Consider the following 144,179-nt stretch of genomic DNA (forward strand, 5'->3'; position numbering starts at 1 on the left):
ATGCCTTATGTGACAATTTCCTTTTATGTAAAATGGCTGCTAAAATTTTGCCTCTTCCAACATCACAATAATGCATGGAGGTAAAATAAAATGATTTCCACACCAAAGCTCTTTGATATAGACCATTTTAATGAAATACTGGGAGAGCGCCTTAAAAATCAGATTATATGTCAGACCGTTACCTCCAGGCGCTCCCTGGAAATAGACCGTTTTGAAGTAGCTTTTATTAACAAATATAGCATGTCCAATAAAGGTCATGGAATTCTTTCAAGCATGTCAGAATGGGAAGCTTTCTTCCTCTGTCTCATCCACAGGCCAGCTTCGCGTGGGGATTGTGCTGTCACCAAGGGCCTCACACTTCGAAGGTCCCTGGCTGTTCTTCTGTCACTGTTTTGAAATTCTTAATCGTCTATGAACAAGGGGCTGCATTTTTGTTTTGTACTTGGCCCCACAAATTATGTAGCCAGTCCTGCCTCTACCATCTATCTGTCCTTAGTGTGGAAGAAGGTCTCTCTCACAACGTAGCAACAATCCAGTTGGAGAGCACCTTCTCCACCAGGTACACTAACTCTCCATAAGAGGCTTGTGGTAAACTTAAACACGCGTGAGAATTGATAACTCGTTCCCGGTAATGACCATCTTCTTTAAACCAGTTGCCTTTGAGTTAATTCCAACTTACGGCAACCTCGTGAGAGTCAGAGTAGAACTGTGCTCCACAGGGTTTTCAATGGCTGATTTTTTTGGAAGTAGGTCACCAGGCCTTTCTTCCAAGGCACCTCTGGGTGGGTTAGAATCTCCAACCTTGGGTTAGGAGCAAGCTCGATAGCTGTACCACCCAGGGGCTCTGACATCTTTACCATTACCAAGTTCACACGCCTATATTCCAGCAAAGGGCCTGAGTAAACAACTAAATGAGATCGTCAGAAGTCCCGGCCTCAGTTGAGGGGAGGTAGTCACACTGAGAGCACACCCTTTTGTGGGAACTCGGTGCTAAGGGGCATGTTCCACCACCCATGCTGGACCCGTATGTTGGAGGCTGATGGCTGTCATCTCCAGGTCCCTTGTCCTGGATGGGGGCTGCAGACCACCCTCCAGCAGACCGCTGCCTCACCCTTGGGGCTGCTCTTGTTTCATTGCCAGTCTATTTGTAACAGCTTTTTTGAGATACAATTTGCATACCATAAAATTTAAAGTGTATGATTTAGTGATTTTTAATATATGTACAGGATTGAACAACCACCACCACAGTCAATTTTAGAACATTTTCAAAAGCCCCCAAAGAAACCTCACTCTCAGTCAGCACTCCCTTATCACTTCCCTGTCCCTGGCAACCACCAGCGAACTTTCTGTCTCTATGGGTTTGCCTGTTCTAGACATTTCTCAGTGAAATTATACAACATGTGACCCTTTGTGTCTCACTTCAGTGTTTTCAAGGTTCATCCATGTGGTAGCGTGCATAAGTACGTCACTCCCTTTTTATGACCACGTAACATTCCGTTGTGTGGATACAGTACGTTTCATTTATTCATTCATCAGTCAATGGACATTTGAGTCGGTTCTACCTTTTGGCTGTTATAAATAATACTGCTATGAATATTCATGTATAAGTTTTTATGGGAACATATATTTTCATTTCTCTTGGACATGTACCTGGAAGTAGAATTGCTAGTCATTTTTGATAAGTATCTACACAAAAACCCTGCTGTTAATATTACTGAAACAAACTGTTGTTGTTGTTAGGTGCCATTGAGTCGGTTCCGACTTATAGAGACCTTATGTACAACAGAACAAAAACACTGCCTGGTCCTCCTAGACGCTGAATATAAAAGTCCCTAAGCCTCCAAATTAGATAGTAATGAACTCTTTCATATTTAGTTTCAAAACTTGGAGTCAGATTTGCTGGAACTGCCATGGCATAAATGGTTTCATGATTAAGTAAACAAAGAATGGAAAAGGTAGCATTCCCTGCCCCCAGCACAGTTAGAACAGATAATCCAGGATTTCCACTCTACCTCTGCCAAAAGCTGCATTTGCCACTCGTTCAGAATCACGCCAGCTCCTGAGGCACTCTGGGAGGTCTGGCCTGGGAGACACTTCCAGAAAAATATGCTAGAAAGTAAATGTGTCAGATGCAGGTTTGGGGTAGAGCAGCTTTGGGAAGGGAGAGCAATTGGAGGGATCACTGGGGTTTGAACCACCGACCTTTCTGTTAGCAGCCAAGCACGCTTAACCACTGGACCACCAGGGCTCCTTCAGAAAAAGATGGTATGGCTATTGCTACCTCAGTGCTGTCAGACTTTGAAGTACACAGGAATTACCTGGGCATCTTGATAAAATGCATATTCTGATTCAGTTGGTCTGAGGAGGCTGTTTAGAGCCTGCATGTCTAACAAGGTCCCACGTAATGCTGATGCTGCTTGTCCATGGACCCACATGCTGAGTAGCAAGAGCCTATGGGCTTCCAATGGGGTTTTTTCAATAGTAGTTTATCAGCTACTGTTCAACAAGAGAAGCAGAAGCACTATATATGAAACAAGAAATGTATGATAGGGATTTGACCTTATGCAGTTGTGAAAGCTGGTCACACAGCCCAGGAGAGGCTGTTGTTTCTGTGTCATGCTGGAGCCTGAGGTCGGCAGGGCAGGCAGCTGGGAAGGGAAGATGGATGTGAAATGGTGCAAGAAAGGGCAGGCTGAGCCCGTGAGTATGGGCTGGCATTAGTGACGGCGTCTCACACAAGCCTCCGGTTTCAATGGTGGGGGTGTCATCATGGAAGTGAACATGCATCTGGCCCTGGAGTCCACCAAGAAGGAGGAGGACTTGGTAGAGCCTAGTAGCTGCCCCACACCTCCCGTTAGCCAGCAGGTCAGTGACGACGGGCATGAGCTGCCACACCAAGCTTCTGAATTTTAATAAAAAAGATGGTGAAAATAAAGCAGCGGACTTTTAAAATCTCACTCAAAATAACTCTAGCATACCAGCTACCCCAGAACTCTGCAGGGAAGGGAATTCTGGGGTTCTTGAAAATTTCAGCCTAGCTAAATTGACACAGTACAAATCCACCACCAAGGACAAGGGAAAGACTTAAAGCAGGGCTTCCTCAAAGCCAGCCTTGCTCCACAGCCCCGGAGGAGGTCAGGCCACATTCCACAGGCCCCACTGACTCACTGAGGAGGCCAGTAGTCACACTTTGTCTGTGTCTGTGTCTGTGTGTGATAATTTGGTGTATTACTAACCACCTGCCAAAGGACACCAAGAGAAAACAATTTATGTCAGGGCCATAGCAGTGCTGATAATAAGAATTATCAAGTATTTAATGTATCCTAGACGGCTGGGTAGGCACTTTATGGAGCCCTGGTGGCGCAGTGGTTAAGAGCTTGGCTGCTAACCAAAAGGTTGGCAGTTGGAATCCACCAGCTGCTCCTTGGAAACCCTATGGGGACAGTTTCACTCTGTCCTATAGGGTCTCAGTGAGTTGGAATCGACGTGATGGCAATGGGTTAGGTTTTCTGGTTTGGGTTTAGGTGCTTTATACGCACTGTTTTATTTAACTCCACAACAATACTGCAAGGAGAGTCTTATGCCTGTTCTACAAGTGAGGAAGCCATGGCTCAGAGATCTTGGGGTGCTCCCCTAAGATCACTCCCCAGTTAGTGGGAGGGGTTGGGATTCACAGTGGCTGCCGTAGGACACAGGCTAAGTGACATGGCTCCTTGGACCCTGAGCATTTCAAGGACCCTGATTTGCTGCCGTGAATTTGACACCTGTGTGGGCTTCTAGGAGCCCTGGTGGTGCAGGGGTTAAGAGCTCAACTGCAACCCACAAGGTCGACAGTTCGAATCCACCAGCTGCTCCTTGGAAACCCTATGGGGGTAGTTCTACTCTATCCTGTAGGGTCACTATGAGTTGGAATCAACTTGACGGCAGCCGGTTTTTGGTTTTATGGGTTTCTAGGCAAAATAAAGCCTGGTAAGGGCTGAATATAAGAAACTCTGGTGGTACAATGGTTAAGCACTCAGCTGCTAACCAAAAGGTTGGTGGCTCCAGCCCACCAGGGGTCCCGTGGGAGAAACCTGATAATCAGCTTCCGTAAAGGTTTCAGCCTGGAAAACCCCATGGGGCATTTCTACTCTGCCCTATATGATCGCTAGGTGCCGGAATCGACTGTACAGCAAACAACAACGAGGGTGGAATATCCCAGATCTAAGAAGCTGGGGGATGAGAGGAGAAGACGTCAGCGGGTGGGCTCCTTTCTCCTGTTACAGAATCAGAGTCTCATCTGGTCTTTCAGTTCAATTAAACTCAACAAGCTTGATACCAAATGGCATCTGTTGGAAAGTTGTGCAGCTTGGTGGTGCAGTGAAAACCCAGTCAGATAAAGAATCAAGCATAATGGAAAATAAAATGCAAAAGAGGATCTAGTTTAAAAGCCATAGAAAAGCATAGAAATGCTCCTTACCCAGCATCCCTCAGGCCCCCACCAGCACCATGGTCCTCAGGATCTCTCTGTCCTCCCTTTGCCAGGAATCAATCTGCCCTCCTGCTACTGCAGGCGCTCCGCTTCCTCTCCCCTCCTCTGGCCAGGTCTCCGCCGGGTGGATCCCTGCTGCTCAGATTCGGATGTGCACAGGAGTCACTTCAAGCTCTTGTAAGAATGGAGCTTTTGACCCAGCAGGTCCAGAGCAGCACAAGAGCCTGCATTCCTAACGAATGTCTAGCGATGCCACTGCTCCACGCTCTGAGGGGCAGGGTGCAGGTTGTTTTAGCCCCTCTGCTTTTTAAATTTCTCTTCTCCCTTTCTCCTCCTCCTCCTCCAAATAAACATTCAATAAATGCTTACTGAATAGAATAAATGATCCTGTCTGATTCTTAGTTCAACATCTGTAATAGTGATGGCAATGAAGCCTACTTTTTTCCAAGATTGGATTGAAAGTTAAACGTAATAACAATATATGGAAGATCTAGCCAGTGCAGTGTCGGACACACAGTAGATGCCAAATAAATGTTAGCTTATTTCATCCCACCTCCCCAGGCTCCTTCTGGGGCTCTGGGCAGGAAATTTTTGTAGTTTTATAGAACAAAAAGTTAGTCTGTCTTCGGTGTAATCGGTCGACAAGCATTGATAATTGATGATACCAGGTATTCATCAACCTGACTTTTCCCCACAAAAAAAAAAAGCACTATATATCACCACAAAAGGAGCCTTGGTGGTGGCACAGTGATTAAGCACTTGCCTGCTAACCAAAATGTTGGCAGTGTGAATCCACCAGTTGCGTCTTGGAAACCCTATATGGCAGTTCTACCCTGTCCTATAGGGTCGCTAATATTTGGAATCAACTTGACAGCACAGTTTTTTTTGGTTATTAACACAGAAATATGAGCTATACAACTAATCACCGTGACAAGTATAATCATATTGATAAGGAACTGCATGAATTAGGGGAGAACTCCCTTGAGTCCAGACCATCTTAAATGAGATGGAGATTTCAGAGATAACCCAAAGGCCAAGGGCCTCACCAACCCTTACTCTGTGTAAAGATTAAGCTAGTGAAAGTCAGACATTATCCAAGTAGCTGCCAGCTCTCTGTTTGAAGATGGCTCCTTCAATTATCTGAATGACTCTGAGAGCCATTCAGCTTTGCTTTCTCAGTGGTGGGCAGATGGATGACAGGGAAATGGGGTGCCTGGAACAGTAGCAGGCTGTCTGCGGGCCTGGAGAACTTCCATTCCATGCGAGGAGACAGTCTAACCCCTGTATAAGTCTCCTCAAGGCAGAAAACTGTGAGACTGTGGTGACACCCAGTTATGACTCTAATTTCATCAGGGACACTGCAGAGCAAGATTCCTATATTATCCAATAGAATACAGAAATTCAAGCTAGCATAGTCTCCAAACAAAGAGGGACTTTTAACAAGAAAGCTGCAGACATTACACATTCTCATTCCTCATTGCACTTTGTCGTCCATCTTCTGGGAAAGAGGCCTACAGCTCGTGGTGTAACTTGCTTTAGAACAATAGACAATTGTCACAGTCTATTAATTCCATCTGCTTCTGACGGGAAGGAAAAATGGTTACATGGTGAAGTCAGAGGGTCCCAGGCACAGGCGGGGATTTTCCTGAGGGTCTCCCACAGCAAGTATAATATAATGTATTCTGATGTATAATTAGAAGCATGATGCAAATAAGGGAAGCAGAGCCATTCTCGGCTCTCTGGGTTATCAAGATCTCAGTCTTCCCATCACTGTTTCTATGATCTGAGCCCACTCTTCTAGGTCAAAAAAAAAATTTTTTTTTTTTTTTAAGAGGAGAACTAGGCTTAGTCCTGCCGTATTAATATGGAGAAAGTAGAAGAGAGCAGGGAGGGAGCTTTACTTCAATCAGAGTTAGACGATATTATCTGCTATACAGTGTTGGATCTCTGCCTAATTTGTTCCACCCATTATCAAGCCATTCTCAAGCGTGAGTGAAAGACATTGCCTAAATATTTGCAGGTAGAATACCTTGGGTTTCTCAATAATTCCTAAATGACTGGTTCTACTCTAGTTTCTACTATTCAAAATATTCATACAATTTGGGGGCTTCCTGACAACATTGTCCTTTACTGCATCATCCTAGGAAGTAGCCCTGGATTGAGAACCAGGACTCCTGACGCTTCAGCTAAATGCTATGTGATCTTGGGTAAGTAGCTTAAACGTTCTGGGCCTTATCTTCAGTACCCACAGGTGATAGGCTAATTTCTGTTGGTGTTTTCCAATGTGTATTGTGTACAGTAAGTGTTAGGAAAAAATAGAATTGCTGATCAGATAAATATGGAAAATGCAGAGTTCATTAGTGTTCTTTGTTGCAGAACTTCTCAGGGTCCTTAACATGTTGCTGTACGCTGTGAATCTCCAGAAAGAGGCTAGAGTGTGCTGTGTTTCCTGAAAAATTTTGATCACAGACCCCATCTCTCCACCCCTATTATAGGAGCATCTCCTGGGACTTGGATGGCATTGAACACATGTTGGGAAATGATGGTCTAAATAATATCTGAATTTTAACTAATTTTTAGCTAACTGTTATTTTAAAAAGATACTGCATCTTTCTTCTCACATTGCCAACCTAGAGAACATTTTCAGAAACTTTCCACATTCATTTAAAAATTCCATTCCTTTCAACTTTTTCATTGGCATAATATAAATTAATGTCAATCATAAAAACATGAATGAATCCAATACTTGCACTTATTGCAAAGAAAAGGCATTTCATCTGAAACTAATTATTTAGGCTCCTGGGACTGCTCTATTAGTTGATTGGGGGGAATGTTTATGTGATTTATCATGGGCTCCAAATACATTTGATGCAATACGTTTTAAAAACACATCAGAATGATTTTATGGCCATGCTGATTGTTTAAAAACATCTTTTGAAAGTGGTCCAGGAAAAAAAAGAATAGACTTCATACTGGTTGATTTAAGGGACATACACGCACAGTCTGCTAAAGTTCATTATAAGCCAACGTCTTGGTGGATTACCAAGAGTAATTTCCAGTGAAAGAAATGATGAGTTATCAATTATCTTTAGCACTTGGGACTTTTCCTTAGAGGAGATATCACTGTCCATGCAGGAGAAAGACCTAGTCACACACAGACTATTATAGTAATCCAGGCAGTGATGGCTAACCATGTATTCATTTTAATTTCTTGGGTAATTGGCTCCATCTATTAACAGCCAGCCACATATTTAAAAGACTTTTCTCCATAAAACTCTTTCCTCTTGGGTGTGATGGTCAGCTAATCCAGTAAGCAGAACAGATTTCGCCAGGATCTCACATCAGTGATTTCAGACGCTCCAGGGATTGGCCATAAATACTTCCTCAATCAAGATCTACCCAGTGACTCCTACTATTTTTTGATAAAAATAATTCCAGAATTGTCTACATTTTGCAATTAGTTTTATTTTACAGCACGGGTTTATATTATTTGCTTAGCTGAGTTCATGATAAAAAAGTTCACGATAGCCTCAGAATATTGCTGATATCAGTTTAATGTGCCATTTCAGAAGGACAGGAGTAGCTGAATCTATTTTACAATTTGCAATAAAAGTGATCCTTCTGAGATGAGATTGCGGATGATTTTTACGTGCTTTTTGCATTTCAAAGTTGAATTTAGTTGGACTGCAATATATATGCATTTCTCACAACTAACAAGTTGCCGTCTTTACACATTGGATCTAAAGAATCTCCCAACTCCATTTCAGTTTTCAAATATGTCCAGAATGTCAGACTTTCCTCTTACCACCACCATCGCCATCTAATAATCTACGTTTTGGAAAAACAAACCAATATGATACATTTCCAAGTTGAGGTTAAAATCTGCTACCATGCTATCATGAGGAAGAATGATTAAATTCATACCATTGTGGAGGGGATAACAATAACTCTCCTCAAACTGATAAAAAGCGTTATTTTACAGTTCCCTGTCACTGGAATTATATCACATTCATTTGAAAAGTGTGTGATTCATGCAAAACTTTCTTTTACAGACTCAGACATGTATCATGTGAGACCACCCTCTACAATTATAAAACATAGTCCAAGGAAGAAAAAGAAGATGGATTTATTGTTTGTAAAATCAGTGCAAGGGACTAAAATATTTTATTTCAACCTTGAAAGTTAAAGTTTCATTTCAATAAATTTCACAGGCTACAAGAAGCTTTTTCTTTTTAATTAAAAAAATAATTATGAAAGATATTAAACCTAGAAAATAAAATATTAGCATCTATATATGAATTATCAGGATTAAACCCACATTACATTTTGCTATATTCCTTCAGAAATATCTTTTTTAAAGGAATACTATGTTAGAGATATGTTCAAGTGCCCTCTCACTCATTCCCTTCTTTCCCTCTGTAAACATATTCTCTATGTGGAATTTGCTGTGTGTCTTGGTCATCTAGAGCTGCTATAACAGAAATACCACACATGGATGTCTTTAACAAAGAGAAATTTACTCTCCCACAGTCTAGTAGGCTACAAATCCAAATTCAGGGCATCAGCTCCAGGGGGAGGCTTTTTCTCTCTGACAGCCCTGGAGGAAGGTCCTTGCCATCAACCTTCCCCTGGTCGAGGAGCTTCTTAGGCACAGGGACCCCAGGCCCAAAGGATGAGCTCTGCTCCCAGTGCTGCTTTCTTGGTGGTATGAGGTCACCACAACTCTGGGCTGGCTTCTCTGTTCTATATCTCAAAAGAGATGGCCTTAAAATACAACCCAATATTGTAGATTGAGTCCTGCCTCATTAACATAACTGCTGCTAACCCCACCTCATAACATCATAGAGGTAGGATTTATAACACATAAGAAAATCCCATCAGATGACAAAACGGTGGACAATCACACAATACTGGGAATCAGGGCCTAGCCAAATTCATACACATATTTTGGGGGGACACAATTCAATCACTGACAGTGTGCGTCACTGCAATGCATATTTTGAAGTTACCATGCATGTATGCACCAAAAACCCATTGCTGTTGAGTCAATTCTGACTCATAGAGACCCTACAGGACAGACAAGAACTGCCCCATAGGATCTCCAAGAAGTGCCTGGTGGATTTGAACTGCTGACATTTGGTTAGCAGCCAAAGCAAAACATATATTTTTATTTTCTTATATAAATTTATACTAGTCTACATATTTGTAACAGCTTTATTGAGATATAATTCACGTAACATACAATTCACTCATTTAAAACGCACAGTTCAATGGTTTTTAGTATTTTCAGGTATTTACAACCATTGCAACAGTTTAGAATATTTTCATCACCTCAGAAAGAAACTCTGTACCCTTTAGCTATCCTTCCTTTCCCCCATCTCCCTATCTTCTTATCACCCACCCAGCCCCTTAAAACTACTTGCCATCGAAGACCTCTTTAAAGTGTTGAAAAGCAAAGATGTCACCTTGAAGACCCAAGCCACGATGTTTTCAATTGCCTTACATGCATGCGAAAGCTGGATGATAAATAAGGAAGACAGAAGGAGAATTGACGTCTTTGAATTGTGGTGTTGGAGAAGATTATTGAACATACCATGGACTGCCAACGGAAGAAACAAATCCCTTTTAAAAGAAGTACCACCAGAATGATCCTTAGAAGCAAGGATGGTGAGACTACATCTCACATAGTTTGGAAATGTTGTCAGGAGGGATCAGTCACTGGAGAAGGACATCATGCTTGGAAAAGTAGAGGGTCAGCGAAAAAAAGGAAGACCCTCAAGAAAATGGATTGACACGGTGGCTGCAATACTGAGCTTGAACATAGCAACGACTGTGAGAATGGCACAAGACCGGACAGTGTTTCGTTCTGTTGTACGTAGGGTGGCTATGAGTCGGAACCAACTCTACGGCACCTAACAACAAGAACGTGGAGACCCCATATGTGTCAGAGTAAAACTGTTCCGTAAGGGTTTCAGCGGCTGATTTTTTGGAGGTAGATCACCAGCCCTTTCTTTCAACCAAAAGGTTGGCAGCTGAATGCACTAATCATTTGTGCCACCCATGGACTCTCCAACCCCTTCAACAACCACTAATGTACTTTCTGTCTGTATACGTTTACCTATTCTAAGCATTTAGTATGGATGGAATCATATAATTTCTCTTGAGTACATAAAAAAAAAAAAAAAAAAAAATTTTTTTTTTTTATATACCAAGGAGTGGAATTCCTGGGTCATATGGTAACTTTGGAAACCCTGGTGGTGTAGTGGTTAAGAGCTACGGCTGCCAACTAAAAGGTCAGCAGTTCAAATCCACCAGGCACTCCTTGGAAACTCTATGGGGCAGTTCTACTCTGCCCTATAGGGTCTCTATGAGTCGAGATTGACTCAACGGCAAAGGGTAGTAGTATGGTAACTTTACGTTTAACCATTTGAGGAACTGCCGGACTGTTTTCTAAAGGGGCTGCATACCTATTTATGTCTTTTCCACAACTTGCTTCTCAATCACACAGCACTGGTTTTTGTTACACGTAGATCTAATTCATTTTAATTGCTATGTGGTGCTCCATTGTATTAACAAGCCTCAGTTTCTCTGGACTTCTGCTAAGGAACAAGCAGACGGTTTGTCCTTTTCATCTTTTGCTCATGGCTCTGTAGTGTGTGTCCTCCTATCTGCTCCTTGTGTACACAGGGAGAGTTCCAGGGGGACTTGTAATTCTACATATAGTTCTGGTAAATTTTTCTACCATGAAGTTACGATCTTTTTTATTATTAATAATGTTTTGTGCCTTGTAGTCTTTGTTAGCATTAATATAGTTGTAGTAGTTCTGGGTTTTTTGTTCGTTTGATTTTTTTTAATTTTTTTTTTTTTTTGGTTAGTGTATGTATTGGTTATCTAGGGCTGCTATAACAGAAATACCACAAGAGGGTGGCTTTAACAAACAGAAGTTTGTTCTCTCACAGTCTAGTAGGATAGAAGTCTGAATTCAGGTGCCAGCTCCAGGGGAAGGCTTTCTATCTCTTTCAGCTCTGGAGAAAGGGCTTTATCATCAATCTTTCCCTGGACTAGAAGCTCCTCTGAGCAGAGACCCTAGGTCCAAAGGAAACACCCTGCTCCTGGCACTACTTTCTTGGTGGTATGAGGTCCCCCTGTCTCTCTGCTTGCTTCTCTCTTTTATATCTCAAAAGAGATTGATTTAAAACACACCTAATATTATAGATTGAGTCCTGCCTCATTAACATAACTGCCGCTAACCCCACCTCATTAACATCATAGAGGTAGGATTTGCAACACATAGGAAAATCCCATCAGATGACAAAATGGTGGACAATCACAAAATACTGGGAATCATGGACCAGCCAAGTTGACACACATTTTTTGAGGGGACACAATACAATCCGTGGCAGTATGTTAGTCCAGGTCTTCTAAGAAGCAGTAACAAAGATGACATTATAAACATGCTAGAAATTTTACTTCATGAGAGAAAATGTGGAGTGAGCTAGGAGAGCCATCAGACCACAATGCAAGTCTAACCCGGAGTGAAGGAGAGAGACAAGGAAGGAAAGAAGGTTGGGTAGAAGCATCTTAGACTGCTATCCAGCCTAAGGAGAGTTTCGACAAGGCCATTAGGGAATCCTCAAGCCAAAGTCACCCATCAGAAGAGATCCGTGTCTCCCAGGAGCTGGCCTTGTGGCATCATTGGCTGGGAGCACCCACAAGAAGCATGGATTTCAGAGCACAGCAGCTGGGGCCCTTGGTCAGTTGTAGTTCTTACAGTCAGAGCTCTGCGAGGGGCACTCTCAACGGCCACCACAGTAAGTATTGGACCATGCTTTTTTAAATCATTCTTTTACTTTCAATTTTTCTGTATCATTTGAGTTATAAACAGTTTATAGCTGAGCTTTTTCATTTCCAGCCTGAAAGTCTCTAACTTTAACCAGTAAGCTTAATTCATTTACAATAATTATGATTACTGATATATTAGACTTTGTTTCTTTTATAATATTTGTTCTTCCAATTTACTATATTTTTTTTCTTTGCTCCTTTTTCCTCCTTAGCTGCATTCTTGTAATGATTTGTAGGATTTTTAAAATAAAGGTGGTACTAAAATAGCAAGCACAATAACATGTAAAAAGAACTGTATATAATTGCAAAGATGCAAATTTACTAGGCTGTGGTTTCTTTATTTCCTTTTTCTTTGTACTGGTTTGGAAGTTATAGATTCCATTTCTATTGTTTGAATGGCTACCCTGAGATTTTTAGAGTGTATGCTTGTATCAACAAAGTCTAATGTTAATCAATTTTCTCCAAATTAATCTATAAATTCAATATAATTACAATAAAAACACCAGCAGGGTTTTTTATGGAACTTAACAAATGTACGTGTACATTTGTGATGCGATTCTAAAATAGGTATGGAATAGCAAAGAACCATGGATGGTCTAGACAATTTTGAAGATGGAGAGGAGTAAGCAGAAGGGAAGAATTTGCCCTCTGAGATACCAAAACTTACTAAGAGTGAAACAATGTGTTATTGGCACAATGTGGTATTGGCACAGTGATAAACAGATCAGAACAGAGAGCTGAGAAGTAATTTCTTCCCTCCCTCTTCCTTCCCTCCCCTCTTTTCCACATGCACATGTGCACATGTGCACACACACACACACACACACACACACACACACACACACACTCTCTGTTGGTATGTGACCAAAGTGGCATTTCAAGTCAATGAGGAAAGAATAATCTATTTAATATGTGATGCTAGGATTATTAGATATCTATATCAATAAAAAAAATCAATAACTTCATACAAAAATATGAAATTAGATTTTTAACCTAGTCCATGAAAACACACACACACACATTCCCAAAAGAATTAAAGACTTACATATGAAAAAAACAAAATTTAGCATTTCAGAAGAAATTTATAAGATCGAAACAGAAAAGAATTTCTTAACTAAGATATTTGTATTTTAGGTATAACATATAAATATTATATAAATATATAAGCTATAAAATTATGTGACTATACCAGCTATAAAATAAAACACTGACAAATTCGATGTTAAAAATTTAAAGCAATGTATGATAAAAGACCACATTTAAAAAGTTGGGGAGAAAAAAGGCTTACAGCAGGAGAAGATATTTGTAATCTCTTTTTAACTGACATAAAATTAATATCTAGAAAGGATATTATAAATTAATAAAAGAAAAATTATAACCCAACAGAAAATGGACAAAAGCTATGAAAAGGCAATTCAGTGCAGAGGAAATGAAAATGAGCAATAAACACTATATATAATATATATATATATAATAAACACTCAAGTTCCATAGTAACCTGAAAAATGCATATTAAAACAAACTAATGAAACACCATTTCACATACATCACATTGGTGAGCATCGTTTGAGTCAAGGAGCGCTGAATTTTGGCAAAAAGTGTGGGGAAATAAGGATGTTTTTATCTCCCTGGTGGATGTGGACGTGTTTCCAGCAACTTTGGGAGCAGCTTGACCACAGCTAGCCAGGCTTAAGATGCCCTCAGCCTCCACTTAGCTTTGCTAAATATGTAATATGCTGTTTGCACAATGTCCAAAGCCCATAATGACCTATTTCACAGGAAGTATTGTGGACTTTCAGCAATGCATGTTTTTAACATTCTCATGTATGCTCTCTTCCTCATTCTTGTCCTGTCGTCTCAGGATCTATGGATTTGAACCAGTTCAAACCAGTTCAATCACGGGCAACAAAAGGAAACCAGAACGGACCCAAATTTTTTAATTTTGAGTGATCCAGAACCACAACCAGAACAGGAAAAATTACAGGTTGAATGGTATACTGCCCTGGAATAGGAGACTCAGAAGAGACATAGAGAGCCCTTTCAGGAGCCTGATGTGTGATATTGCATTATTGCCAGGACTGAGGAGAGCAACACACATTCAAAGCGGTAGGTTGGTTGCCATCTTTGAGCGGGATACCTCTACTTCCAACTCTGCACAAAGTCTGGTGGGCAAGAGATTTAGTTGCTATGCAATGAAAATGCTGCCTCTGTTTTCTAAGAGGAATGTTAAGTTCCTAGAAAGGCTGCAACCTGTAATTTTTCCTGTTCTGGTTATGTTCTTGTTCATCCAGGTTTAAAAAATTTGGGTCTGTTCCAGTGCTGCTTCCTCGGCCATGATTGAACTGGTTCAATCCTGTTTTGTTTGCTGACTCTTGCACATGGTGAATTGTTTTCCCATGTCTTTATAATGGTTTTCACTGCTCACTCATCTTTAATAAAAGCACTGTCTCCCCACTCCCACCCCATCCCAGGAATCCCTGTGGCTCAGCCTGTGAGACCGAAGAGGGTTTGTATTTGCTTCTGCCAAGTACCCCAGAGGTATCACCATATTATGTTACTTTCTTGGCTTAGGAATTCCTGAGCAATGGGGTGGCATAAATTTGGAAGCCCAAACAACACGAGGTACAGGTAGAGTGACCAAATGTCCTAGGACTGAGGGGGTTCCCAAGATCTAGGACTTTCAGATTTAAAAGTGGGACAGTCCAGGGCAGACCAGAATAGTTGATCACCCTATATACCGATATGCTTTTTGTTGTTCCCTGCCCTCCCTCAGGAAAGAATTGTTTTCCAACCCAAATCTCAGGCAGAGATAGACAAGCTTCTACATTATGCCCCTGACCAGGATAATCTTTTTCAAGTCCACCCTTTCACTGATACTTCAACTGTTCAACTGTTGGAAGCTCCCGGCTTTACTTGGAAGTCTTGGTTCCCACGATGCTCTCACTTGGTCTAAATGCCCTGTCTCCTGTCCCTGCTCAGGACATCAGAATACCTCCCTCCCAACTCCACTTCCACTCAGCCCAAGTGCTTCCAACTCTCCTCTTAGTTCTGCCTTTATTTCAGGCAATTGCAGTGTCCTTCTTTTTACTTGTAAGTTCATTGTGCATTGAAGCATTTTATTTTGCTGTATTTTTGCAGCATTTTTGTGTCTGTGTAGCTGGAGGTCTGTCGCATTATCTTCATCTACCATCTTGCCAGGGCTAGAACTCCTCCCACAAGAAGTTCTTACAGCCTGCCTGTCCCTGTTCAACCCGGCCTGTAAGTCTATAAAATGCAACAAGTTCTGAATGATTGAAGCTGATGGAACACGCGGGTTCCCCCAGACGACAGACCCTGGATGGTGTGAGATTCGCTGCTTCTAGAAATTATTTCTCAAGTTATGCTGAGCAGTAGAAAATATAATTATTATTTAGTGAAGCAGATATAAGAAATTCTTCTTTATGCCCTTGATGGCTGAGAAAAATCACCTCAACACTTTGGCCTGGGATGTAGAATCATGGGATTTGTTTTCCAAAGCCCTGATACTGAGCAGCTGGGTCTTTATTTTCTCTCCTGTCTCTGAGGGAGCCTTCGTGATGCAGTGGTTGAGAGCTCAACTGCTAACCAAAAATTCGGCAGTTGAAGTTCACCAGCCACTCCTTGGAAACCATATGGGGCAGTTCTACTCCGTCCTATAGAGTCACCATGGGTTGGAATTGACTCGACAGCAAAGGGTTTTTTTTTTTTTTTGGTATCTCTCTGAGAATGGGCCGTGGCTGTGTCAACCCTTGTGTGCCATCCTGAACTGTTGTTGGCTCAGGAAAAGTGCGTAGAGAAGGCCGCTGCATACTCTGCGGGTCCTAACAGCGTAGAAAAGCCTCTCTGTGGTAGGTCCTCACATGCTAACTTGGAGGAACTTGGAGGTTCCCATTCATACAGGGTAACCAGAGTTATCTGGGAGAAAAAAAGGAGTACTTTTCTAGAAATTTTTGAGGTAAAAAAAAATTGAAATGAGAATTAAGAAAAAAAAAGTTGCCCTCGAGTGAATTCCAATTCATGGCAACCCCAGCTGTATCAGGAGAGAACTATGCCCCACAGGGTTGCAAAGTCTGATCTTTTGGAAATAGATCACCAGGTCTTTCTTCCAAGGTGTCTCTAGGTAGACTAGAACTTCCAAACTTTTGGTTAGCAGCTGAGCGTGTTAACTGTTTATGCCACTCAGAGACGCCTATAATCTCACCCAAGTAATGTCTCTGAAAGTTCAAAGGTGTCAGTGTGAAAAAATAAAATAAATAAACCTCGGAAAACTAAATACTACACATGTATTTTTGTTCTAGTCTCGATTATTCTAGGTGTTTTTATCTCTACAGCTGCTGAGCACTGGAACCAAAAAATGTAAATAAACAAGCATTTCTTATTTTTATCCCTACTCTTAACAGATATGGCTTTACTCCCAAAAAGATTTCATGAAACATTGGATCAAAGACATCCAGGGGGTTATTTAGTGACTGAAGTTGAGACAGGCATGTTGGTTACCTACCCAATAGCCATTTCTTCTTACTTCTTTGCTTACAAAGCCATGATTTTACTTAGGTTTTTACCTTTTCCTCACATGGCTCTGGTGAAAACCCTGATTCGTTTCAGTCAATCTCAGTGGTCTCATTCCCGTAGCCAGTAATTGGGTTGAGGGTAGCCTGTGACCTGGCCAATGAGAATGAGGAACAATTGGTGAGAATTCCCTAGCAAAGGAAACTTTCTCCTTAAAAAGGCACACATGATAATAAACAACCCTATTACTTGACTGGACACTGTTTGCAGATGGTGTTTGCAAGGTGATCTTGTAACTTTGAGGGGGAGCTTATCAAGGACAAGGCCAACGTGCTAAGGTTGATATAATGGAAGAAGAAAGAACCAAATTTCTGATATCATCAAGTTGTTTTATTGAGCCACCCTATGCGAAGACTTCTTGTTATATGAGACAAAAAGTTTCTTTATTTGCTAAGTCAGGTGAGGTAGGATTTTCTGTTAGTCACAACCCAAGTAATACTAATTGATAGCAATCTTCACACAGCTGGACCCTGAAAGAATTGGAGACCAGAGGCAGGAAGGATTCCAAAAAGCTAGTGGGAGGAGGTGGCAGAGGGGAAGTGAGGAGGCTGCAGGGGCTGACATCAGGGCTATTTCTAGGATTCTATCTAAGAGTCCAGAAATCCATTACCCATTTCAACAGAACCTTCCAACTCTGCTGGAGGTAGCAACTCGCTGATGAGATGATATTCGGGCTGCTGTGGTTTAATTAGTAACAGGGCTCTTGCCTGCATCACAAGTATAAAATCCTCCCCCCCGCCCCATCTTTCCTTTTCTTTTGAGGGACAAATACTGTCCAAGATGCCTTGACACTGCAGGAAGGAAGGACCAATACAGAAAATCTGTTTATTTGGCACATTTACCCCTTGGCGATATTGGAGTCCGAAAGGTTGAGCTGTTTGTTTTACTGAGACTTCCTACAACTTTTCCTGAGTATATACAACAGTTCTAAGCAGCTAAATGCCAAATAAAGAACTTGCCCTTTTGTCTTGTTGTTTTTTGTGTTATTGTCTCTTTCAAGTTGGAAACAGCAGGTGGTGGCCAATGATCTCAAGCTCCCAACTGTGAAGCTCTCCTGAATACACCCAGGCAGATCTTCAGGGCTGGCCCGAATTCCGGTGCAGCAGAGGAGATATCGAACTCGGACCGAAGAACTTGCTCCAAAATTTCTTTCCTAGGAACGCCATGCTCTGAACGTTGGGGCCAAAACTGAAAATACCCCAGGGGAAACAGATATCCATCCTTCCCGCTCCTCCCCCGACCAGTCTAGTTACATCCAGCGAAGGCTGGCTGCAAGCTGTAGCCTGTGGTACCCCGCCATCGCAACTGCACTGCACCTACTTTTGTAAAGATGGGAAGACAGTAATGTCTAAAAAACATTTTTTTTAGTGGGAAAGAAATATTCTAGAGCCTTACAATATGTTTGGAGTCTCTGGGTGATGCATATGGCTAAGCTCTCAGGTACTAACCAAAAGGTCGAAGGTTCGAATCCACTCACAGGCGACTGGCAATCTACTTCTGAAAGATCACAGCCATTGAAAACCCTGTGGAGCACAGTCGTACATTGACACACCTGTGGTCACTGTGTATAAGTCAGAATCAACTCGACAGCAACTGTTTTTTTTTTTTAAAAATACGTTTCAAATTGCGCCCAGGAATTACAGTGATTCAGAAAATGCAGGGCTACCTTCCTGCCACTGCTGCCCTAACTTTGGGCTGGTTTTCACATCTGGAGCTGACTGCTGGGTCTGAAAGACTTCCCGGATCCTGGGACAGAACAAGGGTGGGGAAGGAGGCTGTTTTCTCACCTGGTGTGATTTTTCTCTACGATCATAGGGATGGCCTGAAGGGGAGAAAAATATTTAAAAAAAAAAAAAAAAAAAGGTCTCAGTCTCTCTGTCTTCAGCTTTCTTTTGTGTCTACATTAATCAATTGCCCTGTGCTTTTTTAGTTTAGCTGAGGAGAACCGGTGGCACAGTGGTTAAGTGCTCAGCTGGTAACGGAAAGGTCAGCAGTCTGAACCAGTAAGAAGGATGCGGCAGTCTGCGTCCGTGAAGATGACAGCCTTGGAAACCCTACGCGCTGTCCTTCGGGGTCACCAGGAGGCGGATCAACTCAATGGCAGTGGGTTTGATTCGGTGGTTTGGTGCTTTAGTCACAACTAGCTGGAGTCCAACAAAATACTTCAGATTTAGAAATCAAACAAAAAGATAATCACCCAGAAATCAGATTTAAATCTGCAGTGACTAAAGTTGCCTTGTTAGAGAAACGAAAGTATTAAGAAGCTTTTTCTTCTAAGGCTACTAAAAGGTTGTAGCTGGCACAAACAGGTTTGGGACTGTTTGCTTTGAGTCCTGTAAAACCTACTTAGCAGGTGGAAACAGGCCATATTTACTTTGATTTCAAAGCTCTTGCAATCACTCAGAAAATGAGGAATAATTCCTCGCTTTGGAAGAATTGGTGTTTTCTTGCTAATTTGTCAGAGCCCGAGATAATACAGACCACCTCCCACATCAGGAAAATGAGATGACAAATATGACACAGGAGCCCAGTGAGGGCAAAAGTTGCTATGCATGTCACACTGTCATTTTATAAAGTGACTTTTTAAAATAAAAAATAAAATAAAACCAGAAAAACCCCATAGAGACACGTTAATGCCTCAGCCAGGAACAGTAAAGCTCTGTTAAAAACACTTGCCATTAGCCACCATCTGCTGCTAGCAATTGGGGGTAATCTTTATGTCCTCTTGACAGCTTTGCTTCGTTCCTTGGCCCCTTGATGAAGCCAAGCCTCCACTGTGGACAAAACATGAAGGGGTGAGGAGCCTTCCGTTAGCTCTATATCTTTTCAAAGCTCTGAGCCTGGTGCCCAGAGTTCAATATTCTGCTCGGGGTTTTCAAGAATGTGTGTTGAACTGGAGAAACTGTGCTGACTCTATCACCTTCCCCTCTCATAAAGCCCTGTTCCTGTCAGCATTTTCTGCACAAATCAGAGGTAAGGTGGGCTCCCTGCCCTTGGCATATTTTGGGATGTAGGAAAATAAGAAAGTGACTTTCCTATTCTTCTCTGACAAAGGAGGAAAGTTGTGAGCTGCAGCAAAATTTTCTCGATCAGAATGTCTCCAGTGCACCTGCGTTTTTCTCCCATTTGAACTTTTACTTTTAGACTAGTTAGTAAGTAAAATCCACGTTCACACCTAAGGCAAGCATTTTCCCTTTATGGGGCTGTGGGTTAAGAAATCTCAAAACATATAAACAGGATAAATGGCAGAGTCCTGTGGTCCCTAACAATTTGGTAAAGAGCTCTCGTGCAGGGCAAAGAAAAATATTAATAGTCCAGTGGTATCGAGAACGCTGTTTTCCATCATTCAGCCACAATCTTACTGTACATGAGGACTATTATTAGTGAAGGCAAAGGAGGGTAGGTAGAATATCTGAATGACACAAGCTTGTTGTCTTTCTTTCCCTGTGTGTGCTGTTCCCATCTGGTTCTTTGTGGTGGCTCAGAACTGTGAAATACACTTTGAATTTTCTAGGATAGCCTTTCTGCAGTTTCTGGACTACATAGACCTCTTTGTGGCAAAGTTCCTGCATTCTGCTGTGGACTTGCTTGTCACAGTAGAGGAAGTGAGCATAGGGCCTGGACGCAGAGTGACGCCATAGGGGCAGGTGACTTATTTAGTGGCCTCCAATCCCAAAAGTAGTGACCTCTGACCCATTCCAATCATGGTTAGTGAGGTCATGCCCTGTTACTTTATTTTTGGCTTATGTCTACTGGTGGCAGAAATGAGGGGAGACGAGAATGGGAGGGTACTAAAGGGTGGGCCTAGGTCAGCCTGCCATTGTTTCACCCGCACTTCAGCATTCTCCGTTCTCCTGACCTGTGGACAGCCCTCACCTTCATCTTGGAGGATCTCATGGTGTACCTTACAGATACTCCGCTAGGGATAGGAACATCGTCACTTTGAATTTGTCCAAAGCACTCATGCTCTCTTGGAAATAAGTTGCTCCAGACATGCCAGACACATCTCCTTCCTGTTTCTTTTCCTTTTTTTTTTTTTGTCTCCTCTCTCTCCTTTTATTCTTAGACTGGCCATAGGACTCACCCAGACAAAAAAAATGCCACACTATCCTGGCCTACAGGCAGTTTGAAGGATTCCGGGAGACTCTAGGAGTCCGTGAGTGGTACAAAAGGTTAAGTAAGCACTGGGCTGCTAACTGAAAGATGGAGGTTCAAATCCACCCAGGGACTTCTTGGAAGAAGGGTCTGGTGATCTACTTCTGATAAACCAGCTACTGAAAACCCCATGTAGCACAGGTCTACTCTGACACAGATGGGGTCACCATGAGTCAGAAATGACACTTTTTAAAGACCAGTAAACTTTATTCTAAAGGGTGAGAACCACTGCTCTAGGCATTAATCTTGTCTTGAAAGATTCTAATAATGGGCATTTTGCATATAGTTATATGATTCACTGATCAGAACTTCCCTTTTCTAGTTATATTATTTAGGTTCTTTTAAGTACCAAGGAGGAGGCATACCCAGAATATCTTCGATAACAGAAGTTTATTGCATTCCCTGTGGAATATCTTCTAGGCCTTCCTAGAATCAGAATGGTAGCTTACCCAAACCCATAGCTTACCATTGCTTAAACATTGCTCAGACTTTAAAAGAACTTATAGCCTTGGTGCAAATCTGTAAATCATAATTCCCAAGGCAGAGGATATGCTCAGTATCTTTATCACCATTCAGTATGAAACACTTCAGTTAATCAGAGGGTCATTTCATGGGCAGGTGGCCTCGTTCATGCTCAAACCATTCATTATTTTCTTCCTCTTTATCATCACCATCACCATCATCATTATCATTATCATCATCCCCATGCATTTTACACACACAAACTCAATTTAATCCTGTCAACAACCCCATAAGGTAAACACTATTATCATCCTCATTTTTACAGACGAGAAAACTGAGACACAGAAAGGTTAAATAACTTGCTCAAGGTCACCCAAGTAGGAATTGGAGGAGCCAGAATGCTGGCCCCAGGGCCCATGCTATTAATTGATACCACATTTGTGCTGGCTGGTGGCTAATCAGAGATCCTGGATTCAATCAGCCAGTCTGATTAAGGTGATAGTGCTCCAGCTGTGTTCTGGAAGCCCTCTGCTGCACCAGCGACATTCCTTTCATTGCTGGATCAGGGGAGATGCTGGGGTCCTCAGGGAAGAACTGGGCATCCACTTTGGGGCTAAGGGGAGATACTGTTTTTCAATTCAAAAGGAGGAAGTATTTCAATATTTTAATAGTGAGTAGTCCCCACCATCAAGTACAGCCTGGATATCAACCCTCTGAATATGTACACATACTTACACAACTCAAATACTGTTCTTTAGTTTTCCTTAGTTGACAGTCCTTTTGCCTCTAACTGAGAAAAAAGCACTTGCTATACCACTTCTCCAACACATACACACACTCCTGTTGCAGAGATGTACCATTTATACTTTTTATTTTAGAGTTAAACAGTATCTACCTTGAGTACCTTTAGACTCGATATCTGAAATTAGAGCAACGTTCACATTAGCATAACTCATTTTTGAAGATTATTATAGAACTAGTAAAGGAAGAATATATTCTGAGGGCCAGACAGCATCTCCTTCTGCAATTATAAGTTGCAAGTCTGTTTAACAACGAGGTAGAGTCTAGCTATAGTCTAGGTAGAGCCCAAGTGAAATCATGTGAGAGTCAAATATAGCAATGTAAAAAAGAGTTCATTTGATGAGATTAGCAATCTTCAAAAGAATAAAGCAGATACAGATATAAAACTGAAATTACCATCCAACACTTAAACAGTTGCACTAATTTAAATATAATACTGAATGCAAAACAAATGGTTTTAGGAGTAACACCCACTGAAAACAATTTCTGACCTCAAGTATGATGTTGTAACTATCATCAAGATAAGATGCTTATTATATGAGTAGGGAAACTGACTCACTGTACTCAGGGACTGAAACCTGTGAGAGCCAGAACCCGACAGGACTGCCTTGTTTTGCCCGGTCTCGCCAGTATCCTGCCTTTGACAGGGTGGAGTCTTGCTACTTTTCTATCACTTGTTTTCGTGGAAAATATTTGCGTTTTCCTTCTTTGACAGTTTTCCACCTGATACAAGTTCTCACTTTCTTAAGTTTTATTATATAAGCCAATAAACCCTTTTTCTCCCCTTTAAAATTCTAAGAGGGCTATTGTAACTCTCCGCTTTTTATGCCTTGGAAGTGTCATTAATAGCTCAAGATCTTAACCTGCCAAGAGTTGAAAAAGAAAAAAAAGCATTCAGCACAGTCAGAGCCATTTTTCAGCTGCTTTCCCCTTCACTTATCAGAAAAAATAACTTACGGAGATTATATGAGGTAGGTCCCATGCCAGACAGAATTCTGGGTCAATTCCAAGGGGCTAATAGGCATTTCTTCTGGAGATATTTCTAGTTCCAGAAAGATAACTTTCAGAGGAGAAAAAGGTAAAATAAAACTAGAAAGAGAAAGAATAATCATAGAAAATTTATATTGATATCTGAGCGCTGGAACATTTTCTCTTTGGTGGAAGACTGAATCAATCCTGCTCTCAAACTCAGATTCTACCTACCCAGAAAGTCCTCATTGCTCAAGAGTTTTTGCTGTTTTAATTGAAGGCATTTTCTCCACAAGTCAAACATTCGTATGTGCTACGCTCAGTACATAACGTTGTTGCTGTTACCTGTCCTCGAATCGAACCCAACTTATGGCGACCCTAATTGTTACAGAGTAGAACTGTGCTTCATAGTGTTTTGTCGGCTGTAATCTTTACAGAAGCAGTTTCCCAGGCCTTTCTTTTGCAGAGCTGCTGGGTGGGTTTGAACTGCCAACCTTTAGGTTAGCACAGGGCTTCAAATCTGTTTGAACTGGTTCAATCATGGACAATGAAGCAAAACAGGAGCAGACCCATTTTTTACAATTTGGCAGATTTGGCATGGTACACGGGACAGGAAAAATTATGGTCGAAGCCCTGGAGTGGGAGACTCAAGAGAGGCGTAGTGAGCATTTTCAGGAGCCTGATGTGTGCGATTGGATTATTGGCAGAACTATAGGTGAGCAACACACATTCAATGCTGCGCAGTCAGCTGCCGTCTTTGAGCAGGGCAGCGCTGCTTCAGACTTTGCTGAAAACCGGAGGGCAAGAGATTTGGTTGCTGTGCAGTGCATACACTGCTCTTGTTCTCTAAAAGGGAGATTAAGGCAGGGCCTTGACCTATAATTTTTCCCATTCCAGCTACCTTTCCAGTTCATGGTAACTTAAAAAATTTAGGTCTGTTCCAGTGATGCTTCCTCGGCCATGAATGAACCAGGAAAAACCGGTTGGAAGCCCTGGGTTAGCAGCTTGTCGCAAACTGCTTGAGCCACCCAAGCTCCTCAGTATATAATAGGCACCTGATTAAAAATATTTGCTTTTAGCTCCTGAGCTTTATGCCTGGGACTCTCATTCACAAAGATCCACACAGCAAACATTAACTAGCTTAGAAGAGGATAGCGTGATTCCAAGGAAACAGTTCATCTAGATCAACAATCAGAAGACACCAGGGTGAGACCCAGCTTTGTCGTTAACAGAGGACATGACCGAGGATGACTTTAAAATCTCTAAGCTTCATCCTTGTCTATAAAATGGGGATAACCGTAGCAAAGTCCTAAGGAAAAAAGTAGATGTATGTTGTAAGTGAAGTTCCTAATATCAAACTAGCACATAACGTTGTTGCTGTTCTCTAGTCACTTCTGACTCATGTGGGAGGTGCTCAAAAATTTTTGTTCTGCATTGTGAAAATGTCAATTCTACCCAAAGCAATCTAAAGACACGATGCAATCCCGATCCAAATTCTAATGACATTTTTTAATCAGATGGAGAAACAAATTACCAACTTCATATGGGAAGGGAAGAGGCCCTGGATAAGTAAAGCATTACTGAGGAAGAAGAACCAAGTAGGAGGCTTCACGCTACCTAATTTTAGAAACTATTATACTGCCACTATAGTCAACAGCCTGGTACTGATACAACAACAGATACATAGACCAATGGAACAGAATTGAGGGTCTAAACATAAATTCATCCACCTATGGGCAGCTGATACTTGAGAAAGTCCCAAAATCCATTAATTGGGGGAAAAGACAGTCACTTTAGCAAATGGTCTGGCATAACTGGATATTCCTCAGCAAAAAAAAATGAAACAAGATCCATACCTCACACCATGCACAAAAACGAACTCAAAATGGATTAAAGGCCTAAATACAAAATTTAAAACAATAAAGATCATGGAAAAAAAAAAAAGGACAATGCTAGGAAGCCTAATACATGGCATAAACAGAATACAAACTATAACAATGCACAAACACCAGAAGAGAAATTAGATAACTGGGAGCTCCTAAAAATCAAACACTTATGCATATCAAAAGACTTCACCGAAAGAGCAAAAAGGCAACCTACAAACTAGGAAAAAAAATTTGGCTATGACATATCCAATCAGTGTCTAATCTCTAAAATTCACAAGATACTGCGAAAATCGCAATGACAAAAAACCAAATAACCCAATTAAAAAATGGACAAAGGATATGAACAGGCACTTCACCAAAGAAGCCGTTCAGGTGGCTAATAGATACATGAGGAAATGCTCATGATCATTAGGTATTAGAGAAAAGCAAATCAAAACTACAGTGAGATACTATTTCACCCCAACAAGGCTAGCACTAATTCAAAAAAAAAAAAAACCAAAATAATAAATGTTGGAGAGGTTGTGGAGAGACTGGAACACTTATACACTGCTGTTGGAAATGGAAAATGGTACAACCACTTTGGAGAGAGATTTAGTGTTTTTTTCAAAAGCTAGAAATAGAAGTACCATATGATCCAGCAACCCCACTCCTTAGAATATATCCTAGAGAAATAAAAGGCATCCAATGAATAGATATATGCATACCCATGTTCGTTGCAGCACTGTTTACAATAGCAAAAAGATGGAAACAACTAGGTGCCCATCAATGGACAAATAGATAAAGAAATTATGATATATTCACACAATGGAATACTACGTAATGATAAAGAGCAGCAATGAATACATGAATTGTCTCAACATGGATGAATCTGGAAGGCATTAAACTGAGTGAAATTAGTTGCAAAAGGACAAATATTGTTTGACACCATTATTATAAGAACTTAAGAAAAGGTTTAAACATGGAAGAAAACATTATTTGATGGTTATGAGGGCGGGGAGGGAGGGCAAAATATTCACTAACTAGATAGTAGACAAGAACTATCTTAGGTGAAGGGAAGGACAATACACAATAGGGGAAGTCAGCACAACTGGACTAAACTAAAAGCTAAGAAGTTTCCTGAAAACAACCAAACACTTTGAGGGACAGCGTAGCAGGGGCAGAGGCCTGGGGACCATGGATTCAGGGTACATCTGGGTCAACTGGCATAACAAAGTTTATCAAGAAAATGTTCTGCATCCCACTTGGGTGAGCGGCACCTGGGGTCTTAAAAGCTAGCGAGCGGCCATCTAAGATTGGTCCCAACCCACCTGGAGCAAAGGAGGAAGAACACCAAAGAAATAAGGAAACTATTAGCCAAAGAGGCTGAAACGGCCACATAAACTAGAGACTCCATCAGCCTGAGATTAGAAGAACTAGATGGTGCCCAGCTACCACCAATGACCGCCCTGACAGGGAACACAACAGAGAGTCCCTGCTGGAGCAGGAGTAAAGTGGGGTGCAGAACTCAAATTCTGATAAAAAGACCAGACTTAATGGTCTGACTGAGACTGGAGTATCCCCAGAAGACATGGCCCCCAGACTCTCTGTTAACCCAGAACTAAGACCATTATGGAACCCAACTATTCAGACAAAGAATAGGCTGGACTATAAGACAAAAAATGATCCTCGTGAAGAGTGTGCTTCCTAGTTCAAATAGATACATGAGACTAAATGAGAAGCTCCTGTCTGGAGGTGAGATGAGAAGGCAGAGGGGACAGGAGCTGGTTGAATGGACATGGGAAATCCAGAGTGGAAAGGAGGAATGTGTGGTCACATTATAGGGACAGCAACTAGGGTCACACAACAAGGTGTGTATAAATTTTTGCATGAGAAACTAACTTGAGCTGTAAACTTTCATCTAAAGCACAATAAAAAAAAAATTGTTTTGTTTATATTATTAAGTAATATTTAAAAACTTCCTGAATTTTAATATTCCATAATTGTATTTACACATCTTAATGTGTTTTGATCCTAGAATTAGTGGCCATTTCTTCGTTTCTCATTGGAAGAGAGCATAGCCCACCCCTCCTCCAAGGCTGACTGACACTCTGAACGGTCTCAATAGAAATACACTTTAAGAACATTCAGCTCCTTTCTCTCAATTTCTAGATTTAATTACCAATCCTTAGGTGGTCTGTTACGTGAACTGCTTACCAGGAAATATATTCTTGTTTAGTCTTAGTTCCAAGTTTGGGTAAATATCTTAAAGTCAGTAAATTAGAATTTTGATATTAATCCATCTTGTATGACTTCAGGCAGGGAACCCATCTCTCTGAGGTCAAGCCACTATCCCAAGATTAACCCAGCAGAGAATGTGTGGTAGCCTCATGGAGTTGCTGTCACCTTTAGACGTGCAGCATCAGACAGCCAATCACCCTCACTTTTTTTTTTTACTGTAATAAATAGGTTGAGTGGGATACGTTAAAATTGCCTTCTGAGAGATGGTCAAATTGAACTCCAAATCGAATGATTAAAGGTAGCTTTTTCTCATTAAATCAGTCTCCAGCTTGAGACATTTAATCCAGAAAGTTTTTTTTTTTTTTTTTTTTGGTCAGTTCTCCATGAATAGGTGACAAGCAGCAGCCAGTCATCAAAAGTTGCCAGGTGGAAATAGAATTGAATCAATCTCACATGGCAACTCTCCTCTCATCCTGGCCTTGACAGTTTTCATGATGTGCCTGAATTATGTGTCCAGAAGCACTCCAGTCATCTCCTCTGATAGCCCTGAACCTCACACCAGCTCTAAATTTTGGATGAACTAAGGAAAAATTACAGTGCTGGAAATGGCCCCTTTGTGACGATAGCATTGTTGAGCTTGGTGTCTACGCAGGCTGGGAGCTTTCCCACACCCTCAAACATGCCAGTCCTTCCTTAACCACCCCTCTTCCAGGGATTGGGGAAGTGCTCTAACCTAATGCTATAATCCCACTAACAAGCTAATGGGATGGATTTACTATCATTACAGGGTTTCAGAGCTTCAGGTTTAAGACATACTTCCTTGGGTTTGAGGACAAAGATTACTCTAGTTTGACATATTCTGTTCTGTGGAGCCATTTTCTTCTCCCTTTATTAGAACTCCAGAGTTTTAAGTGAGGACAATAAGTAATGACTGGGGATTGAAGTCCAAGAAAAATCTACTCATAACTTCTGAACCTTCCGTGACTATCCCAATGCAATTGAAATACTTTCTATTGTGGGGTAGGGAACAAACTCTTTGCCATAACCCAATCAATCTTTAGGGGCTTCCCTTTTTCCCCATAAAAATCACCCAGTAAAAGAATATGAAGATGAATGAATGAACAAAATTTGATACATACACACAATGGAATATTATTCACTTTTAAAAAGAAATGAAGTCCTGATACACTCTATGATGTGAATAGATCTTGAAAACATTATGATGAGTGAAATAATGTCACAAAAGGACAGATACTGTATGATCTCACTTATATGAAATATCCAGGAGGGGCAAATGTATAGTGGTTACTAGGGGCCGGAGGGAGGGGGAGTCTGTTCAGGAAGCAGTGAGTTTCTGTTTACGGTGATGAAAAATTTAGCAACAGTTATTTGTGATGGTTGTACAATGTGATTAGTGTACCTGATATCACTAATTGCACCTGTGAAAATGTTGAACTGGTAAATGTTGTGTTATATATAATTTTACAACAATTAATTTTTTTTAAAGACTATGAGAAATTACTCTTGTGGGATATTTGTACTGTATTATATCTAGCTTTGTCATACATTTGTCTATTGTGTTGCTTCACGAATTTTAAGAGCTCACCTGGTTCATTCTACAGATGAAGAAACTAAGGCCTCTAAGAAGGAAATGATTTACCTAAGATCCCAGTATTAGAAAGTGGAAGAACTGGGGTTAGACATCAACACTTCACAAATTTCTCCGAGTTCTTTGCCACCCTATGCATGCCCTGTGATAATGTTCACCACTTAATGAAGTTGTTAGCAACTCCCAACCCTCTGAATGGGAAAAAGATTTGGTGGCTGAATAGGCATGCAAGAGGAAGCAGGAAGTAGGAGAATCTAGGGAAAAAAAATTCAGTTTAGCTTTGTCCCTCAGGTTTACGTATGTACTTTTTTTTCCCCGATAATTTATTTTTATGTCCCAGGCCCACTTTTACATTCAATATGAGATGGAAGTAGAGTGCGTTTCCAATTTAAAGTTAATCCAAGATGGGTCATGCTTACAATTTTATTGGGAGGGGAATTGAAAACATGTGTTTGATGTTATCTATCAGGATCTCATCCCTGGTTTCAGAAGCCTCCTCCCCAAGTCCGTTCATGGTCTGGGACTCTGTAAGCCACGGGCACAGCCACAGTGCAGCAAGAATAAGCCTGAAGCCTAACTGAGTTTTTCTATGGCAGTTCAACAGATTGTTATCCACATTGTTTTTAACTGTATAAATCAGATTTTATTTATCAGAACATCTTATGTCATAAGGGAATTTGATTTTTTAACTATGAATTGAGGTAAAATACACATACAGGAAAATGTTACATAAGTATTCTATTTGAATTGTCCCAAATCAAACACATCCATGTAAACGACACCTAGATCAAGAAACAGTGTGTTACTAGCATCCCTCAGGCCCGCTGCCAGTCAATAATTCCACCACTGCCCAGAATGACTGCTAGCCTGACTTCCCATGGCATATACTAGTCTCTCCTGTCTTGTATGTCTTATAAATGGAATTATTTACTTACGAATGGAATTAATGGGATCTGGCTTCTTTTATCAATATTGTGTTTTTGAGAGTCACACATATTGTGGCATTTATTTGTAATTGTTCATTCATTATGAGACTATATCACAATTTAACTATTCTAATGTTGTTGGGTGTTTGGGTAGTTATCCTAAACATTTTTGATTGTGCTGAACTGATTGTAAAAAATATTAACTCAGAGGTAATAATCTCTGTTGTAGAGGTGTGGTATTCCACTGAGGGAAAGATGGAAACACCAGCTCACACAATGGAATTCTCTTCTAAAATCTCTAGTGTTAAGGATATGTTTCTTTCTAGTGTGAGTACATGTCTGTGTGTGTGTGCACATATGTGTGTGCACATATGTGTGTGTGGACATGCGTGTGTTTTAATTCACTGTCCTCCCAGCCAACAGTTTTCATTGAGCCATTGAGTGGCCAGAACTTCAGGCTGGCAGCAAGGTGCTTTAACCCTGCATGACTCCACTCAAAATAGATGGCTGAATTATTGTGACATTCGTAAATAGGTAATTCATTGCCCATGTCATTGTTCCCCACCTCAAGCTGGTTAGCTAAGCCTTTTCAAAAACCTGGACTTGTTGGACCTGCTACCAGTTACAGTCCTTTTCAAGCTCTTCTGTAGAAAATGCCATCTTGTCAAAGGGAAGACACCTGCTCCCAGCAGGAGGGTTTCTCACAGACTGCCAAGTCCTTTGTTACAGTGTCTAGAAATAAAATGATCTTTCCATCTGGAATATGTCTGCCACCATGACCACGGGCTTTGAGTTGACTGCCAGACTCTAGGTACCAGGACGAGTCACGGAAACATGGGAGGAGCGTGCTGGGAAAGAACATTGACGAGTTCTTAACATGGTGATTTTAAAGCAAATTCTCTGTGAAGGAAGAACATTTACTTTTTAGGTGACCTCAGCAAAATACACTTATTTCAAGGACTGGTTTTCTCCTTCCCTGTTCCCAATTCTAGCTTATTTACTTCTCATGCCCTTTTTTGAATCTTAAAGAATCTTTATCAATTCTCATTTTTTTATTTTTCTAAAATATTCTCCTACTTGAGATACAAACACCTGACTGAAGTCCTGGCCTTCTTTGGAGAGGGAGAAGTCCCCTCTCCAACCATTGGTGCTGGGCTGCCCTGAACCTCTCAGTCAGACAAGGCAGCTTTGTCACACAGATGCAAATGGTCCCTTTGCAGTCCTGGTCTGTCAAAGAAGTCTCCCCTTTCTGCTGTTATTTAACACTGTGATTCCAGTCCATTTGATGGTTAATGGGAAGCATATTCCAATGCCAACCTCCCTTCCTCTTGAACGGAAATTACCAGTTCCCCAAGGCTTCCAAGGACCTGCCCCTCAGAGCTGTGAGGAGACGGAGGGCTTCTGAAAATGGCTTCTCCACTGAGGTGTGCCTAGTGATAGCCAGGTAGAGTTTTCAATGGAAAATGTACATTGACATAAAAAAGCCATTTTACTTAAAAAAAAAAAAATTTAGATTACTATTTTCCATTGAAACTCATTTAAAAGAACTTTAAGATTTCAGCTAGGAACTAACCATTATTTGATGCAATTGCTATGTGTGGGGTAAAGGCCACCCAGTTTGATGCTTTAAGAGAGGATATTGAGAAGAAACACTCTAAACTATTTCAAGGTGTTCTGTAGATTGGAAAGCACGACACAAACATAAAGTATTGTTATTTTAACTGATTCAGGAATTAAAATTTTTTTAATTGTCTAAATCCCTTGGTTTCCGAATTGAGGGTATCTCTGAAAAATAGCTACCACCAAACTACAAAACAAAATTATTTCCTCTTATAGAAGCCCAGTCCTAATCTCTTTCTCTAAATTTATTTCCTCTGCAGGTAAATAACCTCCCGTGGGTGCCATCTTTGAATCCTATTTAATTAAAACAACGCTGATCACCAGCTAATCTAGCTCACTCCTAACAAACTATTGTATTCTAACAAGTCTGGTTTGGTTTATTTGCTTTCCCCTCCAGGGAGAAAAAGAATGAGAAAAGGTAGGTATTGGGTTTGAGGTCAGCAAGGAGGTCTGTGTAAGAATACTAAACTACCAGGGGAATCAACTCCATTTAGCCATAAAGCATTTTCCTCTCAAGCTCAAGAAGGATTTCCAATTATTTACAAACAGATAACATTGTGTAGCTCCCTCAGTATTACAGATAAGTCACCAGAAAACAGCTAGTTTGACAAAATTGCCCAGCAGCCCAGCAAGTGTACAGCTTGGCTAAATATCCACCCTGGGTGCCCCCTGTGTAATTTGCTAAGAAATTAGAGTGGTATGAGCTCTGGAAGGCACGAAATCAGAAGCAGGAAATAGTTCATGCCAGGGATGCACCGAACAGATGAACCGAAGGAATGTTTGTCATATTTGGTGTGTGGGGTGTACGTGTGCACGTGAGAGACAGAGACAATGAGAGAAAGACAGAGACGGGTGGTGGGGAGAGGCATAAATAGATGGTAAACATCCAGTAAGAGTTAGTGAACGTGCCTGGACGTTCTAACTGTGACTCCATGTTTTGTTGTGATCTGTCCAGGGACAGCTCCGTTTAGTGGTCACTAGAGTTGGTTCAGCTTTTGAAAATGAGAAGGTATTTTCTGCATCTTAATATAGATAATTTCCTATTGTACTATGGTATAACCGAGAAAGAACTCAGCCACTCTCAGTCTGAGACTCTGAGACAAAAGAAATCATTCTAGTTTTAGTGATGCATATTTGAAATTCTACTAAGCAATATTTTTGAAAGCTTATTTTTTATTTTTGGCTTTTTTAAGATATCTTCCCTACATAGAGTGAAAGAGGCCCAAGTCCCTTTCATGTTTGAGGGCTCCTGGTATATTATAAAATAGTAAATTTTAAAGAGACAAAAGAAAATTTATAAAAATTGATTTAGTTTAAATATTTGCATTTAAGATATTAGCACTTTCAACACAGAATATACAATTTAATAATACTGTGCTACTCAAAACATAATCAGAGGACTTGTATTTAAAATTAAATCATTGTCACCTACAAGAGCTACAATCTGGTTATAAGATAAAAGTTTAAAATTATTGGCTGAATGTCATCTTCTTTCAATTCTATAGGTTCATCTTTATAATTTTATATATATATTATATTATACAGTATATTTATATTATATACAGTGTAAATATACTACATATTTATACACATATATATTATATATATATATAGTGTATTTATATAGCTATATATGAGTGTGTGTATGGTATAGCTATCCTATGTATAGCTGCTAGGCCATCACTCTACCTCATTTCCATCTGTTCATGACCCTGAGTAAGGCTGGGAAATGATTTAGGGAAACAGGCATTCTCACCAGTGCTTCTTAAAGGCCAGTGACCTGCTTCAGAACTGTCTGGAAAGACTTAGAAGCTCAGGTGGATTGGGAACCACTAGGGATATTTTGAGCTGGCCAGTCTTAAGATCCAAATAATTTTGATTAATCTGGCCTTGCTCTCAGGGTGAAATGCAAGAAGAGGCACTCAGGACTCAAAGTGCTCCTGTTGTTCCCTTGGTGGTGGGGTCTTGTAGTCACCGCCATGAAGGGGATAGCTGTTTCTGCTCCAGCAAAGGCTCCTGTGGCAACTGTCCCTGAGGACCCTGACTGCCTGCATGCCCCCATGCCTGGCAGGAATTTACCCTGGGGTAAGAACCCACCTGGGGTACAGCTGGGGTGGCGGAAGCAGGACTACGTCTTCCCAGCGTGGTCCCACACTACACACTCTGCCCTTGCACAACTCAGAGAATTCCCAGGCTACAGTCCTTCCCCAGGAGTGAGATGGGTGCTCAGAGATTCATGGTCAATAAGCATGTTGCTCCCATGAACCTGAACACGGGCCAGCTCTGCCCCACCCCCAACCCCCACACACTATATTTCACTTGAAAAGGGAAAGAATACCTCCAATGTGTGGAGGGGAGGAAAAAAAAAGCCGTCCTCCCCCCATGGAAAAGGACCTGGAAAGACTCCTAAAACAATAGAGCCAGACTAGCCCTGGGACTGTCCAAAGAGGTGAATCCTTGTGGGGCTTCGCAGAACCAAGGTGTTCTCTAGGTAGCATAGTCAGAGGCCACATGCTTGTGGCCACATACAACTCTGATGAGCTTAGGTGCTGAGATAACACCCTGGCTTAGCAAAGCCTTGGCTAAATCCCATCTCTGCATGAGAAAAGGGGTGCAGAACCTGTAGGTAAGCCATAAGGTAGTACACGTGTCAGTTGTTACTCCTGTCACTAACAGTAATTAGCAAATTACTAGGTGATATCATTTGCTAATTAACCATCTTTTTTAAATGGAGGGATTCTACCTGTGTTGGGCTCTTAGGCCAAAAACAAAGCTCTTTGTTCAAAAACAAAGCTTTTTGAACCTAGAAAAGTTGTACGTTGTGCTGGCATGTGTTTTGATTCTGAAGGTTACAGTTCATATTATAGAGGAAGATTTTGGATATTGCTGAGAAGTTATCTGATCTTTCCATTCCCTTACCTCCATCCACCACTGAAATCCTTCAAACCCCGGTACAAATGTCACCTTCATGAAGTCTTTGGTGTTGGGCTCCTCTCCAGCCCAAATTAACTGCTCCTTCCTTTGTGTTCTGGAAGCTGGTAACTTGTTCTTCCTTTTACATGTATTTCCCTCTGCCTTATCTGAGAGTTGTTTCATATTCTGTCTCCCCACTAGATTATGATACCTGTTAGCACTCAGCTGCTGACTGAGCTGAGGTCAGAGGTTCTAGTCCTCCCAGAGGGATCTTAATTATTCCTAGGAATCCCCATGGGGCTGACAAGTTGACGTGATTTTCTCTACGTGAGGTCTTTATTTCCCCACTTCTCATTCTTTCCACAGCCTGCTGTAGGCGGGTTCCGACCCCATTCGTACCTGAGAACAGTTCCGATAACGGCCTCCCCATCACCAAATGCAATGGTTATTTTTTTTTGGTGCTGTTTATATCTGGCCTTTTGGCAATTCTGTCACTGTTACCGGAATAAGGTTCTTGCCTCTCACTGCTCAAGAATGAGTGGGTAAGGCACACAGTTTTCCACACGAGCAAAGCTTTACTAAGAAGCTTGCAAGCGGAGATGAGGAGGACCTAGAGCAACGCTTACCCCCGTCTCACAAAACAAAAGATGGGTCTGAGTTTTTAAAAGTTCTTGGGTGGGAAAATACTTCATGTTTATTCGTAGACACAGGCAGGGATATGTTAACTACGGTGCACATGCAGCAGCTTTCCAAGGTGGCTCCTGTGCCAGAGACCTCTGGGATTCGTAGCAGGACTTATTATAGGGTGTTGTGCCTGTGCAGTCTCTCGCTCCCTGGTTTTGATTCTGCGGCTGGGACTGTAGCCCCTCACTGCCCCTGGTGGAAGGTCACAGAGCAGTCATGGGTGGATGTTCTACGCATGTCCCTGGGCCTGGTTTTCTCTAGCTGCTTCTGAAAGGTAACTTTAAAGAAGCTTGCAGACTATTTTTAGATACCCTGCGCCATTTCTTTTTACTTTGCTGATTTGGGGGCCCCTCTTTTTCTTGTCTTACTAAGTCTACAGGTTCTACACTCAACTCCCTATTACCTTCCTGATGGTATAGCCTATTTCTCTTATACTTGCTTCTCCTTTTGGAAAACCTGGTGGCGTAGTGGTTAAGTGCTACAGCTGCTAACCCAAGTGTCAGCAGTTCAAGTCCGACAGGCGCTTCTTGGAAACTCTACGGGGCAGTTCTACTCTGTCCTATAGTGTTGCTATGAGTCGGAATCGACTGGACGGCACTGGGTTTGGTTTGGTTTGCTTCTCTCTAACCACACCAGTCTCTTGGCTTTTTCTCAAACAGGCACCCTCCAATCTCAGGGCCTTTGCTTCCTGTCTTATCACTGTCGACCACACTCCTTTTTCTTGAAGGTCTCTTATCCTATGGTCACTGTGACACCACTCTTCTCCTGATATTCCTTTAGCTATCTGGCTTCTTTTTCACCAAAGCCATTCTTTGCTTATTCCCCTCCATCTGACCATTAGTATTGGAGTTCTGCACGGGTGAGTCCTGGTGCGCTCTTTTCTCCTCATTCTATATATTCTTCCTAAGAAACGTATTCATGTCTCCTACTTTTATTACTACTCATATGCCAGTGATACCAAAACATATATTTATAACCCATATCATTTCTTGGAGTTGTAGACCATGTAAGCCATTGTCTGCTTGACATCTTCTGTTGGATGTCTCAAAGGCATCTCAAGTTTAACTTTTCCAAAAACAAATTCATACTCCGTCCCAAATCAGTCCTCTTCCAGGACCCTAGCTCAGAACATGTCCCAGCCAGCCAGCCAGTTATGCAAGTGAGGAAACTGGGAACCATCTGCCTCATCTCGCTCCCCACCATATGCTATACCCAAACCTAGATATTCTGCCTTCAAAATATCCTTTGAATATGTCCACTTGTTTCCAACTATGTTACTTCATCCTGATCTAAGCTACCATTATCTATCACCAGAACTACTTAGATGATTTTCTAACTGTCCTTCTCCAGTTCGTTTCCTACACAGAGCTAGAGTAATCTTTTTCAAACGTAAATATGACCATGCTTAAAAGACTTTAATGGTTTCCATTGCTCTTAGAATACAGGCCAGAATCCCTAACTTGGCTGTGCATGATCTGGTCTCCATCTACTTCTTCAGCCTCACTCATTCCCAAGCACCCTCCTATTACTCTCTGTGAATCAATCACACTTTTAAATGCTGCATACTCCTTCCCACTACAAGGCCTTTGCTCATGTAGTTTCTTCTCTCCACATACCTCTTCCTTCAAACTGCCCCTACTCATTTAATTATTTCTGTTTCTTCTTTAGATGTCATCTCAAACATCGCTTTTTCAGAAAGTCTTTCTTGATCCCCTTTAGTGCTCTGTCTGTAATCACACTAAATGTGGTTTGCAATTATAAATTCACTTTTGTAACTCTTTGATCAATGTCTCTCTCCCACATTGTGTGTTTTTGCTCACTGGTCACCCAGGAATCTGCCATTTCCTTCATAATGCAGGGGATACATGTACACTTTAAGGGGTAAATATCTGAGGTCCAGAACACGGCACTATAGACAGAAGCACCATGCCTTTCTTATCCAGGAAAGACCTGAAAAACTAGGTAAAACAAATACAAATGTCAATCCTGGAACTCTAAGCATAAAATGAAAGAATAAAGAACTCGATCAAGGACCAAATGTAACAAGAAACCAACAGAAAACAGAGAACAAGGAGAGCTACAGAGTGGAGGCCTCCTATCAGCTAATGCGGCACAGATTCGCCATCTTGGACTACAGCCTCCAAGAAACACAGACAGGGAGTATGGGAAAACAACCTCCTGGAGCTCCCAACAGGAGACAGAGCAACCAGTAACCAGGGATACATGCTTTCCGACCCCCCACCCTTCTTTTCTGTATGAAGACTCCACTGCTTTCCAACAGCCATGGTCACTCAGCCAGGAAGGCACCACTAACTGCTGCCCAGTTTCACTATCTTGGACCTCAGCCACCAAGGACTGTGGACAAGGAGTATAGGAAGGCAACTTCCCAAAGCTCCTAACAGGAGACAGAGCACCCAGTAACCAGAGATACATGCTTTCCCACTCCTGCTCTTCTTCCCTGTACGTGGCCTCTGCTGCTTTCCAGTGGGCCATGGTACCTTGGCCAAGGAAACACCAGTTAACCGCTGCCCAAGTCCATCCCAGCCCCACTGGCTTATCCCTTTAGTGCCATCTTTGTTTGTTTGTTTTTTGGCTTTCTTATTGCTTTTCTCTCTCTTTCTTCCTCCCTTTCCTTTCTCCCACTCAGCTAGCCCTGTGTGATGCCCTCACCCCTTCTTGGCAGGCTGTGCCATACTACTCTGCTAGAGAGCCACTGGCACATGGCCTCCCTGGGTCTGCACTGCAGCTGTCCAGGAGGCTGGCTCAGTGCCTTTTTTTTTTCCCCCTCTCTCTCCATCCCTTTGTTCCTTTCCTTTCTCCAGCCCACCTAGCCTCATGAGCTGCCCCCGCCCCTTCTCAATGGGCAGTGTTTCACTGCTTGGCTAGAGAACCACTGGCACATGGCCTTCCTGCGTGCAGGCTGCCCCTTATGGCTGGCTTCTTCGGCACCATAGTTTTTTCTTTGTTGTTGATTTTTCTCTTTGTTTCTTCTCTCTCTTTCCCTTTCTTCCTTTCTTTTCTCCCACCCACCTTGCCCTGTGTGCCATCTCCGCCCCTTCTCATTGAGCTTTGCTGCACCACTTGGCTTGGGGGCCAGCTCGCACTTGGCCTCCCTGGGTCTGTGCAACTCCCACCAACCAATTTACTCAGCACCATATTTTTTAGTTTGTTTGCTTTTTTTTCTTCCTGTTTCTTCTTTCTCTCTCCTTTCCTTCCTTCCCTTTTTCCTACCCACCTAGCCCTGTGCACCACCCCCATCACTTCTTGGTGGGCTGTGCAGTACCACTCGGATGGAGAGGCTCTGGCATACAACCTCCCCGGACCTCTGCCATTCCCACAGGCCAGCTCCCTCAGAGCCATTATTATTATTATTTTTTAATCTTTCCCCTTCTCCCTTTACCTTCTCCCTCCCACCTAGGTCCTGCACTGCCTCCACCCCTTCCTGACAGGCTGTGCCATGCTGTCCAGCAAGAGAGACATCAGCTCACTGCAACCCCAATTCTGCCCTGTCTCCAATGGCCAGCCCCCCCAAACCATATTTAGTTATTTATTTTTGTTGTTGTTGTTATTGTTTACTATTTATTTATTTGCTGGCTGGTTTCTTCTCTCTCTGATTCCCTTTCCTTTCTCCCACCCACCTAGCCCCATGCACCAGCCACACCTCTTCTCAGCAGGCCAAGCTTCACCAGTTGACTGGAGAGTCACCTGCACATGGCCTCACCAGGTCTGCTCCACCCCTACCTGCCAAATCCTTTTGTGCTGCCATTTTATTTACTTTTTTCTTTTTTAATTCATTTTTTCGCTTTTGTTTCTTTCCACTTTCTCTTTTATCACTCACTCATTTAGCTCCACACATAATATCCTCTCCCTTCCTTCCTGCCTATCTGCACTGTGCACCGAGCACCATGCCTCAAAGCAGCACCCACACGGTCCCCCAGACCCCACCCTGCACTGCCCCCAGCCCCACCCCCTTGCCCCCAGTTCATGCCGCAAACTACCTGTATGCAAAATACTCTCCACCCCCACTGGATCTGCCCAGCTGCACGATAGCTGAGTGACTGGCCCTGCCCACCTGGACAAGGTGGTGAGCAGTATTGTGCCCATAGGGGAAGGCTCTCTCTCTGTTTGCTCTGAAGGAAGGTCCTTCTCGTCAATCTTCCCCTGGCCTAACAGCTTCTCTGCTCAGGTACCCCAGGTCTAAAGGACATGCTGTTCTCCTGGCACTACTTTCTTGATGATATGAGGTCCCCATGTCTCTCTGATCACTTTGTTTCCCACTTTTATATCTCAAGAGAGATTGGCTTAAGACACAACCTAATATTGTAGATTGAGCCGTGCCTGATTAACATAACTGCCCTAATCCCACCTCATTAACATCATACAGATAGGATTTACAACACATAGAAAACTCACATCAGATGACAAAATAGTGGACAATCATACAATGCTGGGAGTCATGGCCTAGCCATGTTGACACACATTTTGGGGGTACACAATTCAATCCATAACAGATATAAAAGTTCTAAAGGCCAAAATCAACCAAACTGACCTCATAGATATATGTAGAACAGTCCACCCAGCAGCAGCAAAGTACATATTCTTTTCCAATGCACATGGAGTGTTCTCCAGAATAGACCATATCTTAGGCCACAAAGCAACCCTCAACAAAATCCAAAACATTGTGCTAATACAAAACATCTTCTCTGATCACAACACCATAAAAGTAAGAATTAATAACAAGAAGAGCAAGGGAAAAAAAAAATCAAATACTTGGACGCCAAATAATACCTTGTTTAAAAACCATTGCATAATAAAGGGAATCAAAAAATTCCTAGAATCAAATGAGAATGAAAACACATCATACCAAAAACCTTTGGAACACAGCTATACAACTCAAATAGAAACAGAACAGCAAAAGAAGTCCACGGACACCAGAAGAAAGGAAATAATAAAGATCAGAGGAGAAAAAAATGAAACAGGGAATAGAAAAACAATAGAAAGAATCAATAAACCCAAAAGACGGTTCTTTGAAAGGATCAACAAAATCGGCAAACCATTGGCCAAACTGACAAAAGAAAAACAGGAGAGGATGCAAATAACCCAAATGAGAAATGAAATGGGGGACGTTACAACAGACCCAATTGAAATAAAAATATCATAACACAGTACTGTGAAAAATCATACTCCAAAAAATTTGAAAACCTAGAGGAAATGGACAAATTCCTAGAAACACATTTCCTACCTAAACTAACACAAACTAAGGTAAAAAATCTGAACAGACCCATAAAAAGAGAACAGGCTGAAAAGGAAATTAAAAAAAAAAAAAAAAAAAAAACCTGGCCCAGGTGACTTCCTTGGAGAATTCTACCAAATATTCAGAAAAGATCTTGTAATTGTACTACTCAAACTATTTCAGAACATAGAAAAAGGATACTTCCAAATTCATTCTGTGAATCCAGCATAACTGATATGGAAACCTGGTAAAGATACCACAAAAAAAAGAAAATTACAGACCAATATCTCTCAAGAATATAGATGCAAAAATTCTCAATGTAATTCTGCCAATAGAATTCAGCATCATATAAAATAAATAAACTATGACCAAATAGGATTCATACCAGGTATGCAAGGATGATTCAACATTAGAAAATCAATCAATGTAATCTACCACATAAATAAAAGAATCACATGATCATCTCAATTGATGGCATTCAATAAAGTCCAACACTCGTTCCTGATATAAACTCTTAATAACATAGGAATAGAAGGGAAATTCCTCAATATAGTAAAGGGCATCTATCCAGAACCAACATCCAACATCATTCTTAATGGAGAGAGGCTGAAAACATTCCCCCTGAGAACAGGAACAAGACAAGGATACCCTTTATCACCACCACCCTTATTTAACATTGTGCTGGAACTCCTAGCTAGAGCAATAAGACAATAAAAGGAAACAAAGGGCATCCAAATCGGTAATGAAGAAGTAAAACTATCCCTATTTGTGGATGATATGATACTATGCATAGAGAACCCCATTGACTCCACAGGAAAACTACTGGAACCAGTAGAGATTCAGCAGAGTAGCAGGATACAAGAAAACATAAAAAAAATCAGTTGGATTCCTATATGCCAGTAAAAAGAAAGGTGAAAAGAAATCAGGAAAGCAATATCATGTATAATAGTGCCTAAAAATATAAAATACTTAGGAATAAATCTAACCAGGGACGTAAAAGACCTATACAAAGAAAACTACAAAACACTATTGGAAGAAACCAAACCTGCATAGATGGAAAAATATACCACACTCATGGATGGGTAGATTCAACATTGTGAAAATGTCAATTGTACCCAAGGCAATCTACGAGTACAATGCAATTGAGATACAAATACCAACAGCATTCTTTAATGAGATGGAAAAAAAATTAACCATTAACTTTATATGGAAAGGAAAAGGGCCTCAGATAAGTAAAGCCCTATTGAAGAAGAAGAATAAAGTAGGACTTCCACTACCTGGCCTCAGAACCTATTCTATAGTTACGGTAGTCAAAGCAGCCTGATACTGGTACAATGACAGACACTTTGACCAACGGAACAGAATCAAGAACCCAGATGCAAATCCGTCCACCTGCAGTCACTTGATCTTTGACAAAGACCCAAAGCCCATTAAACAGGGAAAAGACAGTCTTTTTAACGAACGGTGCTAACAAAACTGTATGTCCATCTGTAAAAAAATGAAACAAGACCCATACCTCATACTGTACACAAAAACTAACTCAAAATGGATGAAAAGCCTAAATATAAAACCGAAAACTAAAGATCATAGAAGAAAAAATAGGGTTAATGCTAGAGGCCCTAATACATGGCAGAAATGGAATGCAAATCATAACTAACAATACACAAACACCAGAAGGTAAGCTAGATAACTGGGATCTTCTAAAAATTAAACACTTAAACTTATCGAGAGACTTCACCAAGGGAGTAAAAAGAGATCCTACAGACAGGGAAGAAATTTTGGCTATGACAAACCCAACGAAGGTCTAATCCCTAAAATCTGTAGGAAAATCCAACACCTCTACAACAGAAAGACAAATAATCCAACCAAAAAATGGGCAAAGGTTATGAACAGATACTTCAAAAACAACCAAAAAACATTCAGGCAGCTAAAAGACACATGAGGAAATGCTCACGATTACTAGCCATCAGTGAAATGCAAATCAAAAACTGCAATGAGACACCATCACACCCCAACATTACTGGCATGAATTAAAAAAAATAAATAAATAACAAATGTGGGAGAAACTGCCTGGAGCTTGGAACTCTTATGCACTGTTGGTGGGAATGTAAAATGGTACAACCATTTTGGAAAACCCTATGGCCCTTCCTTAAAAAGCTAGAAATAGAAACACCATACGATCCAGCAATCCTACTCCTAGGAATATATCCTAGAGAAATAAGAGCCATCACATGAATAGATATATGCACACCCATGTTCATTGCACTATTATTCACAACAGCACAAAGGTGGAAACAACCCAAATGCCCATCAACAGAAGAATATATAAACAAACTGTGGTGCATACACGCAATGGAATATTACAGGACAATAAAGAACAATGATGAATCTGTGAAACATCTCACAACATAGATGAATCTGGAGAGCGTTTTCTTGAGTGAAATAAGTCAATCACAAAAAGACAGATACTGTATAAGACCATTATTATAAAAACTCTTGAAAAGGTTTACACACAGAAAAAAATTTCTTTGATGGTTACTAGGGAGTGGAGGAGTGTGGAGGGAAAAACACTAACTAGACAACAGATAAGTGCTAACTTTGGTGAAGGATAAGACAGTACACAAGACTGGGGAAGACTGCACAACTTGATCAAAGAAAGGTAACGAAAGCTTTAAGACAGGGATGGAACCATTTTATTAAAATCATTGTCTCCTCAGGACAGCCCTTCACCCAGCCCATTTCCTGAAGTTGCTTTTCTCCTCAGAACTTCCTAAAAACAAACCGGCTAGCTGGAACCAGCTGAAATGAGTCCTACCCTCTATCTGGGCACTCCTGATAACCTTTAGCTCATTAACTGCCTCATGCATGGTAAATTCTCCACCCTTGCATGGAGAACTGACATGCTTATGAACAAAAATGGCTCACTTCCTCCAGCATGGGGCCCCAGAAAATGCTTACTTATTCTGGAACTCTTTGTGCCTGCACGCCTACCATCTTTTATTTTGTAACTAATCTTGTCTATATAAACCTGCCTCAAAAAGATGCTTGTGAGCAGTCTTGGAAGGCACCTAGCCCCGACTGTCTCCTTGTTTGGCCAGTCAGTAAATTGCCTTTCATTCTCCCCAACTCCATCTCTGTCTTTTTGGCCTCAGATGGAGTCATGCCAACCAGGACCTGAAGTTCCTGGCAACAGCTTCATAGACAGATCCAAACTCCCTGAGGGACCAGATTATAGGTTGAGGGCTGGGGACCATGGTCTTGGGGACATTTAACTCAATTGGCATAGCACAGTTTATAAAGAAAATGTCCTACATTCTACTTTTGTGAGTACCGTCTGGGGTCTTAAAAGCTTGTGAGTGGCCACGTGAGATACTCCACTGGTACCACCTTGTCTGGAGCAAGGGAGAATGAAGAAAACCAAAGGCAAAGGGAAAGATTAGTCCAAAGGACTAATGGACCACAACTACCACAGCCTTCACTAGTCTGAGTCTAGCATAACTAGATGGTGCCAGGCTACCACCACTGACTGCAAAAAAGACCAAACTTACTGGTCAGACAGAGACTGGAGAAGCCCTGAGAATACGGCCACTGGCATGCTTTTAACTCTGTACTGAATTCACTCCCGAGGTTCACCCTTCAACCAAAGATTAGACAGGCCCGTAAAGCAAAACGAGACTAAATGGCCACACCAGCCCAGGGGCAGGAACAAGAAGGCAGGAGGGGACAGGAAAGCTAGTAATGGGGAACCCAAGGTCAAGAAGCCGAGTGTTGACATGTTATGCGGTTGGTAACCGATGTCATAAAACAAGATGTCTATTAATTGTTTAATGAGAAATAATTTACTCTGTAAACCTTTATCTAAAGTACAATTAATACACACACACACGCACACATACATATATACATATACCGCTGCTAACCACAGGGTTGGCAGTTCAAATCCACAAGATGCTCCTTGCAAACTCTATGGGGTAGCTCTACTCTGTCCTATAGGGTCGCTATGAGTCGGAATCAACTCGATGGCACTGGGTTTGGTTTTTGTTTGGTTTGTTTGAGGTCTAGATCCAGCCTAAGGAGTCCTGGTGGAAAGATGGTTAAGCACTCGGCTGCTAACTGAAAGGTTGGAGGTTGAAACTCAGTTGGTGGCACCACAGGAGAAAGGTCTGGCTACCTGGTCCTATAAAGATAACAGCCTAGAAAACCCTATGGGACAGTTGTACTCTGTCAGTGGGTCGTATGAGTTGAAAATCGACTCAATGGCAAACAACAGCAAGGTCCAGCCTAGCCAAACACCCTGTTACACCTTGTCAAGCCACTTCACATTTCAAAGAAATGCTGCGTATACATTGTCTACAGAGCAAAGCAAACAGAAATGACTTAAATAAAAAACAAGGAGATTTTTACACATGTGGTTCCATACATCTTCTACCCATACCCTAAATTTAAAACTCTTGTAGCTTTCAAAAGGAAAGTGTAGAAGATAGATGATTCATGGTAGAATATTTAAATTGTTTCAGCAAAACCATTAAAGAGAAGCTGGGAACAATATTTTGATTGATTCAGCACAGCAAACAAATTGCACTGATATGCTTCTAAATTGCTCCTGTCAGGATCTTTAGCAACTGCACAGTGCAAAGCATTAGTCAATCAAGCACTCAATACACTGTGTGAGCGCTAACGAAAATGTCTAGATATGATAATTAGGTGACGTCTCATCGTTACATGAAATGAACACCGGGCTTCTACCAACTTTGTGGTTGTGTATGGCCATAGTGGTCCTCACACATTGCGTTAACAACATTTATTCCACTACTTTAAGATCCCCTCTAAAGCACTGATGTGTACTGGAACTCATGCTAAGTTTCTGTATCTGGGACATTAAAGTATATTATGACCTGGGTTTAGATTAAAAAAAAAAAAAAAAATCATTAGACTTACTGGTTTCAATTTGCAATCATTCTTTTCCTAATTAGAAATTTCCTGGTGTGATTGCTAGGAAATGGTGACAATATCTTTATAGGACTCTTCCTAGGGCATTGGTAGGCAGACTTTGGGAAGATATACGGAACTGAAAAGCAAGCGGTAATAGTAAATATTTAAAGGTCAAAGTGTTCTCTAGGTCGTGAAATATTTTAAGGCAAATGTATTCAAAATTAAAGATATGTGTCTTTCGAACAGTTTAACCACAAGCTTCTCCAGGTTCAGCCATTTGATCTTTGAAATATCAGTTTTAAATGACCCCAGTTAATCTGGTTGTAAGGTGGAAAAAGGTCATCTGTTTTGTACACTTGGCACTTTTCATCTGTATATTTCCCAAGTCAAAATAGACCCTCAGTGAACACAAAGGAAGAGATAGTCTTTGGTTAAAGCAGGAAGTAATCTGAGTCACCATCTCAGAAGGTACTCTGACCAGACCCTCGAGTTTGTTTTGCTTGAAAGCTGATCGATGGAGCGATCTGTAATGGGGTGTCGAATGGAGTTATGCTGTGCTACACTTCTGAGCACTGGGGATCATTCAGAAATCGAATCTTCTGAGACAATCAATGACTGTCATTTATCTTCCCAAGGCACATTTGACTAATCAGATTCTCTCATTTTCCTCTAAGCTGACTTTCAGCCACACTTTCTCTTAGATAGAGGAGAAACACAGAACTCTCCTTTCAAATGCTTTCCACACAATTAACATCAAAGAGAAATAAGTGACTCACAGCCACAGATAAAAAATTAGCCAATTATACACTGAAACTGGGACAAACAATTATGTCAATAAAATCCACTGGCACAAGAAGCCAGACCCGTAAAATGGGGACATTTGGCAGAACGTTAGTGTCTGCAGAATCTCACTCGGCTTCTAGTCTGTCACCCGATAGCACAGCTGGACAAATGGACAATGGGTAATGGAGGCTTGAAAAGAAGGTCATGGCTCTGGTGGGGGTCATTTAGGGCCAATTTATCCAGCAGGGCTGGATGAATCCGTGGAATGGACAAAAAGCACTTCCTTTTTTCCCGGCACCAGCTTCCACATAAAGCCATTACTTTAGCAGCCACTGAGACAGATGAACATTATTTTTCAGACATAATTCTTTTTTCCCTGGCATATAATTTGAAGGGGAAAAGAGCCATTGGTTTAAAAATTCAAATACTTAAATCTTTGAATACCGTTTGCCAGGCATTAAGAATGAATGGCTTGACTCAAGGTCATGACTTTCTGCAATGAAACAAGCAGCCTGAGACATCATTGAGTCAGCCCCTGAATGACCCTAACAGTGCATCCTCTCTCTGAGTGGCCGGGCACTGGAGGCACAATCATCTGGATAGAGCAGACGGGCCATGGTGATCCAAAGTGACGGGCTCTATTGCTCCATGGTCTCATCGTTCCAGTTGATTAGACACAACTTCAGTTTTGACTATGAGTTTATAGGTGGAAATGCTCAATGCCTTCCAATTTACAGAGACATTATTAAGGGGCTAGGAACTGAGGTCTCATTGGTTATCTGGAGCCTGTGTGGTGCAGATAATAAGCTATGAGCCCCAGTATCCCTTGTGTCTGAATCCCTCCCCAGGAGAAAGTTAGGTGCTTAAAGAGGTTTATTAACTATTTAAGGCCACTTATGCTACCATTTAATACATTACTGCTTCTGTAATGCAGTCTTACCCATCCGAGGGAGCAGAACAGCCACTTCTGAGAGAGATGAGGAAATGCCACTTGGGCTTGGCCTCTGACATCCTCCTAATCAACTCCTGTCATTAATTTTTATTTATTTATTTTTTGCTGTTGAAAATATACACACAAAAACATACACCAATTCAACAATTTCTACATGTACAATTCAGTGACATTGATTGCATTCTTCAAGTTGTGCAATGAATGATCTCCCTCCTTTTCCGAATTTTTCCTCCTCCATTAACATAAACTCACTGTCCCTTAATCTTCCTATCTAACCTTTCGAGTTGCTATTGTTAATTTGATTGCATATTGATAGTTCTTTAAAAGCGTAATGCTCAAGGCAGTCCTGTCATCCATTTTTCCAAGAGACGTGGCCCCATATTGTAGGGTCAGTTTGGGGCAGGTGAGGGGCTTCCATCTCACTAAGATGTAAATTTGGACTCTTGTATTTCAGTATTTTTTTTTTTTTAAGGCCCACATGCGTACAGTAAATTTCTACTGTATTATAGCCAAAACATTATTTGGAAGTGGTACCTGAAATCATTGCTTGTTGTTTTGTGTTTATTTCTTTTCCTTTAAGGCCACAATAATATCGGCAATCCAATGCCTTTATCTGTCTGAGGAAGAGAGCTGAGGAAGGGGGACAGTGCCCCCTGCCATGTGTCCTTTCAGTCCACACTAAATATTTCCTTGCACAGGGTCCATGGGGAGTGGTCAGCCCAGTACCAACTGCTGCTGACTGGACATGAGGCAATGAATCAGGCCTTGACATCCATGTGAAGGTCTGATGACCAGGCAGAGTGGAGTCCAGCACTGGAGTCAGATAGAAAAGCCTTTGAATGCTAATTTTCACATTATGTAACAGATTCCTGGCCCCATTCATGAAGCATCGAAGTCTCAGATTTTTCTGTTCTTGAAGACAAGCCTGTTACACAAGTTCAAAAAGAAAAACCAAGATCTGCTAACTTGAAATTCTTAGCAATTTCCTTTTTTCCTTTTAATGCTGACCTCCAAGCAAAACTCCACTGTGACTTGAGGGCACTCTCCTGCCTGGCAGTGACTGAGAGAACAAAAAGGAAAAGACCGCTCTGGGGAGGTGGGGCCATCTTTTTCACAGGGTGCTTCCCGGGCAATGATAGCCACACCAGGGGCTATCACTGAGCCTTTTTATCAGTCCCTTACTGAACTCTAATAGCGATAAACATGGTGGCTGTGGCTGAATTTCTCTCCAGAATAACGTCCGGGAAGAGTTATCAGGGCAAGCACACTGAGTCCAAGCAGAGCCAGACTGAACACGAAAGATTAACCCCAGAGGGGCAGCATGGACAAGATCCCAAGTAGCAAAATACTCTGATTTGAAGCTTCCCAGCAGCCCTCTCAGTAAACACTGATTGAGTGTGTATGTGTGTATGGCGGGGGGATGGGCCACGGACAGCCATGCTTTCTGCCTTTCTACCCTTCGCTATGGAACTTGAGACTTAGGGTTAGATAATAGCCCACCCTCAAAGCACACGCACTTCTTAGGTCAGGGAAGAAAGACAAGCAGAATAAACACACATCTCCGGTCTTAGCACACTGCTGGGCAATTACAGCTCTCATGAAAATTGGCTAAATGAATGATCGAACGAGAAAATTAATAGGCTTACCAGGGTCTGTCTTCCACAGTGGCGTTGGTGAGCTTAGGATAAGGAGATGGAGAGGAAGCCTTTTCTATTCCCAGCACCCTCCAGGGACTTGACAGACAGAGCCCATCGTCCCTGTGCTCAGATGTGCCTCTGCCTGGCAACATGAGCCCGAAGGAGCGTCAGAGTCAGATAGGACAGAATGGAATTGAATAGTGTAGAGCAGAGCAGAGCAGAGTGGAATAGGATAGAATAGAATAGAGCAGAGTAGAATGGTAGTTGGCAGTCCATCCCTGACTATTTCCCTGGAGTAAATGTCTAGATGTAGAATTCTTACATGCAGACTTGCTAGGCCAAAGGGTGTCTTTAGTTTTAAAGATTGTCATATGGGTTGACCTGGGTGATGCAAACGGTTTATACTTGACCACTAACCTAAAGGTTGGTGTTCAAACCCATCCAGCTGCACCTGGAAGAAAGGCCTGTCATCTGCTTCCATGAAGATTATAGCCAAGAAAACTCTGTGGAGCAATTTGGCTCTGTCACACAGGGTCGCCGTAAGTCAGAATCAACTCAAAGGCACCAGGTGTAGTTTTTGTTTTTTATGTGTTGCCAAATCCATTTATACTTTTACCAGAAATATTTTTTAAAAAGTATCCATTTACATGTTTACCAGTGCTGGCTATTATTATTATGAAAAGAAGCAAAACAACTTCACAAGCAAAAAAGAAACAAACAAAAAAACAAACTCACCATTGTTTTCATTTGTATTTATTTGGTCCTTTTGAGGTAAAGTATTTTTATATGTTTTTGGTCATTTGTATTTCTTCGGTGACTTTCCAGTTTATATGTCTTTTTCCTTTTTCTAAGGAGTGTGCTCATATTTCTCTTACAGAGCTATAAGAAACATACCGAGAAGAGTACTCTGTGCCTATCACAGGCAGTGCACATTTTCTAAGACTTTTTCTGACATTTAATTTTGTGTTGGTATTTTCTGTGTGCAACTCCAATTTTTTACGTTACTACAATATGCTGATCTACTAATTTATGATTTCTGCCTTTAGCATCATAGTCAGAAATTCCCACCCCTAGCAAGGTTAGGTACATATTTCTCTGTATTTTCATCTAGCACATTGTGATTTTGGTTTCTGTGATTAAATCTCTAATCCCCCTGGAAATTATTTGGTGCTATGTATGCAACAAGAATCTACTTCGGACTCTCTTTAAAGAACTGCGAACCAGATTCCTTCTCCCAGTGACCTTTCTCTCTATTTCTCGTTGACTTCTTGAGAAAATTTGAACTGAATTTGAAGATCTTTCATTAACAGTTGAAAAAAGAGGTCAAGAAAAGAAGGCTAGGAAGAGAGGAAAGAAAGCAAAAGGGAGATCAAGGAAAACAATGTTAGATTAAAAAGCCAAATATAAAATTCATTTTTTTTCTCCATGTTCAAATTAAGCATGTTGGAAAGGAGGCTCTCTCAAAACCCAGTCCAGCTCGAGTTAATGGGATTTGAAGATGCTAAAGGTAAACCACACCTCTCCTGCTCTTTCTTTTCTAAAGTGAGACTGTGTGCACTAAACATCTCTAAGCTGGGATGACTTTTTAAGCTCAAGAAATACTGGAACCAGAAAAGATCCTAGAGAACTTCAACCTCAATCAATTGCTGGTAAGGACACTGAGTCCCAGAGAGGTCTACAGACCTAGCCAAGGTCCTACTGAATCCCAGAGAGGTCAGCTGACCACCCAAGGTCCTCCTGAGTCCCACACAGGTCTGCAGACCTAGCCAAGGTCCTACAGAATCGCAGAGAGGTCAGCTGACCTAGCCAAGGCTCTACTGAGTCCCAGAGAGGTCTGCAGATGTAGCCAAGGCCCTACTGAGTCCCACAGAGGTCAGCAGACCTAGCCAAGGTCCTACCACGAGTCAGTGCTGAGCTGCCCTAGAGCTCAGGCCTTCAGCCCAGACCAGGCCACCTGCTGCTTCCCTCCCTGCCACCTCCTCAGTGATCCTGTCACTTCCTCTTGCCTTCATTTCCTTGTCACGTTCTACTCAAAATTCATTTCACTCTCATTGCGACTGCTCCCACCCGCTGGATATGACACCATTTGACAGTGAAGACTGAGAAAAAAGGTGACTTGCACCAGGAAGGATGTAACGGATAGAGTCTGTCTTAGGAAGTTTACCACTGAAGGCCTCTGTGTGCGCTAGCCCCCTCTTGGGCACTTTAAAATATTTCCCCCGGGAACTGAATGATCTTTGCACTTCCCTTCTCAGAATCTGATAGCAGCCAAAGCAGCAGAATCTTCCATTTTTGCCTAAAAGCAGTGAAATGATTACCTATACTCTTAATTTAAATTCCTGCTGACAGCTCCTATACTCTGCTGCAGCTGGAGGGGGCAAGCCGACCTGCACATCTATTGTGGGCGTAGAGACAGAGGAGAGTTTTATTGACCAGAGAGGATAATGTGCGTTAGCAAAGCCGAGCAAGGATGCTTTGACCTATTGGAATTCAGTGCAGGGTCAAAGGGCCGGGATTAGCCCTGTGCCGCATCCTCAGTGTAAATGCCAATCGCGTCCCTTTGTGTGCTTTGCGACAGACAACACTCACCTGACCGCCTGTACCTTGAAGACTGGCAGGAAAGTCTCTTTCAGCTGCTCTTTGCTTATCCATGGTGTTGAGAAGCTTTGCTGCCAGCCCCCTCAGGGCTGCCTCTTAAAAAAAGGGAAAACAACCGATTGCAACATCCTGAATCCCAGAAATTCCATCTGCATATTTTCAGAGCCTTTGGTACACTGGGTCACTCCTTGGGGGGACAGTTTACGGTATTTGCCTTTAGAAATGAACCCTTCTGCTTTCTCTTCTCCCTGCCCTTCGGTAAGTATCTGTGAGAGGCACCTCCCTAAGGACACTTGTTCCTGGCAATATCAAGCCCCAGTAATGCCTGAGACCCTGGTATTTTTGTTGTTTACTTCTTTGCTCATGTTCCATGTGTAGGAGGAAAGAGGGCAGACCATGGGGCCATTACGGGGATTTCAGACGTCCTGGGAACAGCTTGTCTGAGAACTTCCTTTCCCTATGGCAGGGATACGTGCTGTTCTAAGTGGCAAGTGTTATCCTGTGGGCTTTGTATACATTTTCTCATTATCACTCTAGTTATTGGCTGCCTTTGAGTCAGCATGACGACTCCATGTATAACGGGATCAGACGTTTGTGGTACACAAACAGGGCTGCCTCTTAAAAAAGGGGAAAACAACCCTGAGGTGCAATTCCTGCTCCAGAGCTTTCCGTGGGATAAGCTGTAAGTAAGCTCCAGCTGAGGCCATACCCTTGCTTTACCCTCTTGTCCAACCAAGTCTCCTTGCCTCACTGCCTTTTTTTTTTTTTTTTTTTTGAGAGCACTTCATTAATAAATAGCTTGAACAAGAATCCCCTGATTCTTTCCATATGGCATCAAAGATGGCCCTAGAAGTTCCAGGCTTACATGGACTCCTCACCTGGAGATAACTCCTTTCTCTCCCAGCACTTATAGGAATCTCGTAAGATGGATTCAGGAGTCCCTAGGTGGTGCAAAAAAAAATTAGCATGCTCAGCTGCTAACTGAAGGGTTGGAGGTTTGAACATTGGCTGGTATGAGTCACATGTCAGTGTGTTGGGGTGGGGCCATATGATTGACAGCCAAAGCAGGGAAGGGGCAATATCTGTAAAGAAGATGTGGCTGAGATGCTGGCAGGATGTAGGTCATGGGGCCATGGAGATTGACAAAATTATCTGAGATTTCTTGTAACACCTGCTGGCATGTTATAGTCATCACAGGATAGGGAGAGCTGGTAGTCACACATCCTACTTGTCTACCACTAGGAAAATGTTCACTGTGGCTTGATGGTGTGGCTTTCTGTCAGAATGGGGACAGGGATCTCTGGGTGAGGGCAGAAGGAGAGAAAAGGAAAGTAGAGGAAGACTAGCAAAAGAAAAGACTCCAGGATGCCAACCAGATTTGGGTCTGTATGGGCAAAAACAAATGGGTGTGAGATATTAAAACATGTTTTTGCATCATTCTCTAGGTTCTGTATGTTTATGATTTTTTGTTGAAATAAAGCCTCCTTTCTGGTAATGAAGGGTGGCAGTAGCTTTCTGGATGTTGCAGGATTGATAGCACCAACAATCTTGTAAGGTGGGTGGTATTAGCCCCAAGTACAAATGAGGAAAGAGAGGCTCTTCGAAATTATGCAGCAAATGTGAGGCAGAGCCAAGGTGCCAACTTCTTGCCTTTCAGCTCTTGGTAAGTTAGCAGATGATGGTGGATTTGTACTTGTTGGGCAGACAGTGAGTTGCTTATAAGCCAGAGGTGTCAGAGGAGAGTTTTAGTCATAAAGAAAGGATTTAGGGTTGATGTTTTCCTCTTCCCCTGTGCCAAGATTGCCATCTTCCCTTGCACTGAGCCAGCGTGGGACATATCCTTAACTAGCCACTAATAGCTAGCGGGCATAGACACAGGTTGTAGATGATGTAGTCACGATTTTAGCTTTTGGGGACTCAGCATGGAGTCAGAAAAAAGGCTTGGCTGGTTTCAGATCAAACAGATTAGGAGGCCAAGACCTTGAGTGTACACCCACTGAGAAGGCTCAGACAATTTGGGAAAGATTTGCTGGGGTGGATGCAGGAAAGTCTAGACCAAGAGGTTTCACCCAGTGCCAGGAGGGGAATTTAAGCAGGTGTTACACGGAAGTCAAATCAGATTGTGATGATCGTTATCACGGAGCTCCGGGAGAGACCACCAGGGAGATGGGAGCCTACGGGAAGCCACCAACAGGTCCAGGATCTGGATCCAGAACATGAATTTACCGGAAGACTGGAGAGGGTGAGGCAGGGCCCCGCTTGCTGGAATTGAAGCTCAAGTTCTCTAGTTTCTCTCTGTTACAGATGTGTCCTGACCAGTTTGGGAACAATGGGGCTCTGAACTCCCTGAGTGGGAATGCTGTTTCTATAGCAGGGTGCCTAACAGAACCCCAATGTGGCCCCACCTGCAGTTGAAACTCTCCATAGGAAGTGAGGTCCCTGGGTGGCACCAATGGTTTGCACTTGACCACTAATTGAAAAGTTGACAACAAAGTTCAAACCCACCCAGCAGCACTGCAGAAGAAAGGCCTGGCGATCTGCTTCCATAAGGATTACAGCCAGGAAGACCCTATGGAGCATTTCTACTCTGTAACACAAGGGGTCACCATGAGTCAGAATCAACTTGAAGGCAACGGGTTTTGTTTGGTTTATCACTAAAACTGATAGACTCTGGATCTCCCCAGGCATCTATTGATATGGGTTAATATGGATAAAGCCTTTTTTTTTTCCGCCTAAAAGACAAAGGTGAGATTGGTGGTATTAGTATCTGGCTTACTAATAAGCCCTATAGCCCTTACAGGTAGATGGGATAAAGGGAGAAGCTCAGGGGGCTGTTTTCATGAGTATTTTTCTGAGCAATGGAGGCCTATAGAACTTCTCAGTTCTGGGATGCACCAGAAGATATCACCCAGAGAGGGCAGCATCACCTGGACTATGAATGACAAGTGGACTTTACAGGTCATTGGCAGAGGCCTACGGGGAGGTCTTCAAAAGGCACCTGAGACCTACCTCTGGAGCCTCCGAGAAGTAGGAGAGTCAATAGTATTTAGCAGGAGGGGTGGGAACGCCCATAAGGTGCCCTAGTGCTGCAGTGGTTAAGTGGTCAGCTGCTAACCGAAAGGTCAGCAGTTCAAATCCACCAGCCACTCTGCAGGATAAAGATGTGGCAGTCAGCTCTTGTAAAGATTTAGATGTGGCAGTCTGCTTTTGTAAAGATTTACAACCTTGAAAATCCTATGGGGCAGTTCTACTCTGTCCTATAGGGTCACTATGAGTGGGAATTGACTCAATGGCAATGGGTTTGTTTGTTTGTTTTGGAGGACCTGTGTGTATACATGGGTACAAGAGGAGGATATTCGGTTTATGAAAATTAGTAAGATTTCATTTGAATCTATAGCTGATGAGGCCTATGGACACATCAGTTACTATTGCTGAATAACAAGTCACCCTAAAACTTAATGGCTTAAAACAGTTTATTTTGCGTGCATAGTGCATGGGTCAGGAATTTAGACGGTACAGCAGAGGCAGCTTGTTCCTGCTCTGTGATATCTGGGGCCCCAACTGGGATGACTCAAAAGCTGGGAGTGACTTGATGGCTGGGGGCTGAAATCACCTGGAGGTGTCCTCGCTCACATGTCTGGCCGTTGATGTTGGATGTCATTAAGAAAGAGAAGGAAGGCCCAGGATAAGCAGCCATCTGCAGACCACATGGACTGATGGCACAGTGTGCCAAAAGGGAGCTACAGATCTCGCTCATGGAGGTCACCATGCTGGGAGTAAGCTCATGGGATGAATGATTAACTCGACTCCAAATGGTCTTGAAAGGCTGCACGCACATGCCAAAACCTGATGGATTAGCTTTCTTAATTCTTTCTGGGGCTCCCACCGGTTCTCAGGTCCACATGGTGGTGGTCCCCAATTTAAGCAGTCCGGATATGGTCTGAATGTTTTGGAAAACAGTTATGAGTGTGAAACTTACAGTCACTAGATCAGCGACTATTACTGTGGGAAGGGATCTTAACAGCTATCTAAATCCATAACATTTTTAACATTTAAAAAAATTATTTAAACCTCTTTTTTTCAAACATAAGATGGAACCCCAGTATTCAAAACAAAAAAAATCACAGCTGATCTGATCAATGCAGGGGCAGGGGTCCATAGAGTCTACCCAGCCTAACTTCCCTTAGATGTCTGTGTGGAACCCTATGCTTCTTTTCACTGATGAGGTCACTGAGCCCCTGCAAGATGGAATGACATACTCAAGATCATTCCATTGCCTTTGATAGAGATAGAATAGAAACTCAGGATTTTCACTCTCAGACAAGGGCTATTTCTACTTTTTGAATTAGCATTTTTGTTTAGATCATGCATAAATATCATGCTTATTGTAGGAATTTTCAAAAATAGAGTCATACATACCCAGTGACGTGGAGTCGATTCCGACTCATAGCGACCTTATAGGACAGAGTAGAACTGCCCCCACAGAATTTCCAAGGAGCGCCTGGCAGATTTGAACTGCCAATCCTTTGGTTAGCAGCCGTAGCACTTAACCACTACGTCACCAGGGTTATACAAGAAAATAAAAGTTGCCCTAATGCCGTGACCAAGAAGTACCACTTCTAACATGTTAGCACACAGCAGTTCAGTCTTTCATTTTTGTGTATATACACATTGAAACCAAACATGAACATTGTTTTACAACCTGGTTCTTTCTCTTAATAATTTTTTGTGAACATTTCCCATGTCATTAGTTTATTATAACATCATTTTAATGGTTACACAGCATTCAATCATAAGTATGTACCATAATTTATTTAATGGATCTCCTGTTGTTATATTTTGTCTATTTCTTTTTTCCCTTTTGGAACTATAAACTAAATTGGGGTAAACATCCTTGGAAATTCATCTTCATGTACATCTGGGTTAATTTGATTATGGTACATTCCTTGGAGTAAGTTTCTGGATGAAATTGTACACACATATTTTAATGCCGTTTGATATCTCCTGCCAAATTGGCAAGGGCTCTTCCTACATAGCACCAGGGTGCCTCTTCCTGGAAGCCTCTCAGCACTGTATGGTACAGATGTTCACCCTTGGGGACAGCAGTGTTCATTGTTTTGAATTCTCTTTACGAGACAGAACCATGGCAACACTGAACAGGAAGGATCTTTAGGGCTGGGTGGGCCATCTCTCTTGACTTTCACTAATGGGATTTAGCAGAGAGTGGGGGAAGCAGCGCGAAAAGTAGTGACAGGAAAATTTCAAAGGCAACCATTCCAGGGTCATTTCCAAAAGTAATGTGACTTACTGATAAATAAATGTGTATCAGGATTCCCTGTTCCAGGCTGAGTTAGGATTCAGGTGCATCTGACTGCGTTCAGAGACCTAGTAGAATTGCCTTCCAGGGGTACCTCTGTCAATAAGAGGACCCCGAGGAAACAGACTAGAGGTGGAAAGTTGATTCGAAGACCTTGGAAGGAATGGAAGATTCTGAGCACAAGGATGATTACCTCCAGGCCTGCCTTAATTTCTTAGTGCTGCTGTAACAAATTGCCACAAATTTAGTGGCTTCAATAACTAAAAAATTGTTCTCTGACAGTTCTGGAGGCTGGAAGTCTGAAATGAGTCTTATGCGGCTAAAATCAGTAGATTCCTTCTTGAGGTTTCAGAGAGGAATCTGTCCTTGACTCTCCCAGCTTGTAGTGTCTGTTGGTATTCCTTGGATCATTCCAATCGCTGCTTCGATCATCACATCATCTTCTCTTCTGCAGTCAAATCTCCCCCTTGTAAGGATCCTTGTGATTACATTTATCCTGAAAATCCAAGATAATCTCCCCATCTCAAAATCCTTAACTTGTTTACACCTTTAAATTTCATTGACGTATAAGGTAACACAGATTTCTGCAATCTTTGGCCCATCCCTTATAATATCCCTTTTGATCACAAATGCTCAGAGCTCCCTTGAGAGAAGAATTGGTTTTATTTTTGAAGTTCAAATATCTTTCAGAACCAATGTACCGAACAATTGCCCACTTTTGTAAATAAAGTTTTGTGGTACAGAGCCATGCACACTTGCTTATGTATTGTCTGTGGCTGCTTTCAGCTATACCTGCAGAGCTGAGTATAAGCAAACCCGGATGACCAACGAGTTCCATTCCTAAGTCCTGTCTTTAAATCAAATTTGTACATGAGTCAGAACAGTTAGGTATGATTGGTATCCAACGTCAGTTAGTCAGATGTTTGTCTTAGTTATATAATGTATAGTGTACCTTTCTCTGTATAAAAAAACATTAAAGGAACAGTCAAGATACACTAAAACATCTTTAAGATAATAGTACAGTAATAGCAATGTTTTGATGCACATTGCAAAGTAGTACCCATTTGTTATTACAAACCATCATACACACCTTGAATTTGTAATAGGTTTTATGGGTTTATCTTGTTTTGTTTTTATGGGTTAGTTCATAGCTACTGGTTGTAGGCACATCAGCCATTCATAACCCAGGGACTGCCTGTAGTTGGTTGTGAAGGTGATAACACAGTCTGCAGAGCCTAAAATATTTACTGCCTGCTTCTTACAGAACAAGCTTCCTGGCCCTGCTTTAGAGCCACATGTTATCTGTGTCGAACATTCTTTTTCTTCTTCTTCTTTTTATAATCATCTAAAAATGTAAAAACCATTCTTAGCTGTAGAACCCGTTGCCATTGAGTCAATTCCTACTCATAGAACCATACAAACACAGGCTGATGACTAGTCTGAGAATATCTGCTCTAATCTAAAGTATTGGTACTTACTGTATCTCTTAAGACCTGCAGCGCAAAATGGCTTAAGCAAAAGGAAAAAGGATTTTATTGGCTCAGTCACTGAAGAGCCTAGGAGAATCCCTGCTTTACAACTTCATCCCCAAGGGCTTTATATCTCTGTGCTTCTCTTGGTTGTCCCTCTTGGGTTTCATCTTCTTGTGGCTTCCCTCATGGTAGCAGAGATGGCAGCCGCAGTTCCACCTACCACGCCCTTGCGCTGTATCACCCAGACAAAGAAAATTCTTATGGTATCTCTCTTGGAGAAGGAGAAACGTTCTTTGTTAGACGCTCCCAGCCAACAGCTCCTGTCTCGTCGGCTCCTAATGAGTGACATGCCCACCTCTGAACTATTAACTGTAGTCAGGGAGTGGTCTTCTCTGACTATTTTAAGTTGATTTCACCTAATAGTATAGATTATAGGAGATGGGTGATTTTCCCAATGGAATTATAAACTTTTGCTACACATAAAGTGGTCCATGGACCAGCAGCATCAGACCACCTGGGAGAAATGCACCTGGTCAGGCCGCACTCTAGACCTACTGAATCAGAGCATCTGTTTTCACAAGGCCCCCAAGTGATTCACCCTGACATTCACGTCCGAGAAGCACTGCTCAGTCTTACTAAGGAAGGGGAGTGGGTGCTGAGCAGAAGCAGCAGGTGAAGCCATGCACATCTCCTTCTGATGGCGTTTAACTAACTCTGACAGCATTTTCCATGGAGGAGATCAAAATATGGCTTCAGTGGTTACCACTTATCAGTTTGACTATTTTCAGTGCCAAATAAAAAAACCCCAACTCAACAGTCTTAAAGACTAAGGGAAAAAATATTGTCTTTTGTAAAAAAAAAAAAAAAAAGAAAAGAAAAAATGTGTATAATAGAATGGCTTGAGGGTGTTTTAATTCCTTTTCAAATCTTTCCTTGAAGATCCTCATTGCCTGCCTCCCCACATCATTTTGGCCAGGACTGGCTTCCATGCCCCCATCTAAACCCATCTCTGCCAAGGGAAATGGTATCCCTATCACTGGCTTGGGCAATTCAGGATATGTGTATGGCTCACAAGAGGAAGGAGTAGATGTCCAGATCCAGCCAGGCTTCCCTGAGCAAGGAGGAAGGCCAGGGAGTCTCAGGAGCCAGCTGCAGCATCTGGGGCGTATGTACGGGGCCTTCTAAGATTGGTACTGTTCATGTTGGTACTTATTGTATTTCGTTATGCTCCATTTTCTTCCAATTTGTTGTTATTTTAAAGCCCAACCTTAAAATAATTAGCTTTGTTTATATGTATTTGTCTTTAAAAATGAAGGGCAATTTTTAATAAGAAAAGGAAAATAGATCATGAATAGCAGGAAAGAATTTTCATATTCAGACTTCTGACTAAGTATGACAAAAAAGACAAAAGGCAACGGAAATAAAAAAGACACTTGACGGAATCCTTTATACAAAAGGTCTCATTTGTCTTGTGTTTGGGCAGCACAGCCTCCTTTTCTAAGGCCTACAGCTGGGGGTCACCTTATCTGTAGCCACCAGGACCGCTAGAATTTTAGCCATTGTGTGGTTTAAGCCTTGGGGTACACATTTAAATTGTCATATTCGGTCTGTTTCACAATGGCATTCTTGGGCAAGGAAAGAAAAATAGAGTATGTGTTTGGTGCTAAAGAGTAAGACCAGATATACTCACCAATTATGCAGGTCGAAGGCTTTTCAGACTTGTTTTTCTTCATTAAGGCAAATGCCAAGTTCATTCTCTGTTTCCTAAGAATGAGGCCCAGCACTGGGCTGAATGAGAAGGCGGTTAATTATGCCCAACGCTGTGTCAATCCGCTATTGAGGATGTGTGTTTGTTAAGAAAGGGTGGAGAATCCCGAGCCTCCCGGGGTTTCAGCCCGGAAAGAATGCCCTCTCTTCAGGGAGGGTTAATAAGGCAGCTCTCAGCCAGCCCCGGCCCCCTGCCTTGTGGCCCTCCAGTCTGTTGTGGCAGGGCCAGTGGGTGGTTTTACATGGCTTTATTTGGTTGCTGAATGGCTGGTTTCCTCATGATTTCCTTTGTTCCCACTTTATTAGCAGAGGAGTTTTGGAGGAATTTGGATGCTGGAATAAAACACTCTTACAGATTTCACAGCTTCAGAGTGCTTATGCTGGCTCCTCACCAGCCTCCGGCAGGTTTGCCCTGAAGACCTGCTTCTGAATATTTGGCCTGGATTTTTCAACAATAAGAACATTTATTGTAATTGAGCTGCTAAGCGCTTGCATCAGGCCCTTTAAATGCCATGGTTCCTTTAATCCTTTCAACCAACTACCCTTTGCAATGGGTGGTATTATACCCATAAGAGGCAACTGAGGCTGAGAGATGATTTGCTCATGGTCACACAGCAAGTAGACGGTAGGATCAGAGTTAAACCCAGCTTTTTTTTTTTTTTTTTTTTATTGTGTTTTAAGTGAAAGTTTACAAACCAAGTCAGTCTCTCATACAAAAACTTATATACACCTTGCTATATACTCCTAGTTGCTCTCCCTCTAATGAGACAGCACACTCCTTCCCTCCACTCTCTATTTTTGTGTCCATTCGGCCAGCTTCTGTCCCCCTCTGCCCTGTCATCTCTTCTCCAGACAGGAGCTGCCCACATAACCTCATGTGTCTGCTTGATTCAAGGAGCTCACACTTCACCAGTATCATTCTCTATCGCACAGTCCAGTACAATCCTGTCTGAAGAGTTGGCTTTGGGAACGGTACCTGTCTTGGGCTAACAGAAGGCCTGGGGGGCATGACCACCGGGGTCCTTCTAGTCTCAGTCAGACCATTAAGTCTGCTCTTTTTACGAGAATTTGAGATCTGCATCCCATTGCTCTCCTGCTCCCTGAGGGGGTCTCTGTTGTGTTCCCTCTCAGGGCAGTCATCAGGTGTAGGCGGGCACCATCTAGTTCTTCTGGTCTCAGGCTGATGCAGTCTCTGGTTTATGTGGCCCTTTCTCTCTCTTGGGCTCATAATTACCTTGTGTCTTTGGTGTTCTTCATTCTCCAATTGATGATTTTAGATGGCCGCTTGCTAGCGTTTAAGACCCCAGACACCGCTCTCCAAAGTGGTATGAAGAATGTTTTCTTAATATATTTTATTATGCCAATTGACTAGATGTCCCCAAAACCCTACCCCTGCTACGCGGGCTGTCAAAGCATTCAGGAAACTTCTTTGCTTTTGGTTTAGTCCAGTTGTGCTGACCTTTCCTGTATTGTGTGTTGTCTTTCCCTTCACCTAAAATAGTTCTGATCTACGATCTAATTAGTGAAAACCCCTCTTCCTCCCTCCCTCCCCTCTCTAGTAACAATCAAAGAATATTTTCTTCTCTATTTAAACTATTTCTTGAGTTCTTATAATAATACTGGTCTCATACAATATTTGCCCTTTTGCAACTGACTAATTTCACTCAGTATAATATCTTCCAGATTCCTCCATTGTGTGAATATACTGTAATTTATTTATCCATTCATCTGTTGATGGGCACCTTGGTTGCTTTCATCTTTTTGCGATTGTAAACAATTGTGCAATGAACATGGGTGTGCATATATCTGTTCATTTAAAGGCTCTTAATTCTCTAGGATATATTCCAAGGAGTAGGGTTGCTGGATCATATAGTAGTTCTATTTCTAGCTTTTTAAGGACGTGCCAAATGAATTCCCAAAGTGGTTGTACCATTTTATATTCCCACCAGCAATGTATGAGTGTTCCAGTCTCTCCACAACCTGTCCAACATTTATTATTTTGTGTTTTTTGGATAAATGCCAGCCTTGTAGGGGTGAGATAGAATCTCATTTGCATTTCTCTAATGGCTAGTGATTGTGAGCATTTCCTCATATATCTGTTAGCTCCCTGAATGTCTTCTTTAGTGAAGTGCCTGTTCATGTCCTTTGCCCTTTTTTAAACTGGGTTATTTGTCTTTTTGTAGTTGAGTTTTTGCAGTATCACGTAGATTTTAGAGATCAGGCGCTGATCGAAAATGTCATAGCTAAAAACTTTTTCCCGGTCTGTAGGTAATCTTTTTACTCTTCTGGTGAAGTCTGTGGATGAGCATAGGTGTTTGATTTTTAGGAGCTCCCAGTTATCCAGCTTCTCTTCTGCACTGTTAGTAATGTTTTGTATACTGTTTATGCCATGTATTAGGGCTCCTAGCATTGTCCCTATTCTTTCTTCCATGATCTTTATGGTTTTAGATTTTATATTTAGGTCTTTAATCCATTTTGAGTTAGTTTTTTTGCATGGCGTGAGGTATAGGTCTTGTTCCATTTTTTTGGAGATGGATATCCAGTTATGCCAGCACCATTTGTTGAAAAAGACTGTCTTTTTCCCCATTTGACTAACTTCGGGCCTTTGTCAAATATCAGCTGCTCGTATTTGGATGATGTATGTCTGGATTCTCAATTGGGTTCCACTGTTCTACATATCTGTTGTTATATCAGTACCAGGCTGTTTTGACTACTGTGGGCATATAATAGGTTCTAAAATCAGGTAGAGTGAGACCTCTTACTTTGTTCTTCTTTTTCAATAATGCTTTACTTATCTGGGGCCTCTTTCACTTCCATATGGAGTTGGTGATTTCTTTCTCCATCTCATTAAAAAATGTCATTGGAATTTGGATTGGAATTACATTGTATCTATAGATGGCTTTTGGTAGAATAGACATTTTTACAATGTTAAGTCTTCCTATCCATGAGCAAGGTATGTTTTTCCACTTATATAGGTCTCTTTTGGTTTCTTGCAGTAGTGTCTTATGGATTTCTTTGTATAGGTCTTTTACATCTCTGGTAAAATTTATTCCTGAGTATTTTATCTTCTTGGTAGCTACTGTAAATGGTATTGGTTTGGTGATTTCCTATTTCATGTTCTTTTTGTTGGTGTAGAGGAATCCAACTGATTTTTATATTTGTATCTTGATACTCTGCTGAAATCTTCTATTACTTTCAGTAGTTTTCTTGAGGATTCTTTAGGGTATTCTGTGTATAAGATTATGTCATCTGCAAATAGAAATACTTTTACTTCTTCCTTATCAATCTGGATGCCCTTTATTTCTTTATCTAGCCTAATTGCTCTGGCTAGGACCTCTAGCCCAATGCCGAATAAGAGTGGTGATAAAGGGCATCCTTGTCTGGTTCCCAGTCTCAAGGGGATTGCTTTTAGACTCTTTCCACTTAGGGTGATTAGGCTGTTGGCTTTGTATAAATGCCCTTCATTATGTTGAGGAATTTTTTTTCTATTCTTATTTTGCTGAGAATTTTTATCATGAATGGGTGTTGAACTTTGTCAAATGCCTTTTCTGCATCAATTGATAAGATCATGTGGTTCTTGTCTTTTGTTTTATTTATATGATAGATTACATTAATTGTTTTTCTAATGTTGAACTATCCCTGCATAACTGGTATGAATTCCACTTGGTCATGGTGAATTATTTTTTTGATATATTGTTGAATTCTATTGGCTAGAATTTTGTTGAGTATTCTTGCATCTACGTTCATGAGGGATATAGGTCTGTAATTTTCTTTTTTTTGTGGTGTCTTTACCTGGTTTTTGTATCAGTGTTATATTGCCTTTATAAAATGAGTTTGGGAGTATTCTGTCCTTTTCTATGCTCTGAAATACCTTTAGTAGTAGTGGTGTTAACTCTTCTCTGAAAGTTTGGTGGAACTCTGCAGTGAAGCCATCTGGGCCAGGGCTTTTGTTGTTGTTGTTGGGAGTTTTTCAATCTCTTCTTTTGTTATGGGTTTATCTAGATGTTCTACCTCTGTTTGTGTTAGTGTAGTTAAATAGTGTTTTTCTAGGAATTCATCCATTTCTTCTAGGTTTTCAAATTTGTTAGAGTACAATTTTTGTAGTAATCTGATACGATTCTTTTAATTTCAGTTGGGTCTGTTGTAATATCACCCATCTCATTTCTTATTCAGGTTAGTTGCTTCCTCTCCTGTTTTTCTTTTGTCAGTTTGGCCAATGGTTTATTAATTTTGTTGATTTTTTCAAAGAACCAGCTTTTGGACTTGTTAGTTCTTTCACTTGTTTTTCTGTTTTCTATTTCATTTAGTTTTGGTCTAATTTTTACCATTTGCTTTCTTCTGGTGCCTGAGGGTTTCTTTTGTTGCTCTCTTTCTATTTGTTCAAGTTGTAGGGATAATTCTTTGATTTTGGCCCTTTCTTCTTTTGGATGTGTGCATTTATTGATATAAATTGACCTCTGAGCACTGCTTTGGCTGTGTTCCAAAGGTTTTGATAGGAAGTGTTTTTTCTCATTGGATTCTATGAATTTCTTTATTCCATCTTTGATGTCTTCTATAACCCAGTCATTTTTGAGCAGGGTATTGTAGAGTTTCCATGTGTTTGATTCCTTTTCCCTGATTTTTCTGTTATTGATTTCTACTTTCATGGCCTTATGGTCAGAGAAGATGCTTTGTAATATTTCAATGTTTTGGATTCTGCTAAGGCCTGCCTTATGACCTAATATGTGGTCTATTCTAAAGAATGCTCCACATGCGCTATAAAAGAAAGTATACTTGGCCGCTGTTGGGTGGAGTGTTCTGTATATGTCTATGAGGTCAAGTTGGTTTATTATTACATTTAGATCTTCTGTGTCTTTATTGAGCTTCTTTCTGGGTGTTCTGTCCATCACTGAAAGTGGTGTGTTGAAGTCTTCTGCCATAATTGTGGCGCTATCTCACTTTTCAATGCTTTTAGAGTTTGTTTTATCTATCTTGTAGCCCTGTCACTGGGTGCATAGATATTTAATATGGTTATATCCTCCTGGTATAGTGTCCCTTTAGCCATTATATAGTGTCCTTCCTTATCCTTTTGGTGGATTTAACTTTAACGTCTATTTTGTCCGAAATTAATATTGCCACTCCTACTCTTTTTTGGTTGATGTTTGTTTGATACATTTTTTTCCATCTTTAGTTTGTTTGTGTCTCTAAGTCTAAGATTTGTCTGTAGTAGGTAGCATATAGATGGATCTTTTTTTTTTTTTATCCATTCTGCCACTCTCTGTCTCTTTATTGGTGCATTTAGTCCATTTACATTCATTATAATTATGGATAGGTATGAGTTTAGTGCTGTCATGTTGATGTCTTTTTTTGTGTGTTGCTGACAGTTTCTTTTCCCCACTTAATTTTTTGTGTTGAGTAGCTTATGTTTATATACTGTCTCCCTCTTATTCATTGTAGTTGTTTTCGTTTCTTCAAGTCTCTATTTTTTTCTTGTATTTTATATTGATGAGTAGGATTGTTAGTCTCCTTTGTGATTACCATAATATTTACCCCTATTTTCTTAAGTTTAAACATAACTTTCTATTTCTTTATATTGCCTTGTCTTCATCTCCATATGAAAGATCTATGGCTACATTTCTTAGTCTCCCTTTATTGTTTTGACACTGTCTTCTTTTACATAATGACATCACTGTTTCTGTGTTTTGGGTGTTTTTTTATCTTGATTTATTTTTATGATTTCCCTGTCTGGGTTGACATCTGATTGCTCTGTCCAGTGTTCTAGTCTTGGTTTGTTATCTGGTATTATTGATTTTCTAACCAGAGAACTCCCTTTAGTATTTCTTGTAGTTTTAGTTTGGTTTTTACAAATTCTCTAAACTTCTGTTTATCTGGAATTGTCCTAATTTTGCCTTCATACTTGAGACACAGTTTTGCTGGACATATGGTTCTTGGCTGGCAGTTTTTTTTCCTTCAATGCTTCATATAAGTCATCCCATTGCCTTCTTGCCTGCATGGTTTCTGCTGAGTAGTCCAAGCTTATTCTTATTGCCTCTCCTTTATAGGTGACTTTTTGTTTATCCCTAGCTGTCCTTAAAATTCTCACTTTATCTTTGGTTTTGGGAAGTTTGATTATAATATGTCTTGGTGACTTTCTTTTACAATCTACCTTATGTGCAATTTGATAAGCATCTTGGATAGATATCTTCTCATCTTTCATGCTATCAGGGAAGTTTTCTGCCAACAAAACTTCAACAATTCTCTCTGTATTTTATGTTATCCCTCCCTGTTCTGGTACTCTAATCTCTTGTAGGTTATTTCTCTTGATAGAGTTCCACATGATTCTTAGGGTTTCTTCACTTTTTAAAATTCTTTTATCTGATTTTTCTTCAAGTATATTGGTGGCAAGTGCTTCATCTTTAATCTCACAAATTCTGCATTCCACTTCCTCAGTTCTGCTCTTCTGGCTTTCTATTGAGTTGCCTAATTTTATAATTTTATTGATAATCTTCTGAATTTCTGATTGCTGTCTCTCTTTGAATTCTTGCAGCTTATTAACTTTTTCATTATGTTCTTGAATAACCTTTTCAATTTCTTCATCTGCTTTATCTGAGTGTTCCTTGGTTTGTTCTGTACATTGCCTGATCTCCTTGAAGAGTTCTGTATATTTATCTTCTGTATTCTGCATCCAATAATTCCAGGAAGGCACCTTCATCCAGAAGACCCCTCGATTCCCTGTTTTGAGAGCTTGTTGAAGCGATCATGGTCTGCTTCTTTATGTGATTTGATATTGACTGTTGTCTCTGAGCCACTATAACTTATTGTATTAGTTTATTTTATGTTTCCTTACTGTTTCCTAGCTTCTTGCTTTGTTTTGTTTTGATGTGCTGAGATGGGTTACTTGAGTGAGATAGCTTGATTATTTTCAACTTTGAAGCTCTACCATGCTGTCACCAGATGGCTAGAGCTGTTACCACATTTATAAGCCTAGGAATCCATTCACTTTTCTTGTATGGATTCAGCTCAGGTGTCCAGGTAGTTGCTCATCAAGTGTGTGGTACAGCCTCTGTCTTACAGTCGTAGGGCAGCAAGGGTGATTGGTGTAGGTACTGGTATCTGGTCGCACCAGGGGGTCATATTCTGAACAAGGCAGAGGGCTGACAACCGTCCCCTGAGCATGTGTGAGGAAAGCGTGTGCTTTTGGTTGTAAGAACTGGGAGGTACCAATTATTCTTGGACCCCAGCTGTGAGTGGCTAGGTGACCTGAGTGGAGCCACCTGTCCTTAGGCCCCTGATCTGGGTAGGTGAGGACCCTGTTTAATAGGCAAAATAGTGTCAAACATCAAATACCCACCTCTCCACCACACAGCTGAAAGAGTTCAGTCTGGCAAGAAGGGCCTATTCTCCTGAAATAGGCCTGCACAGGTCCATGTAGGGGGGAAAGGTATTCAAAGCTTAGTGGAGCTGGCAGATTATCTTTTACTCAATTGTGAATTTATTCCTTCTCCAAGGCTGGGGGAATGGCTCAGATTGTGCAACAATACCTATCTTGGTCCCAGGGAAATCGACTGCCACTGAAGCCGACTTCGGGGCAGGAGGTGCAGTAAAATATATGCAATTACTTAGCTTTTGCCGAGAGCACTGTTCTTCTCTGGTTCCGGAGGTTGAGTAGACTGTGTGGCTGGATGTTTCTCCCTGAGAAAACTGTGGCCAAACGCTACCAACAGCCAGCCACAGCTGCTCCTGGGAACGGTGCCTGAGGGTTCCCGGAAATTCAGATCCGGCAACTCCTCTCTGCTTCTGAACTGTCTTTCCCTTTCCCTGATGCTCAGTCCATTTTCTAACTTTGCCTCTGATGTTCAGGGCTTCTAGGTGTCATAAATGTAATCTTTTCACTTGTTTTTTGGGTCTTTGTTGTAGGAGCATTCACTGGAAGCATCTGACTGCTCCACTATCTTGGTCCCACCCATTAAACCCAGCTTTAACTCACACCAAAGCCCCTGCTCCTTACAGCCCACAGTTGAAGACACCCTTACCCCATCCTTTTCTTTACTTTTATTTGTGACACATTTGCAGTCTCCTAAGTAGGATGAGGGGCCCTGATGGCATGGTGGTTAAGTACTGGGCTGCTAACTGAAGGGTCAACAGTTCAAACCAGAAGCTACTCCTTGGAACCCTATGGGGCAGTTCTACTTTGTCCTGTAGAGTTGCTATTAGTTGGAATCAACTCTATGGCAATGGGTTTGGTTTGGTTTGGTTTTAAGGAGTGTGGAAGGAGCCCTGGAGGCACAGTGGTTAAGTGCTAGGCTGCTAACCAAAAGGCCAGCCATTCGAACCCACCAGAAAAATATGGCAGACTGCTACTATAAAGATTACACCCTAGGAAACCCTATGGGAAGTTTTACTCTGTCTTATAGGGCCACTATGAGTCGGCATAGACTCAACAGCAATGGGTTTTTAAGGAGGGAGATGCACGTAGTTAATAAACTCACTGCTAACTGAAAGGTTGGAGGTTCGAGACTACCCAGGGTTGCCTCAGAGGAAAGGCCTGATGAGCTACTTTAGAAAAATCAGCCAATGAAAATCTGACACACACAGGGTTGTCATGAGTTAGAGCCTACTTGAAGGCAAATGCTTAAACAAACAAACAAACAAAAAAACAAGGACATTGTTGGAGAGGGAGAGCAGAGCCTGAGGTCAGAGGCTGGAGACTGGGAGACCACATGCTGCCCTTCAGTAGTGGTCCCAGGGAGCGCAGGCTTCCTTACTGCCCACCCAGCCTCCACATTATCACCTGAGGTAGGTTCTTCTTCCTCCAGAGCATATTCCCAGGACACATGCACAAAGCACATAAGCACATTTGAAAAGATGAGAGCAGTGGTGAGGGGCACTTCAAAGGAAGGAGCAGGTCCCTCTAACTGGGCACAGCATATCATTATTTTCTTGAAGCTCCAATTTGAATTGTTGCTGTGTGAGATTGGACAAGGCACTAAACACTTCTGAATTTTAGAGATAATGTAGCTAGCATGCAATTTGTTGAAAGGATTACAGGAAATGAGACAATGGGTTGTAAGAAGCTTAATACAGTGTCTGGATGGAGCAGGCATTTGATTAATGATGTGTCACTCTCATCACCCTGGCATTTGCCAAAGTTTGAAATAGCGATGGTGGGTCTGTTTCTAGTGGAGTAAGGCTCTTGGCACCTGGCTGGCTCAGAAACCATGGTCTTGTTTCTCATGGCAAGAACACTGTGTTTTGTAACTCCCAATGAAGGGGTTTCTTGTTACTTAGCCGCATTGCTCTGCACCAAAGGGGCCCAGAATTGTGACCAGGGTGGGCAGGGCACCTATGGACTTCTAGAATCCATACCAATTACCTCTTTCACAGCTGGGTTATCTTGGGATTGACTGCTGTACCATTCCTGGTGCCAGAGCCACCATCACTTCAAGAAACAAACAGGAATTTTGCCCTTCCAGATAAGACAGCATCTAACCAGCGTTTTCCCCAATAAGTATTTTAGAATTACAGATTTGTATGGCTCATTCAGAGCCATTTTATTAGAAAAGGCAGCCGCAGGGAAGATGACTTAAAGGACATGTGAAAGATGGACTCAACCTGTCTTCGTGGTAACAGAAATATTGCTATTATTAATATCATGCACTTAGAGAGAGCTGCTTTCCCACAGAGCTCAGAGCATTGCACATATATTATCTTATTTTTCCTTGCAAAATGCAAAAAGAAATGTAAAAGACAAGAACAGGCAATCTTCAGGGGGAAAGCACTGTTTACTGAAGTGCATTTGTGTGGAGCTAGACCCAGACCATCACTGTCTGGTAGCGAGAGAGCTAACGACTCATATCATAAGGCACGTGGGTTCCTGTCGTACCTTACTGTACCATACTGATGCCACCAGAAGGTAAGCAGCTTCCCTCCACGTGAAGCCCCTGCACTCATGCCTCAGGAAAAAGGCAGTGCCTCTGAGTCCCTGGGTCCTCAGCAGCCTCAGGACATGTAGGTGACCTTGGGGCCAGCTTCCCCTTGGAGACGTGCAGCCTCCTGGTTAAGAGGTTGAGTCCATGCCTGCTTCTTGGCATTCTGTTGATTCTGGCCTCTTGGATTCTGACTTCTCCAAGGGATACATGGAATTCTACAAGTAGTCAGGATTGGTCCACATTACACAATAGCTCTCCCTCTGAAGGATACTGGATACATTTCAGATTAGGTTGTCCTAGCAATGGAAGGTTCTATGCGGTATTATGTACCTAAGAAGTGTGTGTGAGTTCAGGCATTAGTTCTAATTCAGAGTCTATCACACCTGTGTTCCCCCTAACTGAAATTTGACTCAGTAAAGAGCTAGTGGCAAAGGGTCAGAGGCCCCATGTAGGTACATTTTATGCTTCATCTGAACTGGAGCTTGGCGGCAGCATCATTCCCCATCTTTGTTAGTGATAGGAACTCTGGATCAGGGTAGAGACGTTTGGGGACTAGTAGAATGGTCACATAAAGAGGGCCATCTCAGAAGAGTGTGTATGGAGAAACCTATGGATGTCAGCATCAGAGAGACTTAAATTTCAAATCCCAGATCCACAAATACTTAGGTATACATTCTTGGAAAGTTCTTTAATCTTTCCGATTCTCAGTTTCCAGTCTGTAATATGAGAATAATAATAATAAACTTACAAGGCCTAAATGGCACATAGGCACTAGCAGGCTGTCTCTCATGAAAGCCACCTTGAGATAACACTTTGGGGAACAGCTGCTGGCAACTCAGAAACCTTTACCTCCTGTTTTGTGTTCACGCACAGGTATCTTGGAGTCCTTGATGTTTCCAGGAAATGGTCAATTTAGATCTACTTTTCTGACAAAACTCTGGGAAAATGGTGGCATTTTATAACTACTTATTATAAGAATATTTGTTCATTTGTTTATTCAGTTAGTCAGAGAGCAAATGTTTAGCAAACTCTGGGCACAAAACTAAATACCACAGACACCATTATGGAAAGGGATAATCTCGGCCTTCAAGGAGTGGTTGCAGTTGTGTTTGGTTGATTTTTCCCCCTGGTGGCCTGAGTAGAGTTGCTGTCCCTAGGTCAGTGAAAGGAAACAGCGAAGGCTCTTCTGCATTTGCATAGCCCTGGGGTTCAGCAATTCCAACCACACCAATTACAGTGTTTCCTGTCAGAGCTGACCTTTGAGGAGATTGCCTCAGTTATAAAATGTCAACATCTCCTTGCTCTGGCACAAGCATGTCCTGAGCAAGGTAATAAAATATAGCCAAATACCCCATGGGGGCCCTTTCCTCTGCCATCCAGCAATGACCGGAGGCTACCACATACCTCTAGAATATAGTGGTTAAATAGCTCTGAGAAAAAAGTTGTGCTTGTATCTTAATATAAGTTAGCACTTATATCTTAATATAAGTTAATCGTGTGGGATTTTTCATTAGCAATTCAAAAATAAGTTTCATACCTAGTTAGACATTACTCGTAAATTCATCAATTCAAAGGGTTATATATTTCTCCACAGAAAAGCTAAGGTATATCAGTCAGAGCTGCAGTAGGTAGCTTTTAGGAGTCCCTGGGTGGCACAAATGGTTAAGCACTTGGCTACTAATGAAAGGATGGTTGTTTGAACCCACCTAGAGGTGCCTCAGGAGAAAGACCTGGCAATCTGCTCCTGAAAAGTCACAGCCATGAAATCCTTGTGGAACAATTCTATTCTGATACACGTGGAGCTGGATGGCAACTGGTAGGTAGATTTTAGAGGACTCGTTGTTCTCAGTGGGCAAGGACAAGCTTTATCAGGTCCCTGGTTTTCATATTTTTTCCTTGACACTTCTGGATTCAAATGCCAAGAAGAGAAATTATAGCCCTGGACTTCACCTGTAAGGATAATAGTGACTGGTGACTTATAGTTGGTTCTTTTTTGTGTATTAAAGACCCCGCTTCCTCCTTACCACCCCCAAAAAGCAGAAGGCAGACCAGGGTGAATGTTCTCTTCTCAGAGACAAGATGGGGGATGGGAGTTCAGAGGGAACAGTGAGCTGGGTCAGACCCACAGCGATTCTGTAGAGTTGGCGTCCCACCTTCTCAGCTTCTCATATGAACCACCGCCAACTCTGCAGTCACAACAGCTCCAGAGGGCTGTCACCAGGCAGGAAAACTGGTTTGTTGTCAGATCAGAAGTGCAGAGTCAGGCTGGGAACTAATTTTGAAGCATGTTTTCATAAGGTTTAGGTTTCTTTGTCAAGGAGAAGGCTGAGATTTCTAACTCTTTGCCCTAGATGTTCTTTCTTCTTCCTCCCTCTCTTCCTTCTCCTTTTTTCGCTCTTCCTCCTCCTTCTCTTCTTCTTCTTCTTCTCCTCCTGTCTCTGGATATCAGTTAGCAGAAGCTCCTCTGATCAAGTGCAATCAGACTTCTTTGCTCACTTTTCTCAGAGTAATGCTGGTATCCCAGGATACTGTACCTCATGGTAGTCAGATGCTTGCATTGACCATTGGATAGTCTTCCAATTTATAAAACTTGAATTTTATAGAGCTTCTCACCTCAGGGCCCATGGATGTGTTGACATCCCTAAGAGGATACGCAAGCAATTGTGGATAGGTACGTTTTTCTGGGGGAAAGAGTGATGTTCTTGTAGATTCTCAAAGCAATCAGTGACCCAGAAGACATTACAAATCACTAACTTAGAGATGGTTGCCTTAACTCGCTGGCAGCTGGCAGGTGGCTGGTAAAAATTAAAGGTCAGTTGTAAGTAGAGCAAGGAGCAACAGGGAAGGCCTGTTGGCAGTAAGAGAAGGCAATGAGCTTCAGATCCTTTCAAAGCACCAGGCTAGAATCACAGGCCTGGGGCCTGAATAAGATGGAATGCAGTAAGGCTTTGGTACCTGGGTTCCAGATTCACAATAGTCTTCATCCCACGCTCTATGATGCATTTCTTAATGAAATAAGAAGGACCTGTCCGGAAGAAGCACCTCACTGCCATCGCACATTAACCATAATTTAGTGGCCAGCAAATAGGAAAGCCTTGTGAGTTGGGTTTGTTGCATTGGCCAAGGCACAGTCCTGCTTGCACGGTGTCAGAGGAGCACCATTCCTGCTCCGCAGCCCTCTGTGAAGTGCTAACGGACAGCTGAAAAAAACCAAGCACAGGAGAAGAACCAGCAGAACACAAATAATCAAAAAAAGACTGTGGAGAAGAGAAATAATTCGTAAAACAAAGGAGAATTATTTAAATCTCCATGATTAATCAACTCAGAGAGATTAGAAAATGTGTTTATAAACAAGATTTGAAGGCTGTAAGAAAGAAACCCTCAAAGAACAATAAAAGACTGATGAAAAGGAAACCCTGGTGGCGTAGTGGTTAAGTGCTATGCCTGCTAACCAAGAGGTTGGCAGTTCAGATCTGCCAGGTGCTCCTTGGAAACTCTATGGGGCAATTCTACTCTGTCATATAGGGTCGCTATGAGTCAGAATCGACTTGATGGCAGTAGGTTTCAGTACGTATTGATGAAAACACAACTGCCAAAAAATTTTAAAAATCACTGAAAGCATTAAAGTCTAGGAAATGTCTCAGAAAATAGAGGAAAAAGACAAGGGGGAAAAATTTCAAGAAAAGAGAAAAAACATAGGGGACCAATCCAGGGTGCACATTTTATACTAATAAACTTCTCAGAAAGAAAGAATCAAGAAAACAGGGAAGTAAATAATCAAAGAAATAAGAGAAAAATCCTAGAGCTGAAATACTGGCATCTTGCAATCGAAGGAAACCCTGGTGGCATAGTGGTTAAGTGCTATGGCTGCTAACCAAAAGGTAGGCAGTTCGAATTCACCAGGCGCTCCTTGGAAACTCTACTGGGTGGTTCTACTCTGTCCTATAGGGTTGCTATGAGTCGGAATCAACTCGACAGCAGTAGGTAGGTTACAATCGAAAGGACGTACCAAATGCTGATCCCAAATAATGGAAAAGTCCTTATCTAGACGTAGCCTTGTGAATTCAGAGTGCCAGGGGTAAAGAAAAGACCTCTAAACCTTCCAGAAATTAGAAAACAATTTAGGTACAAAGGAAAAAGAATTCAACTGACATTAACCTTTGCAAAAGCAACATTGGCTGCTTGAAGAAACGGAGCAAGGACTTCAAAGTTTTGAGGGGCATTGATGTTCAATCTGGAATTTTATGCCTGCTCAAGTGAGAAGTCAGGATAGAAACTTTTTTGGACTCGCAAAACATACATCTCATTGCTGGCAAGGTTGAAGGACCAGGTTTAGAAAAGCAAAGAAAACTAGATGGATAAACAGCAGCCAGAGTTGCCAAAATTAGACCACAACTTATTTGGGTGGGATACCACTCCCGCTGTCATGGAAGACTAACCAGTACTTGTCTCACTGCTACCATCGGCCCTGGAAAAGTTAATATTCCTGCGATAGCTGCCAACACTATCATCCAGAGTGACTACTCCATGGTCTCTGTTTCTTTGAGTCACTAGTCCTCAATTCAAAGTCCTGATCAGGGACACCTGATAGGCAAATTCTAAGTAGCTACTTTATGGCCTAGGTGCCAAGGAGACCAAACAAGTGGATTTTGGGCATCATGCACTTCTAATAGAGGAACTAGGGCTTTGATTCCAAAAGATCATACAGTGGAGAATCTCCATACATAAAAAAAGGAGTTCCCATTCTGAGAAGAAAAATTGACGAACATTTTCACAAGATGACTCGAACACACTTGGTGATAACCTAAAAGCAAAAATGCAAACTAAATATAAAAAATAAAATTGGAAACTCCAAGAAAAATAAAAGTGAAGGAGCATAGCAGTTCATCTGTGAAGCAAACAAGAACGTAGCTTGATTTTATGTAATTTTTTGCGTATAATAGAAGAAAATACTTTTAACTGTGTCGCTATACAGTTGCTATGAGTCAGAATCAACTCGATGGCAATGGGTTTGGTTGGTTTGGTGATGCTAGATGACTCAGGAATCATAAGGTGAGATCTAAAAGAGGGAAACGTGATCCTAACATGAAGATCAACACAGCCCTGAACAAAATTACATAACCATGATAATGTAAACAGGTATTTTGTTGTTGTTTTCAATGTTTACTGTCAATTTGGGAAGAAAGTATATTTGCATGGTTTCAGGACAGAATATAAATGTAAATAACCCTGACAACACCACAGAAGGTGGGGTGAGGCAGGTAAGAGGAAAGGTGGAGGAAAAGATTGTTGTTGTTAGCTGCTATTCCCATGATGAGTCATGGATTGGATCATTATGATCTATAGGGTTTTCACTGGCTGATATTCAGAAGTAGATCATCAGAGCTTCCTTCCTGGCCTGTCTTAGGCTAGAAGCTCCACTGAAACCTATCCAGCATCATAGCAACACACAAGCTTCCACTGGCCGATGGCTGGTGGCTGCACAAGAGGTACACTGGCCTGGAATTAAATCCAGGTCTCCCACATGGAAGATGAAAATTCTACCACTGAACTACTGCCCCCATAAGAAAAGGTAAGGCACAAATATCCTTATCTTACAAGTAGGGTGTCAAGTGGTATATTTAAAGTCAGTGAAAGAAGAAATACAACAGTACTTAAAGTTACAAAGACGACCACCAGGGAAAAAAGTAATTGTCAAACACTGGGAGGAGAAGGGGGGAGCTAGGTAAGCCGAATCTTCATCTTTCATCTCTGGAAGTCAATCAAAAACATTTCTAAACTTAACAAATGAAGACAGGATTATAAGCATATCTCTAGAGTTATGGCGATAAGCTTGGAAGAGCTAAAACCTGACAAGGTTAAGAGACCGCTTCTTCAGAGTAGGACTAGGATAAAGGAAAGAAAGACAGGAAGTCTTGCTTTTTCATGATTGTTGTTGTTGTTAGGTGCCATCGAGTCGGTTCTGACTCATAGCGACTCTATGCACAACAGAACGAAACACTGGCTGGTCCTGAGCCATCCTTACAATCATTGTTATGCTTGAGCTCATTGTTGTAGCCACTGTATCAATCTTCCTCATTGAGGGTCTTCCTCTTTTCCACTGACCCTGTACTCTGCCAAGCATGATGTCCTTCTCTGGGGACTGATCCCTCCTGACAACATGTCCAAAGTATGTAAGACGCAGTCTCACCATCCTTGCTTCTAAGGAACATTCTGGCTGTAATTCTTCTAAGACAGATTTGTTTGTTCTTTTGGCAGTCCATGGTATATTCAATATTCTTCACCAACAACACAATTCAAAAGCGTCAATTCTTCTTTGGTCTTCCTTACTCATTGTCCAGCTTTCACATGTATATGATGCAATTGAAAATACCATGGCTTGGGTCAGGTGCACCTTAGTCTTCAAGGTGACATCTTTGCTCTTCAACAGTTCAAAGAGGTCCTTTGCAGCAGATTTACCCAATGCAATGTGTCTTTTGATTTCTTAACTGCTGCTTCCATGGCTGTTGACTGTGGATCTGAGTAAAATGAAATCCTTGACAACTTCAATCTTTTCTCCATTTATCATGATGTTGCTCACTGGTCCAGTTGTTTTTTTGTTTTCTTTATGTTGAGGTGCAATCCATACTGAAGGCTGTGGTCTTTGATCTTCAATAGTAAGTGCTTCAAGCCCTCTTCACTTTCAGCAAGCAAAGGTGTGTCATCTGCGTAACGCAGGTTGTTAATGAGTCTTCCTCCAATCCTGATGCCCTGTTCTTCTTCATATAGTTCAGCTTCTCGTATTATTTGCTCAGCATACAGATTGAATAAGTACGGTGAAAGAATACAACCCTGACGCACACCTTTCCTGACTTTAAACCAATCAGTATCCCCTTGTTCTGTTCGAATAACGGCCTCTTGGTCTATGTAAAGCTTCCTCATGAGCACAATTAAGTGTTCTGGAATTCCCATTGCTCACAATGTTATCCATAGTTTGTTATGATCCACACAGTTGAAAGCCTTTGCATAGTCAATAAAGCATAGGTAAACAGCCTTCTGGTATTCTCTGCTTTCAGCCAGAATCTATCTGACATCAGCAATGATATCCCTGGTTCCATGTCCTCTTTTGAAACCGGCCTGAATTTCTGGCAGTTTCCTGTTGATATAGTGCTGCAGCCGTTTTTGAATGATCTTCAGCAAAATTTTGCTTGCGTGTGATATTAATGATATTGTTCTATCATTTCAACACTTGGTTGGATCACCTTTCTTGGGAATAGGCATAAATACGGATCTCTTCCAGTCAGTTGGCCACGAAGCTGTCTTCCATATTTCTTGGCATAGACGAGTGAGCACCTCCAGTGCTGCATCTGTTTGTTGAAACATCTCAATTGATATTCCATCAATTCCTGGAGCCTTGTTTTTCACCAGTGCCTTCAGAGCAGCTTGAACTTCTTCCTTCAGTACCATCAGTTCCTGACCATATGCCATCTCTTGAAATTGTTGAGCATTGACTAATTCTTTTTGGTAAACTGACTCTGTGTATTCCTTCCATCTTCTTTTGATGCTTCCTGTGTCATTTAATATTTTCCCCATGGAATCCTTCACTATTGCAACTCAAGGCTTAAATTTTTTCTTCAGTTCTTTCAGCTTGAAAAATGCCGAGCGTGTGCTTCCCTTTTGTTTTTCCATCTCCACCTCTTTGCACATGTTATTATAATACTTTACTTTGTCTTCTCGAGAGGCCTTTTGAAATCTTCAGTTCTTTTACTTCATGAATTCTCCCTTTTGCTTTAGCTGCTCAATGCTCAAGAGCAAGTTTCAGAGTCTCCTCTGACATCCATCTTGGTCTTTTTTTCTTTCCTGTCTTTTCAATGACCTCTTGCTTTCTTCATGGATGATGTCCTTCATGTCATTCCACAACTCGTCTGGTCTTCCGCCACTAGTGTTCAATGCATCAAATCTATTCTTCAGATGGTTGCTAAATTCAGGTGGGATATACTCAAGGTCATATTTTGGCTCTCGTGGACTTGCTCTGATTTTCTTCAGCTTCAGCTTGAACTTGCATATGAGCTATTGATGATCTGTTCCACAGTCAGCCCTGGTCCTTGTTCTGACTGATGGTATTGAGCTCTTCCATCGTCTCTTTCCACAGATGTAGTCAATTTGATTTCTGTGTGTTCCATCTGGCGAGGTCCATGTGTATAGTCACCATTTATATTGGTGAAAGAAGGTATTTGCAATGAAGAAGTCATTGGTCTTGCAAAATTCTATCATTTGATCTCTGGCATTGTTTTTATCACCAAGGCCATATTTTCCAACTACTGATCCTTCGTCTTTGTTTCTAACTTTCGCACTCCAATCGCCAATAATTATCAATGCATCTTGACTGCATGTTCAATCAATTTCAGGCTGTAGCAGCTGATAAAAATCTTCTATTTCTTCATCTTTGGCCCTAGTAGTTGGTGCATAAATTTGAATAATAGTCTTATTAACTGGTCTTCCTTGTAGGTGTATGGATATTATCCTATCACTGACAGCACTGTGCTTCACGATAGGTCTTGAAACGTTCCTTTTGATGATGAACACAACACCATTCCTCTTCGAGTTGTCATTGCCAGCATAGCAGACTATATGATCGTCCGATTCAAAATGGCCAATACCAGTCCATTTCAGCTCACTAATGCCTAGGATATAGATGTTTATGTGTTCCATTTCATTTTTGATGATTTCCAGTTTTCCTAGATTCATACTTCATCCATTCCAGGTTCCGATTATTAATGGATGTTTGCAGCTGTTTCTTCTCATTTTGAGTCGTGCCACATCAGCAAATGAAGGTCGCGAAAGCTTTACTCCATGTACGTCGTTAAGGTTGACTCTACTTTGAGGAGGCAGCTCTTCCCCAGTCATCTTCTGAGTGCCTTCCAACCTGGGGGGCTCATCTTCCAGCACTATATCAGACAGTGTTCTGCTGCTATTCAAAAGGTTTTCACTGGCTAATGCTTTTCAGAAGTAGACTGCCAGGTCCTTCTTCCTAGTCTGTCTTAGTCTGGAAGCTCAGCTGAAACCTGTCCTCCATGGGTGACCCTGCTGGTATCTGAATACTGGTGACATAGATTCCAGCATCACAGCAACATGCAAGCCCCCAAAGTACGACAAACTGACAGACACGTGGGAACTCTTAATTTTTTACCATGTGCATATATAACTTTGATAAACATTAAATTAAATAAATAACTTTGGTGGAAAAAATCAAAAGGCATTTTTTTTTTTTTTACTTTGTTTCATGAGGAAAAGAAAAAATGGACCTGTGATATTAAAAATGGATAGGAAATCAGGATTATTTAATAAATATTTTTGGTAATTTTCTTCTATATCTCATCATAGGTACACAATTCAAAAACAATGATTTATTTCAATTTTTACTGAAAATTATTCCAATAAAGATGCTAAGAAAACATGTTAAATGTGTAATATATGTGAGCTTAATGTGGAATACAAAACAAGGTGTAAGTTCTCAAATTCCTTTTGGCATGTTTAGATTTGCATGAAGTTTTTGATTTGTTACCTTCTGAATTTCAATTTTAGAAGACATCAGCCAGTGCTTTGAACTAGTTTGAACCAGTTCAATCATGGCCAAGACAAATTGGAACAGACCCAAATTTTAAAAATTTGGGCACTCTAGAATGATAACTGGACTGGAAAAAATTATGGATCAAAGCCTTGGAATGGGAGACTTAGAAAAGGCATAGTGAGCCCTTTCAGGAGCCTGATGCATAAGATTGGATTATTGGCAGGACTGTGGAGAGTGACACACATTCAGAGCCACAGGGTTGGCTGCCATCTTTGAGTGGGGCACCGCTGTTTTTGACTCTGCTCAAAATCTGAAGGGCAAGAGATTTGGTTGCTGTTCAATGTGCATGCTACCTTTGTTTTCTAAGAGGGAGATTAGCTTTCTAGCAGGGCTTTGACCAGTAATCTTTCCCATTCCAGTTATTGCCCCAGTTTATCCAAATTTTAAAAATTTGGGTCTGTTCTGGTTTTGCTTCCTCAGCCATGACTGAACTGGGAAAAACTAGTTCAAAGCCTTGACATCAGCAAAGATTTACAACAGAAAACTATATTTTACTTTGACAGAAGTCATTGAGTTCTGCAATTAATTCTTGTCTGTAGATCAATGGATTGTATAAATGGCAGATCAACCTTGACCCCATGGAACAAATACAACCATTAGTGAAATCCTAACAATGCAGAACCATGGACTGTGAATTTATGTCAGTTTATCTGCTTTGAAACGCTTTCCCCCTGTACTACCTCACACTTGACTACTTCTTACTGTGTGCTTGACATGTTTTGTAATTGTTCATAGGCAATTTGAAATCTTCATTTACAAAAAAATGATATCTACTTACGAGAAGTGACTGTGCAGAACATGGATAGCAGAACTAACTAGAGGTTTTAGCACAGGGTGGTAAACACAACAGCACAAGCACTCTAAGGTTCATGGAATAATACCTGTGACTAGAATTTAGAGCAGGGAGAATGGGGGAGCGTGGGAAGGGCAGATATGTTGAAAGGGTTGGGATGGAGCAGCATTGTATCTCTACCTAATTGTATCTCTAGAGGGTGTGAAAATCTAGATCTGGGGCTGGTAGCTCACTATAGAATCTTGGGGAAGTACGAAGCAGAATGGAAGCAAAGTAATCTGGACGAATTACTATGCAAACTCCACGTTTGCTAGCAATGTAATGGGCACACAAAGCAGACCTCTTATATACACAGAGTGGTACCCGCCTCTGTAATCATCAAGGGTCTTCTGTGGCCACCATTTGGTTGGGTTCTAGTGCAGCTCCCTTCTTGCTGTGGACCATTCTTTTTGGCTCCTGGGAAGTCGGTAGACTTACTGTAGTTTTCACTGGGTGTCTCTTATATTAAAGCCCTGTGAGGGATTTAGAAGGGACTGTAGGTATGCCTGGGTAGGAATTTACTCATCTTCCTGACTCCAAAGTACAAAACCTAGTTTTTATGAGCTTCTCGGGGACTCATGCTTAGGAGTAAAACTCTTTCTAGTGTTTCCACTTTTACCTATGCTCTTTCTTCTGTGCTAGGTCGAAGATTTTTAACCACTTTCATAAACATTAGAGAAGAAACGCTGGAGGAAAACACAAAGTTTGCTGGATGGTCTCAGGGCCTGTAGGTTTAATCCTGTTGCACTCAGGTAAACACACCTTCCCTTGGTCATAAAGTCTGGCAGTCCTACTCAGAACAATCAGGTTACCTTCACTGCTCACTCCTGGTCATCACTTTGGCCATCATAGAAGTTTCCTTGATGTTTTTAAGTTTCTTTTTGATACTTTTGACTAGGCAAGCCTCCTTAGTTCCTGTTGTTAAAGGCAGGATAGGTACAGAGCATTGCTCTTTCTTATCTGGGAGGGGGGTTATGACTATTACAGACTGCTTCTCACCATACCTCTGACCTCACCCTGGGACTTTTTAAATCAGAGTGTGTAAGACTTGCTAAGAGCAGACTTCTCAGACTTTTTAAACTGAACTCTTTATCTTTCTCTCTACTGCTCCTTCTTCTGTCTTCCACTCAGCAAGTATGTTTTCATCTTTCCAGGTGCTGAAGCCAGAAAGCTGTGAGCATGCTTTGATCTCTATTTTTTCATCGCATAGTTTATATAATATATTCCAATTTACATAGATTTTACTTTGAGTCCATCCACTTGTCTCCATATCTACTCCTTTGTGTTTGAGGCACTCACTTTTCTTTGCTGGACCACAATAGCCTCAACAGTCTCCCTACTTCCTTTCTTGGACCCTTGTAGTCCATTCTGCACACAGGTGTTAGAGGAACGTCTAAAAGTAAACAAACAACAACAAAAGAGAAAATTTCATCATGGTACTCTTGAGCTTAAAATCCTCCAATTGGATGTCATCTATACTTAAAATAAGGTCCAAATTTATTAACAGGATTTACCAAGCTCGTTGATGTGATCCCTATCACCTCGAACCTCAACTTGGCCCATTCTCCTCCTGACGCTCAAAATTTAGGTTACACTGGCCTTCTTTCATTAGTTGAATGTGGCCAAGCTTTGGGGCTCTCAGACAGCTGAAAAGTTCTTCTTGCAAGACTTTGACTGGATGACTCCCTCCTACCTTCCAGATCTTCTCTTCAATGCCACTTCCTTACAAATGCTTTCTGCGACTCTCAAAGTAGATTCTGCAGTCATACTATTTTCACCATAGAAATTACCATAACTTTTACCGATGTTATTGAATGTGTGTGCATGTATGCTCTGTGTCTGTGTGTGTGTGTGACTATTTGTCTAACATCTGTCTTCCTAGTCAAGCATGAGCTCCATGCAGGAAGAGACTTCATTTAATTTACTTTTCTACTTCCAGTACTTAGCACACTGTAGTACTAAAACTTTTGTTGAATAATTGAATTAATGGAGTTTAGCATATATAGGGCCAATTTCTGCATCATTAGAGTTATCAAGGCATGTGGTTCTGTGTTCTGAGTAATCAACTGTAGAGTTATATGAAATGCTGAGTTTGATAGGATATTAGTAAGGACAAGGCCAAGCCATGCTACAAACTCTTAGAAAGGAAGGGGCATGGGCTTCTGGGATTGGCAAAAGTAGAAATGGGTAAGGATAAAGCAGGAGCCAGGCTAGATTTGTGCTTGTCACATTTGCAAGTAGCTGCTGTGCTTAAAGAAGCATTTTCCTGTGAGCCACATATGTGATTTTAAATTCTCTAGTAGTCACATTAAAAAAGGTAAAGATTCACCAAAGAAGACAGTCATGTAGCTAACAGACACATGAGAAAATGCTCACCACCATTAGTAATAACAAAAATACAAATCAAAGCTACAATGCAATACCATCTCACCCCAACATTGCTGGCATGAATCAAAAAAAAAAAAAAAATGTTGGAGAAGTTGCAAAGAGATTGGAACTCTTATGCACTGCTGGTACCATCACCATGCAAAATGATATGGTGCCTCCTTAAAAAGCTAGAAATAGAAATACCGTACGACCCAGCAATCCCACTTCTAGAAATATGTCCTAGAGAAATAAGAGCCATCACATGACTAGACATATGCACACTCATGTTCATTGCAGCATTATTTACGATAGCAAAAAGGTGAAAACAACCTAAGCATCCCTCAACAGATGAATGGATAAATAAATTATGGTACATACACATAATGGAATACCATGCAACAATAAAGAACAATGATGAATCTGCGAAACATCTCACAACATGGATGAATCTAGACTGCATTAAGATAAATGAAATAAATCAATCACAAAAGGACAAATACTGTATGAGACCACTATTATAAAAACACAAGAAAGATTTACACACAGAAAACAAAACAATCTTTGATGATTAAGAGGGAGTTGAGGGTTGGGAAGGGGAAATGACTAACCACATAGTAGACACATGTTAACTTTGGTGTGACAGGAAATCAGCACATCTTGACCAAGGAAAAGCTATAAAAGCTTCCTACACACATCCAAACACCTAGAGGGACTGACTTACTGTGCTGAGGGCTGGGGACTATGGTCTTAGGAGACATCCAGGTCAATTGGTATAACATAGTTCATAAAGAAAATGTTCTACATCCAACTTTGGTGAGTAGTTTAGAAGCTCGTGAGCATCCATCTAAAATACATCTATTGCTCCCATCACATTAGGATCAAATGAGAATGAAAAAACCAAAGACACAATGAAAATATCAGTCCAAAGGAATAATGGACCACATGAACCATGTCTTCCACCAGCCCGAGCCCAGAACTACATGATACGTGGTTACCACCACCGACCACTCTAATAGGGATCACAATAGGGGGTTCCAGACAGAGTGGGAGAAAAATGTACAACAAAATTCAAATTCACAATAAAGGACCAGACTTACTGGTCTGACAGAGACTGGAGGAACCCCCAATACTATGACCCCAGATACTCTGCTAACTCAGAACTGAAGCCACTCCTGAAGTCCACCATTCAGCCAAAGATTACCCATTGCCATCAAGTCAATTCTGACTCATAGATACTCCATAGGTCAGAGCGGAGCTGTCCCAAAAGTTTCCAAGGAGCGGCTGATGGGTTCAAACCGCTGGTTAGTAGCCAAGTGCCTAATCACTGTGCTACCAGGGCTCCAAGCCAAATATTAGACAGGCCTATAAAACAAACATGCTTGAGGAACATGTTTCTTAGTTCTATTGAGTATATGAGACCAAATGGGCAATACCTACCCAAAAGCAAAGATGAGAAGACAGGATACTTGGATGTATGACCAGGGGAACCAAGGATGCAAAGGGAAAGGGGAGAGTGCTGACACAAGGCAGGATTGCAACCAATGTCACAAAACAATTTGTGTATAAATTAATCGGGTAGGACACGACTCCTTGACTCCCTACTACTTTAATTCTACATGAGGCTGCTTTTGTTGTTAGGTGCTGTGTAGTCAGTTCTGACTCATAGGTATCCTATGTACAACAGAACGAAACAGTGTCCAGTCCTCCAACATCCTCAAAATCATTGCCTTGTTTGAGCTCCTTGTTGCAGCCACTGTGTCAATCCATCTTGTTAAAGGTCTTCCTTTTTTCTTCTCTGACCTTCTATATTACCAAGCACGATGTCCTTCTCCAGGAACTGGTCCTTCCTGAAAACATGTCCAAAGTCTTGCAGTCTGTGGTGCAATGGATGACTTTTATTTGGTCTTTCTAGTCATGGTCTTGTAACTCCCACCCAAGTGATTGGGCAGGACTGTGTGATAGGGTAGTTGTGGCCCACCAAAGGGAGTTTGCCATCATGTTGGGTTTGAAATGAGCCACCTACGAGGCCAGAAAAGAGAGGATCCCACCACCACCAGGGAAGAACAGCCGGAAATGTAGAGTGCGTCATTTGGATCCAGGAATCCTGTATTGAGAAACTCCTGGATCCAGAAGACAGAGATTGAGCTGGTGAGAAGTGGTGGCAGGAGAGATGTGGTGGCAGTGACCCGGCAGCTGAAACAAGGCAGGAGGATATAGCGTGGTGGGCTTCCTGGCCCATGGAGTTAGAAAACTGAGTAACTTTGGGCAGAGGCCAAGGGGCAGGGAGAAGCATGGCTGAAAGCCTGGCTGGGAAGAGGCTGTCCTGAGGGAAGAACTGTATCCTGAGCATTCCTGAACCTGAATTGTAACCTCTTATTCCCTAATAAACCCCATAATCATGAATATTATCTATGAGCTCTGCGTGGCCATTGCAATGAATTATCAAGCCCAGCAGAGAAGTAGAGAGTGCCGTGGGAGGGACAGTTGGTGTCAGAATTGGTAAAGATGGCAGAGAGAGGAGACATATCTGACTTACACCTCACAGGAATCAGTCTTGGGCTGTTGATCTTGATTCTCTTTCTTCTTGCGAAGTTAGAGGTCAGACACTGCCTTCATATCTTTTTTTATAAAAACGAAAGATGACCAAGAATCTGTTTACCAGAGAAAATTGGGTGAATCATCAAATGGCAGCTTTATGGGCTCGTGCTGAGCTCAACAGATTCGATGTCAGAAGCTTGCTTACAGAAAAAGCCCACAGGAAATTGTCCAACTTTAAACGTCTGTGACTTTGGTGTCTTGGTAGGGTTTTCCCCATTAGGGTAGAGGAAATGGCTGGTACTCTGGGTTTTTTATTTTTATTATTTTTTGTTGTACCTTGGTGAAAGTTTACAGCTCAAGTTAATTTCTCATACAAAAACTTATACACATATTTTGTGTGACATTAGTTGCAATTCCTATAGTGTAACAGCACACACCCCTTTCCAGCTGGGTTTCTTGTGTCCATTCAATCAGTTCCTGTCCCATCCTGCCTTCTCATCTCGTCTCTGAGCAGGAGCCACCCCTGGTCTCATGTATCTTCTTGAACTAAGAAGCACACTCTTCACGAGTATTTTATGTTTTATAGTCCAGTCAAATCTTTTTCTGAAGAGTTGACTTCGGGAATGGTTTTAGTTCTGGGTTAACAGAGAGTCTAGGGGCCATGTCTTCTGGGGTTCCTCTAGTCTCAGTCAGACCATTAAGTCTGGTCTTTTTACATGAGTTTTAGTTCTGCATCATAATTTTCTCTTGCTCCATTAGGGACTCTCTGTTGTGTTCCCTGTCAGGGCAGTCATTGATGGTAGCTGGGCATCATCTAGTTCTTCTGGTTTCAGGCTGATGTAGTCTCTGGTTTATGGGGTCCTTTTTGTCTCTTGGGCTAATATTTTCCTTGTGTCTTTGGTGTTCTTTGTTCTCCTTTGCTCCAGGTGGATTGGGACAAATTGGTGCATCTTAGATGGCCACTCAGTAGCTTTTAAGACCCCAGACGCCACTCACCAAAGTCGGATGCAGAACATTTTCTTAATAAACTTTGTTATGCCAATTGACCTAGATGTCCCCCGAGCCATAGTCCCCAGACCCCCGCCCCTGCTACTTTGTCCGTTGAAGGGTTTGGTTGTGTTCAGGAAACTTCTCAGCTTTTGGTTTAGTCCAGTGGTGCTGATTTCCCCTGTGTTGTGTTGTCCTTCCCTTCACTTAAGATAATTCTTGTCTACTATCTAGTTAGTGAATTCCCCTCCCACTTCCTCACAACCCATGAATCCATCAAAGAATGTTTTCTTCTGCATTTAAACCTTTTCTTGAGTTCTTATAATAGTGGCCTTATATAATATTTGTCCTTTTGTGACTGACTAATTTCACTCAGCATAATGCCCTCCAGACTCCTTCATGTTATGAGATGTTTCGAGGATTCATCATTGTCCTTTATCATTGCCTAGCATTCCACTGTGTGAATATACCATAATTTGTTTATCCATTCATCCATTGATGGGGGCCTAGGTTGTTTCCATCTTTTTGCTATTGTGAACAGTGCTGCAATGAACATGGGTGTGCGTATATCTTTCATGTGGCAGCTCTTATGTCTCTAGGATATATTCCAAGAAGTGGGATTGCTGGATTGTATGGTATTTTTATCTCTACCTATTGAAGGAAGCATCAAATCTCTTTCCAAAGTGGTTGTACCATTTCACATTCCCATCAGCAGTGTATAATGTTCCAGTTTCTCTACAACCTTTCCAATGTTTATTATTTAGTGTTTTTTTGGATTAATGCTAACCTTTTTTTTAAGTGAGGTGGTATCTCACTGTAGTTTTGGTTTGTATTTCTCTAACAGCTAATGATCATGAGCATTTCATCATGTATCTGTTAGCTATCTGAATGTCTTCTTTCATGAATTGCCTGTTCATAGCCTTTGCTCATTTTTTAATTGCACTGTTTATCTTTTTGTTGTTGAGGTTTTTCAATATCTTGTAGATTTTAGAGATTAGACACTGATTGGATATGTTGTAGCCAAATTTTTTTTTCGAGTTTGTAGGTTGTCTTTTCACTCTTTTAGCAAAGTCTTTTGATGAGAGTGTTTGATTTTTAGGAGCTCCCAGTTATCTAGATTCTCTTCTGGTGTTCGTGCATTGTTATGTTTCGTATTCTGTTTATGCCATGTATTTAGGGCTTCTAGCATTGTCCCTATTTTTTCTTCCATGATCTTTATTGTTTTAGATTTACATTTAGGTCTTTGATCCATTTTGAGTTAGTTTTTGTACATGGTACGAGGTATGGGTCTTGTTTCATTTATTTGCAGATGAATATCCAGTTATGCTATCACCATTTGTTAAAGAGACTGTATTTTCTGCATTTAAGGGACTTTGGGTCTTTGTCAAATATCAGCTGCTCAAAGGTGGATGAATTTATGTCTGGATTCTCAATTCTGTTCCATTGTTCTATGTATCTGTTGTTGTACCAGTACCAGGCTGTTTTGACTACTGTGGCAGTATAATAGGTTCTAAAATCAAATAGTGTGAAGGCTCTCACTTTGTTCTTCTTCCTCAGTAATGCTTTACTTATCCAGAGCCTCTTCCCTTCTATATGAAGTTGGTGATTCATTTTTCCATCTCATTAAAAAATGTCATTGGAATTTGGATTGGGATTGCATTGTATCTGTAAATTGCTTTGGGTAGAATTGACATTTTCACAATGTTGAGTCTTCCTATCCATGAACATGGTGTGTTTTTCCACTTATGTAGTTCTCTTTTGTTTTCTTGCAATAGTGTCTTATAGTTTTCTTGTATAGGTCTTTTATGTCTCTGGTTAGGTTTATTCCTAAATATTTTGTCTTCTTTGGAGCTATATTTAATTGTATTGATTTGGTGATTTACTTTTCAAAGTTGTGTTGTTTGTGTAGAGAAGTCCAACAGATTTTTGTATGTTTACTTGTATCCTGATACTTTGCTGAAATCTTCTATTAGTTTTAGTAGATTTCTTGTGGATTATTTGGGGTTTTCTGTGTATAAAATCATACCATCTGCAAATAGAGATACTTTTACTTCTTGCTTACCAATTTGGATGCGCTTTATTTCTTTTTCTTACCTTATTGCTCTGGCTAGGACCTCCAACACAATGTTGGTGGTGTTGACAGTTTCTTTGTTCCATTTGATTTTCTGTGCTGAGTCATTTTTCTTTATGTATTTCTTTTTCATCTTTGTAATTGTTGATTTTTGTATTTGTTGAATTTTTGTTTTTCTTTTTTTTATTTATTTGTATTACTTTATTTTTTTATTATTGTACTTTAGATGAACATTTACAGAACAAACTAGCTTCTCATTAAACAAGTAGTACACAAATTGATTTGTGACATTTGTTACCTACTCCATGACATGTCAACACTTTCCCTTCTTGACCTTGGGTTCCCTATTACTAGCTTTCCTATTCCCTCCTGCCTTCTAGTCTTTGCCTTTGGGCTGGTGTTTCCCTTCAGTCTCGTTTTGTTTTATACACCTGTCTAATCTTTGGATGAAGGGCGAACCTCAAGAGTGACTTCATTACTGAGCTAAAAGGATGTCTGGGAGCCATATTCTCAGGGTTTCTCCAGGCTCTGTCAGGACAGTAAGTTTGGTCTTTTTGGGGGAGTTAGAATTTTGTTCTACATTTTTCTCCAGCTCTGTCTGGCACCCTCTATTGTGATCCTTGTCAGAGCAGTTAGTGGTAGTAGCCAGATACCATCTAGTTATGCTGGACTCAGTCTAGTGGTCCTTTAGTCTTTTGGAGTCATCTTTTCCTTGTGTCTATTGTTTTCTTCATTCTCCCTTCTGCCGACGGGGAGAGACCAGTGGAGTATCTTAGATAGCTGCTCACAAGCTTTTAACACTCCTGACGCTACTCAGCAAAGTAGAATATAGAACATTTTCATTATAAACTATGTTATGCGAATTGAGCTAGATGTTCCCTGAGTCCATGGTCCCCACCGCCCTCAGCTCAGTAATTTGGTACCTCAGGGAGTTTGAATGTGTCTATGGAGCTTCCATTACCTTGCCTTGGACAAGTTGTGCTGGCTTCCCCAGTATTGTGTACTGTATTACCTTTCACCAAAGTTACTACTTATCTATTGTCTAGTTAGTGGTTTTCCATTCCCACCTCTCCCCTCCCTTGTAACCATAAAGATTGTTTCTTTTTGTGTGGAAACTTTTTAAGAATTTTTATAGTAGTGGTCTTATACAATATTTGTCCTTTTGTGATTGACTATTTCACTCAGCATAATGTCCTCCAGATTCATCAATGTTGTGTGTATGTACCATAGTTTGTTTATCCATTCAACTGTTGATGACCATCTAGGTTGTTCCCACCTTTTTGCTATTGTGAACAATGCTGCAATGAATATGGGTGTGCATATATCTATTTGTGTGATGGAACTAATTTCTCTAGGTTATATTCCTAGGAGTGGGATTGCTGAATCATATGCTATTTCTATTTCTAGCTTCCTAAGGAAGAGCTACATCATTTTTCAGAACGGTTGTGCCATTTTGCATTCCCACCAACAGTGCATAAGAATTGCAATCTCCCCCACCCTCTCCAACATTTGCTATTTTCTGTTTTTTTTTGATTCATGCCAGTAATCCTGGGGTGAGATGGTATCTCATTGTGGTTTTGATTTTCATTTCTCTAACGGCTAGTGATCATGAGCATTTCTTCATGTGTCTGTTAGCTACTTGAATGTCTTCTTTGGTGAAGTGTCTGTTTGTTTCCTTTGCCCATTTTTTAATTGGATTATTCGTCTTTTTGTTGTAGAGGTGTTGGATTTTCCTATAAATTTCAGAGATTAGACCTTTGTTGGATTTGTCACAGCCAATGATTTTTTGTCAGTGTGTAGGTTCTCTTTTTACTCTTTTGGTGAATCTTTTAATGAGAACACATGTTTAATTTTTAGAAGATTCTAGTTATCTGGTTTATCTTCTGCAGTTAGTGTGTTGTTGGTTATAGTTTGTGTCCTGTTAATGCCATGTATTAGGGCCTCTAGCAATGATCCTGTATTTTCTCCTGTGATTTTTACAGTTTTGGATTTTATATTTAAGTCTTTGATCCATTTTGAATTAGTTTTTGTGTATGGTATGAGGTATGGGTCCTGTTTCTTTTTTTTTGTAGGTGGACATCCAGTTTTGCCTGCACTGTTTGTTCAAAAGATTGTCTTTTCCTCATTTGATGGACTTTGGGCCCTTGGCAACAATCAAGTGACCATAGATGGATGGATTTACATTTGGGTTTTCAATTCTGTTTCATTGGTCAATGTATCTGTCATTGTACCAGTACTGGGATGTTTTGATTACCGTAGCTGTATAGTAGGTTGTGAGGTCAGGTAGTGGGAATTCTCTGACTTTATTCTTCTTCAATAGTGTTTTACTTATCCAAGGCCTCTTCCCTTTCCAAATAAAATTAATGGTTAGTTTTTTCATCTCTTTAAAGAATGTTGTTGGTATTTGGATCAGAATTGCATTGTATCTGTAGACTGCTTTGAGTACAATTGACATTTTCCAGTATTGAGTCTACCTGTCCATGAGCATGGTATGTTTTCCCATTATGTAGATCTCCTTTTGTTTCTTGCAGTAGTGTAGTTTTCTTTGTATAGGTCTTTTACATTCCTGGTTAGATTTATTTATTATTTATTTATTTTAGAAGATGTTATAAATAGTATTGTTTTCTTGATTTCCTTTTTGCCATTCTCTTTATTGGTGTATAGGAATCCAACTGATTTTTTTATGTTTATCTTTTATCCTGCTACTCTGCTGAATTTTTCTGTTAGTTCCAGTAGTTTTCTCAAGGAGTCTTTTGGGTTTTCTATGTATAGTATCATATTATCTGCATATAGGGACAGTTTTACTTCTTCATTACCAATTTGGATGCTCTTTATTTCTTTTTCTTGCCTTATTGCTAGCTACGCCTTCCAGCACAATGTTAATTAGGAGTGGTGACAAAGGGCATTCTTGTCTTGTTCCTGTGATTGTAGATACAAGTAAAAGGAAATCCTTGATAACTTCAATATTTTCCCCATTTATCATGATGTTGCTTATTGGGCTAGTTGTGAGGATTTTTGTTTTCTTTATGTTGAGGTATAATCAATAGTGAAGGCTGTGGTCATTGATCATCATTAGTGTATGACTGAAGTCCACTTCAGTTTCAGCAAGAAAGTTTGTGTCATCTGCATATTGTAGGTTATTAATATGTCTTCCTCCAATCCTAATGCTGCATTATTTTTAACATAGTGCAGCTTCTCATATTTGCTCACCTTACAGATTGAATAAATACAGTGAAAGGATACAACCTTGATGCACACCCTTCCTGATTTTCAACCATGCAGTATCACCTTGTTCTGTTCAGAAGGCTGCCTCTTGGCCTATGTACAGATTCTGCATGAGCACAATTAAGTTTTCATGAAAAAGTAATTTATTTTATGCAGTTTCAGAATACAAAACTAGAATGTAATTTAAAGAAGGCAAATTTCTCTCAGAACTTTAAACAATGAGACCTTTCAGGACACAAATGAGATACTCTGTCTTGCACTTCTTGTCATTGTTGTTGTTGTGTGCTGTCTAGTTGATTCTGACTCAGTGAATTCTTGTTATTATGAAGCAGCCAAACAGAGGCTGATGTCTACTTGGGCCAGGATTCAATAATTTAGTGGAGGCTTCTATCAGATGATCTCTCAATTTCCTTTGAGTCGTGAGATTCTGTAATTGAATTAAACTTGAAACATTCTTCCAACAAAAGACGGTGTTTCGTTTTTTTCTTTTTTTCCCAGTTTTTGGCCTTCATTTAGAAAGTATTAGAAAATGCTTTGAAAAGCATTTTATTTTCAGAACAAAAACTTTTCATCTCTAGCTATACATGCAAAAAGATTTTGAGAATTGAGGAAACTACTGAGAAAATTTTAGACATTAAAAAATGAAAACACTTGAGAAAAGGGGTAAAAGAGATGCCTCTGTGTTTCTCCACTTCCATTTTGTTAGTGTATACTTGACCTAACTGAATGTTCACCCTTTATGGCATGTTGGGCTCACTTACAAGCTTATTTGACTGCATTGGTGTATATTAGTGATGGTAGCTCGTTTTTTTTAAATGAAGTTTTAACTATGCAATCATATCTGAATTTAAATAATATTTATAAGTAGACAGATTTTCTATACTAAGGAACTTGGTAAATCTAGGAAATGCTGAGTTACAATATGAGTTAATAATAATAATTAACACAGTCTGATCCCCAAAATGCAAAGATAATTCACATCCCTGCCTTCCCGCTTCTCCATGTCTCACACCAGCCACCCACTTGGCATTTTCTCTCTCTCTGACCTTAACCACTCAGAGTCAGGTCTTTACAAAAAGACTGCACAGACCTTTTCTGTCCACCAGCCACCCAAGGCTGGGGTTTTCACAAGTTCACTCTCTCCTTCTAATCAACTGCCAAATAAGCAGATGCCAGGCCCTGCTGCCCCTCACTGCCCCAGCTGGGTTCGATAATTCATTAGAATTATATAGCTTTTTAAATATAACCACAAATATATACAACGAAATGCACAGGGGAGGTCTGGGTGGAGTTCTCAGCTTGGAGCTTCATGTCCCTAGAGACGTGCCAGTCCTCCGATGTGCATCATCAATCCAGAAGCTCAAAAGGAAGCTCCAAGGTCTGGGGTCCTTTATAATAGTTATCAGGGCTTCGATGGGCTCAATGTATATGCATGATTTGGCCCTCATTGCATAGTCAGTGATTGATCGAGGCACTGAATATGCTTGATTGATTCCATCATGTTGCTCGTTGTCATCAAGTTGATTTCCATTCATGGTGACCCCAAGTGTGCAGAGTGGAACTGCCTCATAGGATTTTTCAAGGCTATGATCTTTGCAAAGCAGATCATTGGGCCTTACTTCTGAGTCATCTTGGTGAGGGTTTCAACCACCAACTTTTCAGTTAGCAGCCCAGTACTTAACTTTTTGTGTCACCCAGAGACTCCAGTTCCATTGTGCCCCCCACCACCTTTTCCAGAAGTTAGTTTCCAGGTGTGGTGCTTGGGTTCCCACCTTATTACATAACTTTAAGTGTTGCCTGGCTGTTTTTAGAAAAACAAAGTCACCTCGGATTACTGGGAAATTCCAAGGGCTGTTTCCAGAAATCACAGACAAAAGGCCAAATCTAGTTCTTTGTCCCACACTGTAGTAATCTGTCCGAATTTTTTCAGTCAATACATTATGCTTCCTGTTTGTTGCCAGAGGTGGCCTGAGTGAAGCTTGGGCTAGATGGGTGCTGAGCTCTCATCTCCTGCAAGCTAGGGAGGTAGAACTCAGCCCAGCCAGAGAGCTGGGAATACTCCCTGCTTCTTACCTGGAAGGCAAATGATAAAATTTTTTTTGAAAATGAAGGAATATAAAGAAATAAAATTGATAATATGGAGATGCATGAGATACTGTTGTGTTTTGCGATGAAAAGATTTTATTTTTATCGATTTTTTAAAAGATTTTAGTTGTCTCTAGCAATCCACAGATCTTTTTATTTTGGGTGTTTTTATTATTATTTTCAATGTGTAAGTGCTCTCTAAATTTGTGCATGGTCTTTTATTAACTCTGCTGAAATAATTCTCCACGTGCTTCACAACCCCCATTCAAGCCATACCTCCTACCCTGTATACATACATTCCCTCACGTGTTCACACATATATACATACACACACATATTTGTGTGTATGTATATACACAGCACTACAGGATTCCAAATTTCTTGGCATAGGTGAGTGGGCACCTCCAGCGCTGCATCTGTTTGTTGAAACATCTCAATTGGTATTCCGCCAATTCCCGGAGCCTCGTTTTTCTTCAATGCCTTCAGTGTAGCTTGGACTTCTTCCTTCAATACCATCAGTTCTTCATCATATGATACCTGGCCAACTGACTGGAAGAGATCCATATTTGTACTCCTTTCAAAGAAAGGTGATACAACAGAATGCAGAAATTATCAAACAATATCATTAATATCACACGCAAGTAATGTTTTGCCGAAGATCATTCAAAAGTGGCTGCAGCAGCACATGGACAGGGAGCTGCCAGAAATTCAAGCCAAATTCAGAAGAGGACGTGGAATGAGAGATGTCATTGCTGATGTCAGAGGGATCCTGGCTGAAAGCAGGGAATATCAGAAAGTGTTTACCTGTGTTTCATTGACTATGCAAAGGCATTCGACCGTGTGGATTATAAAAAGTTATCGATAACATTGTGAAGAATGGAAATTCTAGGATGCTTAATTGTGCTTGTGAGGAACAAAGAGGCAGTTGTTAGAAAAAAACAAGGGGATACAGCGTGGTTTATATCAGGAAAGGTGTGAGTCAGGGTTGTATCCTCTCACCATACTTATTCAATATGTATACTAAGCAAATAATCCAGAAAACTGGACAGTATGAAAAAAAAAAAAAAAACAGGGCATTAGGATTGGAGGCAGGCTCATTAACAACCTGTGAAATGCAGATGACACATCCTTCCTTGCTAAAAGCGAAGAGGACTCGAAGCACTGACTGATGAAGATCAAGACCACAGCCTTCAGTATGGATTACACCTCAACACAAAGGAAACAAAAATCCCCACAACTGGACCAGCAAGTTATATCATTATACACGGAGAAAAATATTGAAGCTGTCAAGGATTTCAGTTTACTTGGGTCCACAATCGACATCCACAGAAGCAATAGTCAAGAAATCAAACGACACACTGCATTTGGCAAATTTGCTGCAAAAGACCTTTTAAAGTGTTAAAAAGCAAAAATGTCACTTGAAGGGCTAAGGTGAGCCTGACCCAAGCCATGGTACTTTCAGTTGCCTTACAAGCATGTGAAAACTGGACAATGAATAAGGAAGAAATGAAGCCTTCGCATTATGATGTTGGTGAAGAATTTTGAATATCCCGTGGAGTACCAGAGGAATGAACAAGCCTGTCTTCGAAGAAATACAGCCAGAGTGCTCCTTGGAAGCGAGGATGACGAGACTTCATCTCATATACTCTGGACATGTTATCAGGAGGGACCAGTCCCTGGAGAAGGTCATCATACTTGGTAAAACAGAGGGTCAGTGGAAAAGAAGAAGACCTTCTACGAAATAGATTGACACAGTGGCTGCAACAATGGGCTCACACATAGCAACGATTGTGAGGATGGTGCAGGACTGGGCAGTGTTTCGTGCTGTTGTACATAAGGTCGCTATGATTTGGAATCAACTTGCTGGCACAGAATGATGGCAACAATAGGCTCTTTCTGTCCTGTCACCAGATTTCTGTACAGCTAAGTTCCAAGCCTTCAGCTCTATGCCTGAAGGGTCGTTTCAGCCACGGAAGAACCTACCTCAGCATGTATAAAACCAAACCCACTGCTGCTGAGTTGATTCCGACTCACAGCGATCCTGTAGGACTGCAGGGTTTCCATAGGAGTGGCTGGTGGATTCGAACTGCCAACCTTTTAGTTAGCAGCCGTAGGGCTTAACAACTTAACGACGGTGCTGCCGGGGCTCCTCGGCATCCATAGCAGCTAGGATTTAACTCAGGTGAGAATGCAGAGCTTGTTTTTTTTTCTTTTTTAATTTACCATTTAATTCATTTACCCATTCATGCATTCATTTAGTAAAACAGTATTTCTGAACACCTACTTTAGGCCAGCCACTATGTGAGGAGGGTAAAATCATCTATGCTCTTGCTTGGCTCACAAATAAGCATGAGACACATTCAAAATGCTAACTTTAATAAACAAACAAAACAAACCTTATTGCCATCGTGTAGATTCCAACTCATAGCGACCCTATGAGGGTAGAACCATAGGGTTTCCTAGGCTGTAATCTTTATGGAAACAGGCTGCCACATCTTTCTGCCATGGAGCAGCTGGTGGGTTCAAACTGCCGACCTTTTGGTTAACAGCTGAGCATTTAACCACTATGCCACCAGGGCTCCTTCTAATTTTAACATGACAAATTAGGTAGTGAACAAGTATGTGAAGTGCCAGGCTATGGGCCTGTTGTGGAGGGAGTGATAAGCTCTGCCTGCTCTCAGAAGAAATGGCATTTGAGCCAGGCTTTCAAGAATGCTGTGCGCTTCTGGCACTTGGCAGAGGGCGGGGACTTCAGCCGAAGCAGAGGGAAGCACAGGGCGTGTGTGGGGGAAGACAGGTGGTCTGAAGGGACTGCATAGTGGAAACCAAGGTTGCAAAGGCCTAAAAGTGGGCTGGTCATGAAGGGCATAAGGGCTGGACTGGCCTGAGGAGCCTTCCTATTATTCTTCTTGATCTTCAGAATGCATTTTTAATTCCAAGTCTAAAGATGGAGACCAGAGAGTCTTCTAGAATGCTGGATTGGAAAATACGAGAAACAATCAGGCTGCATTTTGGTGGTGGTAGTGGTGACTTCTTTTTCTCCTCCTGCTTCTCTTGCTCTTCCTTCTCCTTTTTCTTCTTTCTTCAGCACCTCCTCTTCCTCCTTTTCTTCCCCTCTTCCTCTCTCTGTAACATAGCAAGAACACATCTTTTTGTTATAATTTTTCAACAAAAGGGGATAGAATGCCTGGACAGGAGTAAATCTGGGTGCACTTTGTACTAGCTTTCTATTCAAAAACAAGATGCAGTTATCTCACAGATATAAGATGCTCGTGAGCTGGGTCTCTGCTCACTGTGACACTGCTGGGCTGGCTGTGCTGTGGAGAGCTCTGGAGATCTCTGAGTAGAATGCCAGAATTCAAGGGACCTCAAAGCCTCATTGTGACAAAATGGCCCTTAGGATGAATGGGAATGTTCACTCTCAGGCCTGTGAGCTCAGAAAAGGTGTTGACCCACCAGCCCTAGGCAATTATGCAGTCTTTGCAAACCAGGATGGCCATGGGCTTGTCTGCTCCTGAGCTGAGACTATGTATTCCATGGGAAAGGAGGGAAAATCTATGTCCTGCCTGGGTTGTGGTATCCAAAAACCACCACAGTAGAAAATGGCTAATTAATCCTGTTGACTCTGGACAGCTGCTACTCAGATCCATGCCAGTCAGGCTAGGCTAATCAGAAGGGTGAAGCTGTTTAGTGCATGCAGACATGGCTGGATACCCACAATAAGGAGTACATTGGTCTGACTTTTGATAAAGTACTTTCTCCTAAAAAAAAAAAAAAAAAACTCCTACGTAGGGTTAATTCCAAACCTTTGCTGCTGACCGAAGCACCCTGACTCTGCCTCTAAAGGACCCAGGTGCCAGGCCTTCAGCCTTAGGAACCTGGCCAGCTCGCAAGCAGAAACGTTTTTATGAGCTCACACAGCCCCAATGGAGAACCGCCATCGCGCATTTCAGCAAGGGATGTGAAGATCAATGGATTGGCTTCTGGCAAACCTAAGCTTCTTACACTTCAAGCAGTTTCTCCAAAATTGGACTCAACATTTTTCCTTCAAAAATTTGATGACAATTGATTTATCATTGGATCTTCCATTATCGATCCCCATTCCAGTCCAACCCCCTCGCTCATCCACATAGTTTGTTACTTTGCTGTATTTGCTCAGCTTGTTCTCTCATTCTTGAATAAATAACCTCTTTTCTCTTACTTAAATCTACATCTCTTCAGCTCTTGTGGCTCTGGCTTATTCCTATGTAATGCTTTCCCCAGTAATCTCTAGACTCTCTAGAAAACATAAATATCTCTCCTTCCATTTTCATTTTAGTAAATATTTATTGGGAATCCCTAGGTGATGCAAATGGTTAACAAGCTCAACTGTTAAACCAAAGGTTGGTTGTTCAAGTCCACCCAGTGGCAACTTGGAATAAAGGCCTGGGGATCTACTTTAAAAAAGCAGCCATTGGAAACCGTATGGAGCACAGCTTTACTCTGACAAAGGGCCATGAGTCAGAACTGACTCAATGGCTCCTGGGTGATATTTATTGAGTGTCTCTTTTATGTCAGTATTAAGTGCTGTGAAGAATATTAAGGTATGTGTCCCTATTCTCAGAGAGATTGCAACTAAAAGAAAAAAATTAGTTAGGTAGACACGTATACCAAAAAGAGCATGGTAAAATAAGTGCTAAATCAAGGCTGAAACTCCGCACTTTGGGAACTCTAAGGAAAATCGGGCCGGTGGGAAGAAGAGTGATGACCGAGATCCCAGAAGAGGTTGTGTTTGACTGAGCCTTGGTGAGTATGTGATCTTTGACTTCTGACTGTTTTCAGCACTTGTTGTTATCCTACACCGTGGTATTTAAAGATACACAATGTGACAGTCTTAAATTATATGCATTGTTTCCTGCCTACTTTTGTCAACCATGGAAGAAAGTAAACTCCTTCAGTGCAAGTTTTGTCGTCTTTTTCTCTGGTGTCCCTCAGGTGCTTCCTAGGTGGTCAGATAGCCCTAGATGGATTGTTGACACGTTGTCAACATGGCCAGTATCCACAGTTTGTGACTTCTTTACACAATCTGAAATTGAAGAACCCAGGACCTTCTTTAGAACAAAGCATGTCGTACCGAATCATAACAGTCATTGTGATGCGTTTCAAAATACCGTCACCCTCTTTAAAGCTGCCGCACCACTAGAGTCTGCCTACTGCCTCCAAAGGACCCTGTACAGAGGCCTTTTTAGAAACTTGGAGATCCTGGAATTTAAATTTGGAACCAAAGTAACCTAATGTTGGTGGCCACACAGCAACCTTCTCCAGAGTACAGCTAACTGCCATGTGGTCCAGTCTGTGCAGAGGGAGGAGCCAAGTGGGAACGGCCCCCATGGGAAATGTGAACAGTCCCTGCTTCCTGCAAGTCCAGGCTGAAGCGCTAATGACTTTATCACTGAAGAGTTTTTTCTTTTGTCCGTGAACTTAGTATTCACTTAAGGCTTGCTCTGTTACGTGGTGAGCTGCGCACGGCCTCAGAGACTCAGGCTTCCTGGTTGATGATACTTCCAGGGAGTCTTCATAGCCAGTCTTCTTGCTTGTTGGAATTGCTGGGCAGCAATGTGAGCAGTCAGTGCTCAGGGGTCCCACGTCGGGGTGTCAGGGTCAGGTGAGTCTCCAGCTGGATGCAAGATTTTTCTCAGGTAGCTCCGTGCTGTGTCGCCTTCTTCAAATGTTAGAAGTCAGCAAAGCCAGAACCGTGATTTGTCAGACATCTGCATACGGGATTCCTTCCACCTTTGTCCCTCACACAGTGGGGCTGAATCAAGGGCTGTCCACTTGAATGCCTCCCTGTCGCATTGTTTGTAAGATTTCAGCTATCATTGTCATGCAGCAGTGCCTTTCAGATCAGGAAAGCCCCACCTTCTAAGGGGCTTGATTTTCTGGACTGCTGTGTGTGTTTAAGAATGCTCGTTTCCCAAGCATGGCACTAAGGGGTTTTAGGAAATGCTGATACGACTGTAGCAATTTTCCCCAATTTGTTCCTGACAAAGAACTTGCCTCAAAATTGAGTTGGCTTCTTTCCTTTGGTTCGCAAATGCTGGTAAACACAATTAGCCTCACTAACCTCAGTTTCTGTTTCATAACCGGAAATTAGGCTACAATCACTGGTTTGCGGGAAAGCACAGTTGTAATTAGTCTTTGACTGATATGAAAAATCTGCCTCTTCTTTAATTTCTCTGACATCTCAAGTGCATATGAAAACATGTCTGAGCTCTCCCACACCAGCACTGGGGATGGGAGTAACAATAAATCAGGGATTTAAATCAAGGACCTCAGGTTGAGACATAAAAACCAATATTCTTGTACATGGAAATTGAAGACGAGCTGGGCGTTTGCCAGGGAGCAGATGAGAAGGTGACACTATGAAGCCTATTCCCAATACTGTTGCTAGGATGTCCAAACAACTTTGCTGCTGACACTGATGAATTTGCCATCCAAAGGGAAGTCAAATGAATATTTGCAAAAAAGATGGGAAATAAGTACTTGCTCCTTTGGCACAGGTGAAAAATCACTGGTCTCAGCCCTGGAAATCCATATTGTTGACCAGATTTAAGAGCCGTCCCTTTTTGTGGGCAGGAGAAGAAAGTCACATTTTGTGAGCAGCCTTGGCACTTTTTTTTTTTTTTAATCACCCAAAGCCTGAGCTTCTCCCCCCTCACACACACACTTTTAACTCAGTACTGAAGTCACTCCTGAGGTCCACCCTTCAGCCAAAGATTGAACAGGCCCATAAAACAAACAATAGTAATACATGTAGCTCGACCACATATAGGAAACTAAATGAGCACAGCAGCCCAGGGGCAAGACTCAGAAGGCAGGAGAGGACAGGAAAACGAGATGAATGGAAATGGGGAACCCAAGGTTCAGAAGGGGAGAGTGTTGACGTGTCACAAGGCTGGCAATCAATGTCACAAAACAGTATGTGTATTAATTGTTTGATGAGAAACTAATTTGTTCCATAAACTTTCTTCTAAAGCAGAATTAAAAAAAAAAAAAGACTTGGCTTTCTGGACTTGTGATCAGAAATTTGGGGTAATGGGCTTAGTGGTGAGTCTGTTGTTGTTAGACGCCGTTGAGTCAGTTCTGACTCGTAGCGACCCTATGCACAACAGAACGAAACGCTGCCCGGTTTTGGGTCATCCTTACAATTGGTGTTATGGTTGAGCTCACTGTTGCATTCACTGTGTCAATCCACCTCTTTGAGGGTCTTCCTTTTTTCCGCTGACCCTGTACTTTGCCAAGCATGATGTCCTTTTCCAGGGACTGAGCCCTCCTGACAACACATCCAAAGTGTGTAAGATGCAGTCTTGTCATCCTTGCTTGTAAGGAGCATTCTGGTTGTACTTCTTCCAAGACAGATTTGTTCGTTCATTTGGCAGTCCGTGGTGTGTTCAATATTCTTTGCTGACACCATAATTCAAAGGCCTCAATTCTTCTTCGGTCTTCCTTATTCATTGTCCAGCTTTCACATGCATATGATGCAATTGAAAATACCCTGGCTTGGGTCAGGCGCACCTTAGTCTTCAAGGTGACATCTTTGCTTTTCAACACTTGAGTCTAGAATTTGATAAACTACATGGCCATCCTCCCCCAGTGGCTCGTCCCCCAATTAAATGCCCAGTGCAAGCAGGGTGAGGATGTTGCATTTCCTTTTGCTCCACAGATAATCTGCTCTCATAAAGGGAAAATAATCTGAAGCTGTTCAGCCACTCTTTGGGTCTGAGTTTAACAGGTCTGGAGAGCCAGGCTGTGACAAAGCACCCCGTCTATCTGGATTAGTCACTGAGGTTGCGCACCATGATGCATGCTCCTCTGGGCTGTTTGCCTTTGTAATGGCATAATAAACCAAAAAACCAAACCTGTTGCCATTGAGTGGATTCTGCTCATAGCGACCTTATACGATAGGATAGAACTGACCCATAGAGTTTCCAAGGTGGATTTGAACTGCCGACTTTTTGGTTAGCAGCTGTAGCTCTTAACCACTGTGCCACCAGGGCTCCAAATGGCACAACAGAGATGAACATCTTAGTGCTCAGAAATCTGAGGCTAGTGGGACATTAGGTGTGTATATGTGAAGGTGGGTGGAGAAGGGACCTTTCTACAGTCCTTGGGCAGTGCAAACGGTTAAGTGCTTAGCTGTTAATGGAAAGGTTAGTCATTGGAATCCACTAGACATGCCACGTCAGAAGAATGGCCTCGCAATCTACTTCTGAAAGGCCATAGCCTTGAAAACCCTATGCAGCATCTTTACTCTGATGTACTTGGTGTTGCCATGAGTAGGAATCTACCCAATGACAACTGATGTGTGTCTGTGTGTGTGTTAGGCTGAAGCATCAATGACTTCGATGAAGCCCATGGGATAGTAGTGTCCTGAACTGGGGGTTGGGAGGTCTACATATGTCCAACAAATTTTCCTCTTTTGGCCTTAGTTTCCTCTCAGTGGAATGAGGATCTTGGAGACTATGCTCTCTAAGACCCCATCTGGCTCCGGCACCCTTCAGCGGCTACTAAGCGAAGCCATGAACCCCAGCATGTACAAACAAGCATGATTCCATAACAGAGACTTCATTCCTTCTTTTGCCACCTCTGCTCCCTCCCTGGGCTGCTTTGTTCTCTAACAGCTACTGAAGGCTCTTCATTTTGGAGCTGTTTCTCTATAGACGTAGATAGTGCCCCCTGGCAGGCACAGGCTCAAGAACTCTGAAGCATGTCCCTGTCAGTGGAAACTCTGGCTGGAGGGCTGTGAGAGGGAGCCAAGCTGTTCTGTCTCGGTGCCCAAACTGCAGATGAGAAATCTTGCCATTCAAATTGGAGTTCTCTGCAGTCACTCCCTGCACCTCTTATCAAGCCCCATAATAGTGAAATAAAAGAGTCACTGAGTAGAGAAAAAATCTAGGGCAGTAAAATATCCTTATTAGGCACCTGAGGCATCAGATACAAATGAAGTAATGAGAGAGGAAATTAATAGTATTTCTCTGTATACGTTAAAGTGGAGTGTGACGGCTGGCTGAATAGCAATGTCTTAGGAACACCTTCTTCATTCTCTCAGCACAGTTTATGCAGGAGAATCTGTCTATACATCAACAAGGTGGGAAGTGATCATGTTGTTGGGCCGATGATTGGCTCTAGTTACTTGAGTCCCCTGACAGAAGTGTCTGGGTTGAGACTTCTGTTTCAGGAATTCCCGGGGATATATCATTTAGGAGTCATCGTATTCCGAAGAAGGAGCCCTGGTGGCGCAGTGATTAAGTGTTTGGCTGCTAACCAAAAGGTTGGTGGTCAGAACTCACCAGCCACTCCGCGGGAGAAAGATGTGGCAGTCTGCTTCTAAAAGATTACGGCGTTGGAAACCCCGTGGGGCAGTTCTACTCTGTCCTATAGTGTCACTATGAGTCGGAATTGACTCAATGACAATAAGTTTGTTTTATATTGCTGTTTTCTTGAATTCCACAGATTGACCTTGAGTCTCTTACTTGCAGAAATGTGTCTTTGCATAACTGTCGAGGGACCTTATTCCACCTCTGGTTCCACAGCGACGTGCATTTTCTCCTCTGTTCATTTCAGACAGGGATCACATCACCCACATTCAGGGAGAGAGCCCCCCTCTTCCTCTGGTATTCATTTCTTGCATGTTTCTTTCGGGGAGTTAAACACAGAAAGGTCACCAGCATGCTGGCAATGATGGGAAAAGGGAGGGGGAACACAAAGTAAAAGCAAACAATCAATATGAGGAAGTCAACATTATGTTTTTGTTTTTCTTCCAGTTTCTCCAGAAGGAGATTAGTTATTTATTGATTATTCATATGCCACCTACTTCCCCAAAGATATCGAGGCAGCCCAAGTTGACAGCACCTCAGTAACACCTGCACGCTCTGAAATTTAATTTCTTGACAAAATAACGACAGCAAACCAATGTAAAAATCGGAACTGAGTGCTTCTGAGTTCCAGCGAAATAAAAACACACTTCAGCTGAAACGTCTGTAGTTACGTACCCCAGTTCTCTGTTCCGCCAGTGGTCATGTTATCTTCATTGCCCTTATTTGCTTTCTTGCCCTACTCAGATGCATGTATTACAGCAGGTGCAGCTACCAGATTTAACTTTTCCATTTCTCGCACCTTCTTGGCTCAGCCTAGGGAGGGGTGCAATCTGTATTTTCACAAAAGCAGTTGCCGCCCAGACAATTCCAGCTCGGGAAGACCCCGCATGTATCAAATTAGAACTGTGCTCCACAGGGTTTTCAATGGCTGAGTTTTCAGAAGTAGATTGCCAGGACTTTTCTTCCTAGAGAAGCTGTTCGGCATCATAGCAACTCTCAGGCCTCCACCAACACATGAGAGTAGCTGCACCTGAGATGTATTGGCTGAGTGGACTCAAACCTCCAGCCTTTCATTTAGCAGCCAAACATTTTATCCATTTGCACCAACAGGTACTCCTGTATATCCATATCCTGGCATTTAAGGGGCCCAGAGTCATAATGGACACCTCTTTCAGCGGAACCACTTTTCTGGAGGATGGCCACCCCTCCAAATCAGTTTTTCTAGTTGACATCATGATAGGGGTCATTTTGAAATTCTGGAGTCTTTTCCAGAGGGTGGGTTGTTGCCATTCTGTGGACACGCCTTAGGTTGTCTCACTCCTTGTTTTTACTCACACTATGCCTTTGCCTGAGGCTCCCTCTATTTACAGTGCCTGTCACAATTCTCCTCATTCTTCAAGACTACAGCTTGGTATCAGTTATCAATTGCCATAATACTGCTGAGTAACAAATAAGCAAACCTTAGCAGTTTCCTCAGTGAACACAGATTTTAAACCTTGAATAACTTCAAGTCTGTAGATCAGCTGCATGGTTCTTATGCTCGCAGCTGGGCTCACCACGCATCTGCAAAGAGCTATGTGACAGTAGGCAGCTTTGCTGCTCTTGGTTGGGCTCTCTCACATATAAGGGGCGTGGCTGGCTGTAGGGTAGCCTTAGGTGAGGCAACTGGACTTGACTCCACATGGTCTCTCATGCTCCAGCAAGTTAGCTTGGGCTTGGTCTCACGGTGGTGCTAGTAAGCACGCGGAAGGAAGGGTACAAGACCACAGGGTTTTCATCGGCTGATTTTCAAAAGTAGATTTCCAGACCTTTCTTTCTAGTGCATCTTAGTCTGGAAGCTCCACTGAAAGCTGTTCAGCATCATAGCAACACTCAAGCAACTACTGACACATGGGTGTGGCTCCACATGAGATGTATTGGCTGAAAATCAAATCTGGGTCTCCCACATGGAAGGTGAGAATTCTACCACTGAACCAAGATTGCCCCATCTTGCTTACCGGACTCCTTAAATAAGAGATCATGTCTCATTCAGTGTTTGGGCCTCAAGTTGCTTAATGCAGTGCACTAAACCAAAAAAAAAAAAAAACCCCAAACCCACTGCCATTGAGTCAATTCCAACTCATAGCGACCCTACAGGACACAGTAGAACTGCTCCATAGAATCTCCAAGGAGCGCCTGGTGGATTTGAACTGCCGACCTTTTGGTTAGCAGCTGTACACCACCAGGGTTTCCAAATGCAGTGCACTAAGCAGTAGGTATTTTTAAGAATAGAAACAGTCCAGAAATAAGGTAAGATAGAAAAAATAACCACATAGATTTTAAACCTTGAATAACTTCAAAAGTTTATCTCTTCCATCACATAGTCTTCCAAAGACATCACCTTGAGGACGAAAGTCTGCCTGACCCAAGCCATGGTATTTTCAATAGCCTCATATGCATGTGAAAGCTGGACAATGAGCAAGGAAGTCCAGTGAAGAATATTGAAGGTACCATGGACTTCCAGAAGAATGAACAAATTTGTCTTGGAAATACAGCCAGAATGCTCCTTAGAAGCAAGGATGGCAAGACTTCATCTCACTTACTTTGGACATATTATCAGCAAGGACCAGTCCCTGAAGAAGGACATCTGCTTGGTAAAGTAGAGGGTCAGCAAAAAAGAGGAAGACCCTCAATAAGATGGATTGACACAGTGGCTGCAACAATGGGCTCAGGCATAGCAACGATTGTGAGGATGGTACAGGACCAGGCAGTGTTTCATTCTGTTGTATAGAGGATGGCTATTAGTCAGAACTGACTTAAGGCACCTATCAATAACCGTCTTGCAAAGTAAGCCACTCTAAACAGATATCCAACAACAAAATCACCTCCAAATGAAGATAACTCTCTCCTTCAGTCAATGTTCATTGCAAATTGTGCCCCATCCATGCTCAGCTGGAATTTTCCAATTTTTTTTGCAGACAGAGAACTATTTTTTTAGCATGTTCATGTTTGTCTTCACCGTCTTCCTTGTCTTTTTTCACTGTGATTCAACAATACACTTCATTGGCGACAATGACATCTTAGATTTCAAAATTCAGAGTCTGAGTGCTGCATCATTGCTGGAGGGGATTTCGTCCACTTTAGACTCTTGTGGTCCTGTCTAACCAAGGGTTTTCTGGGAGAGCTATTATATGATCCTGCTGGGAATTCTGGCTTCTCTGGTGCTTTTTCCTTCCCTCCTTTCTGAACCCTGGCTTTCAAGAGTCAACCAACTTCAATCCCTCAGAGTAACACTGAGTCCCCATCCTTGCAGCTCCTTTAATCCAGAGTTAAGGCCAGATCTATATTTTAAGGAGATGAAACCAATCCAGAGTTCAGGGTGGATTTTCTACTGAACAGGGAGACTTGGTTCTGCCTCCATTTGCTCAGCCGAGAGCATTCCACTATGCAGAAGAGAATTCAGTTAATAATTCCTGTTTTAAATTAACCTTGTTCTCACTATATCTTTTCCGGTCACTTATTTATTTGAGTTCTAGGTTGGTAGAAACTTTTACCTTCAGCATATGTCCTTATACTTCTCCTGGTTTCTCAGCCAAATAACTCAGAAAGAATAACCTATTTTTTTTCTACTTGGAGAAGGGTTTTCAAAGGAAGACATAATAATCTATAATCCTGTGCCCTTTTTTGTTGTTGTCAGATGCTGTGGCGTCAGTTCTGATTCATACTGACTCTATGTATAGCAGAATGAAACATTGCCCTGTCCTGCACCATTCTCTGTCCTGAGCCCATCTTGTTGAGGGTCTTACTCTTTTTTGCTGACCCTCTTCTTACCAAGCATGATGTCCTTTTCCAGGGACCGCTACCTCTTGACAAAGTGTCCATATTACATGAAATGAAGTCTCTCCATCCTCTCCTCTAAGGAACATTCCAGCTGTACTTTTTCTGAGACAGATTTGTTCATTCTTTGGCAGTTCATGGTATATTCAATATTCTTTGCCAACACCGTAATTCAAAGGCATTGATTCTTTTTCTGTGTTCCTTATTCATTGTCCAGCTTTGGCGTGTATATGAGATGATTAAAAATACCATGGCTTGGGTCAGGAGCACCTTAGTCCTCAAAGTGACATCTTTGCTTTTTAACACTTTAAAGAGTTTTTTGCAGCAGATTTGCCCAATGTAGTACATTGTTTGAGTTCTTGACTGCTGCTTCAGTGAGCATTGATTTTGGATCCAAGTAGAATGAAATCTTTGATAACTTCAGTGTTTTCTCTGTTTATCATGATGTTGTTTATTGGTTTAGTTGTGAGGATTTTTGTTTTCTTTATGTTGAGCTATAATCCATACTAAAGGGTGTAGCTTCAAGTCCTCTTTACGTTCAGCAAGCAAGGTTGTGTCAACTGCATATCGCAGGTTTTTAATGAGTCTTCTTCCAGTCCTGATGCCTCGTTCTTCTTCATATAGTCCAGCTTCTCAGATTATTTGCTCAGCATGCAGATTGAATAAGTATGGTGAAAGGATACAACCCTGACTCACACCTTTCCTTATTTTAAACCACACAGCAGCCCCTTATTCTGTTTGAACAACTGCCTCTTGATCTATGTACAGGTTCCTCACAAACACAATTAAGTGTTCTGGAATTCCCATTGTTCACAATATTATCCATAATTTGTTAGGATACACAAAGTCGAATGCCTTTGCATATTCAATAAAACACAGGTAAACATCTTTCTGATAGTCTCTGCTCTCAGCCAAGATCCATCTGACATCAGCAATATCCCTCATTCCATGTCCTCTTCTGAATTTGGCTTGAATTTCTGGAAGTTCCCTATGGATGTACTGCTGCAGCCACTTTTGAATTATCTTCATCAAAATATTACTTGTGTGTGATATTAATGATATTGTTTGATAATTTCCACATTTTGTTGGATCACCTTTCTTTGGAATAGGAACAAATATTGATCTCTTCCCATTGGTTGGCCAGGTAGCTGTCTTCCAAATTTCTTGGCATAGACAAGTGAGCACTTCCAGCACTGCATCTGTTTGTTGAATTCTTTGGCAGTCTATGGTATATTCAATATCCTTTGCCAACACTGTAATTCAAAGGCATCAATTCTTTTTCTGTGTTCCTTATTCAGGAATCAGTTCCTGAAGGCTTTTTTTTTTTTTTTCCAATGCCTTCAGTGCATCTTGGGCTTCTTCCTTCAATACCATCGGCTCTAAATCATATGCTACCTCCTGAAATGGTAGAATGTCGACCACTTCTTTTCAGTTCAGTGATGCTGTGTATTACTTCCATCTTCCTTTGATGCTTCCTGTTATAGTTTTATATACTCTAAGCCTCAGTTTACAACACAATGTATCTTTCAGATTCACCTTGAGTTATTATTCTTTGAATCAGTCTCTTATAATGACTACAGCTCTGTGACTTCAGGACAAACTGATGTCAAGTCCCTTCTGGCAATTTATCTTCAACTATCACAGTTTCTCTGTACTATCAATCAAGAAGGGTCTATCAAACTGCTTAAGCAAACAGAAGTAATGAAATTGACAGTCTTCTCAGCCTTTGTATGTTTCAGGGTGGTCTACTATTCTATGATTGTCAAAATTCCATCATTCCTTAACTCGAGTCTTCCCCAAAATGTCTTTCCTATCAGATGGAGATACCTTCCCACTATCTTCTTTAAAAAAGAAAAAAAATTTCCTTCCTCAAAACCATTTTTTTCCCTTCCCATCAAACCAGAAACCTGTTGTCAGTGATTCAGTTCTGACTCATAGTGACCCTATAGGACAGAGTAGAGCTGCTCCATAAGGGTTTCCAAGGAGTGGCTAGTAGATTCGAACTGCTAACTTTTTGGTTAGCAGCTCTAAGTCTTAAGTACTGCCGTGCCAGGGCTCCTTCCTTCCCAAGGTCAGGACCTATTTGAAAGTTTATAGATTGGTTATAAATGGTTCCTTTGGAGCCAAAAATGTATAGCTTGCGTCTGCAAAAGAGAATGTTTTCTCAGGATCCCTTTGGATCAAAGAGACCAAAACCCAACACTGCCTAGTCAGTTTGTTGTGCTGTGGTGGCTTGCATGTTGCTGTGATGCTAGAAGCTATGCCACTGGTATTTCAATTACCAGCAGTGTCACTCATAGTGGACTAGTTTCAGTGGAGATTCCAGACTAAGACAGACTACGAAGAAGGACCCAGCAGTTGGCTTCTGAAAAAAACAGGTCAGTGAAAACCTTATGAATAGCTGCTGAACATTGATATAGTGCTGGAAGATGAACCATTCAAGTTGAAATGTACAGAAAATACAATTGGGGAAGAACTGTCTCCTCAAAGTAGAGTCAACCTTATTGAAGTAAAGGGAGTAAGCTTTCAGGACCTGCATTTGCTGAGGTAGCATGACTCAAAATGGGAACAAACAGCTGCAAACACTCATTAATAATCAGAACGTGGAACGTAGGCAGTATAAATCTAGGAAAATCGGAAGTTGTCAAAAACGAAATGGAAAGTCTTGATCAATATTCTAGGCATTAGTGAGCTGAAATGGACTGGTAGTGGCCATTTTGAATCAGACAGTCATATGGTCTACTATGCCAAGAATGACAAACTGAAGAGGAATGGTGTCACACTCATTTGTCAAAAAGAATGTTTCAAGATCTATCCTGAAGTACAACACTGTCATTCAGAGGATAATATCCATATGCATAAAAGGAAGACCAGTTAATACTACCATTATTCAAATTTACATGAAAAAAAAATGGTAAAGAAGAGGAAATTGAAGATTTTTACCAACTTCTACAGTCTGAAACTGATCAAACATGTAATCAAGATGCATTGATAATTACTGGTGATTAGAATGTGAAAAAAAGAAGAAGAACCAGTAGTTGGAAAATATGACCTTGGTGATAGAAACAACACTGGAGATTGCATGATAGAACTCTGCAAGACCAATGATGGATTCATTGGAAATGCCTGTTTTCAACAACACAAATGGTGACTGTACATGTGGGCCTCACTGGTTGGAAAACACAGGAATCAATAGACTTCATCTGTGGAAAGAGATGATGGAAAAGCTCAATATCATCACTAAGAGCAAAGTCAGGGGCTGACTGTGGAACAGACCATCAATTGCCATGTGCAAGTTCAAGCTGAAGTTGAAGAAACTTAAAACAAGTCCACAAGAATCAAAATACAACCTTGAGTACACACACCTGAATTTGGAGACCACCTCAAGAAGAGATTTCATGCACTGAACATTAAGGACTGAAGACTGGATGATTTGTGGGATGATATCAAAAAGAACATCATATAAGAAGAAGGCAAAAGGTCATTAAAAAGACAGGAAAGAAGAAAAAAAAAAACAAAATGGATGCTAGAAGAGGCCCTGAAACTTGTTTTTGAATGTAGGGTAGCTAAAGTAAGTGGAAGAAACAAAAAAGAGATAAACAAAAGATTTCAAAGGGCAGCTGAAGAAGACAAAATAAAATATAATGAAATGTGCAAAGGCCTGGAGTAGAAAATCAAAAGGGAAGAACATGATCAGCATTTCTCAAGTTGGAAGAACTGAAGAAAACTTCAAGTGTAAGCCTGTAGCTCTTGGCCCAGTCCAAGGCGCCTGCCACTTAGCTCAGCCACTGGTATAGGGGGTCCACAGAATTTCAATACCCTTTACCCCTCCCAATCACCCACACCAGTGCCTTGCTGGCTGACCCAGTACACTACGCCCTCATTAGGACAAAGTGGTCAGGGTTCCCAGCTGAAGCCCATTTTCACCTGGAGCAGCCAAGTGGGAGCTACAGACATGGTGCACTCACCACCACCTCACCCCCTAAGAAGGGGACTCGACCACCCACGATGGGAGCCTGGGAAGCAGAGACACCCCCAGTCCTTCCATCCAATGGCACCAGGTGCCCATGAACAAGCTGCACTACATTCCCCCCCCCCACTACATGCACCAATGGATAGGAGTATGCCTTCTACCTGGGCACTCAGGGACAGCCAACAGCCCCCTGCTTTGTCCCCTGCATCACCCCCCACTGCAACCAGAGACCTGTGCCTTCTCCAAACACCAATATCAGCCCTGCCTGCCCAGGACTGTATAGGTGAGAGTTTCCACCCCACACATTCAATGATGAATGACATGAGAACCCTCACCCCAACCATCTGGCAAGCAGGAGAGCACATACACAACACCCAAACCAATGACCAGGGAGAACACCCCTGCACCCACGGCTAGATGAGCAGCAGAACAGATACATCACCTCACCAAAAACACCACTTACATCCTTAGCAGCCCCACAAGAACAGTGAAGAGAACCCCGGGCTCATACACCTAGTAGCTACTCTTCCCACCTGGAGACAGCAAGTGAAAGCTTCAACGTGGTTAAATTAATGACCAGAGTAGCCACACATCCAGCCTACCTGGATATATCAAAAGAAAAATTCAGGACACAGTAAACAAACATACAATGACTAAATAAATATAACTTCTTCGTGTCTCAGAGACAACAGCCAATATCAAATCACATAAAGAAGCAGGAAGAGATGGCCCCAGCAAGTGACCAAAATAAAAACCCAGAAAGCCTTCCAGAAGAAGAAAAGGCATTGGAACTACCTGATGAAAAATTCAAAAGACTAATATACAGAGCTCCCCAAGAGATTGAGAAGGAGACCAGGGAAAACACAGACCAAACTAAGGAAAACACAGACAAAGCAATAAAAGAATTCAGGAAAACAATACAAGAACAAAATGATGGAATAAATAGGCTAGTGGAAACAATACAAAAACTGCAACCAGAAATCCAAAAGATTGATGATAAAGTTTCAGAACTAGACAACTCAACAGAAGGCCACAGGCAAAGAATTGAGACGATGGAAGTCAGAACTAGTGAGACTGAAGATAAATCCCTTGACATCAATTTAGGAAAAATCAGAAAAAACAATGAAGAAAGCCTAAGAATTATGGGGGATAATGTCAAGAGGAAAAACCTACGAGTAATTGGAGCTCCAGAAAGGGGGGACTAACAAAAATCACAGAGAGAATTGTTGAAGAATTGCTGGCAGAAAACTTCCCTAATATCATGAAAGATGAGAAGATATCCACCCAAGAAGCTCAATGAACCCCATACAGGATAGACCCCAAAAGAAAGTCACCAAGCCATATCATAATCAAACCTGTCAAACCAAAGAAAGAACCCTGAGGGTGGCTAGGGATAAATGAAGAGTCATCTATAAAGAAGAACCAATGAGACTAAGCTCTGATTACTCAGTAGATGATGTATAAAAAGCCTTGAAGGAAAAAAAAAATGCCGGCCAGGAAATATATATCCCGCAAAATTGTCTCTCAAGTATGGCAGCAAAATTAGATCATTTCCAGATAAAAGAAATTAAAAGACTATGTAAGAACCAGACCAAAATTACAAGAAATATTAAAGGGTGATGGCAAAAACAGGCTAGTAGAAGCAATACAAAAACCGCAACCAGAAATCCAAAAGATTAACAATAAAATTTCAGAATTAGACAACTCAATAGAAGATCATAGGCACAGAAGTGAGACAACGGAAGTTTCTCTGGTTAGAGAACCAAAATCATCGGACAATAATCCAAGACTAGGACACGGGACAGATTAATCAGATGCCAGCCCAAATAGGGAATTCTCAAAAATATAACAAAGCTAAAAGGCAGAAGATAGGAAACCAGAAATGTCGATATGTAAACAATGACAATGTCAAAAAAAAAAAAAAAAGGAGGGGAGGAATAAATGGTGTAATCATAGGACTTCCATATGGAGAAGAAGTCGAGACAATATCAAGAAATAACAATAAACTTAGAAAAATACAACTAAATTATAAGGTGACCTCAAAGGAGAAGACTTTGCAAACACAAAATCAACAATAATGAAAGAAATGAAAAGAAAATCCATAAACAAAAAGAACTCAGCACAGAAAATTAAGCAGAACAAATAAACTGTCAACACCACACACCAGAAAAATACGACAAAATTGCAGCATGATACTCATGCCTGTCGATAATTACACTGAATGTGAATGGCCTAAATGGACCAATAAAGAGACTGAGAGTGGCAGAATGATCCATCTAAATGGTGTCTAAAGAGACATACCTTAGACACAAAGACATAAACAAACTGAAACTCAAAGGATGGAAAAAAAAAAAAAATTATCAAGCAAACAATCACCAAAAGAGAGCAGGAATGACAATATTAGTCTCTGATAAAATACACTTCAAAGCAAAATCCACGATAAAAGATAAGGAAGGTCAGTGTATACTAATTAAAGGGTCAATACACCAGGAGGACATAACCATAATAAATATATATACACCCAATGATAGGGCTCCGAGATACATAAAACAAACTCTAACAGCATGTAAAAGAGAAATAGACAGTTCCATTATAATAGTAGATGACCTCAACACACCATTTTAACTGAAGGATAGAACAGCTAGAAAGAAACTCAATAAATATACAGAAGATCTAAATGCCACAATCAACCAACTTGACTTCACAGACATATACAGAACGCTGCATCCAACAACAGCAAAGCAGACATTCTTCCCCAACACAGATGGAACATTCTTTAGAATAGACCACATTTTAGGTCACAAAGCAAGCGTCAACAAAATGGGAAACATTGAAATAATAAATAATATCTTCTCTGATCACACCACCATAAAAGTAGAAATCAGTAACAGAAACAGCAAAGGAAAAAAAAAAAATCAAATGCATGGAAACAGAACAACTGTTGTTTTAGGTGTTGTCAAGTCGGTTCCGACTCACAGCAACCCTATGTACCACAGAACGAAACACTGCCCTTACTTAAAAATGAGAATGAAAATACATCTTACCAAAACATCTGTGACACAGCAAAAGCAGTGCTTAGAGGTCAACTTATAGGAATAAACACACATCAAAAAAAGGAGAAAGGGCCAAAATCAAAACAGTAGCCCTAAAACTTGAACAAATGGAAAGATAGCAGCAAAAGAAGCCCTCAGGCACCAGAAGAAAGGAAATAGTAAAGATAAGAGCAGAAATAAAAGAAATTGAGAATAGAAAAACAATAGAATCGACTAGACCAAAAGTTGGTTCTTTGAAAAGATCAACAAAATTTACAAACCATTGGCCAAACTGACAAAAGAAAATCAGAAGAGGAAGCAAATAAGCCAAATAAGAAATGAGATGGTGGTATCACAACAGGCCCAACTGAAATTAAAAAAAAAAAAATCGTAACGGAATACCATGAAAAATTGTATTCCAACAAATCTGAAAACCTAGAGAAAATGGACAAATTTCTAGAAACATACTACCTATCTAACCTAACACAAACTGAGGTAGAAAAACTAAATAGACCCATAACAAAAGAAGAGATTGAAGAGGTAATAAAGAAAACTCCCAACAAAAATCAAGTCCTGACCCAGACAGCTTAACTAGAGAGCTCTACCAAGCATTCAGAGAAGAGCTCACATCAATACTACCCAACTATTTAAGAGCATAGTAAAGGAAGGGACACGTCTTAATTCATTCTATGAAGCCAGCATAAGGCCGATACAAAGCCAGGCAAAGAGACCAAAGCAAGGAAAACTACAGACCAGTATCTCTCATGAACAGAGATGCAAAAATTCTCAACAAAATTCTAGCTGATAGAATTCGGCAGGATATTAAAAAAATAACACATCATGACCAAGTGGGATTCATACCAGGTACACAGGGATAGTTCAACATTAGAAAATCAATCAGTGTAGTCCACCACATAAATATAACAATAAAAAAGAATCACATGATCGTATCGGTGCAGAAAGGGCATTTGACAAAGTCCAACGCTGAATCCTGATAATAACTCTCAGCAAAATAAGAATAGAAGGGAAATTCCTCAACGTAATAAAGGACACTTATACAAATCCAACAGATAACATCATTCTAAATGGAGAGAGACTGAAAGCATTCCCTTTGAGAACGGGAAGAAGACAATGATGCCCTTTATCACCGCTCTTATTCGACATTGTGCTGGAATTCCTAGCTAGAGCAGCAAGGCAAGAAAAAGAAATAAAGAGCATCCAAATCGGTAAGGAAGAGGTAGAACTATCCCTATTCACAGATGATATGATCTTAGACACAGAAAACCGCAAAGAATCCACAAGTAAAGCTACTGGAAATAATAGAAGATTTCAGCAAAGCAGTAGGATACAAAATAAACATACAAAAATCAGTTGGATTTCTACACACTAACAAAGAGCATTTCGAAAAGGAAATCAGCAAATCAATACTATTTACTATAGCTCTCAAGAAGATAAAATACTTAGGAATATACTAATGAGGGACATAAAAGACCTATACAAAGAAAATCAGAAAACACTACTGCAAGAAACCAAAAGAGTCCTACATAAGTGGAAAAACATACCATGAAGATTCAACGTTGTGAAAATGTCAACACTACCCAAAGCAATTTACAGATACAATGCAATCCTGATCCAAATTCCAATAGCATTCTTTAACATGAATGGAGGAGCAAATCACTAACTTTATACGGAAAGGGAAGGGGCCCCGGATAAGTAAAGCACTGAAGAACAACGTGGGAAGCCTCACACTACCTGGTCTTTAGAACCTATTATGCCACCAATGGTAGCCAAAACAGGTTGGTACTGGTACAACAAAGGGTACACAGACCAACGGAACAGAACTGAAAATCCAGACATAAATCCATCCATCTCTAAGCAGCTGATATTTGATAAAAGGTCAAAGTCTGTTAAATGGGGAAAAGACAGTCTCTAACAACTGGTGAGACAAGGAAAAGGGTCCATAAAGCACACATCAGTCAGTGGGTCACTGCTGTGCACATCTGTGGCTCAGTCATGCTGGGACCTCTGAGAAACTGTGAAACACATCTCAGAATTACCCCCCTGGGGGGTGCAGAAGCTGTGGTCCTAGCCTGCCACCTCCCATCCTCATGGGTTGAGGGTCACTCTGGGGACGTTAACTGCCACCGTTTTTGCTGTCTGCGCCCCCTGGCTGAGCGTGCTCCCTCAGCAGACTCTTCTGTAAGCAGAAGGCTGCAGGGAGCAGTCAGATGGAGCAGGACTGCCTGCAGGAGTCTTCAGGGTAGGCTGTGGGGTTCTAGCTGGGCCCTCAGGAGGGCTGCTACACCTGAATAGTCAGATAATACAATTTACAACCTACACTAGGAGCACGTGGTTGGAGCAGGTGGAGAGGTAAGACTATGGGAAATGCTTTCACAGAAGATGTGGGGGTTGTTCTGAGCACATGAATGGGCATTGGCTAGGAGTTCCACAGAAACAACAGAGTATTAAATTGACAGCTAAAATTTTTGCTGCAATTGTTTTTCAAAATGTTTTGAAGTGAAATCTGAAAGGTAGCCTGTCTTAGTCATTTAGTGCCACTACAACAGAAATACCACGAATGGTGGCTTTCACAAAGAGAAGTTTATTTTCTTGCAGTCCAGTAAGCTATAAGTCTGAATTCAAGGTGCCAGCTCCAGGGGAAAGCTTTCACTCCCTGTCAGCTCTGGAGGAAGGTCCTTGTCATCAAGCTTCCCTTGGTCTGGGAGCGTCTCAGTGCGGGAACTTCAGGTCCAAAGGCCGTGCTCTGCTCCCAGCGCTGCTTTCTTGGTAGTATGAGGTCCCGGTGTCTCTCTGCTCACTTCTCTCTTCTATACCTCAGAAGAGATTGGCCTAAGACACTATCTAATCTTGTAGGCTTCATCAGTATAACTGCTGCCAATCCATTTTATTACATTGTAGTGATAAGATTTACAACATACAGGAAAATCATATAAAATGGTGGACAATCACATAAAATGGTGGACAATCACACAGTACTGAGAATCATGGCCCAGCTAAGTTGACAGACATTTTGGGGAGACACAAATCAATCCATGACATAGCCGTAATGTAATTTTTTACTTTGTGATTGTTTATTCCTAATACTCTGTCAGAGATTTCCCCTAATAACACAGACCTCTCCCATGTCCTCTATTTGTCTTTATCCTTTGAGCACGACCTTTACCCTTCAGATAGTTAAAAGAACATTCACTGAGCACCTGTTTTGATTAAAGGGTTAGGAAAGTTGGCTCCTAACCAAAAGGTTGGCAGTTTGAGTTCACCTAGAGGTGCCTCAGAAGAAAGGCCTGGTGATCGACTTCTGAAAAATCAGCCATTGAACACCCTATGAACCACAGTTCTGCTCTGGCACACATGCGCAGCGGCTTTGGTTTGTTGGCTGTGTGGCTGCACCTGCATTAGGTACCAGGGGTTCGAAGTGAACGCCCTCACACTGCCACGAGGCACATCGTGCGTCTTCCCGGCAGGCTGGTGCGAGGAGTGATGGTAGGGGCACTGGCCATTCATCTGCTTCCTGGGTAAGATATTAAACAGACTCCTTCCTTGTCTTTAGGATGCAGTTTTAAAGGGGTACGTCTCTCATTTTCCCTGAGACTTCTGAACGCTAGGTTACAGTCTTTTCAAACCCTGTGCTTTATCTCATTCCAAGCAATATAATCTTTTTTTTTATTAACTTTTATTGAGCTTCAAGTGAACGTTTACAAATCAAGTCAGACTGTCACATATAAGTTTATATACACCTTACTGCGTACTCCCACTTGCTCTCCCCCTAATGAGTAAGCCCTTCCAGTCTCTCCTTTCGTGACAATTTTGCCAGCTTCCTACTCTCTCTATCCTCCCATCCCCCCTCCAGACAGGAGATGCCAACACAGTCTCAAGTGTCCACCTGATATAATTAGCTCCCTCTTCATCAGCATCTCTCTCCTACCCACTGTCCAGTCCCTTTCATGTCTGATGAGTTGTCTTCGGGAATGGTTCCTGTCCTGGGCCAACAGAAGGTTTGGGGACCATGACCGCCGGGATTCCTCTAGTCTCAGTCAGACCATTAAGTATGGTCTTCTTAAGAGAATTTGGGGTCTGCATCCCACTGATCTCCTGCTCCCTCAGGAGTTCTCTCTTGTGCTCCCTGTCAGGGCAGTCACCAGTTGTGGCCGGGCACCAACTAGTTCTTCTGGTCTCAGGATGATGTAGGTCTCTGGTTCATGGGGCCCTTTCTGTCTCTTGGGCTCTTAGTTATCGTGTGACCTTGGTGTTCTTCATTCTCCTTTGATCCAGGTGGGTCGAGACCAATTGATGCATCTTAGATGGCCGCTTGTTAGCATTTAAGACCCCAGACGCCACATTTCAAAGTGGGATGCAGAATGTTTTCATAATAGAATTGTTTTGCCAATTGACTTAGAAGTCCCCTTGAACCATGGTCCCCAAACCCCTGCCCTTGCTCTGCTGACCTTTGAAGCATTCAGTTTATCCCGGAAACTTCTTTGCTTCTGGTCCAGTCCAGTTGAGCTGACCTTCCACGTATTGAGTACTGTCCTTCCCTTCACCTAAAGCAGTTCTTGTCTACTAACTAATCAGTAAAAAACCCTCTCCCACGCTCCCTCCCTCCCCTCCTCGTAACCACAGAAGTATGTGTTCTTCTCAGTTTATACTATTTCTCAAGATCTTCTAATAGTGGTCTTATACAATAGTTGTTCTTTTGCCTCTGACTAATTTCGCTCAGCATAATGCCTTCCAGGTTCCTCCATGTTATGAAATGTTTCACAGATTCGTCACTGTTCTTTATCGGTGCGTAGTATTCCATTGTGTGAATATACCACAATTTATTTACCCATTCATCCGTTGATGGACACCTTGGTTGCTTCCAGCTTTTTGCTATTGTAAACACAGCTGCAATAAACATGGGTGTGCATGTATCTGTTTGTGTGAAGGCTTTTATTTCTCTAGGGTATATTCCCAGGAGTGGGATTTCTGGGTTGTATGGTAGTTCTATTTCTAACTGTTTAAGATAACGCCAGATAGACTTCCAAAGTGGTTGCACCATTTTACATTCCCACCAGCAGTGTATAAGAGTTCCAATCTCTCCGCAGCCTCCCCAACATTGATTATTTTGTGCTTTTTGGATTAATGCCAGCCTTGTTGGAGTGAGATGGAATCTCATCGTAGTTTGAATTTGCATTTCTCTAATGGCTAATGATCGAGAGCATTTTCTCATGTATCTGTTAGCTGCCTGAATATCTTCTTTAGTGAAGTGTGTGTTCATATCCTTTGCTCACTTCTTGATTGGGTTGTTTGTCTTTTTGTGGTTGAATTTTGACAGAATCATGTAGATTTCAGAGATCAGGCACTGGTCGGAGATGTCATAGCTGAAAATTCTTTCCCAGTCTGTAGGTGGTCTTTTTACTCTTTTGGTGAAGTCTTTAGATGAGCATAGGCGTTTGATTTTTAGGAGCTCCCAGTTATGTGGTTTCTCTTTGTCATTTTTAGTAATGTTTTGTATTCTGTTTATGCCTTGTATTAGGGCTCCTAACGTCCGTATTTTTTCTTGCATGATCTTTATCGTTTTAGTCTTTATGTTTAGGTCTTTGATCCACTTGGAGTTAGTTTTTGTGCATGGTGTGAGGTATGGGTCCTGTTTCATTTTTTTGCAAATGGATATCCAGTTATGCCAGCACCATTTGTTAAAAAGAATATCTTTTCCCCAATTAACTGACACTGGGCCTTTGTCAAATATCAGCTGCTCATATGTGGATGGATTTATAACTGGGTTCTCAATTCTGTTCCATTGGTCTATGTGTCTGTTGTTGTACCACTACCAGGCTGTTTTGACTACTGTGGCTGTATAATAGCTTCTGAAATCAGGTAGAGTGAGGCCTCCCACTTTCTTCTTCTTTTTCAGTAATGCTTTGCTTATCCGAGGCTTCTTTCCCTTCCATATGAAGTTGGTGATTTGTTTCTCCATCGCATTAAAAAATGACATTGGAATTTGGATCGGAAGTGCATTGTATGTGTAGATGGCTTTTGGTAGAATAGACATTTTTACTATGTTAAGTCTTCCTATCCATGAGCAAGGTATGTTTTTCCACTTATGTAGGTCCCTTTTAGTTTCTTGCACTAGTACTTTGTAATTTTCTTTGTATAGGTCTTTTACCTCTTTGGTAAGATTTATTCCTGAGTATTTTATCTTCTTGGGGGCTACTGTGAATGGTATTGATTTGGTGATTTCCTCTTTGATGTTCTTTTTGTTGATGTAGAGGAATCCAAGTGATTTTTGTATGTTTATCTTATAACCTGAGACTCTGCCAAACTCTTCTATTAGTTTCAGTAGTTTTCTGGAGGATTCTTTAGGGTTTTCTGTGTATAAGATTATGTCATCTGCAAATAGAGATAATTTTATTTCCTCCTTGCCAATCTGGATGCCCTTTATTTCTTTGTCTAGCCTAATTGCTCTGGCTAGGACCTCTAGCACAATGTTGAATAAGAGCGGTGATAAAGGACATCCTTGTCTGGTTCCCGTTCTCCAGGGAAATGCTTTCAGGCTCTCTCCATTTAGAGTGATGTTGGCTGTTGGCTTTGTATAGATGCCCTTTATTATACTAAGGAATTTTCCTTTAATTCCTATTTTGGTGAGAGTTTTTATCATAAATGGGTGTTGGACTTTGTCAAATGCCTTTTCTGCATCAATTGATAAGATGATGTGGTTTTTGTCTTTTGTTTTATTTATATGGTGGATTACATTAATGGTTTTTCTATTATTAAACCAGCCTTGCACACCTGGTATAAATCCCACTTGGTCGTGGTGGATTAATTTTTTGATATGTTGTTGAATTCTATTGGCTAGAATTTTGTTGAGAATTTTTGCAACTATGTTCATGAGGGATATAGGTCTGTAATTTTCTGTTTTTGTGATGTCTTTACCTGGTTTTGGTATCAGGGAAATGGTGGCTTCGTAGAATGAGTTAGGTAGTATTCCGTCATTTTCTATGCTTTGAAATATCTTTAGTAGTAGTGGTGTTAACTCTTCTCTGAAAGTTTGGTAGAACTCTGCAGTGAAGCCGTCCGGGCCAGGGCTTTTTTTTGTTGGGAGTTTTTTGATTACCGTTTCAATCTCTTTTTTTGTTATGGGTCTATTTAGTTGCTCTACTTCTGATTGTGTTAGTTTAGGTAGGTAGTGTTTTTCCATTTCTTCTAGGTTTGCACATTTGTTAGAGTACAATTTTTCATAATAATCTGATATGATTCTTTTAATTTCAGTTGGGTCTGTTGTGATGTGGCCCATCTCGTTTCTTCTTCGGGTTATTTGCTTCCTTTCCTGTATTTCTTTAGTCAGCCTGGCCAAGGTTTATCAATTTTGTTAATTTTTTCAAAGAACCAGCTTTTGGCTTTGTTAATTCTTTCAATTGTTTTTCTGTTCTCTAATTCATTTAGTTCAGCTCTAATTTTTATTATTTGTTTTCTTCTGGTGCCTGACGGATTCTTTTGTTGCTCACTTTTTATTCGTTCAAGTTGTAGGGACAGTTCTCTGATTTTGGCTCTTTCTATGTGTGCATTTATCGATATAAATTGGCCTCTGAGCACTGCTTTTGCTGTATCCCAGAGGTTTTGATAGGAAGTATTTTCATTCTCGTTGCATTCTATGAATTTCCTTATTCCCTCCTTAATGTCTTCTATAACCCAGTGTTTTTTCAGGAGGGTATTGTTCAGTTTCCAAGTATTTGATTTCTTTTCCCTAATTTTTCTGTTATTGATTTCCACTTTCATGGCCTTGTGGTCTGAGAAGATGCTTTGTAATATTTCGATGTTTTGGATTCTGCAAAGGTTTGTTTTGTGACCTAATATGTAGTCTATTCTAGAGAATGTTCCATGTGCGCTAAAAAAAAAAGTATACTTTGCAACAGTTGGGTGGAGAGTTGTGTATAAGTCAATGAGGTCAAGTTGGTTGATTGTTGTAATTAGGTCTTCCGTGTCTCTATTGAGCTTCTTACTGGATGCCCTGTCCTTCTCCGAAAGTGGTGTGTTGAAGTCTCCTAATATAATTGTGGAGGTGTCTATCTCACTTTTCAGTTCTGTTAAAATTTGATTTATGTATCTTGGAGCCCTGTCATTGGGTGCATAAATATTTAATATGGTTATATCTTCCTGGTCAATTGTCCCTTTTATCACTATGTAGTGTCCTTGTTTATCCTCTGTGGTGGATTTAAGTTTAAAGTCTATTTTGTCAGAAATTAATATTGCTACTCCTGCTCTTTTTTGCTTATTGTTTGCTTGATATATTTTTTTCCATCCTTTGAGTTTTAGTTTGTTTGTGTCTCTAAGTTTAAGGTGCGTCTCTTGTAGGCAGCATATAGACGGATCACATTTCTTTATCCAGTCTGAGACTCTTTGTCTCTTTATTGGTGCATTTAGTCCATTTACATTCAGTGTAATTATAGATAAGTATGTGTTTAGTGTTGTCATTTTGATGCCTTTTTATGTGTGTTGTTGACAATTTCAATTTTCCACTTACTTTTTTGTCCTGAGACGTTTTTCTTTGTAAATTGTGTGTTCCTCATTTTCATAGTATTTGACTTTACGTTTGCTGAGTCATTATGTTTTTCTTGGTTTTTATTTTGAGTTATGGAGTTGTTACACCTCTTTGTGGTTACCTTAATATTTACCCCTATTTGTCTAAGTAAAAACCTAACTTGTATTGTCCTATATCGCCTTGTATCCCTCTCCATATGGCAGTTCTACGCCACCTGTATTTAGTCTTTTTGATTATTGTGATCTTTTACATATTGACTTCAATGATTCCCTGTTTTGAGCATTTTTTTTTTAATTAATCTTAATTTGTTTTTGTGATTTCCCTATGTGAGTTGATATCAGGATGCTCTGTTCTGTGACCTTGTGTTGTGGTGGTATCTGATATTATTGGTTTTCTGACCAAACAATTTCCTTTAGCATTTCTTGTAGCTTTGGTTTGGTTTTTGCAAATTCTCTAAGCTTGCGTTTATCTGTAAATATCTTAATTTCACCTTCATGTTTCAGAGAGAGTTTTCCTGGATATGTGATCCTTGGCTGGCAGTTTTTCTCCTTCAGTGCTCTGTATATGTTATCCCATTGCCTTCTTGACTGCATGGTTTCTGCTGAGTAGTCTGAACTTATTCTTATTGATTCTCCCTTGTAGGAGACCTTTCTTTTATCCCTGGCTGCTTTTAAAATTTTCTCTTTATCTTTGGTTTTGGCAAGTTTGATGATAATATGTCTTGGTGTTTTTCTTTTTGGATCAATCTTAAATGGGGTTCGATGAGCATCTTGGATAGATATCCTTTCGTCTTTCATGATGTCAGGGAAGTTTTCTGTCAGCAGATCTTCAACTATTTTCTCTGTGTTTTCTGTCCCCCCTCCCTGTTCTGGGACTCCAATCACACGCAAGTTATCCTTCTTGATAGAGTCCCACATGATTCTTAGGGTTTCTTCATTTTTTTTAATTCTTTTATCTGATTTTTTTTCAGCTATGTTGGTGTTAATTCCCTGGTCCTCCAGATTTCCCACTCTGCACTCTAATTGCTTGAGTCTGCTCCTCTGACTTCCTATTGCATTGTCTAATTCTGTAATTTTATTGTTAATCTTTTGGATTTCTGAATGCTGTCTATGGATTCTTGCAACTTATTAATTTTTCCACTATGTTCTTGAATAATCTTTTTGAGTTCTTCAACTGTTTTATCAGTGTGTTTCTTGGCTTTTTCTGCAGATTGCCTTATTTCATTTCTGAGGTCATCCCTGATGTCTTGAATCATTCTGTAAATTAGTTTTTTATGTTCTGTATCTGATAATTCCAGGATCGTATCTTCCTTTGGGAAAGATTTTAATTCTTTTGTTTGGGGGGTTGTAGAAGCAGTCATGGGCTGCTTCTTTATGTGGTTTGATATCGACTGCTGTCTCTGAGCCATCACTAAGATATTGTAGTGATTTATTCTATATTTGCTCACTGAGTCTTATCTTGTTTTGTTTTCTTTCAATATACGTGGATGGGCTACTACATTGTGCTGTCTTGATTGTTGTAGCCCTTGACTTACTTATGACCTATTACCAGCTGTTTTGGGCTGTTACCAGATATATATGCCTGAGTCCATTCACTATTCTTGAGTAGAATGTGATTTTGGGTCATCAAGTGTGTGATGCACCCTATCACCTATCCGCCTTGAGAAGTAGTGGTGATAGTTGTGTGCACCAGATTCTAGTAGCAGCTGGGGTTCACACTCCGGGGGGGGGGCAGGATGCTGACAGGCTTCCCCCAAGTGTCAGCGAGGTAGGTGTGTCTCTATTCCTAAAGCACCTTGGTGGGTGGGCTCTGCAGCTGTACCTTAAGCCCCCAATGCAAGTACCTCTACAGATTGGTAGGTGTCACCCTCCTTAGACCCCTAAGGCAGGAGGCTAGGTGGTCTGGGGGGAGCTTCAGCCCTCAGTTCCCTGTTGTGGGTCAGTGAGGGCTCTGTTGAATACACAGATATATCAGAACTGGGAAACTTGTCTTTCCAGTAAATCCACTACAACAAATGCAGTCAGATCCCTATCAGAAATGCCTTTGCATTATAATAGCCACCTTGTTCCCTGTAGGGATGAAAACTCGAGACTGTGGATCACATATGCTTGGCTGGAGCTGGTTAGTGTTTTTAGTTCAATTTGGGAAGGATTTTTGGTCCCTGGGTTTTTTGTGGTTGCAAAAAAAAAAAAAATTTTTTTTTTTCCTCTCAGGCCGGAAAAATGGGTTAGGAAAAGACCGAAAAAAAAAAGGGAAAAGAAAACCACGGAGCAGTTCTCCCTCTGGCTCAGGAAATTCCAATGTTAATGAAGCCGCCTGGGAAGGGAAGGAGAGGGTTCAGAAAAACAGGAGAGAGTAGCACCCTGGAATATAGACAAGTTACTTATCTTGCTTGGGATGACTATTTTATCTGAGATTCCTGAGGGGCGTGTAGCCTATGTGTGCTGGCTGGGTAGAGATTGCCCCCGAGGGTCAGGCCTGCAGAAGCTGCGGTCAGTTCCTCTGCTGCCAGTCCAAAGCCCAGCGTCAAGGTTCCTCGGCTGGGACGCTGCACTCCCGGCTCCAAAAACAGTCACTGCCTCCCAGGGACTTCTCCTCCCACCAGCCGTGTCGCCGTGCTGCCCGCACGGACTGGCTGGGCCCCCTCCCGGGGTCAGTTCAGTGGGGTAGGACTGTGCCCTGTGTTTGCACCTTCACAGGATATCCTGCTCAGCATCCCTGCACCCAGTCCGAAGCCCGGCGCCAAGGTTCCCCGCCTGGGACGCTGCACTCCCTGCTCCAAAACAAGTCGCTGCCTCCCAGCCACTTCTCCTCCCACCAGCCGTGTCGCCGCGCCACCTGTACTGACCGGCTAGGCTCCCTCCCGAGGTCAGTTCAGGGGGGCAGGGCTGCGCCCCGTGTTTGCGCCGTCACAGGATGTTGTGCTCAGCTCCCCTGCACCCAATCCTAAGCCCGGCGCTGAGGTTACCTGACTGGGACGCTGGCTCCAGGCTCCGAAAACAGTCTCTGCTTCCCCGTAGTTGTTCGTTCTCTGTCTCTGTCACTCAGGTCAACTCTTTAAATCTGTGTTTGTTGGTCAGGGTTTGTAAATTGTCATGTATGTGATTGATTCACTTGTTTTTCTGAGTCTTTGTTGCAAGAGGGATCCGAGGTAGCGTCTACCTAGGCAGCCATCTTGGCCCCCCCCTCCTCCAGGCAATATAATCTTTATACCATCAGCTATGTGTGCTCCCGTACTTTCTCTAGCTGTAGTTTTTCCCTCCTGAAATTCACATTTCTGTCTCCAATTTGCCAGCCTTTTCCATCAACCCTCGGGCACAGAATTTATTTCAGTTGTCTGTAATCTCATTTTATAACACCAATAAATAATCCACCTATCTTGGCGAGGCCCTGCTGACCTTTTGCTTCTTATCACCTTGACAGATTTTAATTTTTTGTCCTCGGTTTTTACATATCTTTGCTTTATTTCTCTGGTCTGGCCTCCTATCCCCAGTTTTGTACTCTGGGCATATAGTTCTGGCTTTCCAGCCCCTCGTCCGTCCCTTCTATTCCTTTGCAAAGAGCCTCCCCCAGGCCCTGACTCACCTCTCACTGACTCTTCCCAACACGCCTGCATGTCTCACCAGGGCTGTGCTGCCCACCTCGCTGGGCCAGCCACAGCTTCGCTTCCTTTACCTTCTGTGCCCTTCCCCTCCTCTTCCTGAATTCACTGAATTACCCATCTCTTTTTTTTACTCGACTGTGCAAACCTGACTTTACAGAAAATGGAAAGCCTCTTTACCTACCCACCCCATCACATGTGCTCAGCACTGGCTTATCCCGTCGGGACAGTGGAAGTTCCCAGCGGGGTTTTGCTGAACAATACTCTGTTCAGGGGCGGATTACCCAACAGGCAAAGTAAACACAGTGCTTACCTTGCTTACCAGATCATCTGTAGTGGACAATTTCACATTTTTTTTTTTTTACCACATCAAAGATTCTGCTTCTAAGTATGACTGGCATCTGTCTTTCTACCAACTCCACAGCACCTTCCTGTATAATCAAAGCTGCTTTTCAAATTTAAAACCCCTGACAGGGATGGATTATCCAGTAAGCAAGGTAAGCACGGGCTTACTTGTGCTTACTTACTAATCTGTAGTGAACAATTTCACATGGGTTTCACTACATCAGCTTGTGAAATTGTTCACTACAGATTAGTAAGTAAGCACAAGTAAACCTGTGCTTACCTTGCTAATTGGGTAATCCACCCCTGTGGTGAAGTCTTAAGGCTCCTACTCAGGCACCCTATTCCCTACCCTCCTCACACGGCCTCCCCCTCTTAGTTGGCTATTGTGAATCTATCTGCCTTGCTAAAAGATTTTTAAACACATGTCATTTTGACACAGTTTGAAATTTACAAAGAATTGACGAAAACAGTACAAAAATCTCCCAGATACCCTTGATCCAGAACCCCATTCCGGTTTTGCTATATGTCCCAGCAAGGTCCTTTCCAGCAGAGGTGCACTACCAGGATTGCAGGTGAAGCCTTCTGTCAGCCTCCTTAGCGCCTTTCCATCTGTCAGTTTCTTAGTCTTGCCCGACTTCTATGTCTCTGACATTTTTGGGATTCTAGACAGGCGTTTTGTTGAATGTTCCTTAATTTGGGTATGTCCAATGTTTCCTTATGATTAAACCCCAATTATACATTTCGTGGAGGGCATACCACAAATGCTATGTTCTTTGCATTGAATCCTACCTGGGACAGACAATGTCTGTTTGTCCAGTTACTGGTGGTGGTAGCTCTCCTCGTGTGATGAAGACGGAGTTTGCTATTTCTTCACTGCAAATTTCTTTCCTTTGTAAATAGTAAATACATTGTGAGTAATAATTTGAAACTATCTAAAATCCTCTTCTCATGCGATAGTATAATTTTTAGCACCAGCCAAGGTGTTTCTGGCCTGAATGTGAGAACTCTTTTTTTTTTTTTTTTCTAATTTTTATTTAAGTGAAAGCTTACAAATTGAGTCAGTCTCTCATACAAAAATTTATATACACCTTGCTACATACTCCTAATTGCTCTCCCCCAGTGAGACCGCACACTCCGTCCCTCCACTCTCTCTTTCGTGTCCATTCTGTCAGCTCCTGACCCCCCTGCCCTCTCATCTCCCCTCCAGATAGGAGATACCAACATAGTCTCATGTGTCTACTTGATCCAAGAAGCTCACTCTTCACCAGTATCGTTTTCTAACCCATCGTCCACACCAATCCCTGCCTGAAGAGTTGGCTTTGGGAATGACTCCTGACTTGGGCTAACAGAAGGTCTGGGGACCATGACCACCAGGGTCATTCTAGTCTCAGTCAGACCATTAAGTCTGCTATTTGTACAAGAATTTGGGGTCTGCATCCCACTGCTCTCACTCAGGGGTTCTCTGTTGTGTTCCCTGCCAGGGCAGTCATCGGTTACAGCCAGGTACCACCTAGTTCTTCTGGTCTCAGGATGATGTAGTCTCTAGTTTATGTGGCCTTTTTTGTCTCTTGGGCTCGTAATTACCTTGTGTCTTTGGTGTTCTTCATTCTCCTTTGATCCAGGTGGGTTGAGACCAATTGATAGATCTTAGATGGTCACTTGCTGTGTTTAAGACCCCAGACACCCCTGAGATGAACTCTTGCTATCCTTGCTTCTAAGGAGAACTCTGGCTGTACTTCTTCCAAGACAGGCTTGTTCGTTCTTTCCTGTAGTATATTCACTATTCCTCACCAACGCCATAATTCAAAGGCATGAATTCTTCTTCGGTCTTCTTTATTCACTGTCTGGCTTTCTCATATATATGAGACAATTGAAAATATCATAGCTTAGGTCAGACACACCTTAGTCCTCAAAGGGACATCTTTGCTTTTTAACACTTTAAAGAGTTTTGTCCAGTGCAATACATCATTTGATTTCTCAACTGTGCTTCCGTAGGCATTGACTGAGGATCCAAATAAAATGAAATCTTTGTCAACTTCAGTCTTTCCTCCATTTATCATGATGTTGCTTATTGGTCCAGTTGTAAGGGTTTTTGTTTTTTTTATGTTGAGGTGTAACCCATATTGACGGCTATGGTCTTCGATCTTCATCAGCAAGTGCTTCAGGTCCTCTTCTCTTTCACCAAGCAAGGTGGTGTCATCTGCGTATCAAAGGTTGTTAATGAGTCTGCCTTCAGTCCTGGTCAGGCATTCTTCTTCATATAGTACAGCATCTCGGATTATTTGCTCAGCATACAGATTGAATACATGGTAAAATGATACAATTCTGACTCATACCTTTCCTGATTTTAAACCACACAGTATCCCCTTGTTCCATTGGAACAACTGCCTCTTGATCTATGTCCATGTTCCACATGAGCACAATTAAGTATTCTGGAATTTCCTTTCTTCACAATGTTATCCATAATTTGTTTTGATCCACACAGTCAAATGCCTTTGGATAGTCAATAAAACACAAGTAAACATTTTTTTGGTATTGTGTAGCCTAACCTAACTCATTCTGATAAAAACAGAAGTTATTCTCTTTGTAGTATCTGACATTGCTCTCTATTCTAAAGACAATTGAGCAGTGACTATTTGGAGAAAAAAAAAAAAATTTGGAGACGCAGCACATATTGTGAACAAAAGAAAAAAGTATTAGAGCAGAATAACCAGGAGCCCTGGTGGTACAGTGGTTAAGAGCTTGGCTGCTAACCAAAAAGTCAGCAATTCAAATCTACCAACTGTTTCTTAGAAACCCTATGGGGCAGGTCTACTCTGTCCTATAGTGTTGCTATGAGTCAGAATTGACTCAACAGCAATGAGTTTTTTGTTTTTTTTTTTTAGGATAAGGCCCCTAGGTAGCATAAACAGTTTGCACTGGACTACTAACCTAAAGGTTGGCAGTTTGAATCCTCCCAGCAGCACTGTGTGAGAAAGGTCTGGCGACCTGCCTTCATTCAGATTACAGCCAAGAAAACCCTATGGATCAGTTCTACTCTGTAACACGTGGAGTCGCCATGACTCAAAATCAACTGAATGGCATTGGGTAAATGCCTCGGATATTTTCTCTGGCAGCAGCCAGCTCTCCTCTGTGACTCCAGCTCTGACCAGACAGGCCCTTCTGGACCAGATCCCCCACCTGATCCAGCCCCTCAGCTCTGGTAATGCCCCCTCCCTTGGTCCCTCTTGCCTAGGTAAGATAGTGGCTTCCTATAGTTGCAAGTCTCTGGGTTATCTCATCATCTCCTAATTGGTATTCAGCTCCTCCATCACTTTGATTACCAGTTCCCAAATTAAATTCTCTCTGCTGGAAATACTTGAAGAGGTTTATGTTTTCCTGGGTAGACTGATTTATTCACACATCAGACCACTACAGATTCTATTGCTTTTTCCCTTCTCCTCAATTCTGCCTTCTCTTTATCGGGGATACTTAGGTCAAGAAACAGGAATCCATTAAGACAGTTCAAACAAAAGAGGGCCGTCACTAGAAGGACAAATGAAAGGTACACAGGACCTCTGGTGAGAAGTGGAGCTGAGAATCATGAGGGTAAGGTGAGAAGCTGCCTCCTCTTCATCATTTTTTTCTCCAGATCACCGTAAACATGATACAACATGTCACCACAGCTCAGACTCTGCACGACTTCTCCAGCCCCCAGAACAACATCAGCTAACTAGCTCTCTGTTTCCCCATTTCTTGTTATCAAGCCTAGCTTGTTGCAGGTATCCAACCTCATGTAGTCAGCTGTTCCTGGAGGTGGGGTGTGGACAAATTCATATGCTCCACGGCTTTTATCTGGGTGATCTAGGGCAAATTCTCTGAGAAAAGGGCACAGGAAGGACAAACAGCTTGACTAGTGTGTCCACAGCAAGCCTATTATTTAGTGATTCTAAAAACTGTACGGACTCTGTTTGCCTGGAAATGCAGCCTATTGGCATTCCATAGGAAACCCTGGTGGCGTAGTGGTTAAGTGCTATGGCTGCTAACCAAAGAGTCGGCAGTTCAAATCCTCCAGGCGCTCCCTGGAAACTCTATGGGGCAGTTCTACTCTGTCCTATAGGGTCGCTATAGGTCGGAATCGACTTAACGGCACTGGGTTTTGGTTTTTTTTTTTTTTAGCATTACAGAAAGACCTCTTCTAATCCAGGAGCCATAAAAATGCAGGAGAGATTATATTTAAAAATAAATCTTTTTGGTTCATGGCAGAGCTGGCAATAAAGTGAAGGACACAATAGGGGTCCAGAAATAAGAAAAGGTTCCTCTAGGAAGGGGCGAAGAAGGGAGACAGAGCCCGGGGGTGGACACGAGGACTGGCCTTGGCGACGCTCTGTTACCAGAGCTGGTGGCCGGTGTAAGTGCATTCGTTTTATTGTTGTGTTTTAAGCTAAGTTAGATACACATGTTTGGATGTATGATATATTTGATGAAATACATACAGTAATTTCAATATATAAAAATTTACTTCTAAATCTCAGTCCATAATTAGCCAAAGTTCAGTTTTGGAAAAAGTGCAGATTTTAAAAATTTGCTTCTCTTGCTCTATTTCTGGTATTGCTGTTATAAAAACAGAAACAAAAAACATGCACAGCTGCAAATCTCCAGGTCGTTTCTACTCTAATCTGGAAGTTCCTTGCAGATTGGTTGCTCTGAAATGCCTCCTCTTCACTACTATGGAAAGAAGTTACCGTAACTTTTCTTATCTTTTTGATGAAAAGAAAGTAATCCGTGAGACTGTCCTTCATCACTCAAAGGGCTGGAGTCTGTGGCCATTTCCCGTGCCGCTGTATCAAGCGTATCACCTGGCTGCAGCAGCTGAGCATGAAATGTGTCCATCTGGCTTCCCCGTGGGCTGGTTGCTTCATGTTTAATCCCTACTCCAAGTTAACCTTGTAAGAGCGGATGTGTTCATGGGTCCTGGGTCCCCCCATGAGTTACTCCTCATTGGCCTCTATTCTTCCATTGACTGTAACCTAAGCATCCACCTTCCAGCCCAGTGAAGTTAATATTTTCAGGAGAAAGTTGCCTGTAGACATCCCTAATAGTTGGGCATATCAGCAGAGTCTTTGTTCTTATACTAATTTGCCAGGACGGTGGGTTCCTTGTTTTAAGTTTTTATTTGTTTTTTAATCCTCCCATCACTTATATTGGAGCCCTGGTGGCACAGTGGTTAAGAGCTTGGCTGCTAACCAAAAAAGGTCAGCAGTTTAAATTCACCAGCTGCTCCTTGGAAACCCTGTGGGGCAGTTCTACTCCGTCCTATAGGATTGCTACAAGTCGGAATTGACTCAACAGCTACAGGTTTGGTTTGGCTTGGTTTGGTTTATCACTCATATTTATACTTCTGTTTATATTGGTCATGGTCAGAAGACAGATCAGTCGTGGTCACTGACTCTCCAATTTGGTAGCCAAAAGTCCTTCAAGACTTGTCATTTTTCCAACGTTCCTGGGAACAGCCCTTTCCCAAGGGCTTACCTCTGCTTTTGGGGAAGTGGTAAGTTCTTTCTGTGGAGTCCTGGTGCCTATTGGGCAGTTCTACTGTCCTACAGGGTCGCTATGAGTCGGAATCGACTCGACGGCAGCGGATTTGGTTTGGTTTTTGTTTTTTTGGTGGCATAGTGGTTAAGAATTCAGCTGTTAACCAAAAGAACAGAAATTTGAATCCACCAGGTGCTCCTTGGAAACCCTATGGGGCAGCTCTATTCTGTCCTATAGGGTTTCTATGAGTAGGAATTGACTCGATGGCAATGGTTTTTTGAACTTCCATTTTATGCCTATGAAAGTTTGCTGACATACTGTGACTTACATGTAAGGCGAGGCGTGAACCTTGAAGGCTAGAGTAAGGTGGAAAATCAATTTACAGAACCCAAGTATCCATTGTCCATCTGTAGAGAAACTGATAAATTGGTGTATATCCACACAATGAAATATCGAACAATGGTTAGCAAGAATGAATTAAATTGATACATATTGATATGTCTCCAAGATATGTTATTAAGTAAAAATAATAATAACAGGTACAGAACAAGGATTTTAACATGAGCTCATTTGTATACACAAAGAAACAAAATCATATAGTTACATACGCAGACCCAGGGCTGGAACAGCACAGTGGTTACTTCTGTGAAAGGAGCCTGACTGGTTTTGTGTTTAGAGGACTGGAGTATGGGCTAAAGGTGAATTTTGTGTTTTGCTGTATTTTCTTCCTCTTATTTAAGTTTTACAACAAGTATGTTTTCATGTAACATTTACAATGGTGTGCTCAAGGGGCCCACACTAGCTAGTTAGGGCTGATTGTTAAATATTCACAAATTTTATAAGCTACTGTATTTTTATGCAAATAATGGCCTCGCCTTCTACATTTGTTTGCCAACCCTGTCTTCCCCCTTGAGGCATTTTCATAAGACTGCTATGCTAATTTTTTTTTTACAGCATCGTGTAAAAAAATATTGGTGCTTACAAAAATACTTTGCAGAGGGAGGGCTGGTTGGCAAACAAACCTAGAAAAAAGGCACACATTATTTGTGTTAAAATCTCTTAAAATTAGCTATGGGGGAGCATTTACACCATGAAAATTGGCAAATACAGGTCAAGGCTTCCTCTATCCATCCCCCTCCCCCCATCCAGTTTACCAGCACACCATTGCATTTGGACAATTAAAATAAAAATATTAAAAATAAATAGTTTTGAGAACATGATCACAATTTCTATCATTGATAACACTTATAAAAATGTTTTTGTTTTCTTTAAGCTTCAGTAAAAAATAATAATAATAATAAAATCCCCCAAGGAGGTAAGCAAAGATTTCTTAGAAGACACAAAAGTGCTAAACATAAAAGAAAAAGGTGATAAACTGGGCTAAATTAAAATTAAATTAAAAGTCTCTCATGAAAAGATCCTGTTAAGCCGATGAATAGGCAAACCACAGACTGGGAGGCCATATGCACAATGTATGCATCTGACAGTGGACCCGTAGCTAGTGTATGTAAGAAACTTCAATTAAATAATGAAAAGACAAACAACCCAATAACAAAATGGGCAAAATATTTGACTAGACACTTCTCAAAAGAAGATATGCAAATGGCCAATAGTCACATAAAAAATTGTACAACATAAATATCATCAGGAAAACGAAAATTAAAGCCACAATGAAATGCTGTTTTATATCTACAAGAATGGCCAAAATCAAAGACTGTGTCAAAGTTGTGGAATGAGCAGAACCTTCATACGCTGCCGGCGGAAATGAGAACTGTTGTAACTGCTTTGGAAAGCTGTTTGGCAGTTCCTTATAATGTTAAACATAATCTACCCTTTGATCTTGCAATCCTACTCCTACCCAAGAGAAATGAAAACACACCCACAGAAAGACTTGTACGAGAATGTTTTAGCAGCTTTATCCACAATGTCCCCAAACTGGAAACTACCCAAACGTCCGTCAACAAGAGAACAGATTACAAATCGTGGTATATTTATACAATGGGATATGACTCAGCAATAAAAACAAATTGCTGATACACGCAATGGCATGGCTGAATATTAAAAATTTGTTGAATGAATGATCAGATGCGAAAGACTGCATAGATGATTTTGTTTAAAAAAGTTCAAGAACTGGCAAAATTAACCTTGAACTCAGAACAGTGGTCTTCATACAGAGGATGGAGGTGGCTGGGAGTACTGGAAGGGACACAGGTAACTTTCTAGGATGATGGAAAATATTACAGGTGTATACATTTATCAAAACTCATGATCTATATGTAAATTTAATTCAATAATTAAAAAAAAATAGAACAAATAATCCCCCAAACCAAGACAGCCAAATGAAGTGATTTTATCAAGTCTCAGGACAATGAAGAAATAGCATTTTACCTGGTTTAGTATGGAGATATATATAAATCATCAAACAATACCAAACAGTGTCAGACCATGAGGCACAAAGAGCAGGGAGCAGCAAGCAATTTAACTTATATCATCATACATTTAGATGATATTGCACTAAAGCTCCCTGCCAATCATTTTAGATCCATTTAATTGCTCCTCAGGAGTGCTAGTTTCACTCTTGAACTTAAAAAAAAAAAAAGTAGCTTAGCCTGTTTACTTATATTGGTGGAAATACTGCATTCAATAAATCAGGGCCGCCTCCCACGCCCCTCGGCCGGCATTAAGCTGCCGACTGACAGTATAGCAGCCAGGCCTGGCCACCCCTGCCACCAGGCTTGCTAACGGCTACCCAGATAGGAGACCTGAGGTGTTAGGGGGCCGAGAAGGTCAGCTTTGGAATTACAGGATGGCAGGGGCAGGGACACCTCAATCGGCATCTTTGGAACTAGACACCACCGTGAACAGGGGGTACCCGTGTGCTCAGAGCACCGGTCGGTTTCTGCATTTCCCATCACGGTGAGCAGCACGTGTTCCTGGGTGAGGCAGGCAGCTTGTGCTCCACTACTAACTTAAAGGCTGACGGTTTGAACCCACCCAGTGGTGCCACGAAAGAAAGGCCTGGAAATCTGTTTCCATAAAGAAACAGGATCTTTTCATGAGAGACTTTTAATTTAATTTTAATTTAGCCCAGTTTATCACCTTTTTCTTTTATGTTTAGCACTTTTGTGTCTTCTAAGAAATCTTTGCTTACCTCCTTGGGGGATTTTATTATTATTATTATTTTTTACTGAAGCTTAAAGAAAACAAAAACATTTTTATAAGTGTTATCAATGATAGAAATTGTGATCATGTTCTCAAAACTATTTATTTTTAATATTTTTATTTTAATTGTCCAAATGCAATGGTGTGCTGGTAAACTGGATGGGGGGAGGGGGATGGATAGAGGAAGCCTTGACCTGTATTTGCCAATTTTCATGGTGTAAATGCTCCCCCATAGCTAATTTTAAGAGATTTTAACACAAATAATGTGTGCCTTTTTTCTAGGTTTGTTTGCCAACCAGCCCTCCCTCTGCAAAGTATTTTTGTAAGCACCAATATTTTTTTACACGATGCTGTAAAAAAAAAATTAGCATAGCAGTCTTATGAAAATGCCTCAAGGGGGAAGACAGGGTTGGCAAACAAATGTAGAAGGCGAGGCCATTATTTGCCAAGAAAACCCATGGAGCAGTTCTGCTCTGTAACACGTGAAGTCAGCATACGTTGGAACTGACTCCACGGCAATGGGTTTGGTGTTTGGTTTGTTTTTTTTATAAGTGGCATTCAAGGGTCAGGTGACATGGTACCCCCAAGTCTAGACTTCCGGGTCAGCTTTCGCTTCACTGTTAAAGTAAGATAGCTCCAGCTCCACCCCTCGTTTCTGCTGGCAGGTGTTTGGTCCCCTTCTGGGCGTTTCCAGCATATCCCGATGGCACCAGTGAGCACTCTCTCCAAACGTCCAGGTTCACTTTCTCAAGTCCCCTGTGGCCTCTGGGGCCCTCAGCCTGCTATATGAGCAGAGCCCTCTCCAAGTGATGCTATCGCCAGGCAGCTCCTAAACTTAGGGGTTCATCAAGCTCTACTGAAGTTATGGGGGGATATGAAGAGGGATTGGAGCACATGCTGAAAGCAGATTAACACTGGATGGCGGATATTACAGACGCTGAACTCCAGGCGTTGGCCACGCCCCACCATGGGGAGTCCTTTACTTCGAGATCCTTCCTTAGACCCTGGCTTTTCACCTCGCACTGGAACCTACGGTCTCCTTAAGGAGCCCTGCTGGTGCAGTGGTTATGTGCTCGGCAGCTAACTGAAAGGTTGGCTATTTGAATCCACCCAGCAGCTCCATGCGAGAAAAACCTGGCAATCTGCTCCAGTAAAGATTACAGCCAAAAAAGCCCTGTTGGAGAGTCCCACTCTGGGAGCTGATACTGAGTCAACAGCACGCAACAATTATAGGATCCCTTATCTAATCCCCTTTTTCCTGCCCTCTCCTCCCTGGTATTGAGACTGGTCCAGAGGAAATGAAAAGCTCATGTGAGAACAAGCTCTTAGTCCCATTATTGCTTTATTACGCACAGTAATTCAAGCTCTTTTGTTCTGATAACCCCATTTCAGGCCATGTCCTGGCCTCCATAACCGAAACAAAAATCCACACCCATTGCTATCAAGTCGATTCCAACTCATAGAGTCCCAATAGAACAGGGTAGAACTGCTCCATAGGGTTTCCAAAGAGCGGCTGGTGGATTTGAACTGCTGACCTTTTGGTTAGCAGCCAAGCTCTTAACCACTGCACCACCAGGGCTCATAACCTAAAGTTCCTTTAAGTGGAAAAGCAGAACCTGGCCAGGCTCATGATTTCTGCCCACATGAACATCCCACTCGTTATGCCAAAACACCGCCTTCCATTTCAATTTTGTGGAATAGCATTCTTCCTTCCTTTTCATTCATTTATTACAAACTTTGAATATGTTCCCTAATACTGGTGACATTTAGGCTAGCTGTTCGTGGAAGCTCAACGTTCTGTACACACTAGGGTTAGGTGGGTGCGAGGCACATACAGCTAATCCACATACCACCTGTGTTTTCTCTAGCCTGGCCACGCAGCCACGTTTTGCTTTCTCATTCTTCAGGACTTGCTTTAATTTCCTGATTTTATGGGCACGAGGTTAGACTAGCTAGCATCTGCCCTGTCACATAGGCCCTTTCCTCCAGGCCAGTGAGGCCCGGGAATAGGGACCAAGCCACTGAGATGCCCCACTCAGCAGCACACGATGTGCCTACAGTCAACCACTTGCCGTCCACTCAACTCTGACTTTCAGCAGCCCCATGTTTGTCAGAGTAGAACTAGATCACCAGGCCTTTGTTCTGAGGTACCTCTGGGAGGATCCCAGGCTCCAACTTTTCAGTTAGCAGTCGAGTGCCTTATCCGTCTGCACTACCTAGGGACTCCGATGAGCTGACACATTCCCACTAAAGGCTTTAGAGCTGGTCAAGCATTTTCATATCTGCTATCCTACCTGACCCCATGTGAGGGGACTGGTTGAGGTATGAACACTCTCTTTACTGCTACATTGAATCCCATCTAGTGTTTTCTGACTACTGCTTTCTGAACTCTAGTCTCCCAAAGCACTTTGGGACTAGGCTTTGCCATGTTCTTTCATGTAAAATAAGAAAACACCCAGGGCATTTGCTCCTAGCTCAAGCCTAGACTGTCTCTTGGTTTTACATAGTAGTAAACTCTTCCTCCACAAGACTTCTTACCCACTAATGAGGATGTCTTCAAGGAACAGGGTCACGCATGAAGTAACTGGCTGGCTGGCTACCTGGACTGGCATTTTAGAATGAGCTTAATAAAAAGGATAACTATTTGTAATAGAAGAAAATCCTCCTGATTGGAGCTCTCTCAGACTGCCTTTCACCATCCTCTCATGCCTCTGTCCTAAATTCTGGTGCCACATTACAGTAGTTACCAAAACAGCTGGGCATGGGGCCTGTGAAGTTTGGCGTTTACCAGCCTCCTCTCTCTCTTCAACCGAGAAGGATTAAGAAACGAGCTGAAAATGAAAATGTTCACTAGCATTTTCTACACCAGTGCACCCGAGCAGACAGCAATGGCTTCTTCTTCTTTTTAAATAAGTAGGACTAAGCTGCAGACAGTCAGCTTAGCTTGGGACAACTTAAAAGCCCACCACCAGATCCTCACCAAGATAAGCAGCCCTCACACCAAGGCTCTTCACCGTCATTCACAAGAGACGACTGGGGCTGCCGGTAGGAAAAGTGGAGAGACGCTTTTACAAAAATAACGTAATTTGGCTCCCTGAGAAAAGGAAGGGCAAAATACAGGTTGTGTGCCTTCTCTTCTCTCTTGCTTGCTTCCTTGGGTGGAAGCGTTAATAGGCTTTGTGCTTATTAAGGTGAAATCAAAGTGAGAGAAGGACAGAGAAGCTGGATGAGCAATACTACTGTAGTCCCTAAAGTTCAAGGGTTTCCAGCTGCCTCATTTGTTTCAAGGAAGAGGGTTTAGGGGGGTGTGGAGCCTCTTTTTGCCTACATGCATCTTCAAAAGGGAGAAGAAAAGTAAGACGTGTTCAGCTCACATAGGTGTGATCCAAAATGATGGAAACTCTCCTGTCTTTTCACTTCAACAAACATTTATTGAACACGTTATGTGCCCAGTATGGCGCTTGGTATTCTTGCCGTTGTTGTTAGTTGCCACCGAGTGGGGCTCCAAGTCATGGTGACTCCATGTGCAACAGAAGAAAACTTTGCTCAGTCCTGTACCATCTTCATGATTGTTGGTAGCTCAAGTCCATTGTTGCAGCCACTCTGTATTTTGAGTGCCTTCCAACCTAGGGGCTCATCTTCCAGCACGATAGAGGACAGTATTCTATTCTATTGTGACCTATAGCGTTTTCATTGACTAATTTTCAGAAGTAGATTGCCAGGCCTTTCTTCCTAGTCTGTCATAATCTGGAAGCTCTCCACTGAAACCTGTCTACCATGGGTAACTCTGCTAGTATTTGAAATACCACTGCCATAGTTTCCAGCATCATAGCAACATGCAAGCCAGCACAGTACAACAAACTGACGGATAGGCGGTGATAGGAAGTATTAAAGAGACTTAATCACAGATTTTCCTATTAACATTTTTATAATTTAATCTCTCCAACCAGAGCTCATCATTGAAAAAGAAGGCCTTCCACCTTGCCAGGCTGCTGAGAGAGCCTCAGATGAGTCAAGTGGGTCAGATCCCAGCGGCGGTGAAAATGCCCTGTGGTGGGTCGTGTTGGAGCCTCTGAGATGGGATTGCTTGGTGATTTTAGGACAGGGTAACCCGCTGTAATTTTGGGAGCGTTTACCTTTGCCTTTTTCCTGGTTCCTACATCCAAATTATTTGACCACACTGACATAACTCATGTGAAACTCTAACCAAATTTCCTTCCCAGACTTGCCCTCAGTTTCTCCATCTGGGTGGTGCTGGGATTGTCTGTTTCTGAGTCATTCAGAGACTCTCGGCAAACGCTTGAGCACTTGAAAGTTGGTACATGGTCCTTTCAAGTCCTTATGCTTCGGTCCTCCCTGCCTGTCAGTCGAGAGTGCCTGTTTAGTGTCTTTGTATGTTATAGCTATAAAGACGCCCTGTTGAAAAAACTCCCAGAAGTACTCACCAGCATAAAGTCTCTTTTCTAGTAACTGGGTGTTGTCTTCTGTTTAATGAAGGCACGGAGTCCAGAAATGTGCACTGTATTTCAAGTTCAGGACAGGCTGCCACTGGACAGATCTGCTGAAATCCTCCTTCCCTTTGGGCAAAAATCTGGCTGTGTGACACTGCAAGTGGCTGCAGGTGGCCATATCATCTACATTGTCTTTTAGAAGCCTAGCCGTGTGTGTGTCTGTGGGCACGTGTGTATGTATGTGGGCGCCGGGAATGGCAAGTTGGAATGGAAAAGGAACGAGGCACGTTTGCAGAAATTAAGCAATTACTGCTTGCTGATATGATGTCAATTCCTAAGTGACCCCTTAACAGCACATCAGAAAGCCAAAGCACATCACTTGGAAATTAAAAGGCACCACGCCCCTGAGCAAGCAGATGGATTGGTTTAGGTGACGCGCCCAAGAGCAACCTGGGCCTCCAGCTAAGCCAGACTGCAGAGGCCCGAGTCCCGTGCCGGTGAGCCTGAGGGGGGACCCCGAAGCCTCCAGTTACCTGGGCCTCCAGCTAAGCCAGACTGCAGAGGCCCGAGTCCCGTGTTACCTGGGCCTCCAGCTAAGCCAGACCGCAGAGGCCCGAGTCCCGTGCCCGTGAGCCTGAGGGGGGACCCAGAAGCCTCCAGTGCTCACAGGCCATGGGTTCTGACAGTCCGAGTCCCGTGCCCGTGAGCCCGAGGGGGGACCCCGAAGCCTCCAGTGCTCACAGGCCATGGGTTCTGACAGTCCGAGTCCCGTGCCCGTGAGCCCGAGGGGGGACCCCGAAGCGTCCAGTGCTCACGGGCCATGGGTTCCGATAGTCCAGCGAATCACTTCTGGGGAAGGCAATGACTTCTTTACTTTTTGCTGAATTGAAAAGGGAAGATATTTCATAATAGGATCTGGGGAAATCTGCCAGATGTGTCATTGCTCCGTGTTCTGCTGGCAGCTCTGCAGGGTAGGTGCTGAGAAGGCCTAATAAATCCAAGGGGTAGGAAAAGCTTAGGGACAGAATTCACAAAGCTCGACCTGCGGGAGGATGCCTTTTCTGTAGCTGCTAGCGTATGAAGCTCCCGACCTCTTTTTGTCCGCTTTGCAGGCAAGCTACTATAAACCGCAGATGCCGCCTTTCCTCGTTCTCTCCCCTCCTCTCTCTCCTTCCTGCTCGTTTTGCTAATCTAAGAATGTCTACACCCAGAATTGAAAAATCTATCTTCTAAATTACTTTAAAATAATGATGGCATGAATACATAGCCACAGCTTTAAATATAGTTTCAACTGGAGGAATTTTTTCACTTTATCCAAGAAAAGGTTCATGGGGAAAAGCGTTCTCAGATGCTCTCAAACAGGACATTCACTCTCCTGAGCCGAGCACAGGACGGAAAGCCGTCGGCTCCTCTGCCTTTTTTCTTTCTTTCGTTCAATTTTTGAGGCACTTTATTCAAGCAAATGCTAATGAACTGAGCCTGAACTGGACGGACATCCTCACAGACTGTACACTGGTCATCTGCTACTTTGGGCCACTGGCGCTGCCATAGTTGTGTTCGTTATCGATTGCTGTAGAACAAACAATCCCCAAAGACAGTGGCTTAAAGCAAACATATTATCTCATAGTTCTGTGGCTCTGGGATTCAAGAGTGGCCTAACTAGGTGGTCTGCTTCAGGGTCCCTCGTGAGCTTGCGGTCAGGAGGTGGAAAGGGGCTGCAGGCATCTGAAGGTTTGACTGAGGACTGGAGGATCCAAGGTGGCTCCATCATCTGGCTGTGGGCAGGATGCCTTAGTTCCTCACCATATGGGGTTCTGCATAGGCTGCCTGAGTCCTCACGGCATGCAGCTGGCTTTCCCCAGAAGGACTGCTCCATGTGAGAGGTAAAAGAGAACAGACAGAAAGCCACAGGGCCTCTTGTAACCTAGGCTCCAGAGTCACACGTTGTCTTATTCTATTTGTTAGCGGCAAGTCACTTAGTCCAACCCACACTCCAGGGAAAGGGAATTAGGCTCCAACTCTTAAAAGGAGGAGTTTTTAAAAATATGTGGACATATCTTAAAGCCAGTCTTTGGTTAAGTAGAATTTCTGGTTCGTGGAGTTAACAGGGGCAATAACCACCATCATGAATTTAAAAAACAAACAATTGAAAGCACAGCCCTGCATCAGATGCGCTCAGGTGACTATCCTGCTTCCATCTCAAGCCTCACCCCTATTCCTTAGCCATTCTGGCACTGCTATGCTTACCTGGGTTCTTCTCCCTAACTCTCATCATCACATTGGAAAATCCCAACTTTCTCAAACTCTTAGGAAGAGCCTGAAGCAGGCAGAGGCCTGGTACCCTTGAAGCCTAGAACCATAAGAAAGCCCCAAATCCATGAATTCAGAGAACAAAGCCTTAGTGGGTGTGTGAGAGGAGAGAGACTTTCCACAGACACGCTTCTCTTCCACCTGATGTCCCCTGGCACTCTGGGAGGCGTTGCCAAGGCCTCCTAAAGGATTCCGCCAATGGCAGGGGGAGGCAGCTTCACCTGGGTGGGGCCAGAGTGTCTGATTCCTCACCCATCACTCCTCTGCAGCTCCTCTGAGGTCCCTGGGCCCAATGCTTCCTGCCCTGTTGCACAATAATGATGGTCTAAAATCACTCTCTGCCCATTATTATCCAGAGGCTGCCCACGGACAGCTTTATTTCCCACCAGGAAGGCTGCTCTGATCAGCCTTTCACCGACTTCCTTTCATGCTTACAACGGGTAAGAAAAGTGGCTTCAGGGACTACCAGCTCGCATGGCGCAGTCAGTCCTAATGGTCTTATCACTCGGCTACCTGCTCCTCCTTCCCAAAGGAACACCAGTTAGTGTGTCTGAGCCACGGTGTCTGGCTGAACCATCCTATTACTGTTTTATATAAAGCACTTACTGAATTCCTAGAGGGAAAAGAAGTCTCCAAGGGGGACTTGTCTCATTAAACTGCTGCCTGCTTTCCAAGCAGCCAGAGACGATCAGAGGAGCGGGGAGCGAAAGGCGAGGCCTTTGGGGGGCTCAGCATTGCTAATGCACTAACCTCTGGGCACATGGATGGCATGATGGGGTAATAACCTCAGAGGACAAAACAGGAAGTGTGCTTTTCTCCTTTGCCCCATTTAATCGGGTGGAAGAAGAGACGAAAGCATTTTTAGAGAGTTAAAATATGTGCCCTGTATCAAAGCTTCTTGGTTTCTATGCCTAAAAACTCTTTATGATTTGTTCTTTTTTCTTTCTTTTTAAAGAAAATTCTCCTCTGACTCTGTCCTGTAGAATTCTCTATTTAGCACGAGACAGATAAAGAAAATGGCTCCTGAAGATATGGTCGTTTAAAAGCCTGGAGAAGAAAGACCAGAAATTTCTTAGAAAGGCTTCTGGCTATGATATCTTTCAACTCCTATTTGTAGGAATCATTCACAGGAACTCTTTGGAAAATGCCTTTTTTGCTAAGAAGTCACCACAGAAAACAAGCCAACTCCCAGGTTGACGATGCTGTCTACAGAGAACTTGGGGATTGCGTCTGCGAAGGTTTCCAGAGCAGACTGGTGCATCTGGATATAATGTGTGTCGAGTGCCAGGTCAGCAGGGAGTTCATCCTACTGCCAGGGCTGTCTGCACAAGAAGGAGCAGCAAACCCTCCGCACGATGGAGGAGTCGTCAGGTATGACTTCTGAATGCATTTCTACCCCTGAATGGGGCTGGCAAGCTCCTACTTCTTTCCCTTCCAAGCCACTCAGCACAGAGAGGGAACTCAGTTACATTTATGGGGGTTTATGTGTGCATTGCACTGGGTGGACGAAGGAGGTGTGTGTGGGGTACATGTAATGCATGTCTGACAGTGCTACCTACAACCTCCATGAGCAGGTGGGAATCCAATGAGATACCAGAAAGGACAAGCCACACGTGGAGCCCAGTGCTTTCCTGACCTTACTCTCCCAGGATATAACTTCTTGGGTGACAGTGCACTGAACTTCAGCCATTGGCACTTACCACAAGTATTCCGAAGCTCCTTCTTTCAGACACTTGGTACAACTATTTTTCCCTCCTGTCCTGCCCTGTTGCCTTCAAGTCAATTCTGACTCATAGCGACCCTGTAGGACAGGGTAGAACTGCCCCATAGGGTTTCTAAGGCTGTAAATCTTTATGGAAGCAGGCTGCTATAGCTCTCACAGTGCAGCTGGTGGGCTCCAGCTGCTGACCTTTCGGTTAGCAGCCACGCACTTAATCACTGTGCCACCCCCTTTGAAATGAGGTGTGGCCAACTGACTTTCTTTGCTCACGAAAGTGTGGGTATAAACAAATAATTGTGCCAGTTCTGGTTGAAGCTTTAAGAACTACTGCATAATTCACCCTCTCGTCTTCCATCAGCCAAGGTGACTGGCCATGGTCCAGGTGATAGATAGCTGCTTCCAGAGTGAGGACCACGTGGTCTAGAGCCGCCCACCAACCCTTGATGGACATGTAGAAGAGTGATAAATAAGCTTCTACCACCATAATACTAAGATAATTGGCTTGTTACTGCAGCCTACCCTATCCTTGTCTTAGAAGAAGTACAACAAGATTGCTCCTTAGAAGCAAGGATGGAGAGACTATGTCTCACATACTTTGGAAGTGTTGTCAGGAGGGATCAGTCCCTGGAGAAGGACATCATGCTTGGTCAAGTAGAGGGTCAGTGAAAAAGAGGAAGACCCTCCATGATGTGGATTGACACAGTGGCTGCAAAAATGTGCTCAAGCATAACAACGATTGTAAGGATGGTGCATAGGACAGGGCAGTGTGGTACATAGAGTCTCTCTGAGTCAGAACTGACTTGATGGCACCTAATAACAATATCCTGGTTCTGCCTACCTCTAGCAGCCCCCACTGGGAGAAAGAGGCTTCTAGCTGCTGCTGGGAGCCCTTGGATGGAGTAAT

Source organism: Loxodonta africana, chromosome 10 (assembly GCF_030014295.1).
Source record: "Loxodonta africana isolate mLoxAfr1 chromosome 10, mLoxAfr1.hap2, whole genome shotgun sequence".
NCBI lineage: Eukaryota > Metazoa > Chordata > Mammalia > Proboscidea > Elephantidae > Loxodonta > Loxodonta africana.